Below are 131,471 nucleotides of genomic sequence, written 5' to 3'. Positions count from 1 at the left end.
GAGCGCCCCCACCCCCCCCCACTTTTCTCCACTGAGCCTTTTGTCTGCCAAGTGTAAATTTGACCCATTCCATTCAGGCACCTACCACAAGTGACTCATACTTGGGTGTGGCTTAATTAGCACCAATTGTGGCATTGAGATTAGGGTGTTTAAAAGGCTTCATCAGGGGCCAGAGGGATAGGACAGGGGGGAGGGTGTTTACCTCACCCACCTCGGACAGGGTTCCATCCCTGCATGTGGTCCCCCAGGCATTGCCAGGAGAGGTCCTTTAGTGCAGAGCCAGGAGTAAGCCCTGAGCACCGCTGGGTGTGGCCCAAAAACAACACGAAAGACTCCATCAGGTGACTGAGAGCTAGTCCAGGGGTTACGTCCCTGGTCCTGGATGCAGCCTGTCCCAGGTCCAAGTGGGGCCTCGCACGTAGACCCTGGACCCCATTCCTCCCACACTCCACACCTCACGCCCTCCCACCCTGGCCAGGGCTGATCCCTAGTGCCCCTGGGTGTGGCCACAAACCCACAAAATAGCGCAGGAAACGAAATTGTAACTCCAGAGGGAGCTTAGTAAGTGCTGGTGGGGTCTCAGGCCCCTGGCTCTTTGGCAACAATGTACAAACACTGAATCATTAGCGCCCTCACCTGAAACATTGTCTTATGTGTTAATTATATGGCAATTTAAAAATAAGTATAGGGCCGGGACAGAGCCCTAGCTGAGTCCTGAGGCCCTGTCCCATATCCCAGACAGCATAGGATCCCCCCATTTCCCAGAAAATCTACCCCTGCGAAAAAATAAATAAAACTGCACACTGGGCGGCCAGGGAGCAGCTAGCCAGTGTGTGTGTGTGTGTGTGTGTGTGTGTGTGTGTGTGTTGGGGGGGGTTCACCCACGTTGCGCCTCCGCCCTGCAGGTCTTTGTGGACACAGTGGGCCCCCCCGAGCCGTACGAGAAAAAACTGAAGCAGCGCTTCCCGGGTATTGAAGTGACAGTGAAGGCCAAGGCCGATGCCCTGTACCCTGTCGTCAGTGCTGCCAGCATCTGTGCCAAGGTGGGCCCGGCAGCTGCACCCTGCCTAGCTCCCCAGCTCCCTGGCGGCCTGGCGGCCTGGGAGGGGGGGTGGCGTGAGGTGCCAGCGCCCACCGGCTCTGCCCGCAGGTGGCCCGCGACCAGGCTGTGAAGAGTTGGAGGTTTGTGGAGGAGCTTGAGGAGTTGGATACCGAGTACGGCTCAGGCTACCCCAATGGTGAGCAGACAGACCTGGCTCGCCCCGCCACCCTGTGTCCCCCTCCCCCCCCAGTGGGCGCAGCGCTGCAGTCCCCGGCAGCAGCCAGTGTGGGCAGAGCTGAATTCCAGCTGGGGAGCTCGCCCCCTCCTCATTCCTCTGAAACCCTGCAGAGGGAGCAGGACTCACCATGGGTGTCGGTTTCTGGGGACCAGCCGGCTGCGACCTGGCTCCGACCTGGTAGTGCTGCACTGTTGAGGCCCAGTGCAGGGGGCATGCAGTGTTGGGGTGCGTGCTCTGGTCCCTGAGCCGTCCCTCACCTCCCTGGGCATTTCTCAAGGCGGTACACAATGCTGGGTGTGTCCTTTTGACATATCCCACTTGCCTGACATGGGGGAAATCAGCCCTGTGGCCATCAGCACACATGAGCAGCGGTAGAAATTCAGTTTTGAGGGAGGAGAGGTAACACGGAGTGCTGGAGCATGGACTCTGCCACCTAGGAGCCCCAGGTCTCACCCCCAGCATGACTGAGTGTGGCTCCAGAATGTTAAAAAGTAATATTAAAAGGGCTGGAGATATAGTACAACAGGTAGGGCTGTTGCTGACCCGGGTTCGATACCAGCATCCCGTATCGTCCTCCAGCACTGCCAGGTGTGATCCCTGAGCACAGAGTCAGGAGTAACCCATGAATGTTGCCAGGAATGGTCCCAAATCCCTCCACCCAAAGGAAAAAGGAAAAGAAATTAGGAAAAACCCCTGTGGCCAAATCTTTTTATAGGATGCTGCATCTGTTCCCCTGGGCACCGCCAGGGGTCACTCTTGAGCCCAGAGCCAGGCAATAGCCCCTGAGCACTGCGGGGTGTGGCTCTTAAACACAGACACTCCGCAATAAGAAAAGGAAGCGGGGAACCTCTAGGCTTTCCGAGACCATGGGATGCCTCGAAGTTGGGGGCTTGGGGCGTCCAGGGTCAGCGAGTCCTGATTGCTTGCTAGAGGCTGAATCATCATAATGGTAATCTAAGGACCAGCCCTTCGCCCCAACTCCTGGCTACGCGTTTTGGGGTGTGTGTGGCAGAGACAGGGCGTCAGCCCGGAAAGCGTGAGTGGGAAGGAAGGGCTGGTATCCGGCTCATATCCTGACACTACATCTGGAACGTAGGCAAAGCAGGGCGGGACACCGAGCATGTGCCGAGACAGAGCCCTGGGAGAGCGCTGAGCCCGGGGGCGTGGCCTGGATGCAGGGGGTGGAGCTTAACTTTCAAGGTGGGGCCTGAGAGCCTCACCTCTGTGGCCCGCCCCCTTGCACCCCTGCACGCCTTCTGCAGACCCTAAGACCAAAGCCTGGTTGCGGAAGCACGTGGAACCCGTGTTCGGCTTCCCCCAGTTTGTCCGCTTCAGCTGGAGCACGGCCCAGAGCCTCCTGGAGAAGGAAGCGGAAGGTGTTCTATGGTAGGTGTTGGGGGAAGAGGGGGCGCCGGGGAAGGCCAGCCACTCCCCTGACCTCCCCCACACCCCACAGGGAGGATTCCCCCACAGAGGAGCAGGAGGGTCTGGCCAGGATCTCGTCCTACTTCGGTGCCAGCTCCCGTGCGGCCCCCCGCCCCCCTCACCGCTTCTTCCGGGAGCGAGGCCTGGAGCCGGCCGTCACGCTCTAGGGCCCACCTGCGTCCACCGATCCCCATGTGTGATTAAAGTGTTGAAGGAAAATGCAGCTTTGGCTGAGGTGGGTGTAGTTGGACCATGCCCAGCGGTGCTGGGTGCCACCAAAAAGACACCTGTGTCCCCTGAGCATCATAGTGGCCCCTGAAAGCAATTTGGACTGGAGAGGGGCTTCAGGGCATAAGATGTCTTGCAGGTGGTCATGCGGCTAGTCCAGTTGGATCCCCAGCGCTGCCACCAGTCACTCCTGCATACAGAGCCAGGAAAAACGTTCAGCACTTCTGGAATGTTCCAGTCATTCTTGGGGCCGGAGAGATAGTTTAGCAAGTGGGGCACTTGCCTTGCACAAAGCTGACCTGGGTTTGATCCCCGGCACCCCATAGATTACCACGAGGACCGCCAGGAGTAACCCCTGAGCATCACCTGGTGTCACCCCAGAACAAAAACAATCATTCTTCTGAGGACAATCCTAAGGATTCCCTCCAAATTCCTCTCAGTTGTCCTTAGCTCACCCCGTCCCAGAGGGCCTCACTGTGTCCTGGGCCCCGCAGGCTTGCCCTCCTGTCCTGTGTGCAGATCCAGGCCAAGAACTCTGCCTGGTACACCCCGTGGGAAACCACTGGGCCCTCACCCCGTAGCATCAGGTTCAAGTGCTGCCTCCTGGTGCTCAAGGTCGACTGTGATTCCTGTCTCATGGAGCCTGTCCAGCAAGAAATGTCCTCCTGGGCCCACCATGCCTCCTCCCTGCTTCTCTTCCTTGCTGCCCATAACACTGCGGTGCTGATGGCCAGGGCCCCACATGTGCATTTATCTATTTGCTGAGTTTTAGGCTTTTTTTCTCTCCCTTTCTCGCTGCAATGAGTCACAGCAGTGACATGACTGGCTTGTTTGCACACTTGTTGACATGTGAGGTGTTGGATCAGCTCAAACATTTGTGCCTGCTTGGTACTGATGGAGGTGCCAGGGGTCAGACTTAGGGCCTCATGCCTGCAAAGGTGGGTACCCTTCCTGGAGGCATCTCCGTGCCCCGGATAATCCATTCACTAAGGACTAATTCCAGGTCCTTGGTGGTGCTAAAGGTTGGTCCTTCCCCAGCTGGAGGTAGGGGGGGACTTTTTTTTTTCTGGTTGCGAGGGTGTGGTCATATCCAGCGATGCTCAGGGGCTACTTGTGGCTCTGCACTCAGGAATTACTCGTGTAGCTGCTCAGGGAACCCCGTGGGGTGCTGTTGCTGTGGAAAGGCTACATGTGGCTTCCGCCCAAGTGTTCCCCATTGTGGCTCTTGGCCAGAGCCAGTGCTAACCATGGAGTGGTTGAATGAAACATCAGGGTGCTTGTCTTGCAGATAGCTGGTGTCTTCAGCAACATGAGCTTCACTGGGGTGGCCTTGGAGGACCCCAATAACTCAGGGCTCCAGCAGTACCACATTGTCACACACTTGCACTGGATCATGCTGGGGTAGCCCATATGCCCTGAGAACAGAAGGGGAGCCTGCGCCCTCTCCCCCACAAAAATAAGAGAAACCAGAACAAGGATCCTTTGAGGGAGACCCTAGCCCTCACTTCTGTCTGCAGTTCCCTGGCCAGAGCCGCTCAGGGGAGCCCAGGGAGCCCCAGGACTGTGACTGCTGATGACCTGATGTGTGGTCTGGCCTGGACACAGGTGGCCATTGACTCCCTTTGTACGTGGAGCCCAAGGGACCTGCTTCAGTGCTCAGGACACTGGAGGTGCGGGGGGATCTGGCCCAGAGAGGCTGAGTCTTCAGTGCCATCTGGGCTAGGATGAGGGAGTGAGGAGGTGGCTCTGGTAACCCACCCGCTCACACCAAGAAGGGGGCGGCACCTGTGCCTGTCCAGAAGCTGCTTGGAAGGCCTGGAGGGTGGCTAGTGGCTCCTCCCTTGGTTGTCCCCCCCCGTCCCCTAGTTCTGACCCCTCCCCACATTGTCCACATGTTGTTGGCAAGGGCGCAAAGAATAGAAGTCAGTCATTTACACGCTAGTATGATTCATTCTCCAACTCTCTTGGTTTTTTGTTTGTATGGGGCCCACACCTGGCTGTGCTCAGGGTTTATTACTGGCTCTGTGCCCAGGGAGCAGTCCTGGTGGGACCATATGGGGTATTGGGTATCAGATGTAGTCATCCCCATGCCGAGTAAGTGGTTTTTTGGCTGGGCTGTCACCCTACTATCACTCGAGCACTGCGTTCTTTTTTTTTGGAGGGGGTGAGTGCCACATCTGGCGGTGCTCAGGGATTACTTCTGGCTCCACACTCAGAAATCGCTCTTGGTGATGCTCAAGGGGATCCTATGGGATGCTGGGGGTAGAACCTGGGTCAGCCACATGCAAGACCAATGCGCTCCCGCGCTGCTACCTCTCCAGCCCCCGCTGGGAGTTATTGGTCATGCTCAGGGGACCACAAGTGATTTGAGGATCAAATCAGCCGGCGGTGCCTTTTCTCCAGCGCCCGGATTGTGAGTGAGATGCAACTTTGTGGCACCGGTCCCCTCCTTGCTTCCCAGCTTCTCATCCTCGGCGCCCCCTAAAGCAGTCACGGCGCGTGCTTTGCAGCTTTATTCAGGGAGGAGACGGGGGAAATAATTGAACAAACCTAAATTCTTTCTTGAGTAGCCAGCCAGGAGAGGGGCGAGCCCCTGGACCGTGGGGTGGGATGTCCGGGCTCGTGGAGCGGACGCCGGGCGCCCCCTAGTGGCCGCTGCCGCTGCCGCTGCCGCTGCCCGCGGGGTCCAAGATCCAGGCTGGAGCGCGGCGGCGGCGGGAGCTCCCGAGGCTGCTTCCCCGCACCTTCAGTTGTCTGTGCCGGGACGACGCCGGACTGGAGAACTTGAGACATCGCTGGGAACCGGGAGGTGCCATCGGAGGGTCGTAACCCAACACCGAGAGGCAAAGGTCGGCCCCGTTAGCGAATTTCTGGGGAAAAGGGGCGGGGTTGTGTTGAAGTGGGAGTAGCCCTGGTGCCCAGAGCGTGGCCGTCGGAAAAGAGGGGTGGCGCGTGGAAATGGGGTCGGGGCCGTAGTGAACGCGAAGACGGGGTACCAGTGTGTGTGTGGGGGGGGGGCAGGAGCATTTTATGTTTTAACAGGGGAGGATTTGGTCCACACTGGCGGCGCTCAGGGATGGCTCCTGGCTAGGATGGAGAAATGCATGGACGGATTCTGCGTGGGTCCAGGAAGGAAGCCCGATTGGGCCGCGTTCAGGGCAACTGCCTCCCTCCCCCCCTGCCCCCCCCCCCCCCGGCGCTGGACTATCTGTCCAGCCCCATTTTATTTTCCAGTCTTTACTTTTTGACATGTTACAATGACAAAACAATGCTGAGTGGGTCCCCCAGGGGTCTTCGGCGAGGAAGGGTGAGTTGACACAGTCCCTTGGGGCGGTTTAAGTTGGGGCTCTTTAGTAGCTCAGGGGCTGAGAGCTGTGACCCTCTCTGGGGTCGGGCTAAGAAGAGGGAAGAGTAGAAGCTGCGGGCCGCAGCCAGAGCGCTGAAAGAGCAAGTCTCACCGCCCACCCGTGCCTCTGTGCCTGGCCCACCTGCCCGGCGGTAGTGCAGCCAAGTGCGCAGAGCCTCCTCTCTAGGACAGGGAGCCACGCGGGGCTGCAGGGGACATCATTCTCACAGGAAGCAAGCCTGAAGGGCGGGGTAAGGAAGAGGAGCAAAAGGTGTTCCAGCCCTCCAGGGCCCGCCTGGTAGTGGCCACGCCCCTGCAAACACCACCCGGAGAGACCCTACCCCAGGGGTGTCTGGCATTTCCCGCCTTCTGATCGCTTGTCAGTGAAGAGACCACGCCCCATAAAAAGACCACATTTCCGTGGGAGCGATAGTACAGCAGGCAGGGCATTTGCCTTACATGCCACCAGCACCTCCATAGGGTCCCCCGAGCGCTCCAGGGTGTGTCCCGCCACCCCCTAAATAAAATCTACACGGGAGGTCAGGAGCCTCTACAGAAGACTTGACACGCCCCCTTACGCAGACAATTAATGGCCACGCCCCCCCTATGCGGATCAATCGGTGACCACGCCCACTCTCGCCAGTTCCGCTCCTCTTACCAGTCCTCGCAATCTGCCGCACACAGAGTCTGCATCTGAGGGACCTCGGTGCCCAAGAGTAGCATGTTGAGGCGACTGCGGTTGGCTAATTGGAGGCGATCCAGGAACTTTTTGCACCTGGACATCCGGAGAGACAGTGGAATGGGACCCTCTGGTCTGGAAGCTCTGGGTCTGGGGAAAGGGATTATTGGAGCAAAGGACTGGAGGGCCGGTCCAGGTTGGGGCAGGGAGTGCTCACCTGGGGCTCGCCGGCTTGCATGGGGGTGGGAGGAGCCCCGTGTCGGGTTCCTGTACCATGCCCACGTCCACTGGGTAACAGGTGAAGGAGACGCCTGTGAGCTGAGGGCTCAGCCGTCCAGGCCGGGGTGAGGGTGGGGGAGAAGACAGGATGTTGGCCTGAGCATGCACCCTAATCACGTTTGTCCTCCCAAAGGTAAACTCTGAAGACACTTGCAAACCAAGTGCAGCTTCCCCTGCTGATAATCGCCACCTTAAGCAGCTTATTTCCCCTGGTCCGCAACTCTGCACATATCTCTCAGAAGCAGGATGTTAGGGATCCCTCTTTGCAGTGCCCCTCCCCCCCGCAGCCCAGCGTACTTAGTGTCCGCCAGGCCAAATGGCTCCCAAGAGGTCAGCTTAGGGTTGGCACCTGGGCCATCTCTCAAGGATCTCTCTGACTCGCTCTTCTACAGTGCCAGCCAACCAGCTCATTCACTTCCACGCCTGCAGCTCCCCGCAGCCCCTCTTAGTTAGAAATTCCTGTACTGGGTGGAGGAGTTTGGCCCCAGCACCAGCTGTGCACCTGTCGTGTTTGGCTGGCTCAGGCCCAGCTTGGCCTCTGGTCCATGGCGTTCCTGGGACTCAGCCGGGAGCGGGTGGCTCAGTGCACGGGCCCCCAGGAGAATCCACAGAGTCAGTCGGAGGGTCCAGATCGGGCACCCAGGTGAGGCGTGGCTGCCGCAGACCATGTTTGCCTGAGACAAGAGTCAGCTGGGGCAAGAGATAGGGCATTGCGGAGGGCGCTGACCTTGCATGCATCCTACGTGGTCCCCTGAGCCCCACCAGGAGCGATCCCTGAGCGCCATTGGGTGTGCTTCCCCCTTAAAAAAATGGCTGGGCAATGGGGTGAGGTTGGACCCCTTGTATGGGAGCTCAGGATCCCCCTGACATGTTCAGTCAGGAGACAGTAACAGACAGGCAGAGATGGGAAGCTGATGGGCAAACAATAGCTAAAAGACTCTTCAAATCCTAGGGGACCCCAAAACCTGCTTCTGACCCCCAGTCACTTCTGCCACAAGCACTCGCTGGGTTTAACGGTGATCCCTTTCCCCACCAGGCCAGACCCGCAGTTCCTCTCTCCCTCCTCGGTCCACCTGGCCCGTGTCCTGGTCACCTTCCCAGACCCAAATCGGCTTAAGGCTGCCAGTCAGGGTGAGCCTCTTGGAACCAATCTTGGTGAACCAGAATAATTCAGGGTCCGTGGTTGGGGTCCCCAAACCCCAAGGTAGGTGAAACTTTGGGGTGAGCCCCCGGAAGTAAGACACTTTCTCCACCATTCCCTCCCCGGCTGGCCTCACCTGTTAGCTGGGCTGGAGTCTCCGGTGCTGTGGATTCCAGCAGGGACAGCCAGAAGCCAGTGACAGCAGAAAGGGGCGTGGCTCGCCGGTGGGGAGGAGTTTGCATCGCCCCGCCTCGTCAGCTGGCCAAAGCCCCGCCCCCAACCTGGAGCTGGTGTGTCTATATTCTTTTGACTGAGTTTTTGCTGGAAATTTTGTAACTTAAGTTTTATATGTGCATGTGTGGTGTGTGTGTGTGTGTGTGTCTGTGTGTGTGTGTGTGTCTGTGTGTGTAGGCAGAGATGAGGGGGTATTTGTATTGCTGTATTGGGTGCGTAGATGTGTGTTTGTTTTGTGAAGGTGTGTTTGTGTCTCTGGATTGTGTGCTTAGAATCTGGGGGCGAATACTCAGTCCTGTGGCACTCACCACGCGTGTGAAACACAAAAAGATAAAAGAATAGGGGCTGGAAGATCAGTAGGCCAATGGGGAGAGTGTTTACCTTGCATGCGGCTGGCCAACACAGACTCCATCCTTGGCAGCCCATAGGGTACCTCGAGCTAATTTCTGAATGCAGAACCAGGAGTAATTCCTGAGCATCGCCCGATGTGATCCACCCCCCCCCCCAAATTTGTGCAGTTGATTAGAGTCAGATAACACATGGTGGGTAGGGGGCTTAAGATCAGGGTGGGTGCCTGTAAAACTACTGTGAATTGTCTATGGGTTGAAGTCGTGCACCAGGAATGTTGGTTGAGGGGTTGCCAGGTATTTGGTGGGTCTGCGTCTCCATCTAAAGCATCTGTGGGTTGTCCCTTTGCAACTTTGGTGGATGTGTGCCCCTCACAAGCATTCTTTCAGATTATTCATTCAATAAAGAAATATTTATTATGTATCTGCTGTGTGCTAGGATCCAGGCATGAAGGGGATCTGAAGATATCAACCTTCATCCAAGCTGAAGTTTTAGTAGAGGAGTCTGATGTGAAAAATAGCTCATCAGTGTGCATGTGTGTGTGTGTGTGTGTGTGTGTGTGTGTGTGTGTGTGTCTGTGTCTGTGTCTGTGTCTGTGTCCGTGTGTGTTTTCTGGTGTCGCAGGGAAAATGTACCGATGTTGGATGACAGTTATTTCCTGTGTGTGTGTATCTGAGCTTCCCTTGTGTGGGGGACAGTGTGTGTGTGTGCTTGTGTTTGTGAGGTGTTTGTATTATTTGTGTGTGCATCTACGGAGCATGTGTGTATCTGTGTATGCATGGTAAGTATGTTTGCGGTATAAACTTACATGTACATGTCTCTGTGTTCTGAGTTAGTGTTTGCAGAGAACCATGTGTGCTGAGTGCATATTTGCAAATGTTTACTTGTGTGTGTGTGTGCCTGCTGAGTATTTGCACGTGTGCATATCTCTGCATGGCAGAATGTGTTTATGATGTGTGTGACGCCTGCCTTGGAGAACCTGCACCCCAATGTGGTTGGTGCTGAGGTCAGGTGTTATAGAAAGGTCTGCCATGCTGGGAGTTGAACCCAGCGCCTTGCACAGCCGAAGCGTGTGCTCCACCCTGAAGCCACAGCCCTGCTCTTGTAAATGTGCTCTTGTGATTCTTGGCCACGTGTACAAATTTCCCCCACCCCCTTCTCGGGCTAATGAAAGGTTTGAATTCGTTTCTCTCACTGCTGTATCCCCAGATCCCAAAATAATGCTTTAGGCAAGCAGGTCCTCCATAGGTGTGAGGAGTGAGTCAGGAGTCAGGAACGGGCACCCATGGGTGTCTGGGGCTTCAGCCACCAAGATCTCTCGGTCCTATTTCCTCCAGCCCACTTTGGGCTCTCCCAGGGTGCTCGCGGTTCAGAACTGAGCAGCTTCTGGCCTCTGCCTCTCTCCACGCCCCCCAGTGCTGCACCCCGCCCCAGGCTCCCCAACGCTCTCCTCTTTCAGCACCGCGGACAGGGACGCGCTGTCAGCACCACGGACAGCTGATGGCGTGGAGGCCGGCGAGGAAGCGCGGAACCTGGGTTTGGGAAGAAGGCCTAGGAGCCGACTGAGGGACTTGGCGACACAAACAAGCTGACAGTAGGAGGGGGCGGGGGGAATCGAGAACTCGGGCAAAGGAGGAGGCGAGGGTCCCAGGAGACACAAGGACCTGTCCTCGCTGTAGCCGCCGATGGCCAGCAGGGGTCGCACCTCCCCACTGACCCTGATCTTCACAGCCTTGGGACCAGGGTGCGGGGAGAGCTCCGTCACGGCCAACCCCAAGCCTGGAGTCCTAGTGGGGAGATTCCCAACGCTTTCTGCTCCTGCTCTGGGAAGCTTGGATGGTGTGGCCTCAGCTTACAGGAACACTGCGGACTGGGATGAGGGTAAAGATGTTTTCCGCTGTTCCCCTCCCCACTAGAACTGGCTAATCGCTCCTATAAATACAAGCCCAGCCTAAGCTGGCACCTTAATTCCAAAGCTAAAGGAAAGGGTCTCTGGGGCGCTGTAGGGGTCCCCGAAGATGTTTAGCTTGGGGGTCTACGCCTGCAAATGTCTCCTAAGGGGACGTCACTCCGCAGAGCAAGGTGTCCCCAGGGCAGATGTCGCTGCCAGGCTGTGTGTCCTCCTGGGTGGTTCCTCCCCCAGGTTATGACTTTTTTAGGGAAGACCACTTTTAACCTACCTCACCGGACTCACTCCCCAAATTGTGGCTGTTGGAAATGGGTCCCCCAGAGTGGGGGTCGCTGCAGAGGGAAAAATCTCTGTGAGGACGCATTTCTTGTGGTTGGGAGGGGGGCGTTTCTTGAGTTGGGGGGGCCTGCCCCTGAGCCCTCTGATGTCTCCTAAGTGGGGGCGTCTCTGGGCAGCTTGGCTCCTCCAGGCCCCCGCTGGCCCCTCACCCCAGCGCGGGCGGCCTTGGCCGTGGCCGGGCTCGGGCGCCCAGACGCTGTGACGGCGCCAGGCCCGCCCCGCTTCGCTCCGCCCCCGCCAGCCCCCACCCCCCCCAGCCGCCGCCGCCACCGCCGCCGCGGTGCCCGCGGCTTCTCCCTCCCTGCACCCTCTCTGCACCCTCCCTGCACCCTCCCGCCGCCTCCCTCCTCCCTCCCCCGGGCCGGAGCCGCGGCGGCCGCCGCCGCCATGGACGATTCGGGCCTGATCCGCCGCCGGAGGCTGCAGGTACGCGGTGGCGCCGGGGAAAGGGGGTCGGCACCCCCGGGGCGGGGCCCTGCAGGGGGCGGGAGAACTTGCGCCAGGGCGGGCCCGGGCGCCCCCTCCGGTGGCCGCGGGACGCTCCCCGCGGGAAGCGCGGTGGCCGAGCGTCCGCCCCACGCCGGGGACCCCGCCCCTCCGGCGCCGCCCGGGGGATCCGGGCAGCTGGTGGAGGGGGCGCGGACTGGCGCTCCCGCTCGAGGGCAGCCGGAGGGGCGCCCGGCTCCCCCGAGGGGTGGGGGCAGGGGCCCCTAAGTCATCGCCCTGGCGCCCCGCCAGCCCGGGGGTGCTGGAGGGGGGCGCGCGGAGCAAAGTTATTGCCCCCAGGGCTCGCGCCCCTCGGGGCCACGCCGCGGCAGCTGTAAACATGTTTGCGCGGCAGCCTCGCCAACGCCAGTAGCCCCCGATTGAAGCTCAGAAACACTGCCCCCCAATGACCTCTAGTGTCTGCCGGCCACCAGGACATTCCCTACTGCCCTCATTGGACGGGCACCCGGACCGCCGGCTCACACTTCACCCCACCCGCTTCCACTACTACCGTCCCTCCCTGCTCACTCTCAAGTCCAGCCCAGCGTGGAGGCTGGTCCTCGGGCCGCGCAGGCGCGCAGACACTGTGGGTCCATTGCCCGGAGTGGGATACTGAGGTTGGCAGTGGAGGGTCCGGAAGACCAGGACAAAGGCAGGCACGCAGGTACCCCACTCTGAGGCAGATATGGAGTCTCTGCCTGGCTTCAAGGGATTAAAATGGGAGTCTGGTGTTACCCCCATCAGAGACCCAGTGGGAAGATGGATTAAAGTTTCACCCCAAGGCCAGCCTGGGGTTGGGTTTGACCAAAGCTCCTTGCAGCCATGCTCCTTCCCCCACGAGGTAATCCTGAGTTTCCAGAAAGCCTAGTGAAATCAGAATCAGGTTCTACCACACTGGCAACGGGGGCGAACCACGAACCCTCCCCCCATTTGTGAATTCCTGTACCCCACCCTCCTTGAGACTGGAGACTGGAGGGAACAGAAACAATGGGGGCAGGGGGCAGGAAGGTCTTCCCAGCATCTCCGCGACGCTTGGGAGTCTGGTCGGGGCTCGGTAACCCCTTTCCTTGCATCCAGAGCCTCCATGGCCTCATCTCGGTGCTTTGACCGCTTTGGGTCCTTCTCAGGTCCCCTGCGGATCCCAGGTCCGCCTTAAGCGATTTGGTTCCGAGGAAAAGGGAGGGAGCTGCGGCAGAGCCAGAGCCAATGCCGAAACAGCCAGACTCCGGCCGCACCGTCGGTTCCCCCGCAGCAGAGCGGAAGGGGGCGTGGTCTGCATGTGATGTGTCCCCGCCTTCTCGGACGGCGCCGGTTCCCATTGGCTCAGAGCCACGCGGGACCTGCGATCTTGGGTGCAAGACCCCGCCCCCAGCCCGGGAATCCTCTCACTAGCCCTGCCATCCTTCGGAGGCGGCCTGGAGGCGGCCTGGATTCGGTCTGTCGCTCTGGAGGGCGGCGACTGTCCTCCCAGGAATCCTTCCCCGACCCTTTCCTTGATGGATCAATTTAACCATTTCGCTGCCTGGTGACACTCTCGCACAGCGGCGCCACCCTTGAGACTGTCTAGCAGCTGCAGTGCGCCTGCCCGCAGGGCGTGGGGTGTGTGTGTGTGTGTGTGTGTGTGTGTGTGTCTTTTGAGATCATCTATTTGGGCCGTTTTTTGGGTTCAGATGCCTTGTCTGAAGCGCTGTCCCTGAGTCCCAGGGAGAAGCAGAGTTCACTGGGTACAAAGACTTTGCCACTGGGGCTGACTGGCAGCGTGGTGTCCTCTACAGTGACGTGAGGATACGAATCCGCTTTCACCACAGTTTGCCCCATTTGCTCTAGAATTGTTCAGGATCATTAGTGAATGTGATGAGGTTCTGTCCTTCTCTAAGTGGTGCTTCAAAGACCTTAGGGGCTCACTCTCCTTATCTCACCCAACCCCCGACCTGTGTCAGTAGTGCCTTACCCTGTGGCAGGAAAGTCCAGATCTTACTTTAGCTTGAGCCATTGGGGTCACTGGCCCAAGCAGTGGCACACGACAAGCTGACTGTGCAGAGCAGGCAAAGCCTGGTCTGGATCTTCCATCACCCCAGATCAGAGGGAAGGTTACTACTTGCTGAGCTTGAAACTGTGCCCTTTGACCCCAACCTTGCTTCCCTTCTGAGTGTGGGAGTGGGATGCCCCCTTGTTCCTGAGAGTCCCCCCACCTGACATGCATGAGCACTGACTATATGCTAGGCACCAGGGTTTGAGGCCAAATACCTGGATCGTCTCTCAGGATGCTCTGGGAGGGAGGATTCTGGAAGGTCATTGCCCAAGGTCATCAGAAGCCAGAGATTTGAACGCTGGGCTTCCTGCTGTCAGACAACATGGGAAGACACTAGGCCATTTCCGCATCCCGCTGGCCAGTCTTTAGGTCAGCCAATGAACCCAGGTGAATGGCAGAGGGATCCTACTCCCTGGCTTTCCTGGGAAAAGAACCCCTAAGGGTTTTGTGGATTCTATGCTTTTTATGGGTCCTATTTTATGGTTCTATGACAAGCAGGATAAGACCTTCTGAGTGGGCTTATACAATTAACACTTCAATGGGTGGCATTTTTGAGAAAGACCAGCTGACCACCACATGACTTGCCTTTCTGATTTCTGCTTTGAACCACCTGAACTATGCTCACCTCAATTCAGTGGGTTTGTCTGGGAGTAGGGGAGAGCCTTTAGGATCTGGAGGAGGCATTCATTCATCCTTTCAAGCCAAACTCATCCCAGCGCCCAGGTCTTTGCAGTTTGGCGTCAGTGTTTGTGTGTTGGCCTCGCTTGTGGACTCAGGTCTCAGCACCCTGCTTAAAAGTGCCCTCCCACCTGGCCGTCCTGTTCCCTCCTCACCATTTAGTCCCATCTCATCCTCTTGTGTAATTTTATCCATCACGTGTTACTGTGTAAACCGATTGTGCACGAGTCCAGAGCCATAGTAGAGCGGGGAGGGCCCTAGCCTTGCATGAGACCAAGCCAGGTTCGATCCCCAGCATCCCAGGAGTGATCCCTGAGCATGGAGTCGGGAGTAAGCACTGAGTACAGTCACCCCAAAACACAGCCAGCAAATGCTTCCACTCCCTGCTACAAGACACTAGGCTGTCCTCTGCCTCTCCTCTAAATGCTGGTATCCAGAGAGCAGAAATTTTTATTTCATTAAGTGCATGTCCACGGTACCTAACCCAGGTACTTGGCAAACAGCAGGTGCTCAGAGCACTTTTCTGAATAAGAGGTTCTTGGCTCCTTGGCACAGGCGTGCGCATGCTGGACACTCGGGACTCCTGCGTGGGAGTCCAGCACCCACAGGACACCCTGTGCTGGTGGGGTGGGTGACCGGCATGGTATCCTCGGCCCCCGCACTCGCCTCAGGGAGCCCAACTCTCAGGGCCTGGCCGCGGGGAGCAGCTGATGAGGGCTCTGGCTCCCTCCTCTTCTACACGTTGAGAGGATTGTTTATGGAGGTCGCTTGGTGCAGGCTGACCTCTACTCTTTCATGCCTCTGTCTTACAGAAGGATTTGCCCCTGCCCCGGAAAAGCAGCAGGTGAGCCTTGGGGAGCGAGGCGCAGAGTAACCACCCCTTCCCCGGCCGGGGTGGGGGCGCCTGGCGCGCGCGGGTGCAGCAGCGCCCCCTCCCGGCGGGCGGCGGCCGCAGCGCCCTCCCCTCCCCCGCCCCCTGCCCGCTGCGGCTCGAGCCTCCGCCCCGCGCGCTCGTCTCCGCGCCGCCGCCGCCGCTGCTGCACCTGCCACCATGTCGCCGCCGCCGGGTCATGTCTGACTCTCTCTGGACTGCGCTTTCTAATTTCTCGATGCCCTCCTTCCCTGGCGGCAGTATGTTCCGCCGCACCAAGAGGTAGAACCCCTTACCCACCCCCCATCCCTCTGCTCCGGCGCTCCCTGCTCCAAGCCGCCCCTCCGGCCGCTGCCGCAGGGCGGGGCCGGGGATGCTGCATCCCGTCCAGAGGCGCCAGAGGTGCCCCCGTGCTGCCCCTTCCTGCCAGGGATGGGGCTAAGTGGGGGGCAATGTGGGCCAGGTCTGGGGGGGAACTGCACGCCGGGAAGGACCACCGCGGGGCAGGGGGAAGGCTATGCCGGGTGGGAGGGGGGGGCGGTGTCTTTGTCTGCTGCCTGTGGGCTCTGGTCGTCCAGTGGGGGGAGGGAAAGAAAGGGAGGTTGGGGGCTTGGCACCCTCAGAACAATAGCCGCAGCCTGCTCCCCCCCATGCCGCGTGCACCTGACCACGCTAACACATTGTCACTTCGGCGGTGTGTCTGTGTCTGTGTGTGTCTGTGTCTGTGTGTGTATGATCAAGGGGGGGACTTGGAAGCAGGGATCCTAGGGTTTTGGGGGGCTTTTGTCATTGCACCAGCTCCCCCCACCCCCCACCAAGGACAGAGGCTCATATGGAAAATACTGCCACACAGCGCCACACAGGACATGATGTCACACACATACCAGCCCTAATGGCCCAGATACAACGGCTGGCACTACCCGTGCCCAGCTACATGGGTGCCACAGAGCAGAGGCACGGTGGTGACACAGGGCACCTGCAGAGTGACAGACACACAAACCCGCAGAGCCATGTATCATACACATGCCAACATGCACTGACACAGACACACATGAGTGGCCGGAATAAACCTGCAACCAACAACATCACCACACATGGGTGGGATCACCTTCTTAGGTCACAGGGTGCCACACGGAGGCTAGATAAAGACACAGGATCTTTTTTTTTGGGCGGGGGAGAGTTGAGGGCCACACCCTGCAGTTCTCAGGGCTTACTCCTGGCTCTACACTCAGGAATTAGTCCTGGCGGTGTTCAGGGGACAATATAAGATTCCAGGGACTGAACCCAGATTGGGTACATGCAAGGCAAATGTCCTCCCTGCTGCACTGTTGCTCTCACACAATCTTGCAGTGATGGAGGGACACACCACATCACATGTTATGATATGCAGCAGGCATGCACAGACATACCCCACGTCACAGGGTGTTAAACAGCATATGGTGGCTGCCACACATGGACACACACACTGCATGTGACACAGACATAGGGACAGAAGCTCACCCGACTCCAAATGCTGCTGCAGACCCACACACAGCATCGTGGGAGCCCTGCCTCACACATATGCTTTGGCACCCTGCAGCATGTCTCATCACTGACAAGTGATGTGGACAGTTAGACACATACAGCTGTGGACTGCATCACACAGATCAAACAGGCGAGCCTCATGCTGTGATGCGCGGGGTGCTGGACTCACACCTGTAAATGTCCCTCATAGGCACAAAGGCACAGACACCTCCAGCAGTGACAGTCCCCCGCTGATCATGGTCAGATCACGCAGGGTCCCCATGGAGCATTCTGTGCATGTGTCACTGGAAAATCCCCTCTCAGAAACGGCCTTGCTGAGGACTCCATTGCCTCCTCTTTCCGGCAGCCCTCCTGGGGGCACCTCCAAGGATACGAATGGGAGATAGGTCGGGATCTGAGAAGCGGGGGCAGCTAGTCAGTCTCACAAGCTCCCTGGGTGGCTGTCTGGCCCGGCCCCCTTGCCTGCCTTTCCCACAGCTGCCGTACCAGTAACCGGAAGAGCCTCATTCTGACCAGCACTTCGCCCACGCTGCCACGACCCCATTCTCCACTACCAGGCCACCTGGGTGAGGATGATGAACAACGGGAGGAGGCGGGGCCACAGTGGGGGCGGGGCATACACTGGGCAGAGCTGTGTCCGATTGGACAGAGGGCGGGGCCGTCTGTAAGGGGGCGGAGTTAACCTGCGGAGGGCTGGGCATTGATAGGTGGAGGCCTGGACCAGGCCAGATGGAAAGGGGGCGGAGCGGAAAGGAGGAGGGGCGGGGCTATCCCGAATGATGGGGGCAGTAGCCCAGTGGGGCGGTGCCAGCTCGAATAGGCCACATGCTTGGAGATCAGATGGCCTCCCACTCCAGACCTAAAGATCCCCTTTTTCTGCCACAGGTAGCAGTCCCCTGGACAGCCCCCGAAACTTCTCTCCAAACACCCCCGCCCACTTCTCGTTTGCTTCCTCCCGAAGGTGAGTCCGGCTCCCCAGGGCCCCAGAACCCTAGCCGGACCTTCCCCACCCACCGTCTGGGTCTCCATCTGTTCCCTTTCTAATTGCACCCGAGGCCTACGCAGGGAGTAGGGCAGAGCCCCAAGGTCCCAACGGGGACCAGCAGCCTTGCCGTAGGGGCGGGGCCTGTGGGAGGGCAGGACCAACCCCCGGGCAGCGCAAACGCGCCTGCGCGCTGGGCGCTGGTCTTAGTCTCCAGAGCCTCGTGCTCCAGGCCAGGCGTTTCCATAGCAACAGGACAGGGGGGCGCAGAGATGAGGTGCGCACGCGCAGGCAGCTCATTTGCCCACCGAGGGACTCTTGGTCCCTGATGTGGTGGGAGGAGGGATCTCAGGGCCCCAAAGGAAGAATCTCAGGTTTCCCAGCTGGGGTCTCTTTGGGTTTCTGGAGTTTCTCTCAATGTCTGTTCCCGGATCGTTGATGAAAACGGTTTGGAGAAAACTTCTAGGTGCCGTTTAGGTGTTTGGGGGACATCAGAGAATGCACCTGGTTGCAGAGCCTGATGAAACCCCAGGGGTTCTTTTTGGAGGCTGGTTCTTTTGGTACGGGGGTTAGGGGAGAGGATCCCTCAGTTTTGAAATTAAGCTGCTGGCATCAGGGAGCCGAGTGGTCTGCCTGGTGGGCCATATGTGGAGGGTGTGCCTAGGTTGGATGGGGCCTGCCTGTTGGGGGGATCCAGGGAGGGAGGTCTGTGTTTGTCTTCAGGGCATGCCTCCGTGTGCGTGAATGTGTGTGTACATGCATGCATGTGTGCATGTGCGTGTGTGTGCATCTCCTAAGGTAGCAGGTGTGTACAGATGAGTGAGCAAATGGTGTGGGAGAGTGAATGAGTGTGTTAGCGCATATCAGCCTTTTGGAAGTGTCTGTGCAAAGGTGGAAATGTGTGTGTGTGTGTGTGTGTGTGTGTGAGAGAGAGAGAGACAGAGACAGAGACAGAGAGAGAGAGCGAGTCAACCTTTGCTGAGGAGGTTTTTCCTCTGAGAGCTTTAGTGCTTTGTTCTTTGGTATCTGGGGCTTCTCCCCACTCTGTGCTCAGGGGACCACACAGCACTGGGGACCAAGCCCACACACTCCAGACCTTTCACCATCTCCCCAACCCCCAGATCTTATGAATGGCAGGTAGGGGTTGCCTTTTGGGGTTCCACCAAAATGTCTTTCATGGTCTAAGGGGCATTGCTGACCCTCCAGGCCCACTCCAAGGATGACAGCAGACTCCTCATGGGAGGGGCCTCCCAGTCTCTGGTTCTCCAGAAGTTTCTATCTGCCTTATTCTGAGGCTTCTGGGAATCTCTGAGCATAGACCTATCCTAACCCCACCCCATCCCCACCTGCAAGGCCAGGAGCTCTTCCCAGCGCCCAACAGGTGGGGGCATGGTGTGGGAGTCTGCTGGCCTCTGACCACATTTGACTCCTGGGGCTGGGTTCCAGGGCGGATGGACGCCGCTGGTCGCTGGCTTCACTGCCTTCCTCCGGCTATGGCACCAACACGCCCAGCTCCACGGTCTCGGTGAGTGTGACTGGTGGGGGCCCCCCTCCCCAACACATGCTTGTGTGCACCAACAGATGTCCCATGGGCCCCACTCGCCAATGGTGACTCCTTATAGTTCACTGATTTGGGGTGGGGTCGTACCTGGCCATGCTCATGGTTTGATTCCTGGGCACAGAGTTGCCCTGAACAACACCGGGTGTCCCCACTAAAGAAAGAAACAGTAGGGGATGGAGTGATAGCACAGGGGGTAGGGCATTTGCCTTGCACGCAGCCAACCCGGGTTCGATTCCCAACATCCCATATGGTCCCCCAAGCACTGCCTGGAGTAGTTCCTGAGTGCATGAGTCAGAAGTAATCCCTGTGCATCGCCAGGTGTGACTCAAAAAGCAAAAAAAATTTAAAAAAATAAAAGAAATAAAAGAAAGAAAGAAACGGTAGTTCAATAATGGTTGCTCAGAGGGGTCTTGAGGAGCAGGGTCCTAAACAACAAAGAAGTGCACCCAGAGGAGTGATCTAGAGGGAGTGTGCTGAGCCGAGAACAGACTGTGCAAAGGCCCTGAGGCACAGACAGGCCTGGATTATTCCATGCCTTCCAAGAGCCTGTTTCAGGGAGGGGGAGAAGGTAAGGAGGCGAAGAGCCCGGATTCTCATAACCCCTGTGGGCTGCAGGGAGACAGTCCACCACTAACCCAGGTGGGGGCTCCCTCTGGCACCTCCGAGATTGTCCAAGCTTTGCCAACACCCCTGGGGCCCGTCCCTCTGTGTCCTGTCCCTCTGTTGGGGGCCTCGGATCACCTGTCCTGTGAGTCACCAGTCCCGGGGGCCCTGACATCGGCTGTGCGGCTCTCCCCTCCGCCCCGCAGTCCTCCTGCTCGTCCCAAGAGCGCCTGCACCAGCTGCCCTACCAGCCCACTGTGGACGAGCTGCACTTCCTCTCCAAGCATTTCGGCAGCACCGAGAGCATCACGGACGAGGATGGGGGCCGCCGCTCCCCGGCCGTGCGGCCGCGCTCCCGGAGTCTCAGGTGGGCGGCGCGTCCTGCCCAGACGTTGGTCCCTCGCGGGTCCACCGAGCAGGGCCGGCGCAGTAACTGAGACTGCCGGGCTTGCTGTCCCCGCAGCCCCGGGCGTTCACCCTCCTCCTACGACAACGAGATCGTGATGATGAACCACGTGTACAAGGAGCGGTTCCCCAAGGTGAGGGGGGGAGCACAACGGTGGGTGTCCGGAGCCCCCCTCTCCCTCGCTCCGACCGCCCTTCCCCACCCGCTCCGGACCCGGGGCTCGCCTGAGCGCCGCGCGCCCCCTGGCGGTCCCCGCGCACAGCGCAGCCCAGAGCAGCGGCCGACCCTCGCCTTGGTGGTCTCCGCTCCGCAGGCCACCGCGCAGATGGAGGAGAAACTACGTGACTTCGCCCGAGCCTATGAGCCGGACAGCGTGCTGCCGCTGGCCGACGGCGTGCTCAGCTTCATCCACCACCAGATCATCGAGCTGGCTCGCGACTGCCTCGCCAAGTCCCGCGACGGTCTCATCACCACCGTCTACTTCTACGAGCTGCAGGAGAACCTGGAAAAGCTGCTGCAGGATGTGGGTGGCGCAGGGCCCCCTCTCAGCCTCCGCACCCCCGAATCCGCACATGCATGGAGGGAGGGGAGGACGGACACAGGCGTGGTGCTCGCTGGGCCTCCGGAACACGGCCTTACCCCAGCCCTGAGGGTTTCTCTCGGCTGCCACCTTGGGGGAGTGTCACCTTCTAGTGGACTCTCCCAGTCCATCAGGGCTATTCCGGCGCCTTGAGGGGCTGTGATGGGTTGGGCAGAGGCCAGGCGCGTATGACCCCCTCCTACATCCCCCCCATTGTCCCAACCTTAGGCCTATGAACGCTCGGAGAGCCTGGAGGTGGCCTTTGTCACTCAGCTGGTCAAGAAGCTGCTGATCATTATCTCGAGGCCAGCACGGCTGCTGGAGTGCCTGGTGAGGGGGCCGGACGCGGGAGCAGGGCGCAGGGGGTCCCTGGGAGCGCCCCTGAGCCTGGCCATGTGCCGCCTCAGGAATTCAACCCCGAGGAGTTTTACCACCTGCTGGAAGCCGCTGAGGGCCATGCCAAGGAAGGCCACCTGGTGAAGACGGACATTCCCCGCTACATCATCCGCCAGCTGGGCCTTACCCGGGACCCCTTCCCAGGTGCCAGCTAGAAGGGCTACTTTGGGGGTCTGGGTGGGGCAATGCCAGAAACCCAGTCACTCATTCTTGCCCCTTCCTAGATGTGACGCATCTGGAGGAGCAGGACAGCGGTGGCTCCAACACGCCTGAACAGGATGACCTGTCGGAGGTAAGCCAGGTAGCCTTCCTGGAGAGAGCCACACTCCTGCCCTCCGGTCCAGGGATCAGGTGGTTGCCACCCCTGCTTCAGTTTCCCCACCTGTAAAATGGGCTCTTCATAGTCCTTCCCCTAGCTGCCTTGTTCTTTATGTGGTCAAACCGACATAAACTTTAAATGTGGAGCCAGAGAAATAGGACATTGGGAAAGGCCCCCGCTTTGCATACGACCCACTCCAGTTCAATCCCCGGAACCGTATAGGATCTTTAAGCCTGTCAGGAGTGATCCCTGAGCACAGAGCCTGGAGTAAGTTCTGAGCACCACCAGGTATGGCTCCAAATCAGAGAACAACTACCCCCCAAACAGCCACATAAAAGAAGCCATTTGACTATTTAAAATAAACCCTTTGGACAGCGGGGAGGGTGCTTGCTTGCATGCAGCAGACCTGGGTTCCATTCCTGACATCCCATATGACCCTCCATGCATACCAGAAGTAATTCCTGAGTGCAGAGCCAGGAGTCACCCCTGAACATTGCCAGGTATGGCCCCAAAGCATACACAAACACAAACAAACAAAAAAGTATTAAAGCCTTTGGTGGCTGGAGAGACAGTACAGCAGCAGCATGCTTGCCTGCATAAGACCAACCTGGCACCCCCTAGGGTCCCTCAAGCCCTTCCAAAAGTGATCCCTGAGTGCAGAGCCGAGAGTAAGGCCTGAGCACTGCTGGGTGTGACCCCAAAATCAAAAATAAGTAAGTTAACTTAAAAATAGAATGGTCCTCTGGGGGCTGGAGAAAGTGCTCATGGGCTTTGCACACAGGAGGCTCGGGGTCACCCCAATACCATATGGAGCAACCCCTGAGCAATACTGAATGTGGTCACAAAACCAAACCATCACCACCAACAAAAGAACAATTTCCAAAAGAAAAAAGGCAGCCTGGGGCTGGAGCGATAGCACAGCGGGTAGAGCCAACCCGGGTTCGATTCCCAGCATCCCACGTGGTGCCCCGAGTACCGCCAGGAGTAATTAATTCCTGAGTGCAAAGCCAGGAGTACCCTGTGCATCGCCAGGTGTGACCCCAAAAAGCAAAAAAGCAGAAAAACCAAGAACAGGAAAGAAATGGCAGGGTAGGGGTCAGTATATGGCCTGTCCCTGGTCAGCTCCTCCTTGCACCCTCTCATCTGCCAATGAGTCAGAGCTGGACCATTCACACAAAGGGCCTTTCTCAGGGCTGGGAAGGAGGCTGATTGCTCTGAGCAAGGTTGGCATGGGGACTCCTGATCCCATCCCTGGTACCCCATGCCTGAGGTCCCCTGAGCAACACAAGGAGTGACCCCACACTGCTGGGGGGTCATCTCCCACATGGCCTTTGAGGATCTGGCATATTCTTTTTGTTAGAGGGGATCCTCCCCATCAGTGCTCAGCCTACCTGGAGATGCTGGGGGTCCACGCGGTGTGGGGGATCGAACTCTGGACCTCCAAATGCAAAGCATGTGTCCGACCCCCTGAACCTCCCTTTGGTGTCCCAGGAAAAACTGCCTCATCCCTCACCGCGTCTGGGTGCTCCCTCCTTGCTGTTTCCTTTATTCATTGGTGGCTCTGACAGTCGATCCCCGCTCTGGGCCGGGGTGGTCTGAGGGCTGATGGGAACGTTTGTGTCCCTGCATCGCTGAGAATGACAGTGTCTCCCAGGAGGAGAATTGCTGGGTCCCACGATCATGATCGCTGGGACCCGGATGGAGGAAAGCACGGCCGAGTGGGTGGAGCGGCTGTGTGTGTTCACAGCTGACAGAAGCAGCCGCTTGCGCCCCCGCCACCCTCGGGCTGGCAGCTGTCTCCCAGAGCCGCCTGCCTCTGCGGGCACCCCGTGTTTCCTCGCCGCCACGGAGTGTTTAAAATATTTGGAAGTGAAACGGAGCAAGCCCCAGAGGGTGCCTCCCAGTCCTGTGGGGAGCTGCCTGCGGGAACTTCCTGTGTTCTGGCACGAGGGGGCAACCAACTGGTCTGAGCAGGGACAGACACCCAGATCAGAGGGTATCTCCCCACCAGACATTCCTGATCCCCCTCACTCGTCTGCTCCCCAAGGCATTAGATTTTGAAGCCTTTGTTTCCAGTTGTCACCACACACACACAGTGATGGTGGTAGTATGGTGGGAGGTGCCTGCAGGCAGCTGGTCCAAGTTCAGTTCCTGGCATTGCATGGTGCCCTGGGCTCTGCTAAGAGACCCCTGAGTACAGAGCCATTAGTAAGCCCTTTCCACCACCACCTCCACCCAGAAAAAGCCTGTCCCTATACCCTGCATCAGGCTTAACTCCTTGGGTAGGGATGAAATGGCATCAAAGATCTAAAACTGGGGTGGTGGAGGAGAGATTATAGCAAGTAGGGTGATCACCTTGCACATGGTTTTGATTTCCTGCATCCTATATTGTTCCCCAAACACCAACAAGAGTAATTCCTAAGTGTAGAGCAAGGAGTAACCCCTGAGCATCACTGGTTGTATCCCCGCCCCCCCCCCCCCACACACACACATAATCTAAAACTAACAATTGTGAGGCTGGAGAAATAGTGCTTGTCACACACAGGCTGACCTGAGTTCGATGCCCAGAATCTCCTGTGGTTCCCAGAGCACTATCAGGAGTGATCTCTGAGCACAGAGTCAGGAATCATGCTGAGCACTGCCATGCAGTGTCAGGGGAATGGAACTAGGGTCAACTGTGGACAAGGGAAGTGCCTTCCCCAAATGTCTCTCAGGCCCATCCTCTGTTAGCGTCACACTCAAGGACTTGGTCATTTGACAGCAGATCCGGTTGTGGGTTCAAGTCCTGAATTTTCCTCTCAGGGCCTCAGTTTCCCTGTCTGGTAGCAGAATGAACTGAGCTGCTGCTAACGGGAGTGGGGATCTCCCCTAACCCCGTGTCCCCCTTCACCCCTCCCCAGGGCCACAGCACCACCCGCAAGGCAAAAAAGCCCCCAGGAGAGACCGACTTTGACACAATCAAGCTCATCAGCAATGGCGCCTACGGGTGAGCCACCCCGGGCTCTGGCGGGGGAGGGCAGCAGGGGCCGGATGTCTCGGAGGTGACAGCCAGCCCTTGCTCCCTGTCCCCGCAGTGCCGTCTACCTGGTGCGCCACCGCGACACGCGGCAGCGCTTCGCCATGAAGAAGATCAACAAGCAGAACCTGATTCTGCGGAACCAGATCCAGCAGGCGTTCGTGGAGCGCGACATCCTCACCTTCGCCGAGAACCCCTTCGTGGTCAGCATGTTCTGCTCCTTCGAGACGCGCCGCCACCTCTGCATGGTCATGGAGTATGTGGAAGGTGCGTTTGTGCACAGGAGATGGCCGAGCCCCACTCACTGGATTGGTGCCCCCATATTTTCTGGACATCTGGTGTTTATCCACAGGGGTGCAGAGGGGCTAACCTCCCATTCCATCTGCAGACTTAGATCCAGCAATAGATTCTTTTTTTTTTTCTTTTTGGGCCACACCCAGCGATGCTCAGGGGTTACTCCTGGCTCATGCACTCAAAAATTACTCCTGGTGGTGCTCGGGGGACAATATGGGATGCTGGAAATCGAACCTGGGTTGGCCATGTGCAAGGCAAACGCCCTACCTGCTGTGCTATCACTCTAGCCCCATCATTTTTTTAAATTTTATCCAGTGTAGATCGCAGCACCCAATTATCCATCACTTCATCCACCCATTACCATCTACTTATCTGCTCATCCCCTCTCGGAGAGCCCGACAAGCTACCGAGAGTATTCGATATGCCAGACACAGTAACAACAAAGTCTCCAATGGAGACGTTACTGGGCCCGCTCGAGCAAATCGATGATCAACGGGAGGGCCTTTACCTTATCTGCTCATACTCCTATTTGTCAATCCATCTGCTTTTACATCCATCCCCATTGGGCGCCATGCAGGAGGGATCCCTGCGCACAGAGCCAGGAGAAAGCCCTGAGCAGGGCTTGGTGTGGCCCCCAAACAAAGTTACACTGGGTGCAGTGTAACTTGAGAGTCTTTCATGTAAGTGGCCTGGGGCCTCCTTCATGTGGGTCTGTCCTGTGGCCTGCAGGGGGAGACTGTGCCACACTGCTAAAGAACATCGGGGCACTTCCCGTGGAGATGGCGCGCCTGTACTTTGCCGAGACAGTGCTGGCACTCGAGTACCTGCACAACTACGGAATCGTGCACCGGGACCTCAAGCCTGACAAGTGAGCCCCAGCCTTCTCACCACCCCCCAGTGCTGTGGGAAGTAGTCCCGGCTCTGAAATGCTGTCCCGTTCCCCACCCCCCGCACAGCCTCCTCATCACCTCCATGGGCCACGTCAAACTCACCGACTTTGGGCTCTCCAAGATGGGACTGATGAGTCTCACTGCCAACCTGTATGAGGGCCACATAGAGAAGGATGCTCGGGAGTTCCTGGACAAACAGGTATGTGATTCGGACCGGGGTCACCACGGGTGGCAAGACCCCGCATGACTGCAGGGTCTCGGACCTAAGTTGGGGGGATTGCGCAGCTCTGCCTCGAAACCTGCCTCCTGTGGCCTGGGTGCACGGGCTGACGGCCTGCCCCCAGGTATGCGGGACCCCTGAGTACATCGCGCCCGAGGTCATCCTGCGCCAAGGTTACGGCAAGCCGGTGGACTGGTGGGCGATGGGCATCATTCTCTACGAGTTCCTGGTGGGCTGCGTGCCCTTCTTCGGAGACACGCCCGAGGAGCTCTTTGGACAGGTTATCAGTGGTGCGTGCCACCAGGGCGGGCAGGTGGGGAGGCCAGGATGCATGCGGGCTCAGGGCCCTGGGGTCCTCCAAAGCGCCCCCAGCCCCACCTTTCTCTGCAGATGACATCCTGTGGCCCGAGGGGGATGAGGCCCTGCCCACGGACGCCCAGCTTCTGATTTCCAGCCTTCTGCAGACCAACCCGTTGGTCCGGCTTGGAGCAGGTAAGCGGCGGGTAGGCGAGATCGGCAGTGCAGAGAAAGTGAGGGGTGGGGTCTGAGGATAGGGAGCCAGATCCCAGTGTAACGAAGCTCAGGAAGCAGACATGCGATCACGTGATTCCTCTCTATACACACGCACACACACACACACACACACACACCCGCTCCCCAGGTGGTGCCTTCGAGGTCAAACAGCACAGTTTCTTCCGAGACCTGGACTGGACTGGGCTGCTGAGGCAGAAGGCGGAATTCATCCCGCACCTGGAGTCGGAGGATGACACCAGCTACTTTGACAGTGAGCCTGCAGCAGAGGCGGGGCCTGAGAGAAAGAGGGATGGTGCGGGTCCCTGGGCTGGGACCTGATTGGGTGAGAGAAGCTACAAGGGCAGAGCCAGAGGGTGGGATGGTGCGTAGTGGGCGTGGTCTGCTTGGGGTGGGGGTTGAATGAGAAATCTGAGAAAGGAAGACTGGCGCCGCTTGGTACCTAGAAGTTTAGGGTGGCCTGCAAAGAAAGTTCCACATTTGCATCTGGGTTTGCAGTGATGCTCAGTGCTACAGGGAAGGGCATGGGCTGGCCAGAGGCTGAGTCAGCTACGGGATGATGCGTTAGCTGGTAGAGCCCAGGAGCTGTGTGTGCAGCATGCCGCCGACTCCAACACCCCGGTGCTCCTCCGCAGCCCGCTCGGACAGGTATCACCACGTGAACTCCTACGACGAGGACGACACCACGGAGGAGGAGCCCGTGGAGATTCGCCAGTTCTCATCCTGCTCCCCACGCTTCAGCAAGGTGGGCCAGGGCAGGGACTGGAGCCTTTAGGCGGATGGGGGGCTAGATCCATGGGGGTTGGGACGGGTGGGATCCATCTAGGGGCCAGGTGAGGTGGAGTGGGATAGACCCGGAGCGGGACCAGACCAAGGGAAGGGGCGGGGCCAAGAAGTGCATGGTCAGAGGGGCGGGGCTAGGCCGGCTGGTCCTGGTTGAAGGTGGTTGCGGCTGGAAGTGGCCTGGAGTGAGGCCCGTGGCTCAAGCTGCAGTGAGTGGACCCCGGACCAGAGTTCTCACTCTGAGGAAGTGGAGGTCTGGGAGAGATGGGGCTGGGCGAGGCAGTCGCATGGGGTCGGAACAACCTAAAATGAGCCTGGATCTGGCAGGACCCTGGGCTGAGATGGACAGCCCACTGTGCTGTTTGGCTGAGCAGGACCACCCCAGGGCCAGCATCAGTGTGACCTCGCGAGCGGCAGGAACGGGCTGAATCCATTCTTGAGGGCCTGTGACTAGAAATGGGCGGGACTTCAGTCCGGGGTGGGGCCTGAGCTGAGAGCGGTGGGGAGCTGGGCAGCCTTGGCGGTTTGGAGCGGGGTGTCCTCAGGTCCAGCAACTGGAAAGCCGACTGCAAAGGCTGAAGGCAGGCCGGGAGGAACAACCTCAGAGTCCACTGCAACCCACTCTGCTGGACAGGTCTATAGCAGCATGGAGCAGCTGTCGCAGCACGAGCCCAAGACCCCCGTGACAAGCGCCGGCAAACGGGAGCCGGGCGCCAAGGGCCCAGAGGACAAGGTGGCCGGCAAGCGGGAGGGCCTGGGCGGCCTGACCCTACGCGAAAAGACCTGGAGAGGGGGCTCCCCTGAGATGTGAGCAAGCGCCTGGCTTTGTGTGGGGGCGGGGCCCTAAGGGGCGTGTCTGCTCTGACCACACCCCCTCTGCGCAGCAAGCGCTTCTCAGCATCGGAAGCCAGCTTCTTGGAGGGGGAGGCCAGTCCCCCGCTGGGAGCGCGCCGCAGGTTCTCGGCGCTGCTGGAGCCCAGCCGCTTCAGCGCCCCCCAAGAGGATGAGGATGAGGTCCGGCTGCGCAGGCCTCCCCGGCCGAGTTCCGATCCCCCAGGCTCACTGGATGCGCGGGTGTCCAAAGAGGCCGCTCAAGGGGATGGCACCCCCAGCGCCGGGGACCCGGAGGCCAGTGAGTGCCCCCCTCCTGCCGCCTTCCCCGACTCCCCAGTGACCAAATACCAAGCATTCAGGGAACTTGATGCCTCTTATTGCAAGATCTCACCCACACTTCACACTCCAACCTGAGGTTGTCAGCGGTGCTAGGAGCACCCTGTATTCTGGGCCACACACGTTACCTACCCCACGGAACTCACAATCCAGCGAGGGAGCAAAGAGGGGTGCGCACGCCAGGCATGCAGGTAGTGCGCCCCCTCCACTAACCCCTGATCCCCATTGCTCTGTTGTAGCTGACCGCCCCGGCGATCTCGGCCCCGCCTCGAAGGATGCAGACCCATCGGTCCCCAGAGCCACCAATGACTTGGTTCTGCGTCGGGCGCGGCACCAGCAGCTGTCGGGGGACCCCGCGGGAGAAAAACGACCCTCTCGGACCGGGGGCAAAGTCATCAAGTCAGCCTCGGCCACAGCTCTGTCTGTCATGATTCCTGCAGGTGATCCCAGGCCAGCCCGGGAGGGACGGGAGGTTTCCACCAGGACAGGCCAATGAAGACAGGTCAATGTCCCTGTTAGCACAGTGATTGGCGCTAGGACGGACCAATGAGAGTCCGGAAATCTCTGGGGTGGGCGGAGCACGCCGACACCTGCCGGCAGCACTGAGTCTGCATACCCAGACCACGATTCTTTGCAGTGGATCCACATGGAAGCTCACCCCTGGCCAGTCCCATGTCCCCTCGATCCCTCTCCTCGAATCCATCCTCCCGGGACTCTTCACCCAGCCGGGACTACTCGCCAGCCGTCAGCGGGCTCCGCTCCCCCATCACCATTCAACGCTCGGGCAAGAAGTACGGCTTTACCCTGCGCGCCATCCGCGTCTACATGGGTGACTCCGATGTCTACAGCGTCCACCATATTGTCTGGGTGAGCCCTCCAGGATGGGGTCCATGTCCCAGGATGGAGGGGTGGGGGTGGGATAGAGAGCCCTTGTTCTCTCAGAATTTGGGCCTTAGTTTGTGAAGTAGAACGTGACTATTTCATAAGGCTTAAGAATTCCCTGCGCCTGGCGCATATGCTTAGGAAATTCCTTGTCACCGGTAAATTCCTTGTTACCGATCTTTGAATACTGCACCTGTGGGATGCCCCCCGTCCACAGCACGTGGAAGAGGGGGGTCCCGCCCAGGAGGCCGGACTCTGTGCCGGAGACCTGATCACCCACGTGAACGGGGAGCCTGTGCACGGCATGGTGCACCCTGAGGTGGTGGAGCTGATCCTTAAGGTGAGTTGTTTAGAGCAACAGGGGAGGGGGGGAGGGACAGGAGAGTAGAAGCTCCTTACCCCCAGTTCTTCCCACAGAGTGGCAACAAGGTAGCAGTGACCACAACGCCCTTCGAAAACACTTCCATCCGCATCGGGCCTGCGCGGCGTAGCAGCTACAAAGCCAAAATGGCTCGGAGGAATAAGCGGCCTTCAGCTAAAGAGGGCCAGGAGAGGTGGGCGGGGCTGTCCAGCGGGCGTCCGGGAACCTCTCCAGTTCTTTCCGCGGTGGGAGGACCTTAGGGGAGGGTCCCAGATGAGGACCGAAGCCAGGGAATGCAGAGGAAGGTGCCTGGAGATGCGGCATGGTGGAAAAATCTGATGCCTAGCATGCGTAAGACTGGGCTCAGTCACCAGCCTGGGAAAAACAGGTGTGGGGGGAGGTGGGAGTTTCGGCTTCCTTGGGAGAAATTGTGGTGCCTTGGGCAGCTGGGCAAGATCCCCAGATATGAACTAGAGAGGGCACTGCTTAGGGGATGGGTCTGCCTGGTCAGGTGTATTTGGACACTTGGAAGAACTAGAAGAGTTGACTCTCTGGAATGCGCGTGCTCTGGACCCATTAAAATAATTCTATAATTACAGAAAGAGCAAGAAAAAGGGTGAGGTCAGGCGCCTTTTAAATAAAAATCAAGGGGTTCGGCCTAGCATGAAATGAATGAGGGGTTGAAAGATAGTATAGTGGGTAGAGCATTTGCCTTGCATGCAGCTGACCCGAGTTCAATTCCTGACATCTCATAGGTCCGCCGAGCAGCGCCAGGAGTAATTCCTGAGTGCAGAGGCAGGAACAACCCCTGAGCATCACGGGGTGTGGTCTCAAAACAAATAAACAAAGAAAATGAGTGAGAGGTTGAAATAAGGGAAATCAACCGAGAGGGCAATTTTCTTTCCTGCCTACTTGGATTTAATAAGAGAGGGCGGGGCTATAAAGATGGGCGGAGCCAGAAAGTGGGTTCCATTTGGTAAACTCTGGTGGCGACTGGGAGTGGCCAGATGAATGCAATAGGAGGAGCCTGTGACGTTCTTGCTATCTTGATAGGTGGATTGCAGCTGGAGGGGGCGGGGCCGGGGAGGGCCTGCAGCTGGTGGTGCCGCCCCAAGTGGGTGGAACCAAGAGTCGCCGGGTCTGGATCCCAGGGATGTCTCCCTCTCTCCGTGTTACTTAGCAAGAAGCGCAGCTCCCTCTTCCGGAAGATCACCAAGCAGTCGAACCTGCTGCACACTAGTCGCTCGCTGTCATCGCTGAACCGGTCGCTGTCGTCCAGCGACAGCCTTCCAGGCTCGCCCACGCATGGGCTGCCTGCGCGCTCACCCACGCACAGCTACCGCTCCACGCCCGACTCGGCCTACCTGGGTGAGTAGCTCTGCGCCAGCCAGGTGGGGGGACCCGGGCCGTGGGGTGGGCGGGGGCTCTCCGGGCACCGCAGCGTCCCTCGTCCGCAGGCGCCTCGTCCCAGAGCAGCTCTCCGGCCTCCAGCACGCCCAACTCGCCCGCGTCGTCCGCCTCACACCACATCCGGCCCAGCACACTGCACGGCCTGTCGCCCAAGCTGCACCGCCAGTACCGCTCGGCGCGCTGCAAGTCGGCGGGCAACATCCCGCTGTCGCCACTGGCCCACACGCCGTCGCCCACGCAGGCCTCGCCGCCGCCCCTGCCCGGCCACACGGTGGGCAGCTCGCACACGACGCAGAGCTTCCCCGCCAAGCTGCATTCGTCCCCGCCCGTGGTGCGCCCGCGCCCCAAGAGCGCCGAGCCGCCGCGCTCCCCGCTGCTCAAGCGCGTGCAGTCGGCGGAGAAGCTGGGCGCCTCGCTGGGAGCCGACAAGAAGGGCGCGCTGCGCAAGCACAGCCTGGAGGTGGGCCACCCCGACTTCCGAAAGGACTTCCACGGCGAGCTGGCCCTGCATAGCCTGGCGGAGTCGGACGGCGAGACGCCCCCCATCGAAGGGCCTGGCGCCTCTCGCCAGGTGGCTGTCCGCCGCCTGGGCCGCCAGGAGTCGCCCCTGAGCCTGGGCACGGACCCGCTGCTGCCCGATGGCGCCCCCAGGCCGCCCTTGTCCTGCAAGGAGAAGGAGTCTCCCGGGGGCGTGGAGGCCTGCACCCCGCCCCGCGCCACCACTCTGGGGGGCCGGACCCTGGATCGGGACCCCAGCTGCACGCGGCATCAGAGCGTGCAGACGGAGGAAGGGCCGGGAGGCCTGAGCAGGGCCGTGGCCAAGGCGGCGCTGAGCCCGGTGCAGGAGCATGAAACGGGTCGGCGCAGCAGCTCTGGCGAGGCGGCTCCACCCTCGGTGCCCATCGTGGTGGAACCAGTGAAGCCGGGGCCCAAGGCTAAGGCCCCTCAGCCCCCCGGTGCAGACTCCAAGGGGGCCCAGGAATTTGCTGCCCAGCCGTGCCCTGCACCAGAGGTCACGCGGGGCCACGAGCGCTGGGTGCTGGAGGTGGTGGAGGAGCGGACGACGCTGAGCGGGCCTCGCTCCAAGCCTGCCTCCCCCAAACTCTCCCCAGACCCCCAGGCTCCATCCATAAATCCCACCAAGAATATGCCCAGTGGAGGCGGCTCACAAGCCCCACCGGCTTCCCTCCCGGTCCAGGCCAGCAAGCCTGAAGCAGGCTTGACCTCTCGCTGTCCTGCTGAAACCGTGCACACAGCAGTAGGGTTCCCTAAAAAAGGGGTGCCCTGCCCCACACCCCCAGGCCCCTAGCCCCGAGGGCCCTATGTTGTACAGCCTCTGTATACATATGTACACATATAAATAAAGTGTCACTGTGCTCCGTGAGCTTCCCTGGGGCTCCCCTTCTCCCCCCACCTTGCCAGGCCGGCCTTCTCACACACTGCGGCATGTAAGGGCCAGTCCTGGTCACTCCAGGGCCAGACTCTTCCCTCTGTACTGCCTTTGGCTCTCACTGCCAGACCGGGGATCGCCAATTCCCTCTTCTGGAGGATCATGGCCCCACACCCACCCTTTCCTGCTACTGCCTGGGTGGGGCTTTGCTCCAGTCCTGTCCCTTCTCTTTGTGCCCACTGTTGCCCCTGGGCTTCCTTGGGAACTAGAGTGCAGTTCAGAGCCCCAGTGCCCATCCCAGCAAAGGTGAATGGTCGCATCTTCAACACTCTCTTTTTTCCCCGGGAATCCGAGGCAGGCGCGCGGCTTCCCATTTCCCAGGTGGATACACTGAGCCCCCTTCAGGTGCTCAGAGCTCACTCTTTAGTTTCTCTGCGAGGTCTTCTGGAGAGACAGTCTCGTGTGGGCAGGGTTGGTACCCGGTCACCAGAGACTTGAAGGCATTCCAGAGATTCTGCATCTGAGCGCACAGTGCACCCCCACTTCGGAAGTACCCCCTGTAGTTCTGATTCAGGTCAGTCACACAGGTCAGAGGCGACACACCACTTGGAGTGGTCTTTGGGGGAGCTGTAGGTTGGGACATGCGGAAATCTGATCTGGGTGACATTGTACACATGATATTGCTGGAGCAGTTAGAAGGTATGACCTTCCAGCACCAGAATTGCACTCAGGTTGCTGCTGAGAGCTTCTGCCAGCCAGCCTGCTTACAGGTCTGCAGAAGGTGGGCACTGGCAGGTCAGCAGCAATCCCTCCCCCAAGGGGACCTGGGCACACAGACACCCCTCCTATACTCATAGCCCCCAACTTTCAAACTCAGGGCTCACCATCTCTGAAATTCGTATACTTGGAGAAACTCCGGAAAGTGGCACATGCCTTGGACGTGACAGTCACACTCCTGTTCCATGGGCACTGGCGCATGTGTTTGCCCAGAATCACATCTGTCAGCTCAGGCAGCTTCTGTGTGTAGTTCTCATTCAACTGACTGTCATACACCAGGGGGTAGGTGTAGTTGAGCTGTTTGCCTGGGGGTTAGGCAGCAGAAAATGAGGACAGTGCCATAGACTGTGGCCCTTGGAAATCGGGGACTTACCAATGTTTTGGAACTTGGCCAGAGGAAAGGACGTGCACAGCAGTGTCTGCCCGTATCAGAGCGCGTTGGAGGGCCAGCGGAATGCATGAGTTTGGGCAGGTGGAGGGAGCCTGGGCACACTGTGAATCATCCAGAAACCTTCAACTCTGTCCAGGAGCACCAGCCCTAAAGCAGAGGCGGGAATCAGGGCCTGCAGTAGGAACCCCTGGGCAAGCAACTGGTTGCAGGGAAGGGCATGAACTCAACAGGAGGAGGCAGGAATCCAGGTCTTGCCTTCCTGGCCACCCGCCCAGGTGAAATTTTAGCAGAGGAAACATTTTTCGTAACAGAGTCTTTCCCAGCGTGTGGTATGGCCTCACCCTTGGTGTGTCCACGAGTCACGGGGCGGGGGGGGCCTCACTGAGCAGAGAGTTTGGGGGCTGGTCATTGTAAAGCAGCAAGGCGAGCTGCAGGGGGTGGTGATGGTGCACAGTTCAGGCTTCCTCCAGCCCACCACCCACTAGAGTGCCCCCACAACAGCAGCCTTGTACCGCATCACCTGTTATTGTGTTCGTAGAGTAGCCTCAGGCTGAGGCCCAGGGCCCCCTGCGAACTGTTGATGGGGCCCATGCCATCCTGCCAGCTGCCTGAGCTGGCATCCAAGTACTTGTACCGAAGACCATCAGGCACCCCAGAACCATCCGTGCAGTCCACAGGTGCACTGGACTCCCCAGGACTGTTACAGTTGGCAGGGAGCATGTAGATGACAAACCTGGAGTTTGAGGAAAGCACAGAGGCACAGAAGGAAAAGGACAGTCTCCATCGGGCTGGCCCGATCCCCGATGCAGATCAGGGTCCCTGCAGGGACCCACAACGGTGTGGCCAGCAGTAGCAGGCTCAGTGCAGCCATGGGATTTGGGAGGGTCCCAGGACTGTGGGGCACAGGTTCAAGAGCTCGCCCAAGCCCCTTCTCCAAAGTCATTCCCTTCCCCATGCCCCCTGAGAGGGAACCCCTATGTGAGAATGTTCCAAGTGTGGAGATCCCAGAGGAGAAGCAGAGCTTTGAGGTAATCAGGGACCCAGGGCGGGGCTTCTTACTGAATGGTCATTCACTGGGCTTGGCTTTGACCATGAACCCTGTTACCAGAGTCTCCAATGAGAGGGATCACTTCCCACCTGCACCGGGCCAATCAAAGATCTGCTCTTTTGGCGCCCCCACCTTTTAATTGGAGTCATTCCAATTCTCTCTCCCACAGAACTGTGCTTTTTCTGGGATATTAAGATCAGATGCAAATTTGGATTTTCCCCTTTTCTGTTTCATTAAACGGCCTGCACATCATTCCTTGGTGGGGCTCACAAGCACCTGATCCTCCACCTGTACCTGGCTCCTGGCAGAATGAGGAGCTTGTTGAGTCTGGCCTAAAGGTCTGAAATTCATGAGTTGAAGCAGGAGACTTGGGACCTTGTACCTTACTGGGGTGAGAAGTGAGGGGTAAAGAGGACGAGGGTGACATGTCTGCAGGGCTGGAGGGGGGTTGTCTTGGAGGTTCAGTTGGTGTGGGTATAAGGGTGTTCCTAATCGCCATAAATTCTTGTCTGCTTTTGGTCACACCTGGGAGTGCACAGGGGTTATTCTTTTTTATTTTTTAATTTTTATTAGTGAGACACCATGAGGTACAATTGTAGACTCTGCACGCAGGAATCTTCATTCCGGACAGGCTCAGGAACCATAGGGGATGCTGGGGATCGAACCTGAGTACCGTGCAAGGCCAGCGCCCTACATGTTGTACTATCTTTCCAGCCCCTGATCCCCATAGATTCCACAGGTACAATTTCCTCTTCTCTTCCAGTCCCCCAAACGCATGAGGTCAGGCCAACACTGAAGCTTTTCTAGGATCAACATTATGAAAACTCAAAGGCATTCAAGGCATGTTTCAGATCTCCGTGGTCACAGAGTGCACCCCTTCCAGGTCCAAGTCTCTGAAGGTGGCACCCACAGGGCAGAGGGCTGGGAAAGGTCCCTGGCTGGGACCCGATTGGCTGCGAGACCAGCAGCTGCAGAGGATTGGCCAGATGAGGGGGCGGGACGCACAGGCGCGTGGTCTTGCTTGGAGCGTGGCTGAGTGAGACTATATAGGCAGGGACGGAGGGATGGGACCTAGAATGCTGAAGACAAGGACCACAAAACAGAGGAAGAGCTTGCCAAGACCCTTCAGTTCCCTCCTGCTCTCTGTGCTTCAATCTGGGTGTTCTGGGGGCAAGTCTGGGAAGGGGCGAGACTAGACTCAGAGGAAAGTTTATGTAAGTGACATGGCTAGCAGAGATAGGGCCCAAGCCTAATAGGGGGCCCTGGGAGATGGGGCAGGCCCAGGGGAGGGTGTGGGGAGCCGGGACAGGGCCAAGCCAGACCGGGTTTGGTTCACCTGGGCAGGGACTGCTGGATGAAGCCACAGAGCCCTGGCCCAGGCTCACTCCCTGGTAGTGGGTGAAAAATAGAGAAGCAAAAGCAGTGCCATGACAGGCTCATAAAGAAGCCAGAAGAAGCTAGGCCTAGGTATGGGGTCCAGAATTCCTGGAGTTGAGCAGTTACCTGGAGTTTAGTTATGATTTCTCCGACTTGAGATAGCCATCATCAGGTCAACTAAGGTTACCAGTCAGATGCAGGTTGGGAAGCTCCACCCCTAGAGCACCTTTGTGTAACTTTTTTTGTTTTTTGGCTTTTTTGGTCACACCCAGACACGCTCAGGGATTACTCCTGGCTCTGCACTCAGAAATGACTCCTGGCTGCGCTCAGGGGACCATATCGGGGATTGTACGAAGGTTGGCTGCATGCAAGGCAAACACCCTCTCTACTGTTATCACGTGGGCCCCAAAAATCCTTATGTAACTCTTTTTTTTTTTTTTCATTTTGGATCACAGCTAGCGATGCTCAGGGGTTACTCCTGAATCAGGAATTACTTCTGGTGGTGCTTGGTGACCATATGTGTTGCCAGGGATTGAACCTCGATCATCTACATGGAAGGCAAATGCCCTACCCGCTGTAACCGTTATGTAACTCCAATATAACCAATCACCTGAGTACAGGTAGTATAAAGCCACTCTGACTGTGGCCAAAAGAGTGATCCATGGAAAGTCCCTGTTATATAATGTTATGGTACAGAAGCCCCTCACTTTTGAGACTTGGGGCCACTTGTCTAGAAGGTTGCTATTGTCAGTGAGCTGGACAAGGGTCCTAGCTCGAGCTAGCCAATAGACCATTTTGACCGTTTTCTAGACCGTTTTCTTATTGCATCTCAACTTGTCTTCATGTGATTCGTCTGGAGAGATCTCGGCCCGGTTTAACGTGGGGGTCTGGAGAGATGATGCATTGGTGCATGGGGTCTGGAACAGCCTCAGGTGGGATATAGGGGGACTCTGGATCAGACTGAAAAGGGAAGTAGGGCGTGGTTAGCACCTGGGGCACTCAGGAGCAGCCGGTAGGTGGGGCCACTGGTGAGGCTGCAGGTCTGACTGTTGAGGAGACCATATAAGGGTGCGGAAGTCCTGGGGATCAGGGTCAGTGTAATGAGGTTTGCTGGGGGAAGCTGATTCCTCAAGGCTGGGACCAGGGGGCAGGACACTCACAGGCGTAGTTCTTCGTGAGCAGTCTTTGCAGTGGGATGCGGACCACTGCCTGCGACGCACACACCAGCCTTCAGTCCAGTGCGTCCTATACTGTGTACATATGCACAATATAAAGTGCTCCCCATGCTCTGGGAGCATCCTGGGCCCCCCATTCTCTCCCCAGCAAGACCAGCCATTTCTGGGGGGACACAACTGTTCTTTTGGGGGGCACACCCCAAGATGCTCAGGGATTACTCCTGTCTCTGCACTGAAGAATTTCTTCAGGCCATGCTCATAGGCCATGTTCAGGGGACCATATACTATGCTGGGAATCAAACCAGGGTCAGCTATATCAAGGCAAATGCCCTTCCCACTGTACTATTGCTCCAGCCCCCCATTTCTATTCAAAGCCCTGCACCCCTCAGACAGAGGGTCAACAATGCCATCTTCCAAATCCTTTTATTGTCTAGCAATCACAGGCCGCTATCCTTCTCCCCCCTCCTTTTATTTTATTTTAATATTTTATTATTTTTTTTTCTTTTTGGGTCACACTGGGCGATGCACAGGGCTTACTCCTGGCTCTACACTCAGGAGTTACTCCTGGAGGTGCTCAGGGGACCATATGGGATGCTGGGAATCAAACCCGGGTCGGCCGCATGCAAGGCAAACACCCTACCTGCTGTGCTATTTCTCCAGCCACCCCCCTCCTTTTTAAAAAAAAAAAATCCTGATAATGTTTTACTTTCTTTGGTTTTGGTTTTGGGGCAGTGCTCAAGGTCATTCCTGTTACTCCTGGCTCTGCTCTCAGGAATTACTCCTGTCAGTGCTCAGGGAATTATATGGGATGCCGAGTATTGAACCGGGGTGGACCGAGTGTCAGATTGGCACCCTACCCACTACACTATCTCTCCAGCGACACCCTGCTTCCCATTTCATAGATAAGCAGACTGAGTCACAGCTGGTGTGGAGATGCAGCCCTCAGGTAGAAGGCCAGTTGCCCCGACAGGGCTCCCAGGCCTTCACCAGCGGCTGCAAGGCATTCCAGAGTGCAGACTGCTAGGCACACAGGATGCCCCCACCCCGGTGCTATTCCCCGAGGTTCCAATTCATGTTGCCGACACAGGCCCAGGTCCACTTGGAGTGGTCGTCCATGGCACTGAAGCTGGGCCTGGCAGGGCCAGGGAAGGTGGCTTGGGTCCTGATTGGGTGAGAGAAGCTATAGGGGTGGAGCCAGAGGGCGGGACAGTGCGTAGTGGACATTGTCTGCTTGGGGTGGGGGTTGAATGAGAAATCCGAGAAAGGAAGGCTGGAGGCCATGGGACCTAGAGAATGAGGGTGTCCTGGAAAGAAAGTTTCAGAGTTGCATCTGGACTTGCAGTGATGCTAAGCCCTACAAGGACAGGATATTGGTCTGGTGAGAGGCTGAGTCAGCTACTGGACGCATTAGCTGGGAGAGCCCAGGAGCTGCAGCTGGCTCCGACAGGTATCACCACATAAATTCCTACCACGAGGACAACACCACAGAGGAGGAGCCCATGGAGATTCGCCAGTTCTCCTCCTGCTCCCCATGCTTCAGCAAGGTGGGCCGGGGCAGGGGTTGGAGCATGTAGATGGAGAGGGGCTAGATCCATGGGAGTGGGGTGCCGGTAGGATAGAACCAGTGGTGGGGTGAGGTGAGCTGGGATAGACCTTGGCGGGACTAGACAAGCGGATGGGGCGGGGCCAAGTAGGGCGTGGTCAGAGGGGCGGGGCTAGGCGAGCTGGTCCTGGTTAAAGGTAGTTACCCTACAGTGAGGCTCATGGGTCAAGCTAGTGAGCGGAACCCGGGCCCGAGTTCTCACTCTGAGGAAGTGGGGGTCTGGGAGAGATGGGGCTGGGCGAGGCGGTCGCATGGGGGTCTCGGAACAGCCTAAGATGAGCCTGGATCTGACGGGGGAAGGCACAGGACCTCTGACTGAGTTGGGCAGCCCGCTGTGCTGGTTGGCTGAGCAGGACCAACCAGTGCCAGCATCAGTGTGACCCAGCGGGCGGGAAAGGGCCAGAACCCATTCTTTAGGGCCTTTGGCTAGAAATGGGGGGGACTTCAGTCCTGGATGGGGCCTGAGCTGAGAGCAATGGGGTGCAGCGCAGCCTGGCAGCCTTGGGGGTCTGGAGTGGGGTGTCCTCAGTTCCAGCAGCTGGAAAGTCCATTGCAAAGGCTGAAGTCGGGACGGTGGGAACAACCTCAGAGTCCAACGCGACTCACTCTACCTGACAGGTCTATAGCAGCATGGAGCAGCTATCACAGCACAATCCCCCCTGAGGAGCGCCGAGGCCGGTAATTGGGAGCCGGGCGCCAAGGGCCCAGAGGACAAGGTGGCCGGCAAGCGGGAGGGCCTGGACGGCCTGACCCTGCGCAAGAAGGCCTGGAGAGGGGACTCCCCGGAGATGTGAGCAAGCACCGAGCTTGTGTGCTTGCTCTAAGGGGCGTGTCTGCTCTGATCACACCTCCTCTGCGCAGCAAGGACTTTGGCATTGGAACTCAGCTTCCTGGAGGGGGAGGCCAGTGCCCCGCTTGGTAAGTGCCACAGTTTCTGGGTGTTGCTGGAGCCCAGCCACTTCAGCGCCGCCCCCCCAGAGGACGAGGATGTGGCCCGGCTGCGCAGGCCTCCCCGGCTCAGCTCCCATCCCCCAGCTGACTGGATACGCGGGTGTCCAAAGAGGCTGCTCAAGGGGTTGGCGCCCCTCGCCAGTTGGCTGTTCAGCACCTGAGCCGCCAGGAGTCGCTCCTGAGCCTGGGCACGGACCCGCTGCTGCCCGACGGGCGCCCCAGGCCGCCCTTGTCCTGAAAGGAGGAGTCTCCGTGGGCGGGGAGGCCTGCACCCCGCTCCGTGCCACCACCCTGGGGGGCCGGACCCTGGATCGGGACCCCAGCTGCACGCGTGCAGACGGAGGAAGGGCCGGGAGGCCCGAGAGCCGTGGCCAAGGCGGCGCTGAGCCCTGTGCAGGAGCATGAGACGGGTGGGCGCAGCAGCTCTGGCGAGGCGGCTCCAACCTCGGTGCCCATCGTGGTGGAACCAGCGAAGCCGGGGCCCAAGGCTAAGGCCCCTCAGCCCCCCCGGTGCAGACTCCAAGGGGGTCCAGGAATTCGCTGCCCAGCCTGCCCTGCACCAGAGGTCATGCGGGGCCACGAGCGCTGGGTGCTGGAGGTGGTGGAGGAGCGGACGACGCTGAGCGGGCCTCGCTCCAAACCTGCCTCCCCCAAACTCTCCCCGGACCCCCAGGCTCCATCCATAAATCCCACCAAGAATACACCTAGTGGAGGCTGCTCAGAAGCCCATCTGCTTTCCTCCCTGTCCAGGCCAGCAAGCCTGAAGCAGGCTTGATTTCTAGGTGTCCTGCTGAAACCCTGCATATAGCAACAGGGCTACCTAAAAAGGGGTGCCTGCCCCACACCCCCAGACCCCTAGCCCCGAGGGCCCTATGTTGTACAGCCTCTGTATACATATGTACACATATAAATAAAGTGTCACTGTGCTCCGTGAGCTTCCCTGGGGCTCCCCTTCTCCCCCCACCTTGCCAGGCCGGCCTTCTCACACACTGCGGTGTGTAAGGGCCAGTCCTGGTCACTCCAGGGCCAGACTCTTCCCTCTGTACTGCCTTTGGCTCTCACTGCCAGACCGGGGATCGCCAATTCCCTCTTTTGGAGGATCATGGCCCCACACCCACCCTTTGGTGCTCCTGCCTGGGCAGGCCTTCACTCCAGTCCTGGTCTCTTCTCTCTGTGGCCGCTTAAAGATAAGTGACCCCTGGGCTTCCTTGGGAACTAGAGTGCAGTTCAGAGCCCCAGTGCCCACCCGCGCAAAGGGAGAAGAGTTGCATCTTCTACATTCTCTTTATTTTCCAGGAATCTGCAGCAGGTGCCCGGCTTTCTGTTTCCCGGGCGGGTACCCTGAGCTGCTACAGGCATTCAGACCTCACTGTTCAGATTCTTCACGACGCTGGAGACACTGTCTTGTGTGGGCAGGGTAGGTAGTCGTTCACCAGAGACTTGAAGGCATTCCAGACACTGGGAATCTGAGTGCACAGTGCACCCCCACTTCGGAGGTACCCCCCGTAGTTTCGATTCAGGTCAGCCACGCAGGTCCAGGGCTTGTCAGAGGCGACGCACCACTTGGAGTGGTCTTTGGTGGATCTGTAAGTTGGTCCACCAGGAAAGCTGATCTGGGTGACATCAAGCACATGGTACAGGCCAGAGCAGTCGGAGGGCATGACCCGCCGGCGCCAGAACTGCACCTGCAACTCGCTTTTGAAAGTTGCTGCCAGCCACCCTGAATACAGATCTGCAGAGGAAGAAAGACGGGCACACGTAGGTCAGGAGCATCCCCCCATGGGGACCTAGGCACACAGACACCCCTCCTATACTCATAGTCCCTACCCCTCAAACTCTGGGCTCACCAGTTCCCAACTTTGTATTCTGGGCGAAACTCCAGAAGGTGGCGCCTGCCCTGGATGTGAGGGTCACACTCTTGTTCCACGGGGCCCGGAGCACATATTTGCCCCGAATCACATCCGCCAGCTCAGGCAGCAGCTGTCCAAAGTTCCCCGCCAACTGACTGTCGTACACCAGGGGGTAGGTGTAGTTGAGCTGTTTGCCTGAGGGTTAGGCAGCAGAAAATGAGGGCAGCGTCATAGGCTGTGGCCCTTGGACATCGGTGACTCATGAGGCCCCTGTCGGCACTCACCAATGTTTCGAAACTGCGCCAGAGGAAAGGATACGCAGAGCAGCGTCTGCCCGTTCTTCTCTGCGTTTTTGGGCCAGTGGTACGCATGAGTTTTGGAAGGTGGAGGGAACCTGGGCACACTGTGAGTCAGCCAGAAACCCCCATCTTGGTCCAGGAGCACCAGCCCTAAAGCAGAGGCAGGGATCAGGACTTGTAGCAGCAACCCATGGGCAGGCAGCTGGTGGCAGGGAAGGGCATGAACTCAACAGGAGGAGGCAGGAATCCAGGTCTCGCCTCCCTGTCCGCCCACCCAGGTGAAAAGTTAGCAGAGGAGGGCTGGAGAGATAGCACAGCGGGTAGGACGTTTGCCTTGCACGCGGACGACCCGGGTTCGATTCCCAGCATCCCATATGGTCCCCTGAGCACCGCCAGGAGTAACTCCTGAATGCAGAGCCAGGAGTAACCCCTGTGCACCGCCAGGTGTGACCCAAAAAGAAAAAAAAAGTTAGCAGAGGAAACATTTTTTGGAAACAGAGTCTTTTCCAACGTGTGCTATAGCCTTACCCTTGGTATGTCCATGAGTCACAGTGGAGGCAACTCTGACCTTGGTGGTTGGGGGCTGGTCATTGTAGAGCAGGAAGGCGAGCTGCAGGGGGGGATGGCGGTGCACATTGAAGCTTTCTCCAGCCCACCACCCACCACAGCGCCCCCACAACAGCAACCCTGTACCGTGTCACCTGGCTGGTAGAGCGTCCGTAGAGTGGACTCAGGGTGAGGCCCAAGGCCCCCTGCTGGCTGCTGATGGGGCCCACACCATCCTGCCAGCTGCCTGAGCTGGCATCCAAGTACTTGTACTGAAGACCATCGGGCACCGTAGAATCACTTGTGCAGTTCACAGGTGCACTGGGCTCTCCAGGGCTGTTCTTACAATTGACAGGGAGCTTGTAGACAACAAACCTGGAATTTGGGGAAAGCACAGAGGAACAGAAAGGGAAGGAGTTGCCCTTTCTGGAAAGTTTCCCATTTCTTTTGGATTTTTTTTTTTTGCTTTGAAATTAAGAGGTTTTTGTTAGTTTGATTAAATTAATTAAAAAAAATAAATACAGGGGCTGGAGCGATAGCACAGAGGGTAGGGTGTTTGCCTTGCAAGCAGTCAACCCAGGTTCGATTGTCAGCATCCCATATGGTTGTCCTGAGCACAACCAGGAGTAATTCCCTAGGGCAGAGCCAGGAGTAACCACTGTGCTCGACAGAAGGGACCCAAAAAGAAAAAAAAAAGTAAATACAGAAACAAATTTTTTAACCTTAAACATAATGGTATGGATATTTGGCGTTTTTGTCTGACTAATTACCCTTATCAACCTTTTTTTTTTGCCTTTTGAGTCACACCCAGCGATGCTCAGGTGTTACTCCTGGCTCTGCATTCAGGACTTACTCCTGGCAGTGCTTGGGGGACCATAGGGGATGCTGGGGATCGAACCCAGGTTGGCTACATGCAAGGCAAACCATTGTACTATTGCTTGGGCCCTCCCTTAACAACTTTTAAGTGTTTTTTTTAATTGACTCCCCGTGAGATATAGTCACAAAGCTTTCATGTTTGATTTTCAGTCATACAATGACCAAACACCCATCCCTGCACCAATGAGTGCCCATTCTCTACCACCAATGCCCCCAATATACCCCCCGTTTCCAACCTTCCCACTGTCTCCATGGCAGACAGTTTCTCCCATACTCTCTCTCTCTACTTTTGGGCATATGGTTTAGTTTCTCATTTCTTTCGCCCAGGAACGCAGTGGTGTCCATCCTGAGCATGACAAGCACCAATGTACTCACCAGTCCACTGACTGGCCTGAGTCCCCAATGCAAGTCAGGGTCTCTGCAGGGACCCACAGCAGTGAGGCCAGCAGTAGAAGGTTCAGTGCAGCCATGGGACTCGGCAGTGTCCCAGGACTGTGGGATCCAGGTTCACGAGCTCGCCCAAGCCCCTTCTCCAAAGTCATTCCCTTCCCCATGCACCCTGAGTGGGGACCTGATGTGAGGATGTTCAGAGTGTGGAGATTCCAGAGGAGAAGCAGAGCTTTGAAGTAAATCAGGGACCCAGGGCGGGGCTTCCTACTGAATGGTCATTCACCGGGCTTGGCTTTGATCACAAACCCACCCAACCAGAGTCTCCAGAGACAGGGATCACCTCTCACTTGCTCTGGTCCAATCGAAGACCACCTCTTTCGAAATTTCCAATTTTTAATTTCAGTCATTCCAATTCTTTCTTTCCCAGAACTGTGCATTTTCCGTGATTTTGAGGTCAGATACAAATTTGGGTTTTCTCCTTTTCTGTTTCATCCAACAGCCTACAGTTCATTTCATGTGGCCTATACTCTTGTTGATGCTCGCAAGCACCTGATCCTCCCCATGTTCATTCTGCACATCTTTCTGGCTACCCTTGTATCTTTGGCTCCTGACAGGTTGAGGGGCTGTGAGTCAGGCCTAATGGTCTGAAATCCATGAGTCGAAGCAGGAGACCTGGGACCTTGTACCTGACTGGGATGAGAAGTGAGGGGTGAAGAGGACGAGGGTGCCATGTCTGCAGGGCTGGAGGGGGGTTGTCTCAGATGTTCATATGATGAGAGTATAAGGGTGTTCCTAATCCCCATATATTCTTGTCTCATTTTGGCCACACCCGGCAGTGCTCAGGGGTTATTCTTGACTCTGCATGCAGGAATTACCCCGGACAGGCTCGAGAACCGTAGGGCATGCTGGGGATCGAACCCGGGCTGGTACCATGCAAGGCAAGCCCCTACCTATTGTACTATTTTTCCAGCCCCTGATCCCCAATGTCCTCCCGTTGTTCAACGATTTGCTCGAGCGGGCCCAGTAACGTCTCCATTGCGAGACTTCTTCTTACTGTGCTGGAGCGATAGCACAACGGTAGGGCGTTTGCCTTGTGCACAGGCAGCCTAGCCGAGCCACGTTCGATTCCTCCGTCTCTCTTGGAGAGCCTGGCAAGCTACCGAGACTATTCAATATGCCAAACACAGTAACAAGAAGTCTCACAATGGAGATATTACTGGGCCCACTCGAGTAAATCGATGAACAACGGGAGGACAGTGTTTGTTTCTTTGGGTTTTTTTTGATCCCCATAGATTCTGCAGGTACAATTTCTTCTCCTCTTCCAGCCTCCCAAACACACAAAGTCAGGACAACGGCTGAAGATTTTCTAGGAGCAACATTATGACAGAACTCAAAGGCATTCAAGGCAGGTCACAGAGTGCGCCCCTTCCACTCCGCAAGGTCTCCGGGGAAAGGTCCCTGGCCTGGACCCGATTGGCTGCGAGACCAGCAAGATGCAGAGGATTGGCCAGGTGAGGGAGCGGGATGCACAGGCGCGTGTTCTAACTCGGGGTGTGGCTAAGTTAGACTATATAGGCAGGCACGGAGGCATGGGACCTAGAACGCTGAAGACAAGGACCGCTAAAGAGAGGAAGGGCTTTCAGTTGGATGCCAAGACCCTTCAGTTCCCTCCTGCTCTCTGTGCTTCAATCTGGGTGTTCTGGGGCCAAGTCTGGGAAGGGGCGAGATTAGACTCAGGAAAGTTTATGTAAGGGACATGGCTAGCAGAGATAGGGCCCAAGCTAATGGGGGGCCCTGGGAGATGGAGCAGGCCCAGGGGAGGGCGTGGGGAGCCGGGACAGGGCCAAGCCAGACCGGGTTTGGTTCACCTGGGCAGGGACTGCTGGATGAAGCCACAGAGCCCTGGCCCAGGCTCACCCCCTGGCAGTGGGTGAAAAAAAGAGAAGCAAAAGCAGCGCCATGACAGGCTCATAAAGAAGCCAGAAGAAGCTAGGCCTAGGTTTCGGGTCCAGAATTCCTGGAGTTGAGCAGTTACCTGGAATTTAGTTATGGTTTCTCCGACTTGAGATAGCCATCATCAGGTCAACTAAGGTTACCAGTCAGACGCAGGTTGGGAAGCTCCACCCCTAGAGCACCTTTGTGTAACTTTTTTGTTTTTTGGCTTTTTTGGTCACACCTGGACACGCTCGGGGATTACTCTGGGCTCTGCACTCAGAAATGACTCCTGGTTGTGCTCAGGGGAACATATCGGGGATTGTACACAGGTTGGCTGCATGCAAGGCAAACACTCTCTCTACTGTGCTATCACGTGGGCCCCAAAAACCCTTACGTAACTCCTATTTTTTTCATTTTGGATCACAGCTAGCAATGCTCAGGGGTTACTCCTGAATCTGGTGGTGCTTGGGGACCATATGGGATGCCAGGGTTGTCTGCATGGAAGGCAAATGCCCTACCCACTGTAACCCTTATTTAACTCCAATCTAACCAATCAGCTGAGTACAAGCAGTGCAAAGCCGCTCTAACTGTGGCCAAAATTGTGATCCGTGGAAAGTCCCTGTTATATAATGTTATGGTATAGAAGCCCCTCACTTTTGAGACTTGGGGCCACTCATCTAGAAGGTTGCCACTGTGTCGGTGAGCTGGACGAGGGTCCTAGCTCGAGCTAGCCAATACAGACCCTTTTCTTATTGCATCGCAAACATGTGATTCCTCTGGAGAGATCTCGGCCCGGTTTAACATGGGGGTCTGAAGAGATGATGAATTGGTGCATGGGGTCTGGAACAGCCTCAGGTGGGCTACAGGGGAACTCTGATGGAATTGGAAAGGGGAGGCGTGGCCTGGTCAGCATCTGAGGACTCAGGAGCAGCTGGTAGGTGGGGTGCTGCTGAGGCTGCAGGTCTGACTGTTGAGGAGACCATATGAAGGTGCGGGCGTCCTGGGATTCAGGGTCAGTATACAGGGTGGGGTCAGGGGAGCGGAGTCCTCAAGGCTGGGACCAGCGGCAGGGCACTCTCAGGGGTAAGTCTAGGTGAGCAGTCTTGGCAGTGGGATCTAGACCCCTGCCTGCGACACACACGTTAGACTTCAGCCCAGTACATCCTGTGCTGTGTACTTATGCACAATATAAAGTGCTCCCCATGCTCTGGGAGCATCATGGGGCTCCCCATTCTCTCCCCAGCAAGACCAGCCACCCTGGGTGGGGGACGCAGTTGTTCTTTTGGTGGGCATACTCTGCTATGCTCAGAGGTTACTCCTGGCTCTGCACTGAGGAATTTCTTCTGGACATGCTCATAGGCCATGCTCAGGGGACCATATGGGATGCTGGGAATCAAACCAGGGTCAGCCATATACAAGGCAAATGCCCTTCCCACTGCATTTTTGCTCCAGCCCCCTATTTCTGTTCTGAAGCCCCGCACCCACAGAGAGAGGATCAACAGCGGCATCTTCCAAATCCTTTTGTTGTCTAACAATCAGAGGGAGCTACTCTGCTCCCCTCTCCTTTTTATTTTTTTAAAGGAATGCTGATAATTTTGTTTTCTTCAGTTTTGGTTTTGGGGCCTCACCCAGCGGTGCTCAAGGCTTACTCTTGTTACTCCTGGCTCTGCTCTCAGGAATCACTCCTGTCAGTGCTCAGGAAATTATATGGGATGCCGAGTATTGAACCGGGGTGGAACGAGTGTCAGGTTGGCACCCTATCCACTACACTATCTCGCCAGCGACACCCTGCTTCCCATTTCATAGATAAGCAGACTGAATCACAGCTGGTGTGGAGGTGGAGCCCTCAGGTAGAAGGCCAGTTGCCCTGACAGGGCTCCCAGGACTTCAACAGCTGCGGGAAGGCATTTCAGAACGCGGGCAGCTGGGCACACAGGCTGCCCCCACCCCGGTGCTCTTCCCTGAGATTCTGATTCATGGAGCCCACACAGGCCCAGGGTCCTTTGGGGGCCACGCACAGCTTGGAGTGATCTTCTGTGGCACTGATGCTGGGCCTGGCTGGACCAGGGAAGGAGGTCTGGGTCCTGATTGGGTGAGAGAAGCTATAGGGGCGGAGCCAGAGGGTGGGATGGTGCTTAGTGGGCGTGGTCTGCTTGGGGTTAGGGTTGACAGAGAAATCAGAGAAAGAAACGCTGGTGCCCTGTGGGACCTAGAAATTGAGGGTGTCCTGGAAAGAAAGTTCCAGAGTTTCATCTGAAATTGCAACGATGCTAAAACCCTACGCGGCAGGGACTTGGGCTGACCAGAGGCTGAGTCGGCTATCGGATGCGTTAGCTGGGAGAGCCAGGAGCTGTGTGTGCACATGCAGCCAGCTCCTTCGATCCGGTGATCCTCCACAGCCCGCTCGGACAGGTATCACCACGTGAACTCCTACGACGAGGTTGACACCACGGAGGAGGAGCCCGTGGAGATTCACAAGTTCTCCTCCTGCTCCCCACGCTTCGGCAAGGTGGGCCAGGGGCTGGAGCGTCTATACGGGTGGGGAGCTAGATCCATGGGGGTTGTGGGCCGATGCGATAGATCCAAGGGCTGGGTGAGGTGGGGTGCGAGAGACCCAGGGCGGGACCAGACCAATGGAAGGGGCGGGGCCAAGAAGGGCGTGGTCACAGGGGGCGGGGCTAGGCGGGCTGTTCCTGGTTGAAGGTGGTTGTGGCTGGAAGTGGCCTGGAGTGAGGCCCGTGACTCAAGCTGCAGTGAGCGGACCCCGGACCCGAGTTCTCACTCTTAGGAAGTGGGAGTCTGGGAGAGATGTGGCAGTGCGAGGCGGTCGCATGGAGGTCTCAGAACAGCCAAAGATGAGTCTGGATCTAGCGGGGGAGGTTTCAGGACCCGTGAATGAGATGGGCAGCCCGCTCTGCTGTTTGGCTGAGCAGGACCAACCGAGGGCCAGCTACAGTGTGACCTAGCAAGCGGCGGGAATGGGCCTGAACCCATTCATGAGGGCCTGAGCTGAGAGCGGTGGGGAGCTGGGCAGCCTTGGCGGTTTGGAGTGGGGTGTCTTCAGGCCCAGCAGCTGGAAAGCCGATTGCAAAGGCTGAAGGCGGGATGGGGGGGAACAACTTCATAGTCCACCGTGACCCACTGTAACGGACAGGTGTATAGCAGCATGGAGCAGCTTTCGCAGCACAAGCCCAAGACCCTTGAGACGAGCGCCCGGGCGGGCAAGTGGGAGCCAGGCGATAAGGGCCCAGAGGACCAGAGGACAAGGTAGCAGCAAGCGGGAGGGCCTGGGCGGCCTGACCCTGCATGGGGAGACCTGGACAGGGGGCTCCCCTGAGGTGTGAGCAAGCACTGGGCTTTGATGGGGGCGGGACTCTAAGGGGGGTGTCTGCTCTAACCACACCTGCTCTGCAGAGCAAGCACTTCTGGGCTGCAGAAGCCAGCTTCCAGGAGGGGGAGGCTAGTCCTATGCTGGGCAAGCTGGAGCCCAGCCGCTTCAGCGCCCACCCCCTACCCCGAGAGGACAAGGATGAGGTCCGGCTGCACAGGCCCTCCCATCCCCCAGGCTCACTGCATATGCCCGTGTCCAAAGAGGCCGCTCAAGGGGATTGCAACACTAGCGCCAGGGACCCTGAGGCCAGCGAGTGGCCCCCTCCTGTCTCCTACCCCAACTTCCAAGGGGCCAAATACCAAGCATTCAGGGAACCTGATGCCTTTTACTGCAAGATCTTACCCACACTTCTCACTCCAACCTAGGGTTGTCAGCAGTGCTAGAAACACCCTGTCGTCGTCCCCGTCGCACCACATCCGGCCCAGCACGTTGCATGGCCTGTCGCTAAGCAGCTGCAGCGCGAGTACCGCTTGGCTGGCCCACATGCAGTCGCCCACGCAAGGCCTAGCCGCTGCCCCTGCCAGGCCACACGGTGGGCAGCTCGCACACGACGCAGAGCTTCCCTGCCAAGCTGCATTCGTCTCTGCCTGTGGTGCGCCCGTGCCCCAAGAGTACCAAGCAGCCGCGCTCACCCCTGACTGTCCATCCAGCGGCAGAGCTGGCTAAAAAAGGGGTGCCCTGCCCCACACCCACAGGCTAGCCCGGAGGTTCCCTATGTTGTACAGACCTTGTTACATATATACACATATAAATAAAGCGTCACTGTGCTCCATGACTTCCCTGGGGCTCCCCTTCTCCCCACCTTGCCAGGAAGGCCTTTTCACACACTGCGCCTGGAAGGGCCAATCCTGGTAACTCCAGGGCCAGACTCTTCCCTCTGCACTGCCTTTGAGTCTCACTGCCAGAGCAGGGATCACCAACTCCCTCTTCTTGGAGGATCATAGCCCCACACCCACCCTTTGGTGCTCCTGCCTGGGCAGTACTTCACCCCACTCCTAGTCCCTTCTCTTTGCACCTACTTTGGGCTCACCTACAGATAAGTGGTCCATGGGCTTCCTTAGGAACTAGAGTGCAGTTCAGAGCCCAGTGCCCACCCCAGCAAAGGGTGAATGGTTGCATCTTCTACATTCTCTTTATTCCCCAGGAGTCTGAGGCAGGCCCCCAAGTTTCCCATTTCCCAGGTGTGTATACTGAGAGCTCAGAGCTCACTGTTCATATTCTCCACGAGGTCTGGAGAGACGGTCTCCTGTGGGCAGGGTTGGTACCTGGCCACCAGAGACTTGAAGGCATTCCAGAGATTGGGCATCTGAGCGCACAGTGCACCCCCACTTCGGAGGTACCCCCCGTAGTTTCGATTCAGATCAGACACACAGGTCCAGGGCTTGTCAGAGGCGACGCACCACTTGGAGTGGTCTTTGGTGGAGTTGTAGGTTGGTCCACCAGGAAAGCTGATCTGGGTGACATCAAACACATGGTACAGGCCGGAGCAGTTGGAGGGCATGACCCGCCGGCGCCAGAACTGTACCTGCAGGTCACTGCTGAGAGTTGCTGCCAGCCACCCTGCGTACAGTTCTGCAGAGAAAGGAAGGCGGGCACAAGCAAGTCAGCAGCACCTGCCCACCCCAAGGAGGACCTGGGGACAAAGACACCCGTCCTATACTCATAGTCCCTATCCCTCAATCTCGGGGCTCACCATCTTCGAACTTTGTATACTTGGTGAAACTCCAGAAGGTGGCGCCAGCCCTGGATGTGAGGGTCACACTCCTGTTCCATGGGGGCTGGTACACGTGTTGGCCCCGAATCACATCCGCCAGCTCAGGCAGCTGCTGTCCAATGTTCCCCTCCAACTGACTGTCGTACACCAGGGGGTAGGTGTAGTTGAGCTGTTTGCCTGAGGGTTAGGCAGCAGAAAATGAGGACAGCGTCATAGACTGTGGCATTGGGGACTTACGAGGCCCCTGAAGGCACTCACCAATTTTTCGGAACTGCGCCAGAGGAAAGGATACGCACAACAGCGTCTGCCCATATGTGAGCGCATTGGAGGGCCAGCGGTACTCATGAGTTTGGGAAGGTGGAGGGAACCTGGGCACACTGTGAACCATCCAGAAACCCCCATCTTGGTCCAGGAGCACCAGCCCTAAAGCAGAGGCAGGGATCAGGACTTGTAGCAGCAACCCATGGGCAGGCAGCTGGTGGCAGGAAAGGGCATGAACTCAACAGGAGGAGGCTGGAATCCAGGTCTCGGTTCCCTGCCCACCCGCCCAGGTGAAAAGTTAGCAGAGGAAACATTTTTTGGAAACAGAGTCTTTCCCAGCGCGTGGTATGGCCTGACCCTTGGCGTGTCCATGAGTCACAGTGGGGGCCTCACTGAGCAGGGTGGTTGGGGGCTGGTCATTGTAGAGCAGGAAGGCGAGCTGCAGGGGGGGATGGCAGTGCACATTGAAGCTTTCTCCAGCCAACCACCCACGACAGCGGCCTCACAACAGCCGCCCTGTACCGTGTCACCTGGCTGGTATAGTCTCCGTAGAGTGGACTCAGGGTGAGGCCCAGGGCCCCCTGCTGGCTGCTGATGGGGCCCACACCATCCTGCCAGCTGCCTGAGTTGGCATCCAAGTACTTGTACTGAAGACCATCAGGCACTTCAGAACCATCCGTGCAGTCCTCAGGTGCACTGGGCTCTCCAGGGCTGTTCTTACACTTGGCAGGGAGCTTGTAGATGACAAACCTGGAGTTTGGGGAAAGCACAGAGGCATAGCAAAGAGAGCAGTTGTCTTTTCTGGGAAATTTCCCATTTCTTTTGCCCAGCAAGGCAGCAGTGTCCATCCTGAGCGTGACAACACCAATGTACTCACCAGTCCACTGGCTGGCCCGAGTCCCCGATGCAGGTCAGGGTCCCTGCAGGGACACACAGCAGCAGCACGGCCAGAAGCAGCAGGCTTAGTGCAACCAAGGGGCTGGGGAGGGTCCCAGGACCGTGGGACCCAGGTTCACGAGCTTGCCTAGGCCACTTCCCCAAAGTCATTCTCTTCCCCATGCTCCCTGAGTAGGAACCCCGATGTGAGGATGTTCAGAGTGTGGAGACTCCAGAGGTGAAGCAGAGCTCTGAAATAAATTGGGGGCCCTGCCCATGCCCTCGGGTTGGCTTTGACCATGACCAGAATCTCCAGTGACAGGAATTACCTCCCACTTGCTCTGGGCCAATCAAAGATCAGCTCTTTTGGAGCTCCCACATTTTAATTGGAGTCATTCCAATTTTTGTTTCCCAGAACTGTGCTTTATTCAGGATTTTGAGGTCAGGTGCAAATTTGGGTTTTGCCCTTTTCTGTTTCATCAAACAGACTGCAGTTCATTTCATGTGACCTTTACTCTTGTTGGGGCTCGCAAGCACCTGATCCTCCCCCTGTTTATTCTGCACATCTTTTTGGCTGCCTTTGTATCTTTGGCTCCTGGCAGGATGAGAGGTTGTGAGTCTGGCCTAAAGGTCTGAAATCCATGGGTCGAAGACCAGACTTGGGATCTTGTACCTGATTGGGATGAGAAGTGAGGGGTGAAGGGGACGAAGGTGACATGTCTGCTGGGCTGGAGGCAGGTTGTCTCGGATGTTCATATGATGAGAATATAAGGGTGTTCTTAATCCCCATATATTCTTGTCTCGTTTTTGCCATACCTGGCAGTGCTCAGGGGTTATTCTTGACTCTGCACTCAGGAATCACTCGGACAGGCTTGAGAACCGTAGGGGATGCTGGGAATCAAACCCGGGCTGGTACCGTGCAAGGCAAGCACCCTAACTATTGTTCTATTTTTTCGGCCCCTGATCCCCATAGATTCTGCAGGTACAATTTCTTCTCCTCTTCCAGCCTCCCAAACACACAAAGTCAGGACAACGGCTGAAGATTTTCTAGGAGCAACATTATGACAGAACTCAAAGGCATTCAAGGCAGGTCACAGAGTGCGCCCCTTCCACTCCGCAAGGTCTCCGGGGAAAGGTCCCTGGCCTGGACCCGATTGGCTGCGAGACCAGCAAGATGCAGAGGATTGGCCAGGTGAGGGAGCGGGATGCACAGGCGCGTGTTCTAACTCGGGGTGTGGCTAAGTTAGACTATATAGGCAGGCACGGAGGCATGGGACCTAGAACGCTGAAGACAAGGACCGCTAAACAGAGGAAGGGCTTTCAGTTGGATGCCAAGACCCTTCAGTTCCCTCCTGCTCTCTCTGCTTCAATCTGGGTGTTCTGGGGGCAAGTCTGGGAAGGGGCGAGATTAGACTCAGAGAAAAGTTTATGTAAGTGACATGGCTAGCAGAGCCTAATGGGGGGCCCTGGGAGATGGAGCAGGCCCAGGGGAGGGCGTGGGGAGCCGGGACAGGGCCAAGCCAGACCGAGTTTGGTTCACCTGGGCGGGGACTGCTGGATGAAGCCACAGAGCCCTGGCCCAGGCTCACCCCCTGGCAGTGGGTGAAAAAAAGAGAAGCAAAAGCAGCGCCATGACAGGCTCATAAAGAAGCCAGAAGAAGCTAGGCCTAGGTTTCGGGTCCAGAATTCCTGGAGTTGAGCAGTTACCTGGAATTTAGTTATGATTTCTCCGACTTGAGATAGCCATCATCAGGTCAACTAAGGTTACCAGTCAGACGCAGGTTGGGAAGCTCCACCCCTAGAGCACCTTTGTGTAACTTTTTTGTTTTTTGGCTTTTTTGGTCACACCCGGACACGCTTGGGGATTACTCTGGGCTCTGCACTCAGAAATGACTCCTGGTTGTGCTCAGGGGAACATATCGGGGATTGTACACAGGTTGGCTGCATGCAAGGCAAACACTCTCTCTACTGTGCTATCACGTGGGCCCCAAAAACCCTTACGTAACTCCTATTTTTTTCATTTTGGATCACAGCTAGCGATGCTCAGGGGTTACTCCTGAATCTGGTGGTGCTTGGGGACCATATGGGATGCCAGGGTTGTCTGCATGGAAGGCAAATGCCCTACCCACTGTAACCCTTATTTAACTCCAATCTAACCAATCAGCTGAGTACAAGCAGTGCAAAGCCGCTCTGACTGTGGCCAAAAGGGTGATCCGTGGAAAGTCCCTGTTATATAATGTTATGGTATAGAAGCCCCTCACTTTGGAGACTTGGGGCCACTCATCTAGAAGGTTGCCACTGTGTCGGTGAGCTGGACGAGGGTCCTAGTTCGAGCTAGCCAATACAGACCCTTTACTTATTGCATCGCAACCTGTCTTCATGTGATTCCTCTGGAGAGATCTCGGCCCGGTTTAACATGGGGGTCTGAAGAGATGATGAATTGGTGCATGGGATCTGGAACAGCCTCAGGTGGGCTACAGGGGAACTCTGATGGAATTGGAAAGGGGAGGCGTGACCTGGTCAGCATCTGAGGACTCAGGAGCAGCTGGTAGGTGGGGTGCTGCTGAGGCTGCAGGTCTGACTGTTGAGGAGACCATATGAAGGTGCGGGCGTCCTGGGATTCAGGGTCAGTATACAGGGTGGGGTCGGGGGAGCGGAGTCCTCAAGGCTGGGACCAGCGGCAGGGCACTCTCAGGGGTAAGTCTAGGTGAGCAGTCCTGGCAGTGGGATCTAGACCCCTGCCTGCGACACACACGTTAGACTTCAGCCCAGTACATCCTGTGCTGTGTACTTATGCACAATATAAAGTGCTCCCCATGCTCTGGGAGCATCATGGGGCTCCCCATTCTCTCCCCAGCAAGACCAGCCACCCTGGGTGGGGGACGCAGTTGTTCTTTTGGTGGGCATACTCTGCTATGCTCAGGGGTTACTCCTGGCTCTGCACTGAGGAATTTCTTCTGGACATGCTCATAGGCCATGCTCAGGGGACCATATGGGATGCTGGGAATCAAACCAGGGTCAGCCATATACAAGGCAAATGCCCTTCCCACTGCATTGTTGCTCCAGCCCCCTATTTCTGTTCTGAAGCCCCGCACCCACAGAGAGAGGATCAACAGCGGCATCTTCCAAATCCTTTTCTTGTCTAACAATCAGAGGGAGCTACCCTGCTCCTCTCTCCTTTTTATTTTTTTAAAGGAATGCTGATAGTTTTGTTTTCTTCAGTTTTGGTTTGGGGCCTCACCCAGCGGTGCTCAAGGCTTACTCTTGTTACTCCTGGCTCTGCTCTCAGGAATCACTCCTGTCAGTGCTCAGGAAATTATATGGGATGCCGAGTATTGAACCGGGTTGGAACGAGTGTCAGGTTGGCACCCTATCCACTACACTATCTGTCCAGCGACACCCTGCTTCCCATTTCATAGATAAGCAGACTGAATCACAGCTGGTGTGGAGGTGCAGCCCTCAGGTAGAAGGCCAGTTGCCCTGACAGGGCTCCCAGGACTTCAACAGCTGCGGGAAGGCATTTCAGAACGCAGGCAGCTGGGCACACAGGCTGCCCCCACCCCGGTGCTCTTCCCTGAGATTCTGATTCATGGCGCCCACACAGGCCCAGGGTCCTTTGGGGGCCACGCACAGCTTGGAGTGATCTTCTGTGGCACTGATGCTGGGCCTGGCGGGACCAGGGAAGGAGATCTGGGTCCTGATTGGTGAGAGAAGCTACAGAGGCGGAGCCAGAGGGTGGGATGGTGCTTAGTGGGCGTGGTCTGATTGGGGTTAGGGTTGACAGAGAAATCAGAGAAAGGAACGCTGGTGCCCTGTGGGACCTAGAAATTGAGGGTGTCCTGGAAAGAAAGTTCCAGAGTTGCATCTGAAATTGCAACGATGCTAAAACCCTACGCGGCAGGGACTTGGGCTGACCAGAGGCTGAGTCGGCTATCGGACGCGTTAGCTGGGAGAGCCAGGAGCTGTGTGTGCACATGCAGCCAGCTCCTTCGGCCCGGTGATCCTCTGCAGCCCGCTCGGATAGGTATCACCACGTGAACTCCTACGACGAGGACGACACCACGGAGGAGGAGCCCGTGGAGATTCGCCAGTTCTCCTCCTGCTCCCCACGCTTCGGCAAGGTGGGCCAGGGGCAGGGGCTGGAGCGTCTATACGGGTGGGGAGCTAGATCCATGGGGGTTGGGGGCCGATGGGATAGATCCAAGGGCTGGGTGAGGTGGGGTGCGAGAGACCCAGGGCTGGACCAGACCAAGGGAAGGGGCGGGGCCAAGAAGGGCGACGTCAGAGGGGCGGGGCTAGGCGGGCTGTTCCTGGTTGAATGTGGTTGTGGCTGGAAGTGGCCTGGAGTGAGGCCCGTGGCTCAAGCTGCAGTGAGCGGACCCCGGACCCGAGTTCTCACTCTTAGGAAGTGGGAGTCTGGGAGAGATGTGGCAGTGCGAGGCGGTCGCATGGAGGTCTCAGAACAGCCAAAGATGAGTCTGGATCTAGCGGGGGAGGTTTCAGGACCCGTGAATGAGATGGGCAGCCCGCTCTGCTGTTTGGCTGAGCAGGACCAACCGAGGGCCAGCTACAGTGTGACCTAGCAAGCGGCGGGAATGGGCCTGAACCCATTCATGAGGGCCTGAGCTGAGAGCGGTGGGGAGCTGGGCAGCCTTGGCGGTTTGGAGTGGGGTGTCTTCAGGCCCAGCAGCTGGAAAGCCGATTGCAAAGGCTGAAGGCGGGATGGGGGGGAACAACTTCATAGTCCACCGTGACCCACTGTAACGGACAGGTGTATAGCAGCATGGAGCAGCTTTCGCAGCACAAGCCCAAGACCCTTGAGACGAGCGCCGGGGCGGGCAAGTGGGAGCCAGGCGATAAGGGCCCAGAGGACCAGAGGACAAGGTAGCGGCAAGCGGGAGGGCCAGGGCGGCCTGACCCTGCATGGGGAGACCTGGACAGGGGGCTCCCCTGAGGTGTGAGCAAGCACTGGGCTTTGATGGCGGCGGTACTCTAAGGGGGGTGTCTGCTCTAACCACACTCGCTCTGCAGAGCAAGCACTTCTGGGCTGCAGAAGCCAGCTTCCAGGAGGGGGAGGCTAGTCCTATGCTGGGCAAGCTGGAGCCCAGCCGCTTCAGCGCCCACCCTCTACCCCGAGAGGACAAGGATGAGGTCCGGCTGCACAGGCCCTCCCATCCCCCAGGCTCACTGCATATGCCCGTGTCCAAAGAGGCCGCTCAAGGGGATTGCAACACTAGCCAGGGACCCCGAGGCCAGCGAGTGGCCCCCTCCTGTCTCCTACCCCGACTTCCAAGTGGCCAAATACCAAGCATTCAGGGAACCTGATGTCTTTTACTGCAAGATCTTACCCACACTTCTCACTCCAACCTAGGGTTGTCAGCGGCGCTAGAAACACCCTGTCGTCGTCCCCTTCGCACCACATCCGGCCCAGCACGCTGCATGGCCTGTCGCCAAGCTGCAGCGCGAGTACCGCTGGGCTGGCAACACCTGCTGTCGCCGCTGGCCCACACGGGGTCGCCCTGCCAGGCCACACGGTGGGCAGCTCACACGCGCCGCAGAGCTTCCCTGCCAAGCTGCATTCGTCTCCGCCTATGGTGCGCCCGTGCCCCAAGAGTACCAAGCAGCCGCGCTCACCCCTGACTGTCCATCCAGCGGCAGAGCTGGCTAAAAAAGGGGTGCCCTGCCCCACACCCACAGGTTAGCCTGGAGGTTCCCTATGTTGTACAGACCTTGTTACATATATACACATATAAATAAAGCGTCACTGTGCTCCATGACTTCCCTGGGGCTCCCCTTCTCCCCACCTTGCCAGGAAGGCCTTTTCACACACTGCGCCTGGAAGGGCCAATCCTGGTAACTCCAGGGCCAGACTCTTCCTTCTGTACTGCCTTTGAGTCTCACTGCCAGAGCAGGGATCACCAACTCCCTCTTCTTGGAGGATCATAGCCCCACACCCATCCTTTGGTGCTCCTGCCTGGGCAGTACTTCACCCCAGTCCTAGCCCCTTCTCCTTGCACCCACTTTGGGGCTCACCTACAGATAAGTGGTCCATGGGCTTCCTTAGGAACTAGAGTGCAGTTCAGAGCCCAGTGCCCACCCCAGCAAAGGGTGAATGGTTGCATCTTCTACATTCTCTTTATTCCCCAGGAGTCTGAGGCAGGCCCCCAAGTTTCCCATTTCCCAGGTGTGTATACTGAGAGCTCAGAGCTCACTGTTCATATTCTCCACGAGGTCTGGAGAGACGGTCTCCTGTGGGCAGGGTTGGTACCTGGCCACCAGAGACTTGAAGGCATTCCAGAGATTGGGCATCTGAGCGCACAGTGCACCCCCACTTCGGAGGTACCCCCCGTAGTTTCGATTCAGATCAGACACACAGGTCCAGGGCTTGTCAGAGGCGACGCACCACTTGGAGTGGTCTTTGGTGGAGTTGTAGGTTGGTCCACCAGGAAAGCTGATCTGGGTGACATCAAACACATGGTACAGGCCGGAGCAGTTGGAGGGCATGACCCGCCGGCGCCAGAACTGTACCTGCAGGTCACTGCTGAGAGTTGCTGCCAGCCACCCTGCGTACAGTTCTGCAGAGAAAGGAAGGCGGGCACAAGCAAGTCAGCAGCACCTGCCCACCCCAAGGAGGACCTGGGGACAAAGACACCCGTCCTATACTCATAGTCCCTATCCCTCAATCTCGGGGCTCACCATCTTCGAACTTTGTATACTTGGTGAAACTCCAGAAGGTGGCGCCAGCCCTGGATGTGAGGGTCACACTCCTGTTCCATGGGGGCTGGTACACGTGTTGGCCCCGAATCACATCCGCCAGCTCAGGCAGCTGCTGTCCAATGTTCCCCTCCAACTGACTGTCGTACACCAGGGGGTAGGTGTAGTTGAGCTGTTTGCCTGAGGGTTAGGCAGCAGAAAATGAGGACAGCGTCATAGACTGTGGCATTGGGGACTTACGAGGCCCCTGTTGGCACTCACCAATTTTTCGGAACTGCGCCAGAGGAAAGGATACGCACAACAGCGTCTGCCCATATGTGAGCGCATTGGAGGGCCAGCGGTACTCATGAGTTTGGGAAGGTGGAGGGAACCTGGGCACACTGTGAACCATCCAGAAACCCCCATCTTGGTCCAGGAGCACCAGGCCTAAAGCAGAGGCAGGGATCAGGACTTGTAGCAGCAACCCATGGGCAGGCAGCTGGTGGCAGGGAAGGGCATGAACTCAACAGGAGGAGGCAGGAATCCAGGTCTCGGCTCCCTGCCCACCCGCCCAGGTGAAAAGTTAGCAGAGGAAACATTTTTTGGAAACAGAGTCTTTCCCAGCGCGTGGTATGGCCTGACCCTTGGCGTGTCCATGAGTCACAGTGGGGGCCTCACTGAGCAGGGTGGTTGGGGGCTGGTCATTGTAGAGCAGGAAGGCGAGCTGCAGGGGGGAATGGCGGTGCACATTGATGCTTTCTCCAGCCCACCACCCACCACAGCGCCCCCACAACAGCCGCCCTGTACCGTGTCACCTGGCTGGTATAGTCTCCATAGAGTGGACTCAGGGTGAGGCCCAGGGCCCCCTGCTGGCTGCTGATGGGGCCCACACCATCCTGCCAGCTGCCTGAGTTGGCATCCAAGTACTTGTACTGAAGACCATCAGGCACTTCAGAACCATCCGTGCAGTCCTCAGGTGCACTGGGCTCTCCAGGGCTGTTCTTACACTTGGCAGGGAGCTTGTAGATGACAAACCTGGAGTTTGGGGAAAGCACAGAGGCATAGCAAAGAGAGCAGTTGTCTTTTCTGGGAAATTTCCCATTTCTTTTGCCCAGCAAGGCAGCAGTGTCCATCCTGAGCGTGACAACACCAATGTACTCACCAGTCCACTGGCTGGCCCGAGTCCCCGATGCAGGTCAGGGTCCCTGCAGGGACACACAGCAGCAGCACGGCCAGAAGCAGCAGGCTTAGTGCAACCAAGAAGCTGGGGAGGGTCCCAGGACCATGGGACCCAGGTTCACGAGCTTGCCTAGGCCACTTCCCCAAAGTCATTCTCTTCCCCATGCTCCCTGAGTAGGAACCCCGATGTGAGGATGTTCAGAGTGTGGAGACTCCAGAGGTGAAGCAGAGCTCTGAAATAAATTGGGGACCCTGCCCATGACCTTGGGTTGGCTTTGACCATGACCAGAATCTCCAGTGACAGGAATTACCTCCCACTTGCTCTGGGCCAATCAAAGATCAGCTCTTTTGGAGTTCCCACATTTTAATTGGAGTCATTCCAATTTTTGTTTCCCAGAACTGTGCTTTATTCAGGATTTTGAGGTCAGGTGCAAATTTGGGTTTTGCCCTTTTCTGTTTCATCAAACAGACTGCAGTTCATTTCATGTGACCTTTACTCTTGTTGGGGCTCGCAAGCACCTGATCCTCCCCCTGTTTATTCTGCACATCTTTTTGGCTGCCTTTGTATCTTTGGCTCCTGGCAGGATGAGAGGTTGTGAGTCTGGCCTAAAGGTCTGAAATCCATGGGTCGAGGACCAGACTTGGGATCTTGTACCTGATTGGGATGAGAAGTGAGGGGCGAAGAGGACGTGGGTGACATGTCTGCTGGGCTGAAGGGGGGTTGTCTCGGATGTTCATATGATGAGAATATAAGGGTGTTCTTAATCCCCATATATTCTTGTCTCGTTTTTGCCATACCTGGCAGTGCTCAGGGGTTATTCTTGACTCTGCACTCAGGAATCACTCGGACAGGCTTGAGAACCGTAGGGGATGCTGGGAATCAAACCCGGGCTGGTACCGTGCAAGGCAAGCACCCTACCTATTGTACTATTTTTTCGGCCCCTGATCCCCATAGATTCTGCAGGTACAATTTCTTCTCCTCTTCCAGCCTCCCAAACACACAAAGTCAGGACAACGGCTGAAGATTTTCTAGGAGCAACATTATGACAGAACTCAAAGGCATTCAAGGCAGGTCACAGAGTGCGCCCCTTCCACTCCGCAGGGTCTCCGGGGAAAGGTCCCTGGCCTGGACCCGATTGGCTGCGAGACCAGCAAGATGCAGAGGATTGGCCAGGTGAGGGAGCGGGATGCACAGGCGCGTGTTCTAACTCGGGGTGTGGCTAAGTTAGACTATATAGGCAGGCACGGAGGCATGGGACCTAGAACGCTGAAGACAAGGACCGCTAAAGAGAGGAAGGGCTTTCAGTTGGATGCCAAGACCCTTCAGTTCCCTCCTGCTCTCTGTGCTTCAATCTGGGTGTTCTGGGGCCAAGTCTGGGAAGGGGCGAGATTAGACTCAGGAAAGTTTATGTAAGGGACATGGCTAGCAGAGATAGGGCCCAAGCTAATGGGGGGCCCTGGGAGATGGAGCAGGCCCAGGGGAGGGCGTGGGGAGCCGGGACAGGGCCAAGCCAGACCGGGTTTGGTTCACCTGGGCAGGGACTGCTGGATGAAGCCACAGAGCCCTGGCCCAGGCTCACCCCCTGGCAGTGGGTGAAAAAAAGAGAAGCAAAAGCAGCGCCATGACAGGCTCATAAAGAAGCCAGAAGAAGCTAGGCCTAGGTTTCGGGTCCAGAATTCCTGGAGTTGAGCAGTTACCTGGAATTTAGTTATGGTTTCTCCGACTTGAGATAGCCATCATCAGGTCAACTAAGGTTACCAGTCAGACGCAGGTTGGGAAGCTCCACCCCTAGAGCACCTTTGTGTAACTTTTTTGTTTTTTGGCTTTTTTGGTCACACCTGGACACGCTCGGGGATTACTCTGGGCTCTGCACTCAGAAATGACTCCTGGTTGTGCTCAGGGGAACATATCGGGGATTGTACACAGGTTGGCTGCATGCAAGGCAAACACTCTCTCTACTGTGCTATCACGTGGGCCCCAAAAACCCTTACGTAACTCCTATTTTTTTCATTTTGGATCACAGCTAGCAATGCTCAGGGGTTACTCCTGAATCTGGTGGTGCTTGGGGACCATATGGGATGCCAGGGTTGTCTGCATGGAAGGCAAATGCCCTACCCACTGTAACCCTTATTTAACTCCAATCTAACCAATCAGCTGAGTACAAGCAGTGCAAAGCCGCTCTGACTGTGGCCAAAATTGTGATCCGTGGAAAGTCCCTGTTATATAATGTTATGGTATAGAAGCCCCTCACTTTTGAGACTTGGGGCCACTCATCTAGAAGGTTGCCACTGTGTCGGTGAGCTGGACGAGGGTCCTAGCTCGAGCTAGCCAATACAGACCCTTTTCTTATTGCATCGCAAACATGTGATTCCTCTGGAGAGATCTCGGCCCGGTTTAACATGGGGGTCTGAAGAGATGATGAATTGGTGCATGGGGTCTGGAACAGCCTCAGGTGGGCTACAGGGGAACTCTGATGGAATTGGAAAGGGGAGGCGTGGCCTGGTCAGCATCTGAGGACTCAGGAGCAGCTGGTAGGTGGGGTGCTGCTGAGGCTGCAGGTCTGACTGTTGAGGAGACCATATGAAGGTGCGGGCGTCCTGGGATTCAGGGTCAGTATACAGGGTGGGGTCAGGGGAGCGGAGTCCTCAAGGCTGGGACCAGCGGCAGGGCACTCTCAGGGGTAAGTCTAGGTGAGCAGTCTTGGCAGTGGGATCTAGACCCCTGCCTGCGACACACACGTTAGACTTCAGCCCAGTACATCCTGTGCTGTGTACTTATGCACAATATAAAGTGCTCCCCATGCTCTGGGAGCATCATGGGGCTCCCCATTCTCTCCCCAGCAAGACCCCCACCCTGGGTGGGGGACGCAGTTGTTCTTTTGGTGGGCATACTCTGCTATGCTCAGAGGTTACTCCTGGCTCTGCACGGAGGAATTTCTTCTGGACATGCTCATAGGCCATGCTCAGGGGACCATATGGGATGCTGGGAATCATACCAGGGTCAGCCATATACAAGGCAAATGCCCTTCCCACTGCATTGTTGCTCCAGCCCCCTATTTCTGTTCTGAAGCCCCGCACCCACAGAGAGAGGATCAACAGCGGCATCTTCCAAATCCTTTTCTTGTCTAACAATCAGAGGGAGCTACCCTGCTCCTCTCTCCTTTTTATTTTTTTAAAGGAATGCTGATAGTTTTGTTTTCTTCAGTTTTGGTTTTGGGGCCTCACCCAGCGGTGCTCAAGGCTTACTCTTGTTACTCCTGGCTCTGCTCTCAGGAATCACTCCTGTCAGTGCTCAGGAAATTATATGGGTTGCCGAGTATTGAACCGGGGTGGAACGAGTGTCAGGTTGGCACCCTATCCACTACACTATCTGTCCAGCGACACCCTGCTTCCCATTTCATAGATAAGCAGACTGAATCACAGCTGGTGTGGAGGTGCAGCCCTCAGGTAGAAGGCCAGTTGCCCTGACAGGGCTCCCAGGACTTCAACAGCTGCGGGAAGGCATTTCAGAACGCGGGCAGCTGGGCACACAGGCTGCCCCCACCCCGGTGCTCTTCCCTGAGATTCTGATTCATGGTTCCCACACAGGCCCAGGGTCCTTTGGGGGCCACGCACAGCTTGGAGTGATCTTCTGTGGCACTGATGCTGGGCCTGGCTGGACCAGGGAAGGAGGTCTGGGTCCTGATTGGGTGAGAGAAGCTATAGGGGCGGAGCCAGAGGGTGGGATGGTGCTTAGTGGGCGTGGTCTGCTTGGGGTTAGGGTTGACAGAGAAATCAGAGAAAGAAACGCTGGTGCCCTGTGGGACCTAGAAATTGAGGGTGTCCTGGAAAGAAAGTTCCAGAGTTTCATCTGAAATTGCAACGATGCTAAAACCCTACGCGGCAGGGACTTGGGCTGACCAGAGGCTGAGTCGGCTATCGGATGCGTTAGCTGGGAGAGCCAGGAGCTGTGTGTGCACATGCAGCCAGCTCCTTCGGCCCGGTGATCCTCTGCAGCCCGCTCGGATAGGTATCACCACGTGAACTCCTACTACAAGGAAGACACCACAGAGGAGGAGCCCGTGGAGATTCGCCAGTTCTCCTCCTGCTCCCAACGCTTCAGCAAGGTGGGCCAGGGGCAGGGGCTGGAGCGTCTATACGGGTGGGGAGCTAGATCCATGGGGGTTGGGGGCCAATGGGATAGATCCAAGGGCTGGGTGAGGTGGGGTGCGAGAGACCCAGGGCGGGACCAGACCAAGGGAAGGGGCGGGGCCAAGAAGGGCGTGGTCACAGGGGGCGGGGCTAGGCGGGCTGTTCCTGGTTGAAGGTGGTTGCTGCTGGAAGTGGCCTGGAGTGAGGCCCGTGGCTCAAGCTGCAGTGAGCGGACCCCGGACCCGAGTTCTCACTCTTAGGAAGTGGGAGTCTGGGAGAGATGTGGCAGTGCGAGACGGTCGCATGGAGTTCTCAGAACAGCCAAAGACGAGTCTGGATCTAGCGGGGGAGGTTTCAGGACACGGGAATGAGATGGGCAGCCCGCTCTGCTGTGTGGCTGAGAAGGACCAACCGAGGGCCAGCCTCAGTGTGACCTAGCAAGCGGCAGGAATGGGCCTGGACCCATTCATGAGGGCCTGAGCTGAGATCGGTGGGGAGCTGGGCAGCCTTGGCGGTTTGGAGTGGAGTGTCCTCTGGTCCAGCAGCTGGAAAGCCGATTGCAAAGGTTGAAGGCGGGATGGGGGAGGGGGGAAACTTCAGAGTCCACCGTGACCCACTCTAACGGACATATATAGCAGCATGGAGCAGCTGTCACAGCACGAGTCCAAGACCCTTGAGACAAGCGCCGGGGCGGGAAAGTGGGAGCCAGGCGACAAGGGCCCAGAGGACAAGGTGGCGGCACGCGGGAGGGCCTGGGTGGCCTGACCCTGCATGGGGAGACCTGGAGATGGGGCTCACCTGAGGTGTGGGCAAGCACAGGGCTTTGTGTGGGGGCGGGGCCCTAAGGGGCGTGTCTGCTCTGACCACACCCGCTCTACACAGCATGCACTTCTGGGCTGCAGAAGCCAGCTTTCTGGAGGGGGAGGCTTGTCCTCCACTGGGTGCGCGACTGTTTCTGGGTGCTGCTGGAGCCCAGCCGCTTCAGCGTCCCCCCACCACCACCACCACCAGAGGACGAGGATGAGGTCCGGCTGCACAGGCCTCCCAGGCCCAGCTCCCATCGCTCCCATCCCCCAGGCTCACTGCATATGCCCGTGTCCAAAGAGGCCGCTCAAGGGGATTGCAACACTAGCGCCAGGGACCCCGAGGCCAGCGAGTGGCCCCCTCCTGTCTCCTACCCCGACTTCCAAGTGGCCAAATACCAAGCATTCAGGGAACCTGATGCCTTTTACTGCAAGATCTTACCCACACTTCTCACTCCAACCTAGGGTTGTCAGCGGCGCTAGAAACACCCTGTCGTCCGTCCCTGTCGCACCACATCCGGCCCAGCACGCTGCATGGCCTGTCGCCAAGCAGCTGCAGCGGGAGTACCGCTTGGCTGGCCCACACGCGGTCGCCCACGCAAGGCCTAGCCGCCGCCCCTGCCAGGCCACACGGTGGGCAGCTCGCACACGACGCAGAGCTTCCCTGCCAAGCTGCATTCGTCTCCTCCTGTCGTGCGCCCGTGCCCCAAGAGTACCAAGCAGCCACGCTCACCCCTGACTGTCCATCCAGCGGCAGAGCTGGCTAAAAAAGGGGTGCCCTGCCCCACACCCACAGGCTAGCCCGGAGGTTCCCTATGTTGTACAGACCTTGTTACATATATACACATATAAATAAAGCGTCACTGTGCTCCATGACTTCCCTGGGGCTCCCCTTCTCCCCACCTTGCCAGGAAGGCCTTTTCACACACTGCGCCTGGAAGGGCCAATCTTGGTAACTCCAGGGCCAGACTCATCCCTCTGCACTGCCTTTGAGACTCACTGCCAGAGCAGGGATCACCAACTCCCTCTTCTTGGAGGATCATAGCCCCACACCCACCCTTTGGTGCTCCTGCCTGGGCAGTACTTCACCCCAGTCCTAGCCCCTTCTCTTTGCACCCACTTTGGGGCTCACCTACAGATAAGTGGTCCATGGGCTTCCTTAGGAACTAGAGTGCAGTTCAGAGCCCCAGTGCCCACCCCAGCAAAGGGTGAATGGTTGCATCTTCTACATTCTCTTTATTCCCCAGGAGTCTGAGGCAGGCCCCCAAGTTTCCCATTTCCCAGGTGTGTATACTGAGAGCTCAGAGCTCACTGTTCATATTCTCCACGAGGTCTGGAGAGACGGTCTCCTGTGGGCAGGGTTGGTACCTGGCCACCAGAGACTTGAAGGCATTCCAGAGATTGGGCATCTGAGCGCACAGTGCACCCCCACTTCGGAGGTACCCCCCGTAGTTTCGATTCAGATCAGACACGCAGGTCCAGGGCTTGTCAGAGGCGACGCACCACTTGGAGTGGTCTTTGGTGGAGTTGTAGGTTGGTCCACCAGGAAAGCTGATCTGGGTGACATCAAACACATGGTACAGGCCGGAGCAGTTGGAGGGCATGACCCGCCGGCGCCAGAACTGTACCTGCAGGTCACTGCTGAGAGTTGCTGCCAGCCACCCTGCGTACAGTTCTGCAGAGAAAGGAAGGCGGGCACAAGCAAGTCAGCAGCACCTCCCCACCCCAAGCAGGACCTGGAGACAAAGACACCCGTCCTATACTCATAGTCCCTATCCCTCAATCTCGGGGCTCACCATCTTCGAACTTTGTATACTTGGTGAAACTCCAGAAGGTGGCACCGGCCCTGGATGTGAGGGTCGCACTCCTGTTCCACGGGGGCTGGAGCACGTGTTGGCCCTGAATCACATCCGCCAGCTCAGGCAGCAGCTGTCCAAAGTTCCCCTCCAACTGACTGTCGTACACCAGGGGGGTAGGTGTAGTTGAGCTGTTTGCCTGATGGTTAGGCAGCAGAAAATGAGGACAGTGTCATAGGCTGTGGCCCTTGGACATCGGGGACTTACGAGGCCCCTGTCGGCACTCACCAATTTTTCAGAACTGCGCCAGAGGAAAGGACACGCACAGCAGCGTCTGCCCATATGGGAGCGCATTGGAGGGCCAGCGGTACTCATGAGTTTGGGAAGGTGGAGGGAACTTGGGCACTCTGTGAGTCAGCCAGAAACCCCCATCTTGGTCCAGGAGCACCAGCCCTAAAGCAGAGGCAGGGATCAGGACTTGTAGCAGCAACCCATGGGCAGGCATCTGGTGGCAGGGAAGGGCATGAACTCAACAGGAGGAGGCAGGAATCCAGGTCTCAGCTCCCTGCCCACCCGCCCAGGTGAAAGTTTTGCAGAGGAAACATTTTTTGTAACAATCTTTCCCAGCATGTGGTATGACCTCACCCTTGGCATGTCCATGAGTCACAGTGGGGGCCTCACTGAGCAGGGTGGTTGGGGGCTGGTCATTGTAGAGCAGGAAGTTGAGCTGCAGGGGGGGATGGCGGTGCACATTGAAGCTTTCTCCAGCCCACCACCCACCACAGCGCCCCCACAACAGCAGCCCTGTACCGTGTCACCTGGCTGGTATAGTCTCCATAGAGTGGACTCAGGGTGAGGCCCAGGGCCCCCTGCTGGCTGCTGATGGGGCCCACACCATCCTGCCAGCTGCCTGAGTTGGCATCCAAGTACTTGTACTGAAGACCATCAGGCACTTCAGAACCATCCGTGCAGCCCTCAGGTGCACTGGGCTCTCCAGGGCTGTTCTTACACTTGGCAGGGAGCTTGTAGATGACAAACCTGGAGTTTGGGGAAAGCACAGAGGCATAGCAAAGAGAGCAGTTGTCTTTTCTGGGAAATTTCCCATTTCTTTTGCCCAGCAAGGCAGCAGTGTCCATCCTGAGCGTGACAACACCAATGTACTCACCAGTCCACTGGCTGGCCCGAATCCCCGATGCAGGTCAGGGTCCCTGCAGGGACACACAGCAGCAGCACGGCCAGAAGCAGCAGGCTTAGTGCAACCAAGGGGCTGGGGAGGGTCCCAGGACCGTGGGACCCAGGTTCACGAGCTTGCCTAGGCCACTTCCCCAAAGTCATTCTCTTCCCCATGCTCCCTGAGTAGGAACCCCGATGTGAGGATGTTCAGAGTGTGGAGACTCCAGAGGTGAAGCAGAGCTCTGAAGTAAATTGGGGGCCCTGCCCATGCCCTCGGGTTGGCTTTGACCATGACCAGAATCTCCAGTGACAGGAATTACCTCCCACTTGCTCTGGGCCAATCAAAGATCAGCTCTTTTGGAGCTCCCACATTTTAATTGGAGTCATTCCAACTTTCTCTTTCCCAGAACTGTGCTTCTTCCAGGATTTTGAGGTCAGATGCAAATTTGGTTTTTTTCCTTTTGTTTCATCAAACAGACTGCAGTTCATTTCATGTGACCTTTACTCTTGTTGGGGCTAGCAAGCACCTGATCCTCCCCCTGTTTATTCTGCACATCTTTCTGGCTGCCTTTGTGTTTTTTTTTTTTTTTTTTTTGCTTTTTGGGTCACACCCGGCGATGCACAGGGGTTATTCTTGGCTCATGCACTCAGGAATTACTCCTGGCGGTGCTCGGGGGACCATATGGGATGCTGGGAATCGAACTCGGGTCGAAAGCATGCAAAGCAAACACCCTACCCGGTGTGCTATCACTCCAGCCCCTCTGGCTGCCTTTGTATCTTTGGCTCCTGGCAGAATGAGGGGTTGTGAATCTGGCCTAAAGTTCTGAAATCCATGGGTCGAAGACGAGACTTTGGATCTTGTACCTGATTGGGATGAGAAGTGAGGAGTGAAGAGGATGAGGGTGACATGTCTGCAGGGCTGGAGGGGGGTTGTCTCGGATGTTCATATGATGAGAGCGATAGCACAGCGGTAGGGCATTTGCCTTACAAGCGGCCAACATGGCCGACCAGAGTTTGATTCCTCTGCCCCTCTCCAAGAGCCCGGCAAGCTACCGAGAGTACCTGCCCACACTGGCAGAGCCTGGCAAGCTCCCCGAGACGTATTTCAATATGCCAAACACAGTAACAACAAGTCTCATGATGGAGACGTTACTGGGCCCGCTTGAGCAAATCGATGAACAACGGGAGGACTTTATTTTAATTATTATTATTATTATTATTATAAGGGTGTTCCTAATCCCCATATATTCTTGTCTCGTTTTGGCCACACCTGGCAGTGCTCAGGGGTTATTCTTGACTCTGCACGCAGGAATCACTCCGGACGGGCGCGGGAACCATAGGAGATGCTGAGAATCGAACCCGGTCTGGTACCGTGCAAGGCCAGCGCCCTATCTGTTGTGTTGTCGTTCCAGCCCCGATCCCCATAGATTCTGCAGGTACAATTTCTTCTCTTCCAGTCCCCCAAACGCAGAAGTTCAGGGCAACGCTGAAGCTTTTCTAGGAGCAACATTATGACAGAACCCAAAGGCATTCGTGGCAGATTGCAGATTCTGGTGGGTCGCGGATTGCGCCCCTCCCAAGTCGGGGTCTCAGAAGATGCCGCCCACAGGGCAGAGGACTGGGAAAGGTCCCTGGCTGGGACCCGATTGGCTGTGAGACCAGCAGCTGCAGAGGATTGGCCAGATGAGGGGGCGGGACGCACGGGCCCGTGGTTTGTTTGGGGCGTGGCTGAGTGAGACTATATGGGCAGGCACGTAGGGGTGGGACCTAGAACGCTGAAGACAAGGACCAGCAAACGGACGAGGAGCTTGCCAAGACCCTTCAGTTCCCTCCTGCTCTGTGCTTCAATCAAAGTGTTCTGTGGCAAGTCTGGGAGGGGGTGAGATTAAACTCAGAGGAAGGTTTATGCAAGGGGCGGGGCTAGCAGAGAAGAGGGCCCAAGCCCAGGGGCGGGGCCCTGGGAGACGAGGCGGGGCCGGGGGAGGGTGTGGGGAGACGGGGCGGGGCCAGGTCGGCCTGGGTTTGGTTCACCTGGGCAGGCACTGCTGGATGAATCCGCAGAGCCGTACTCCAGGGCTCACTCCCGAGCAGTGGGTGAGAAATGGACAAGCAAAGGCAGCGCCATGACAGGCTCATAAAGAAGCCGGAAGAAGGTAGAACTAGGTTTCGGTTGCCGAATCCCAGGAGTTGAGCAGTTACCTGGAATCTAGTCATGAGTTCCCCTGAAGTGAATTAGCCCTGGTAAGGTAAGGGTTACCAATCAGATGCAGGTAGGGAAGCCCCCTCTCCCCCAGAGAACCCTTATGTAACTCTTACAGAATCTTAGCTCTAACAGAACTCCAACTTATAACCAATCAGCTAAGTACCAGTAGTGGAAAGCCCCTCAGACTGTGGCCAAAAGGGCTGTCCGAAGAAAGTCCCTGTTACATAATGTTATGGTATAAAAGCCGCTCACTTTTTTTTAAATATATATATTATTTTTAATAGTGGGACATCATGAGGTACAGTTGCAGACTTACACATTTTTGTGCTTGGGTTCCAATTATACAATGATCAAAATACCCATCCCTCCACCAGTGCCCATCTCCCACCACCACGGATCCCAGTATCCCTCCCACCCCCCTTCCCCCCCATCCACCCCTGCCTCTGTGGCAGGGCATTCCCTTTTCTTCTCTCTCTCTTATTGAGTGTTGTGGTTTGCAAAAGAGGCAATGGGTGACAATCATGTTTGGTCTATAGTCTACTTTCAAGCCGCTCACTTTTGAGACTTGGGACCGCTCGTTCCGAGAAGGCTGCCCCTGTGTTGGTGAGGAGGTTGAGGGCCCTAGCTCGAGCTAGCCAATACAGACCCTTTGCTTATTGCATCGCGACTTGTCTTCGTGTGATTCCTCTGGGGAGACCCGGCCCGGTTTAACATGGGGGTCTGGAGAGATGACGAGCTGGTGCATGGGGTCTGGGACAGCCTCAGGTGGGATATAGGGGGACGCTGGATCAGATTGGAAAGGGGAGCAGGGCATGTTCAGCACCCGGGGCACACAGGAGCAGACGGTAGGTGGGGCGCTGGTGAGGCTGCAGGTCAGACTGTGAGGCCATATGAGGAGTGCGAGCATCCTGGGGGTCAGGGTCAGTGTAATGGGGTGGGGTAAGGTGGGGGGAGCTGATTCCTCAACTCTGGGACCAGTGGACAGGATGCTCACAGGGGTAGGTCTGGGTGCGCACTCTTGGCAGCGGGCTCACTACCCCTTTCGCAACGCACATACCAACTTTTAAACCAGTGCGTCCTGTGCTCTGTACATATGCACAACATAAAGCACTCCCCATGCCCTGGGAGCATCCTGGGGCTCCCCATTCCCTCCCCAGCAAGAACAGCCATCTCTGCGTGGGATGCAGTTATTCTTCGGGGGGCACACCGCACGAGGTTCAGGGGTACTCCTGGCTCTACACTGAGAAATTTCTTCTGGCCATGCTCAGGGGACCATAAGGGATGCTGGGAATCAAACCAGGGTCAGCCATATACTTACGTTGCTCCGGCCCCCCATTTCTGTTCTGAAGCCCTGCACCCCCCAAACAGAGGGTCAACAGCACCATCTTCCAAATCCTTTTATTTTTCTAGTAATCAGAGGTAGCTAGTCTGCTCCCTCTCCATTTTTTTTTTTTAATGATAATGTTTTGTTTTCTTTGGTTTTGGTTTGGGGGCCTCACCCGGCAGAGCTCAAAACTTACTCCTGTTACTCCTGGCTCTGCTCTCAGGAATTACTCCAGTCAGTGCTCAGGAAATTATATGGGACGCCAGTTATCAATCCCGGGTGGACTGAGTGCAAGATACACACCCTATCCACTACACTATCTCTTCAGCACCACCCTGCTGCCCATTTCACAGATGAGCAGACTGAGTCACAGTTGGTGCTGCCCACAGGTGAGAAGGCCAACCACCCTGACAGGGCTCCCAGGTCTTCACCAGCGGCTGGAAGGCCTTCCAGAGAGCGGGCAGCTGGGCACACAGGATGCCCCCACCCCGGTGCTCTTCCCCAAGGTTCCGATTCATGTCGCCCACACAGGCCCAGGGTCCTTTGGGGGCCACACACCACTTGGAGTGGTCCTCTGTGGCACTGAAGCTGGGCCCGGCGGGGCCAGGGAAGGCGGTCTGGGTCACATCCAGCACATGGTAGGCCCCAGAGCAGTTGGAGGGCAGTATGCCATGGGAATTGGGCCAGAATTGCACCTGCAGGTCGCTGCCCAGGGCTTCTGCCAGCCAGCCAGAGTACAGGTCTGCAGAGAAAGGAAGGAGGGCACAGGCAGGTCAGGGGCCCCACCAGGGCTTCCCTAGGCTACGTCCCCTCTTTCAGTTCAGAGCCCCCAGTTTCAGTTCTTGGTCACCTGGGGCAGCTACAGATTATATAGATTTGGGGGGGGATTGGGGACCTCCCAAGCGGTGGTCTGGGTGCTACACCCTGCAATTCAATGCCTGGGTCCAAGGACAAGGTGTGCCTGACCCCTGCCATGACGGAGATGACCCAGACCATCCTGGGATGCTTGGGGCCCCAGTCATGCCTTATGGAGGTGGGTCAACCCCACGTCAGAGGCATGCTCTGTTCTGGTCCCCGGATTCTGAGGATTAACAGCCTGACTAAACAATAGGGTGGGTGTAGGGGGGATAGGCAACCCCCAGAGGTGCTACAGGGAGACCACACAGTGCCGGCGTCAGACCCTGGTTCAGGCCGGAGATTCAGCGCAGGACTTGCAGGACTTGAGGAGTCCAACTCACATGCAGCCCATTGGGGTGGTTCCATCCCTTGTGCTGCATCTGGTTGTCTGAGCACCTCCGGGAGTATACCCAAAGCACCAAGCAGGGAGTAAGCCCTGAGCCAAGCCCAAACAAAAGCCAAAAGTCACATCCATGCGAGCTCTCCCTCACGCAACACAGGAACATTGCCTCTGGAATCATTTCCCCAGGTCCCACCTTGTTAGGTTTGTTTTGGGGCCACACCTGGTGATGTTCAGGGCTTACTCCTAACTCTGCATTCAGGGGTCACTCCTGGCAGTGCTTGGAGGACGGTAGGGATGCCGGAGATTGAACCCGGTGGGCTGCATGCTGGCAGGGATCCACCGCAGCATACTATCGCTCTGGCCCTTTATCTTCCCTTCTTAAAAAAATAGATAGAAGTGGGGGCTGGAGAGATAGCACAGCGGGTAGGGCGTTTGCCTTGCACGCGGCCGACCCGGTTTCGATTTCCAGCATCCCATATGGTTCCCTGAGCACCGCCAGGAGTAACTCCTGAGTGCAGAGCCAGGAGTAACCCCTGTGCATCGCCAGGTGTGACCCAAAAAACAAACAAAAAAAATTAAAAAATAAATAGGAGCTATATTCAGTGGTGTTTGTCACTCCTGGAGAAACTTAGCCCAGCGGTGCTCAGACCAGGGCTACATCCAACGGCTCCACGTGGTGTTCGAGGACACGGCTTAGAAGTGGAGCATTTGCCCTGCTTCTGTGGAGCCCTGGATTCAATGCTGGGCACCACAAAATAAAGGGCGAAGACACAGGAGAGTTCTCTGGTCCCTCACAATGACCCTTTAAAGCAAATGTCAGGGTGCCAGGGCGTTAGTACAGCAGGTGAAGCACTTGCCTTGCATGAGTCTAACCTGGGTTTAATCCCTGGCACCATATATGGTCCCCTGAGCCTGCCAAGAGTGATCCCTGAACACAGAGCCAGGAGTAAACCTTGGAAACCATCCATCGTCACCAAAAAGCCAAGGAAAGCAAGCAAGCAAGCAAGCACGCAAATTAGTTAGCTGTTATGGGGAGTGGGGGTAGGAAAGGAAGTGGAGCAGGTAAGGTATTACCTAAGCTGGCCGGGGTTCAAACCCTGGCACATACCAGGAGTGATCTCCGAGCATAGAGCCAGAAATAAACCCTGAGCACTGCTGGGTGAGGCCCAAAGGACAACACAAAACAATATGCAGATACCAATCTCCCCATTTTTCAGATGGGGAAATTCAGGTTCCAGTTAAATTACATATCAGAGGCCAGAGGAAACGCTCAATTGGCTGAGCTCACGCTTGGCAAGCAGGAAGGCTGAGTTCAGTCACTGCACTGCACGGTCCCAAAGCCACTGGGAGCAGGCCCTGAGCACACCCTCAGGGGTGACCAGGTATGACCCAAAATATGGAAGGGAAAAAGAAAACACAGGGGCCAGAGCGATAGCACAGCAGGGAGGGCATTTGCCTTGTATGTGACCGATCCGGGTTCAGTGCCCACCATCCTATAGGGTTCCCCGAGCACCGCCAGGAATAATCCCTGAGTGCAGAGCCAGGAGTAACACCTGAGCATCAGGTGTGACCCAAAAAGCCAAAACCAAGCAAACAAAGAAACAAAAAACCCACCTCCTCCAAGCAGAAACTTTGCACCCAGGCCGACTCTACTCCCTGGGGAGGACCCATGTCCCTCACCTGCCTCAGAGAGGGGCACATGGACACCCCATTACAGAGCCTAAAGCCCTCAAACCCAGGGCTCACCATCTCCAAACTTTCCAAACTTGGCAAAACTCTGGAAGGTGGCCCCAGCCTGGGACGTGAGTGTCACAGTGCTGTTCCAGGGCCCCTGGCGAACATGGTGGCCCTTTATCACCTCTACCAGGTCCGGGAATTTCTCAGCGAAGGGTCCTTCCAGCTGCTTGTCATACACCAGGGGGTAAGTGTAGGTCAGCTGTCTGCCTGGAGCCAGAGGGCAGGAGAAGATGAGGAAGGGGCCCTGGGTTCCACTTACAGGCTTGGAAATGGGCCTCCCCACCGCCTGCCTGTCCACACTCACCAATCGCCACAAACTGGCCCAGGGGAAAAGACACGCAGAGTAGCATCTGCCCGTAGGTTCGGGCGTTGGGGGGCCAGTGGTAGGCGCCAGAGGAGGCAGGCGGAGGAAATCGCGGCACGCTGTGTATCAGCCACAAGCCCCCTTGTTGATCCAGGAGTACCACCCCTGGGTCAGAGACAGTGATGAGGCCACTGCAGAGGCCTCCAGCAGGCGCATGTCCCCCTGGGCAGGGGAGCAGGTGTGGGACATGCCACGCTCTATCCACACCTCCATTCCCCAGGCAGCAGGAAAGAGCATTAACATGAGGCAGAGGGCTGGGGTTCGCCATACCCCCACCCCACACAGATACTGTTGGGAAATGCTCAGGCCCACCACACATCCCAACCTGCCCCAGTATTTGTTCAGGGGCCACACCCAGTGGCATGCAGGGCTAGTTCCTGAATTTGTGCTCAGGGATCACTCCTGTCAGGACTCAGAGGACCAGATGGGATGCTGAGGCAGAACCCAGGTCTCTATGCAAGACCAGCGCCCTACTCGCTGTACTCTCTCTCCAGCCCTGCCCAGTTATGACTGAGTTTTGGGGCCACATCTGGCTCTGCACAGAGGTTATTTGTGGCTCTGCTCAGAAATTATTCCTGGTGGTGCTCGGGGGAACCTATGGGCTGCCGGGGATCAAAATCTGGTTGGCGTGTGCAAGGCAAACGCCCTCCCCGCTGTGCTATCCCTCTGGCCCACGCCCAGGTATTATTAACTGAGAAACGCTTAGACACCCAAAGTCTCACCCTTCGTGTGCCCCCGGCTGGAAACGGCCTCATCCGCTGTGGAATTAGGAGGTTGGTCATTGTAGAGCAAGAAGGCGAGCTGGAGCGGGAGATGGAGCTGCACTGTTAAGGTTTTCCTCCAAATCCAGCCCCTCTCCTGGCCCCCACATGTCAGCCCCGCGCTCTATCACCTGGCTGGCGTTGTTCCGGTACAGCGGCAGTAGAGTGCGACCCACCGCGCCCTGCGAGCTGCTGATGGAGTCCACGCCCTCCTGCCAGCCCCCGGAACTGGCGTCCAAGTACTTGTACCGCAGACCCGTCTGCCCGGCCGCCCCGGGCCCGCTGTGGGCCGGAAGCTTGTAAACAACGAACCTGCAGTTTGGGGAACGCACAGAGGAGGAAGAAGGCAGGAGGAGGAAGAAAAGTTAGCCAAGGCTTCACCCAGGAGCGCAGCGGTCTCCGGTCCAACCCGGGGCATGATCAGCACCGACGCACTCACCAGTCCACTGGCCCGCCAGAGTCCCCGATGCAAGTCAGGGTCCCTGCAGGGACCCACAGCAGCGCGGCCAGCAGCAGCGGGCTCAAGGCGGCCATGGAGCTGACGAGGGTCGAGGGACCAGTATCCGGGCCGCAGGGCGCTGGGTCACGAGCTGGGGCAGGTCCGGCCCCCAGAGACTTCCACTTCCCCAAACCGGTCGGGGAACCAGTGCGTAGACATCTTTGAGTGCGGAGACTCCGCCCGCTCAGCGAGACGCAGAGATTGAAAAGGCGGCAGCGGCCCGCCGGGGGCGGGGCTTCGCGCCACGCGTCCACGCCCACCCGGACCGCTAGCTAGGCCCCGCCCTCTAGCTCGGCTCCAGTGTCGCCCCCAGTGGTCAGGTGACCTCAGGCCCGACTCCGACTCCCCTCTGGACCAATCACAGCTCTCCCCTCTCCCCTCGCCCCGCTTCCGCCTCCCCAAGTGGCTCTAATTGCAAGGCCGACTTCCGCCGCACCCCGAGTCTCCCCAGGTTTGGTGATCAGACACGAATTTGGATATTCTTTTTGGTCACACCTGGCGATGCTTAGGGGTTACTCCTGGCTCTGCACTCAGGAATTACCCCTGGCGGTGCTCGGGAGACCATAATGGATGTTGGGAATCGAACCCGGTTTGGCCGCATGCAAGGCAAACGCCCTACCCGCTGTGCTATCACTCCAGCCCCTGAATATTCTTTTTTCTGTTTCACAGTCTTAAGTCTAATACTTGTTACTTTTTCTCTGTCTCTCGTTTTGTTTGGGGGCCACCCCGGCAGTACTGAGCGACTATCTCGGGATGCGCTGGGGAATCATAGGGTGCTGCATACAAGGGGTTAACCCTGTACTGTCTCCAACTGACCTGGACTCTCAGGAGGCGCTTGCATCTGACAGCCCCCTTTTTCTGGAGGGTCTTTAACTCTGCTTGTCTTTTTTGGGTACCCTTTGAACAAAGCAAGGGGTCTCTTTCACTACTGGTGTATCGGAAGTGCTCTGGGGCTGGCCTGAGGGTATGAAATGCAGTGACCAGTGCCCGTGAATGTCCCTGGAATTCAAGCCTGTACCCTGATGGGCTGAGGGGTGGGAGGAGGGTGACACGCCTGCAGTGCAAGAGGCACATGATCCCCATAAGTATCTCTGAGGAGGCTCTCAGCCTCCTCCCCTCTTTCAGATCCCAAAACCCACAAAATCAGGCCAACACTGAAGCTTTATCTGGCAGAGACATTTTGACAGGGCCAAAGCTATTCACAGCAGACTATAGACCCCTGCAGGTCATGGAGTGTGCCCCCACCCCTCAGACCAGGGTCTCTGGGAAGCCTCAGCCCACAGCCCTGCCCCCTTTCAAGCCCACTGTGAGTTGGGTCATCCCAGGTGAGTCTATCCAGAGTGAGTTTCCCCCTGAATCCGAGGTCGGTAACACATTGTCACTGTGACCATTGGGTGTCTTTCTCTGGTTCTTGTTTCTGGAGACGAGGGAGCTTCTCTCACAGGCTCCCCTGACTCTGAGCCTGTCCTTGGGCCTTCAGTGGCTTTGTAGGACTGGGCTAGGGTCCTCCAGAGAGGAAACCCCAATGAGGTCTTGTTCCATCCCTGTCCATGGAAGGTCCAAGTGGCAGGACGGGAGCTCAGAGGTGGCGCTTCATGTGCAAAGCCAGGTGATCGGAGCGTGAGAAGGCCCTCGGGCAGAGCCTGCAGCGGAAGGGACGCTGTCCTGTGTGCTTCCGGTAATGGCGGGTTAGCTCATCTGAGCGGGCAAACTTCCAGCCACATCCATCCCACGTGCAGGCATAGGGCTTCTCCCCTGGAGGGCAATGAGGAAAGTAAGCACCATCGTCTGTCCAATACCACCCCATACCGGGGCCTCCCACCCCTGGGGCTGCTGAACTCATGTGCTCAGCCTTAGCCAAAGTCAAGATGAAGCAAATTGACCCTTAAGATTCCAAGTGGACTCTTCTTCAGCACGAAGCTCCCCCTGCGCCCCCAGAGACTTAGCCTTCTTCTCTGCCTGCACCCTGGCATCTTGCCCACGCCCATTTTCCTTTCCTAAGTCCAAGACCCTACCTTTGCCACACCTTCTGTTCCCTCATACTCTTCCCTGCATCCCAAATCCATCCCATCTTTTCGTTTGGTGCCGGCCCTCTTTTCCAGCTTACAAGGGACCCTCTAGCTGCTGCCCAGCTCTGCCCCTGATCTGGGACCTCCACTTGATACTCCAGGCTTTGGCACTTTTGCCAACCTGGTCTTTCCCACCTGTGCCTTGGGATGCTACGTGTGTGTGAGAATGATACAGCACAGAGTCTCAAATATAGTAGGCAAGAAAAACTTAACTGTGCTACACCCCAGCACCCGTTCTCTGGGTGTATCTCCAAATATAGACCTCATTTCTCCTCCTTTTCCTCTTTGTCCCACCTTGTTTTTGACTTGGGATCCAGCTTTTCTTTCTTCCTTTCTTTTTTTCTTTTTTGCTTTTTGGGTCACACCCAGAGATGCTCAGGGGTTACTCCTGGCTCTGCACTCAGGAATTACTCCTGACGGTGCACGGGGGTTCCCTATGGGATGCCGGGGATCAAATCTAGGTTGGCCGCGTGCAAGGCAAACACCCTACCCGCTGTACTATCGCTCCAGCCCCTATCCAGCTTTTCTTATGACTGATCACCACCCTTTCTTTCCCAGTTTCTTCATTCATGTACAGGTCTCTGACAAGAACCTAGCTACATCCCCTACAGTTTGTATGCCCCTTGGCAAATGCAGCCGTGGCTGCAGCCCCTGAGTCCCCAAACTCTGCTTGCTCCATAATAGCACATCCCTGGCATACCAAGCTAGTCCCTACCCGCACTTGGTGCGGGGCTCTTCTCTCTACGTTTAGGTACCAGACTTTTTGCTCCTCAGCCTGTTCCCATCAGTCTTCTGCTACAGCACCCCTGCCAGTCCTCAGTGTCTACTTGCCTCCCGAACCCGCATTGTGCGGCGGATGCTTTGACCTTACTCCTGAGACGCCTTTACCCAGTGCCCAGAGTCCCATGCCTCAGACCAAAACCTTCTTCCGTTAGCCAATAAACTACAGGCCCCGCCCCCAATCGCATGGTCCCGCCCCGTGCGCGGACCCGCCCTGGTGTAGCCAGTCCGCTGCCCCGTTTCCCCTCTGGCCCCGCCCCTTTCCCCGCCCCGGCCCCGCCTTCTCACCCGTGTGCGTGCGCAGATGCGCCTTCAGGTGCGAGCTCTTGGTGTAGCTCTTGTCGCAGCCCGGGTGCGTGCACGCGTGCGCCGCCTGCTTCCTGCGCGGGCACGAGCTCCGGCTGCGCTTGGAGGTTGCGGTCTCCCCGGTTCCTCCAGACTCTCCTGTGTTCCACGCGAGTCCTACACTCGCTGAGCCGGACCCCAGACGGCTTAGGAAGGAGGGGTTCGCGACGGGTCCTGACGCGGGAGCCCGGAGCCCGCGGAAGAACTGGAAGTGCCCTTGGTACTGCGGCGCCGAGTACAGCGCAGGGTACCCGGACAGCAGCCCGTAGGGGGCGCCCGGTGCTGTGGGCACAGAAAGGCCGGTCCGCGGGAAGTAGCTGCTCGGGGTGGCCGCCCCCGGACTCGGGTACAGCGGATGCAAAGGCAGCGCCTTTGGCTCGGGGGCCGGGACCAGGGCTGGACCCACGAAGGCATCAGGGACTGGGGCTCGGGGCGCCGCGCGCGCCCAGCTTGGATGCTCTTCGGGACCCAAGAACCCAGACACCAGCCCCTGGCTGCCCGCATAGGCTCCGATAGTCTCAGGGGGCGGCGGGAATTGAGCCCCCGGACCTTCAGCGGGTGCCCGAGAGCAGGCCTGGGCTGCGCCTCCCGGCTCTGGGCACTGGAAGTTGGTGAGGAGAAGGTCTAGGTCCCAGGCGCTGACCGTGTCTCTCGCATCCTCTTGTTCCTTCGAGGGTACATCCTCCGACTCCTGTTTCACGTGGAGGGGCGGTTCCGGCGGGCCAGGCCCCAGGTCCTGTCCCTCCTCTGAGCGCCACCACTGCGGGGAGGGAGCCAGGACAGCAGCGTGAGGCTTCCAATGACCAGGGACACAGGAGGCCAGGTAGCCCCCAATGGAGCAAGGCGCCAGGCTCCCAGGCATGGGGTCCTGTGCTGGCCTGTCTCGCAGTGGGGGCCCCTCCCGCCCCCCCAGCTCCTAGCTCCGAGCCTCTCTGGCTGGCTGGAGGGAGGAGATAAGCTCACAGTATCTGGAACCGCACGCAGGCCTGGGGGAAGGGGTGCCAGGGATGGAATGGCGGGGGCGGGGGAACATAGCCCTGCCTCGGTTTACCCATTGAATTTCCCTCTCCTTCACTGAACCCCATTAAGAGACTTCCAAGATTAATCCCCAGATGTCCCCTAAACATATTCATCATTCCTCTGTATTTGGGGTCTACTCCACACTCCGCTCCCCGTCTCAAGCTCCTGAGACACAAAACCCCCCTCTGTGACCACATTCGGATCCCTGGCCTGGATGGGGATCCTTGGAAAGTTGCGCATGAACCCCTGGTTCCGTGACCGCAGCCAGGGACCCCAGCCCCCCTGAGCCCACCTTGAGGAAGTCATCCTGTGAATCCAGGAAGGGACCCAGGGTGGTCAGCGTGCTGAAGGACGGCAAGGCTGTGTCCGCCGTGGCCATGCCGCAGCCCACCGCCACCTCAGGCCTCCTCTCCCTTGGCCGCCTTGTGGGTTCTGAGGCGCCTATGGCCCCTCGGAGCCTCCGCGCCGCCTTCAGCTGATTGGCTGCAGCCCCTGATAAGGGCAGGCAAGGAGGGGATCGCTGTTTCTGGGGGACAGAGCTCACCTCGACCTGTGTGGTGAGCCTCCAGACACAGCCAGTGCCCAAGCCACATGAGATGTCAGCAGTTGGGCGTTCAGAGGTTGGGGGTGTTAAATATTGGGGTTCCAGGAGGTGTATGAAATGAGACCCAGGATGTTCAGAGGAGGAGTCACTGGGTGGGTCCTGCCCCCCACAAACGCCTCCAAGAAGGGGGACAGGCATGATGGGATTTCTGGGAAGGGACTTTAAGCCCCACCCGACTGGGACCACGCAGCCCCCCTCCTGAGCCCCATACACAGGGGCCACTGTGCTGATGGCGGGACTTGGCATGAACCGTCTGCCAAGCTGAGGATTATCAGCCGCCGCAGATGCTTCGGAGTGCTATCAGGAGGGCGCCCGCCTGTCAGCCCAGGCTCCAAGTCTCATGGCCATGAGCGCTTGGTCTGCACCCTCACTTCATGCTTCCTGACTTTGAAGCAACCCAGGATGGGGGCCCAGAGCAGCCTCTAACTCTGAAGCCCCTGGCAGCTGGTGGTGTTTCAGCTGTGGCATGTGGAGAGATGCCCCTCCTGTGTGGGGAAACTCGAGAGTCAGGACCGGAAGTGGCTGACCTGCTGGACAGATGCCCCAGTCTCCGCAATCGACAGGGCCCAGCAGCTGCTAAATTTTGTCTTTTGGGGGCAATCTAGACCATGCACAGGCATGCCATCAACAAATACACACACACACGTCACACCTGGTGATGCTCAGGGGTTACTCTTGGCTGTACACTGCGAAATTACTCCTGGCATGCTCAGGGATGCTGGAGATTGAACCAGGTCAGCTGTGTGCAAGGCAAGTGCCTTACCTGCTATACTATTGCTCCAGCCCCATTTTTCTTATTATCTGGTATGGGGGACCATACCCAGCCGTGATCAGGGCTTACTCCTGAGTTTGTGCTCAAGGATCACTCCTGGAGGTGCCCAAGGGACCATATGTAGTGTCATGAATTGAACCCAGGTCAGTCATGTGCAAGGCAAGCTCTTTATCTGCTGCAGTATCTCTCTGGCCCTTTCTGACCTCCGAGGGGGAGGAACATGAGCCTCTGTACTAGGTACCTCTGCTGGTGGCCTGGGAGCCCAGTGGGCAGCGTGGACACACAACACGGGCGTATGTTCAGAGTCACACACACACTCTGCATTGGCAAAGTGGCGCCAATTTCTGCTCCCTTTATCAGGCAGAACGGGGAGCTCTGCGCAGATAATTGTTCTCTGTCTCCTAGACCATGCACAGACACGCAATCGACAAACACCAAAGTACAGCTATCCATGGTGCCGGTACCTACTGTCCCCCACAATGCCTGCAGTAAGAGATTTCCAGGGCCAGAGGGGCTGGAGTGATAGTACAGCAGGTAGGGAATTTGCCCCACATATAACAGTCCTGGGTTTGATCCCCGGCACCCCAGAGGGTCCCCTGAGCCAGCCAGGAGTGATCCCTGCAAAGCCAAGACAAACCCCTGGGTGTGGCCCCAAACAAAACAAAACAAAAAATAATTCCAGAGTCAGAGACAGAGTACAGTGGTAAAGTACTTGTCTGTTCACAAGCACCACTTATGGTCCCCTGAGCCCCACCAGGTGGTCCCAAACCAGAAAGAATATAGAAATTCGTATAAATTCATGCATACACAGGTGGTAAGCCCACTCCACACGGCACATTCTCACACAGGGGACGACAAACACACTTTAGCTACAATTATGCAAACACTTGGGATTCCTGGATATGTCTGCACAAAAGTGGAGGTTGTACGGTCACCCAAGCTCCCAGAATATGAACAGGCTATGAAACACACAATCATGCACAAAAACGCAGTGACACAACGCCACATACAATCACAGGCAACATTGTGTAAAGTTTACAACCATACAGGTCCCGCCTCCCGTCACTGACACACATTTGTGTATCTGTGTGTGTGTGTGGTGGAAGGGTCACACCCAGCCGTGTGCAGAGCTCCTTGGCACTTAGAGGACCGTATGTTGCTGGTACTTGAACCCAGGGCCCCTCACATGCATGGCCAGTGCTCCAACGCTGCACCGCACCCGTAGCACACATCATTAGGGATGTGGAGAAGGAGGCCACACCAGGTGGAGTTTAGAGGCTTTCAGGCCCATACCCAGTGGTGACTGGGGGCCAAGCAGTGCCAGAGATCCAAGTCAGGATTTGGCTCATGTGTCCTTTTGCTAGGGACAAACCCCTGGTCCTCACCTTCTTTAGTAACACTATTGCATTGCCAATCCTCAGCAGCAGGGGGCGCACCTGGTCAAAATCAGACAACTACTAGACGCTGAACTGAGTCACAACCTCCAGCGTAGACCCACACATTATTGGAGTGAGTGGGCTGTAAATGCATCACACAAAAAGACCAAAAAAAATTATCGTGTACTATCAGGTGGGAGGAGGAATAGTCTTTTTTTTAGTCACAGCCAGTAATGATACTTAGGGCTTACTCCTGGCTCTGCACTCAGGAATTACTCCTGGCAGTCCTTGGTGACCCTTTGGGATGCCAGGGAGGGAACCCGGGTCTGTCACATGCCAGGCAAATTCCTTCCCTGCTCCAGCCCTAAAGTATTTTTAAAAATCAGTTTAAAAGCTGAAGAGAAGGGGGTATAGTGCCTCCAGCAGGTCAATCTGTACCTGTGAGGCGAGTGCATCAACAGCCTGATGGTGCCTTCAGACTTCCAGATACCCCAGTATTGCTGCTGTGCCTTTGGCCAGACCCCAAAAACTTGGGGCAAAGTTTGCCAAGAAAGTAAACTGCCAAAAGTTAGGTATGTGGGAGACACACCCACAAACCACCTCCGGCTCAGCTATATAATTGGAGGCATGGCCTCTCTGGTTCTTGATCAAAATGCTTAATGGCTATGATCCCAGAGACTCAGAAACAAATCTCGAAAGCCAATGGCTTTTGGCAGAAATGTGTCCGGTCCCTGCAGTAGGTTACCGGCACTGGGCCACCCCAGGTGGGATAGGTTTCGTGCCTTAGCCTGTTCCCCCTGGCGGCCTGATGGCCATCATCCTCTAGAGGCCACTGGACAGTCAGGTTTGGGCCCTCAGTGATGAGATACGCGGAGCCTCACGGGATGGGGGTGGAGCTGGTCCTTTCCTCCCCACCCCAATGAAACCCCAAGTCGCTGCCCATGAATGGCCTCTCTGGCTCCTGATCAAGCTGCTTAATGGCCATGATCCCAGAGACTCAGAGACAAATCTCGGAACCCAGCAACTTTTGGCAGAAATACATCTGGACTGCGCAGTAGGTTACTGTCGCTGGGCCACCCGGGGTGGGGGGTGGAAAGGTACTGTTCCTCCACCTGCTCCCCCTTGGCGGCTCGGTGGCCACCATCTTCCAGAGGCCATTGGACAGTCAGGTTTGGGCCCACAGTGACAAGGCACGTGGGGCATCATGGGATGGGGGTGGAGCCGGCCCTTTCCTCCTCCTCCAACAAGACCCCCAAGTCACCACCCACGAATGGCCTCACTGACTCCTGATCAAGCTGCTTAATGGCCATGATCCCAGAGATTCAGGAACAAATCTTAGAACCCAGCAGATTTTGGCAAGAAATCCCCCCAGATTTAATTGTTAAAATTTTGGAATTTCAAAATCACGCAGCCACTACTACAGCCGTGCAACATCATATGTTATTCATAACCAGCAATAGAAAAAAAATTGTCTATTATTGCCTTTTCGGCAGATCTGAGTGTTGGGGTAAAATCCCAAATCAATAATGGTGGGTCTCGTGTCAAAATATTGAAAGTAATCAAAGTAGAGAGAGAGTAATGTGGAAATCATCTGCCCCACAGATAGGGGGAGGGTTTGGGATGGGGGTATACTGGGGGGTTTTTGGTGGTGGAGAATGGGCACTGGTGAAGGTACGGGTGTTTCATTGTATGACTGAGACTTAAACCCGAAAGCTTTGTAACTGCTCTTACAGTGATTCAATGAATAAAAGTATAAAAAATGGAAAAAATGTTATCCTAAAAAAATAATAAAAAATAAAAGTTGAAGAGATAAGACAAGGTTTAAGATGTCTGACTTGCATGCAGCTGGACTAGGTTCCATCTTTGACTACGTGGGCTATTCCAAGAATATAGTGGGGCCTCGGGGCAGTAGTGGCCCCCAAACCCAAAATTACCTCTGTGAGCATAACTACTACTCCCTCAGGTCTCGTTTTTTCCTCATTGGGGGGGAGGGGGAGAGAGAGAGAGAGAGAAATAAGTACATACACATACAGACATATATCCAGTCCTATTAAGAAACCAGAGAACAGCCACACACCTAGAAGAAACCCATAAAAACAGAGCCACACACACAGAAATACAGTCATACCATCACACACAATACCATCACACAAGCTTAGAACAGGAACAAGGGGTTGGAGAGATAGCACAGCGGGTAGGGAGTTTGCCTCGCATGCGGCTGACCTGGGTTCAATTCCCAGCATTCCATATGGTCCTTTGAGCACCGCCAGGAGTAACTCCTGAGTGCAGAGCCAGGAGTTTGCATTGAGTAACCCCTGTGCATTGCCAGGTGTGACTCAAAAAGAAAAAAAAAAAAAGTTCTTATGAACACGAACAAGTACGGGCATAACCCGTACACATCCTCTGTATGCAGGTAACCTGTGGGTGATGCAGAGAATTAGAGCAGGTGAGGCCCCACGGCCTCCTTGCGCCTCCTGGGACAAGTTGGAGCACAATCTGTGTTGGGATCGCCCACCAGTGTCAGACTCTCTCCTCTTCGTCCCCCCTGCACACACACACCGAATCCGATTAGAAGAGGCGCAGAAGTCTCAAGAGTTCTCGTGCCTCAGTTGCCTTATTTAACTCCGCAAACACGCCCCCTGCAACTGACCAACCAAGAGCAGACCGAGCGGGCTCCCCAGACCAATCAGAGCGGCAATACGGCTAACCAATCGAGTTGCCGCGCTCTCCTTCCGCCCCCTCCGAATTCCAGGACTTAAAGGGGCCAACCTGACTTTGCCCGAAGGGTACCTGCTGACGCGGGCAACGGTGACACGTCCCTTTTAAAAGGCAGAGCCGTGAGGAAGCCCCGTGCTGGGACAAGCCAATGAGAAGCCTCACTGATCCTCCGCCCCGCCCACCCCCGCCTGAGGTCAAAATCCCGAGAGTGTTGCTCCGTGGCCAGCGAGGCGCACCCGTGGTAAGAACTGGTAAGGACTGACCAGGGGCCGGGGCTACGGGTGGCGGCCGCTCGAGCCTCACGCCCTGCTCCTCCAGGTTGGCTGCTCCACTCGCCCGCCCGCTGCCCACATGGCCCTGAGAAGCGTCTCTGCGCGGCTGCTGAGCCGCGGCCCCCGCCTGCGCGGCCTGCGTGCGTGGGGCTCGGCGGCGGCCCAGACCGGTCAGTTGCGAGCCCAGGACGGGGAGGGGCGTGAGCAAGGGACTTGGGGCTCGGCCGGCTTCCCGGGGTGACTTTCTCGCGCTGTGTTTGCAGAGAAGAGTGGGAAGACACAGAGCCGGGCGGCCAAGGGTAAGGATCCCTTTGTCGTGCCCGGGCGTCTGCAGCCCTTGTCCAGCGGTCTGTGCCCCCAACCCTAGCGAAAGGCCGCTCAGAGGGTTCCTTTTGCAGTGCACATCCGCTAGGGGCGAGCTGAGGGTCGGGCTTCAAGTTCTGGGGTTCTAGTCACCCTCGTTCCCCCAGCCTCTCGGCCCGAGTTTGACTGGAGAGACCCGCTGCAGCTGGAGGAGCAGCTGACAGCAGATGAGATCCTCATCAGGGACACCTTCCGCACCTACTGCCAGGAGCGCCTCATGCCCCGCATTCTGCTGGCCAACCGCAATGAAGGTGCGCGGTGCCCTCCAATCCGACCCTCCCAGCTGCCCCTCAGGTCCTGGCACAGGGTCCTGATGGGACTGCCACAGGCTCAGAATGCCAGCTTCTTTCTGTCCCTCTGCAGTGTTTCATCGCGAGATCATCTCGGAGATGGGGGAGCTTGGCGTGCTGGGCCCCACCATCAAAGGTAGGGGCCTGTTTCTCTCCGCTGGGCCACTCGTCCTCCTGCTCCTTAGAGTGAGCTGCTGGTCTCTTCCTCCTGCGCCCGTGCAGAAAACCTCCAACTCAGACTAGTATGGCACCTCCCACCCCTATTGAATCTGTCACTTGGGCCTCAGGAGTCATGGGTCTCAACTTGGGACCCCATTGTGGTCCTCCCCTCCTCCTGCTAGGGTATGGCTGCGCCGGGGTCTCATCTGTGGCCTATGGGCTCCTGGCCCGGGAGCTGGAGCGAGTGGATAGCGGCTATAGGTCAGCAATGAGTGTTCAGTCATCCCTGGTCATGCATCCCATCTACGCCTACGGCAGCGAGGAACAGCGGAAGAAGTACCTGCCCCGGCTGGGTGAGTAGCCGTCCCGGCAGCCTGGTGGAAGGAAGCCGGTCCAGATGGGCCAGGCCTGGGAGTGGCTGTCCCCTAGCCTGCCTCTGCCCCTGCTTCAGGGCTAAGACCAGTGCTGCCTGGACTAGATCCTGGGCTTCCCCATATCTGGCCCTGACTGGCCCCTTTTAGGCCTCTCTCCTCACCTCCCTCCCTCTCCTGATTGGCTTTCCCGAAACCCTGACCTGCGTCCTGAGTCCGGGCCCAAAGTTGAAAGTCTTCACTTTGCGGACAGGGTCCACGAGCCTGTGTGAACAGGCCCGCTGACCTTTCCACCTCATCACTGGCCACTGTCTGCTTGGTTGTTTTTGTTTTTCTTGGCTGCACTCAGTGGTGCTCAGGGCTTACTCCTGTCTCTGTGCTCAGTGATCACTCCTGGCAGGGGCCCCTATGAGGTGCTGGAGATTGAACCCGAGTTGGCCATGTGCGAGTCAAGTACCCTCCCTGCTGTACTGCCGATCCAGCCCCACTGGCCCCTTGCTAGTTTCTCCCAGCCAGCCTCAGCAGCTCAGAACCCTCTAATGCAGCACAGGGCCTTCGCACAGCCTGTTCTTCTGCTGGCCTGCTCTTCCCCACACCTCCTGCTTAACTCCCCACTGCCCTTCAGTATAGCTGTCTCCTCTGGATTCCTGGGGCCCCCAACTCCTTTCTGGGGAGTGGTGCAGCCTGGGTCTGGCTTAGTGGACAGGTCGCGTTTTCAGTGCAGGGGTGAATGGGGACAGCTATCTGGTGACTGTCTTGTGCCTGCAGCCAAGGGGGAGCTCCTGGGCTGCTTCGGGCTCACTGAGCCCAACCATGGGAGCGACCCAGGCAGCATGGAGACCCGAGCCAAGCACAACCCCTCCAGCAAGACCTACACCCTCAATGGGGCCAAGACCTGGTGAGCAGTGGGGCCCGAGCTCGAGGGGGCAACTGGTGGGGGTGCAGGGAACCTGACCCCTCACCATCACCTCACCCCCAGGATCACCAACTCGCCTGTGGCTGATCTGTTCGTTGTGTGGGCTCGGTGTGAGGACAGCTGCATTCGGGGTTTCCTGCTGGAGAGGGGGATGCGGGGCCTTTCAGCCCCCAAGATCGAGGGCAAGTTCTCCCTGCGGGCCTCGGCTACTGGCATGATTGTCATGGACGGGGTGGAGGTGCCCGAAGAGAATGTGCTCCCCAACGCCTCGGGTCTGGGGGTGAGCAGGGTCTACCTGGGGAGCTGGTGTTGGGGCCCAGGCTGGCGTGGTGGTGTGGGGTGCAGCCACCCACTGTCCGTTAACACACTGCGTGTCCAGAGCTGTGTCAGTGGCAGAGGGTCATCCTGTTAAGACTCCAGCAGTGACCCCTAGGGGCTAGCACAACTTGGTCCTCTAGGCTCGTGTCCAGGGTCAGCGGCCAGCGTGCAGGTTGAAGCGGGCAGGCCCGGGCTGTCTGGGACAGGCTTCCTTCTGAGCTGGTTCTCCCCAGCCCTCGCAGCACCTCCTGACTGGGGCTGAAGCCCCCCCATCTCCCCTCCAGGGTCCCTTTGGCTGCCTGAACAATGCACGGTATGGCATCTCCTGGGGCGCCCTCGGAGCTGCCGAGTTCTGCTTGCACACGGCCCGGCAGTACACCCTGGACAGGTGTGTGGGGACAGAGTGGGGCTTGGGCTCCATCTCACTCCAACGGTGACACTCCTGTTTCCACCCTTCGGACTGGAGTCTCTCACTCTGACATGTCCCGGAGGTGTCCTTCTCCATGGGAGGCCCCTGGTGGGGTTCTGGCCGCCCCTACCCCTTCGGTTGACTCTGCCCTCCCCTCCCAGGATCCAGTTTGGCGTCCCACTGGCCCGGAACCAGCTGATTCAGAAGAAGCTGGCTGACATGCTCACCGAGATCACGCTGGGCCTTCACGCCTGCCTGCAGCTTGGCCGCCTAAAGGATCAGGACAAGTAGGGGGTGGCGAGGAGGGGGGCCCTGGGGGATGCTCGGTGTCTGCACAGGGGCCCAGAGTGGGGTCCTCTCATGGTAACCCCCGCCTGTCCCGCTGCAGGGCCACCCCTGAGATGGTCTCCATGCTGAAAAGGAATAACTGCGGGAAGGCGCTGGACATAGCCCGCCAGGCCCGCGACATGCTGGGGGGCAATGGCATCTCGGACGAGTACCACGTGATCCGCCACGCCATGAACCTGGAGGCAGTGAACACCTATGAAGGTGGGCTCACGTGGTGGGGGAGGGGCAGAGGGACGGTGTCCCTGCAGCTGTGCCTTCTGTGGGGGACCTGAGGCTTCCAGAGGTTCTTCACAGGGTGAGGAGGGGGTCAGAGCTGTGCTTTAGGCCATAAATAGAAAATTTGAGCCCTATAAAAGGGATGTGGCTCTATAGGAGAGAAGGCCCCCAGTTGACCCCCCACTCTCCTCGCCTCCCGCGCCCTAATATCATAAGGAAGGGCCCCCCGCTTCTTCGGGAAGGAAGCACGGCCGGGCCTGAAAATCAAACCATTTAATCAGTTTTGTGGTGGGGGGCGGGAAGGTTTGACTTTGCCAAGGTTGGGGAGCACCAAAGCTTGAGCTCCAGGCCGGGGGTCTGGTCAGGATCCCGATAGCACACTCCGCAGTGCTCTGTGCACCCCAGCGCAGCCGCTCACTGAAGGCCCCGTCAGTAGGTCCCGTCTTTGTGGGTTTGCTCGTGTTCCAGAGCAACCTGGGGGAGGGAGACAGGAAAGGACAACGTGAAGCACGCCACTCATCCCTGCTTGTCCCACAGGGACACACGACATCCACGCTCTGATCCTCGGAAGGGCCATCACCGGGATCCAGGCGTTCACGGCTGGCAAATGAGTGTGGCCACCACCCAGAGCCCTAGCCCGGGAGCCCCAGCCTCTGCGCCCTGGCTGGGAGGTGTGGGAGAAGCACTGGAGAACGAGTCCAGCTTCCCCCTTTGAAGGCTCCCGAAAGCACTGGTGCTCTGACAGAAAAGGGGCGTCCTTCTCTGGGATCAGGAGAGGCAAGGAGCGAGCCTTCTGAGACCCCATGCTATGGGCAGTCCTGCCATGGGTGCGTACCTCAGGCCAGACGGTGGAGGAAATAATAAAGTCAGCGTCTGACCTCGACCCGGAGGTGGGCCACATTTACTCAACTGTCCAGGAACCTGTGGGTACTGCTATGGTCAAGGGGGCCCAGGGGACTGGTCCTTTCTTGGGCTTCTCTGGCAAATACCACAGGTCACAGTGGGGGTGGCAGGCACCCTGGGGTGTGGTGTGGGTCAGCACTGCTGCTAATGTCCTGGTTTCTTCCTTTTGTTTGCTCTTGGGTCACACCTGGCAGTGCTCAGAGCTTACTCCTGGTTCTGTGCTCAGGGACCCCTCTGGATGGGGCTTGGGGGACCATATGGGCTGCTGGGTGTTGAACCTAGATTGGCAGTGTGCAAGGCCAGCGCCCTGCCTGCTTTATGTAACTCTGGGCCCCCTCCTGATTCCCGGTGTAAGTGTCAGCCTGACCAGGATGCCCCATCCCCTGCACAGCTGTCATACCTCAGGCTGGACACACAGGTCTTTGTACACATTCTCCATGGTGTGGCACACTTGTTTGAGCTCCATTTCCAAATTGCTGATCTTTGCCATTTTCTGCGTGAACTCTTGGAGTTTCTCCTGAATGATCTTGTTGTGGTGATTATAAACCTGGTACAGTTTCTCCTCTAGCTTCTCGGTCATTTCTGAAATCTTTTAAAGAATAAGGCATTTCCTTGGAGAATCAAGCAGGAGGCATTACCAGGCAACTGCTCCAAGGTGACAGCTTAGATTTCTGTATTTACTTCATAAAAATGGTAGCACGGTCCCTGAAGAGCATGGTCCTCCCATTGTTCATCGATTTGCTCGAGCGGGCCCAGTGATAGCACAGTAGTAGGGCGTTTGCCTTACAAGCGGTCAACATGGCCAACCCGAGTTTGATTCCTCCGCCCCTCTCAGAGAGCCTGGCAAGCTAACAAGAGGATCTCGCCCGCACGGCAGAGCCTGGCAAGCTACCCGTGACGTATTTCGATATGCCAAACACAGTAACAACAAGTCTCATGATGGAAACGTTACTGGGCCCGCTTGAGCATAAAAATGGTAAAGGGAAGAAAACTCCTAGTGATTGGGGCTAAAATTGCCTGTGTTGATTTTTTGTTTAATTCTTTTTGTTTGGGGGAGGGTCACACCCAGCGATGCTCAGGGGTTACTCCTGGCTTTGCACTCAGGAATTACTCCTGGAGGTGCTCAGGGGACCATATGGGATGCTGGGAATCGAACCTGGGTCAGCCGTGTGGAAGGCAAACGCCCTACTCGCTGTGCTATCACTCCAACCCCCATTTTTTTATGGATTGGATTTTTTTTTTTTTTTTTGCTTTTTCCGTCACACCCAGTGATGCTCAGGAATTACTCCTGGTGGTGCTTGTGGACCCCTATGGGATGCGGGGGATCCAACTTAGGTTGGCTGCAAGGCAAACACCCACCCTGCTGTCCTATTGCTCTGACCCCCATGTGTTAAATTTAAACAGCCAGTTCCAGGGGACAGGGAGATGGCTCAAAGGGCCAAACCACATGCTTTGTATGTGCAAGCTCTTAAGTTCAATCCCCATCACCAGGGGGATTCTGGAAGAGGGATATTCCTCTTTCCAGGAATAAAACAAGTTCCAAAATGGTATGAATTGAACCTTAGCTTTCCCATCTGTAGAATGGGTCTAAGTTCTTTGTCAGGTTGCCCCAAGAGTGAAGTTAGATACTAGATGCTGGCTGCCTACAAACCCTCCCCCTTTTTTTTTCCTATTTTGTTTTTTGAGTCATACCTGATGATGCACAGGGATTGCTCCTGGCTCATGCACTCAGGAATTACTCCTGGCAGTGCTCAGGGGACCATATGGGATGCTGGGAATCGAACCCAGGTCAGCTGCGTGCAAGGCAAATGCCCTCCCCACTGTGCTATCGCTCTAGCCCCAAACCCTCCCCTTTGACCTCTGACCTAAGCACCCCTTCCCCACACCACTGGGCTTCTCACTGTGTGTATGGGGCAGGGGCGGGGGCGTCACCTTGGTCTTGAGGTTATCCCTGAAGTTGCTCATGAGGCTGTGATCCTTCTGTCTGCTCTCGTTGATGTTTTCGATCAGATCCTGGGCCCTCTTCCTCAGGCTTTCGATGCTTGAGTCCAGAGAGGAAAAGTAGGGCCCCAGCTTCCCTTCCAGCACGATCAGCTGGCGGCCAGCACTGGAGGTGGCCATAGCAGGGCTGGGAAGTGGACTTCTGGAAGCACAGGAGACCCATCAGCACTGGCCGCTCCACAGGCCCTGTTCCATCCACAGCCACTCTTGAGCGGGAGCACCGGAGCTGTGGGTTGCGGCGGGGTGAGGGGCGATGCTGGGTTGTTCACCCACACACTCAGCCTGAGCAGCAGGGCCGGCGCTGCCAGGTTACACCAGAAAACCTGCCCCAGGTTGCAGGGTGAGATCTGCCTGCCTAATGCCTGCCAGTTATTGCCATACCAACTGAGCACCAATCGTGCTCCAGAGAGACACTTGCTTAGAAGAGCTTCCTGTCTCCAACATGCTGCCACCCCCCAGTCCCCAGAGGCTAGTGGGCCTGCCAAGGGTGGAGGCATCCAAAAAACATGATTTGGAGAGATGTTAGCACCTGCTGCTGCTGCTCACTGCTACCCACCAGACCTGGCATCAAGCTCTATGCCCATCACCAGAGAAGCGGCAAGGGGATGTGATAGCAGGAGGCCCTGTGACGCCCTGTGGATCCCCAGCATAGTTCAAGGGGGCCCCAGGTGACAAGCCTATGTATAGGGAGCACAGTGCTGAGGGGAGCCAGGTGGGAAGAGACCTGCTCAGAAAAAGATAGCAAAGCACTGTGGACTAGATCCATAACAATCCCGCTTGGCTCGACAGAGCACCACATGTGGCCACTGTGGACAGCACGGCAATCTTGGGGGAAGAAGTCCTTTTCCTCATCTGCGAACACTGAAGAAACTCAACAAAGGAGCCCGAGAGAGCACAGCGGGTGGGGCACATGCCTTGAAAGTCACTCACCTGGGTTTAATCCCTGAGCACAGAGCCAAGAGTAAGTCCTGAGCACCACCAGGTGTGGCCCAAAAACCAGAACAAGAAACTGCCTTGCATGCAGCCAACTTGTTTGATCTCTAACGCCACAAATGGTACACTGAACACTGCCAAGAGTAACCCCTGAGCACCACTGGGAGGTGGCCTAATCCCCTGCCCCCCAAAGAGTAAAACCATGCTTTACATGTTGGGAAACCAGAGTTTGATCCCCAACACCACAGTCCTGAGCAGTGCTGGAAGCGATCCCTGAGTCCTGAGCCAGGAGTAGCCTGAGTTGCACCAAAGTCCAAGGTAAGCTTCCTTTCATCCTCCGCCTCTGCGTGAACCACTCTGGAAGCACAGGCCATCTATCAGCTCTGTGTCAGGTGCCATGTTTGTGACTGGAGTTGGGCTGCTTGTCATCTTTACCTCCTGGCTGAGGGGCCTGAGGTGGTGTGGGCCCCACTTTCTCAGGGTCAGTGGCCAGAGTGTGCCAGAGTGGGGATGGCAGCCAACAGGCCTGACTCCCAGCCTGGGTCCTGCTTCCCCTGTGACCTGGGGTTTCCTTGCTGTCCTGAGGTCTTTCCAGCTCTAAATTACAAGATTTTAAGTCTGCAGAGAGGTTCCTGAAGGCCTTGGGTGACACACAACCATGAAGCCAGGAGTGAACCACAAGCCGAGAAAAACACATCTTGAGTTGTCAACACTTTCTCTGCACAATTATTTTTCTAAACTTTCCCCATCTGAGCCTTTTTTTCTGGCTCAAGAGCCACCCAGTAAGACGCAAGGAAAGCTGGAGACTTTGCCAGCCGCTAGGTCTTGTCCAAGTTCTCCAGCACAGCACCGAGGGCCTACACCTGTGCCCTTGAATCTACTTTCTGTCCTCCATTACCAGCGACGGGGAACCTTCCCCCCCACACCCATCTTCCATGAATGAAATGACTTTTCCTGTGCAGATTTCACAGAGGTGACCCTCAGAGCTTCTGCCCCTCATGACTAGGGTATGCTGCCAGTTCACATGTGACCACACTAGCAGGGGGCAGGCACTGTCCCGGAGCTGGAACTGGGTAGGACCTTCCCAGCTCACAAGCCTGCTTTGAGGTTGCCTTGTGGCCCCCAGAGTGCCAGGCTCACTCAGCAGGTGCTTCCTTCTGTGTAACTGCTCCCATCCTGCTTGAATTGCTGATGGCTCTGTCAGTTCTGTCATAGGCCCCGGGAATGAGCTGGAATGGTCTTTGTAGCAGCTATGCAAATGGTGAAAAATCACTTGAATTCGGCACATTCATATTTCGTCCTGGGACAAAGGCCTGCCTCAGATGTCTGCCGAGAGCGTCCTGCTTTTTCCAACCTCTCCTTGGGGGATGTCGTCCTTTCCATTTCATTTTTCTTAATACTCAGCAGCTGCATATTAATCAGCATGCTAATGAATCACAAGCTTCCCTGGGCCTGCATTCACCAATTAACTTTAATAAACAAAATGCACGGTGTCCTCTCCACTGGCTTTCCCGTTCCCTGGCCCGCTTCTGCTGCTGGAGCCTGGCTGGAGGCCAGGGGATGGAAGCAGGCCTGGTGCCGCGGGAGGTCGGGGTGCGGGGCTGTGAGCACGCCGCAGCGCTCATCCATTATGGTCTGTCATTCTAAGAAGTCCCCGATTCGGCAGCGGCAGCGAGCATTAGGACAGGGCTCCTGAGTGGGCCCAGGCTGGCAGGGGGCCCGGGCACGGGGAAGGAAATGGGTCTGAGTAGAGAGACCATCTGTTCACTCCAGGTAAAGTTGGGATTGGCAGGTGTGTGAGCCAGAAATGCCCGCTGCTGGGGCCTCCCTCCGTGGCCTCTAACAGACAGACAAGTAAACAATCCGCTAGCCACTTAACGACCACTGCAGGCGGTGGTCCCGGGAGGGGAGGCAAGCTAATCAAACATTCAAGGAGGAACACAACACACTCACTGGCACTGGGGTAAAAACGCTGTTTCACTGAAGTACAGACCGTGGGGGGTGGTTTGAATTGAGGCTGCGCTTCTTCCTGAAATGGGCTTGCATCTGAACCCTGCCATAGAGTGTTGGCTGCTCCATTTATTAACTGGCCTGTGCACTGGGTTTAATCCACCTGATCTTCAACCCAAGGCTCTTGTGAAGCTCCTTGAAGTCTCAATGGCTTGCAACTGGCTGTGTCTCCTGGCTACCCAGCAAGATGGGCAGCAACCTGCTCTTCGCAGGAAGCCGCCATCAGATATGCGCCATCGGTCATTTCCTCTGTGGTCTCTGATGGAATGCATGCACCTGGACACCATGCCCTCTGGGCCCGGCTTCCTGTCCAGGTTGGCTCTATGTCTAAAGTTTGGTCCATCTTCCAAGCCTGGGCTGGTCTCAAAATTGCTTCAAGGTGACCTCCCAGCTGACAGCAAAAGTGACGTCCACAAGCTACTCCAGCCCCTTTGCCCACCCTGAGTTCTGAATCATCAAGTGCTAGCAGGGGCTGGGGAGACAGCTAAAAGGGCACTGGAGCATGTCCCCAGCCTTCTCAAACAACAAGGGCAGAAAGGAACTGCTGTCAGGGAGCAACCCTAGTAAAACCTAGCAGAACCTCTTACTAGCAGAACAGAGGTGTGCTAGTAAGAGGTTGGCACCTGGCTTTCATGTGGGAACAGAGCCTTCATATATAACATGTGCCAACACCCATGGTGCACACATTCCCGCTGAAGTCCACTGAACGCCAGCAACATGTTCCCAATGGCTGAGGAGAGTTCACTAGAGCGGCTCTAGTGCTGTATGAGGTACCCTCCGCTCACCCTCAGCATCACGCCTCAATCAGTCACACACCACCCCCAGATGCCACAGCTCTGACAGATGTCACCACCTGCTTTCCATGCGTCCCTCCTCATCTCCACAATGCCTTTTGGGGTAGGTCATATCAACCATTCCACCATATCCAAGAGAAAGCATCTAGGGGCCAGAAAGATAATAGTAGCGGGTAGGGTGTTTGCCTTGGGTGTGACCAAAATGGGTTAGACGTTCAGTACCTGAACAGTGCCGGAAGTGATTCTTGAGCACAGATCCAGGAATAACTCCTGAGCATCGCTGAGAATGGGCTCCAGACAAACAACTAAGAGGACGAATCTAGCATGCAGCCACACCAAGACCTGTACTCAGAAAGCCTCACAGGATTCCACTTTGAGGAAAGAAAACATTCGGTGGAAACCTGATGGATAGTGACCTAAGGGTGGATACATAGGAGGTGGATGCTGCAGAATCTAAAATGTGACTCTGACATGCGTCTCAACCTGGACGAACCCGGAGGACAGGACAATCAGTGATGGGAGTCACACAACTGTATGATACTATCTGTGACAGACCCTGCTGTGGCCACCAAAAGGCAGAGCTGTGGCCCTAAGTGATGATACAGCAATCAGGGCACTTGCCTTGCATGCAGCTGACCTAGGTTCAATCCCCAGAACCTCATATGGGTCCCCCAAACCCACCCCTGAGCACCATTGGGTGTGGTTCAAAAACAAAAAAGAAAAGATCCTCATTGAGGTGCTGCAATCCTGCTTCCACACCTGGCCTGGGCAATCCATTCTCCACATGGCTGAATATGGAGGTCTAGGCATGTCGCCCCTAACCTCTCTCTAGGAAGTCTCAGAGATCATGATGTCACTGCTCCCACCAGAGGTTATCAGCTGCGTCACCTCTGCCCCCCCACCCCCCGACCAGGCAACATCAGAAAACATGATGAACATTTGTTCTGAGTTCTCTTCAACCATTCGCCTTTCCTATGGTGGTCCTCTTACCTATTTGAGGATGATCATGATCTCTATCTTTGTTGGGGGTAGGGTGGCCACCCATGGAAGCCATACCCTGGCTCCTCCCTTCTGCCCTTATCTTTGGTTGCTGTTTCTCTGCTGGGAGCTTTCTAAGCTGTCACAGTTCACCTCAACTCCTCCAGACAGCCTTTCCTCATCCTCCCATTGAAACAGGCCTCTCTACCCTCTCTACCTGCTGCCCCATCCCTGGCCTCAACCCCTCCTGATATCTTCTTATGCCTGAGCTCAGTCTAGAGGACTCTAGGTGGAGAGCCAGCCATAGAAAAGGGGGGGCCAGGGGCTGGAGCGATAGCACAGCGGGTAGGGCGTTTGCCTTGCACGCGGCCGACCTGGGTTCGATTCCCAGTATCCCATATGGTCCCCTGAGCACTGCCAGGAGTAACTCCTGAGTGCAGAGCCAGGAGTAACCCCTGTGCATCGCCAGGTGTGACCCAAAAAGCAAAAAAAAAAAAAAAGAAAAGGGGGGGCCAACAGATGCACCTGGAAACGGAGCCTTGAGGAAGACTTCATGGGAAGAGTGGGTTCCAGGGATCTGGGGGGGGATTTGATCTGAGCCCTCCCCCCTCAGGTTGGGGGTGGCGTCCTCACCGAGTGGGAACCCGAACTGTTTCCTCTTCATGGCTCTCATCTTCAGGTGACAGGTCCCGGCTCTCGGCCCCGAGAAGGGGCTCCAGGTCCCCGCCGAGTACAAGAGGCCCGTCCACCTGCGGGCACAGCCAACGCTGGCCATGGGGTCTTGGCAGGGCAGGACCCCCCACCCCCAGGAATGAGGCCCGGGGGGTGGCAGGACTGGGAGGGGAGGGAGATTGGGCGGGGTGAGGGTGAGGGTGCCCCCAGTGCCTGGAGCGCCGGACGGAGGCGGGGAGGCCTGCAGAGGGGCACCGGGGGGCCCTGGGCTCCGAACGGGTGTCGGCGGCTCGAGGCCTTCAAGAAAGGAGAAGAGACGGGGGGGGAAAAAGAAAAGACACGGCGCGCGCCGGCGTGTGAGCCTCGCTGGGGCCGGCGCCGCGCACGCCCCGTGCGGGCCGGGCCACCCCGGGCTTCACCGGCGAGTCCGGCCCGTCAGTCAGTCAGAGGCCGTCGCTGACATCGGGGCCCCTGACGGGCTGGGATCTGCCCGAGGCGGTGGATGTTCCCCACCGAGCCCCCTCGCCGTCCCCGACCCACTTCTCCTCCCGCCAACCACCCTTTCCACCGCCGCGACGACCACTCGCGCGAAGACCGCCCGCGCCGCCGCCTACTCCCTGTCGCTCCATCGGCTCCTTTCCCGCCTTCGCCGAGGCACCCTCTGCGCATGCCCGGCCCCGCCCCTCCAATAGCCCCGCCCCCACCCCAGCATGTGATGCTGCGCACGTGCCCCACTTGGGAACTGCCTAGTGTCTCAAGCTGCCGGTGCTGCGAGACCCTGAGGCCGTTTTAAGCGGCCGTTAGGCAGGGCCCTCGTGCTACTGCGCCTGCGCTGCACCTGGGTGAGCGTGGTGGGGGCGGGGACATCGGAGTTCATGTGCGAGGAGACCCCTGCACCCTGGCTTCTGGGTGGGCAGGGAAGAGCTCTTAGAATCTGCTGCTCCTTTTTGCTGGTCGAACCTGGTGGTGCTGGGAGCCATGCACAGCTGGATGCTAGGATAGCCAGTGCAGGAGGCCAGGGTCCATCCTTTGAGCCACCCTGGGGGCCACAGCCTACTGGCTGTTTGGGGGTGTGACCCCATGTTTGAGGGGCCCTAAGGTGCCAGGGATTTTAACTGGGTGGGTGGGATGCAAGGTTGTCACCCTTGAACTCTCTCTGGACCCATCTTCCCAATCTTAATTTTTACTCAGAACCCAGCGGCTCTTCAGGGGGGACCCCCTCCTGTGCGAGCGCACTCCACAGTCCACAGTCCAGCCCTTTGGGCTTTTTTTTTCCTCTTTTTGGGTCACACCCAGTGTTGCACAGGGGTTACTCCTGGGTCATGCACTCAGGATTACCCCTGGTGATGTTTGAGGGACCATATGGGATGCTGGGAATCGAACCTGGGTCGGCAGTGTGCAAGGCAAACACCCTACCTGCTGTGCTATCGCTCCATTCCCTGGGCCTTTTCTTTTTGGGTCACATGCATTGAGGCTTAGGGGTCACTCCTGGGATCTGATGTAATGGTGAGGATTGAACCCGGGTTGGCTGAGTGCAAGGCAGACGCCCTCCCTGCTGTCCTATAGCTTTTTTTTTTCTTTTTTGGGTCAGACCCGGCGATGCTTAGGGGTTACTCCTGGCTTTGCACTCAGGAATCCCTCCTGGCAGTGCTCGGGGGACCATATGGGATGCTGGGAATCGAACCCGGGTTGGCCGCGTGCAAGGCAAATGCCCTACCTGCTGTGCTATTGCTCCAGCCCTGTATAGTTTGTTTTTTTAAAAGGAGCCAGTATGCCACCCTGGGAGGGGAAGGGTGTCTGTCCCTCCACCTGTTCCCCCTTGCGGTGGCAGCATGGTGGCCATCATCTTTTAGAGCCTAATGAACAGGCAGGTATGAGACTGCATTGACGAGGCACATGGGGCCTTGTGGGAAGGGGGGTGGAATCAGCCCTGCTCCTCGCTATGACAATGCTCTGGTTTGCCACCCTCAAATGCCTCCCTGGCTTCTGGGCGACCATGATCCCAGCAGCACACAAACCAATCTCGGAACCCAGGGGCTTTTACCAGTAATCCCTCTAGATTTATTACTAAAATATCAGAAATACAAATTCGCGTGGCCGCTATTGTGGCCACACGACATCATCTGCTCTTAATTATCAGCAATAGAAAACAAATTATCTAATGATGTCTTTTTGGCAGGTCTGAGTGTTGGGGAAAATTCCAAATAATAATGTTGGGTCTTTTGTCATAATATTGAATGTGATCTACGTAGAGAGAGTAAAGTGAAAATCTGGCACACAGGTGGGGGTGGGTGGGAGGGGGGTATACCGGGGTTCTTGGCGGTGGAAAATGTGCACTGGTGAAGGGATGGGTGTTTGATCATTGTATGACCGAGACTTGAACTGAAAGGCTTTGTGACTGTTCTCACAGTGATTCAATAAATACAAAAATAAAATAAAAAGTAAAAAGGAGCCTGACAGGACAGCTTTGGTGGATGGAGGCTACACTGAGGAAGTAACCCAGAGCCACCAGCATGCTGGGCAGGAATAATCCACCAGAGCTTCCGTTGTTCATTCAATCCTCATCTGCTGTGCCCCAAGAAATGTTTCAGGTCAAACCTCTGCATGGGCTGTTACCCGCCTGTCACGGCTGAGACAGTTTATGCATTCATCACTGAATCGCTAGTCCAGTCCTTCTGCAGTTGGCCTCACCTATCCTCAGTAGTAAGGGTAGTAGGGGATTGCAAATATAATCCCACAACAGCAAAAAGAAAGGAGGGGGAGGGCACCCGAACCCATGTGCTGCTTGCCCCATGTGGCCAAGCACCTGTCGCCTGCATCTCCCCCCCCCTTTTTTCTTTTGCTTTTTGGGTCACACCCGGCAATGCACAGGGGTTACTCCTGGCTCTGTGCTCAGGAATCACCCCTGGCGGTGCTCAGGGGACCATATGGGATGCTGGGAATCGAACCCAGGTTGGCCGCGTGCAAGACAAACGCCCTACCCGCTGTGCTATTGCTCCAGCCCCTGCATCTCCCCACTTGAGATGTGTACTTTCATGCTTTTCCTGTCTAATGCTGGGGTGTGTGTAGGGGCTCTCGCCACCCTCAGAGAAACTCATGTTCTCTCCTGAGCACGATACTCTCCATTCTGTCCGACTTTGTCTTCCTCCTTCCCTTCAAACCCTCCAAATAAAATATCTTACTTAAAAAAAAAAAGAGGGGGCACATAGGAAAAGAGGAAATGGTTAGCTCCTGCCCCCCCAATCCATCCTGGCATTCTGGCCCAGTGCTGAGCCAGATGCAGGCTTGGTGATCCCCGTTCTTTCAGGCACATCACCAGGAGTGCCCTGTCAGCAAAATACTGGGCTGGAGAGTTCAACAGGTAAGGTGCTTGCCTTGTACTCAGCCAACCCAGGTTCGACAGCGGCATCCTATATGGTCCCCTGAGCACTGCCAGGAGTGATTCTTGAGTACCACAGTGTGACCCCCCATACAAAAACCAACACTTTAGGGCCAGCATAACACAGCAGGTAGGGTGCTTGCCTTGCATGCAGCTGATCCGGTTCGACTCCCCAGCCCTCCATATGTTCCCCCCTTTCGGGAGTAACCCCTGGGCACAGAGCCTTGAGAATTTCCAGGTGTGAACCTCCCAAAACAACAGTACTTTTCTAACTTATGGTAGAAACTGGTAAGTGCACAAACCACTCAGAGGCAGCCATTTCCGGAGCAGATTTATGACATGAAAACACACACAAAATAAAGCACATCTCCTTATTAACATCACATATGTCAGAGGTAAACGATTTGATTCTGGGGGATGATCAACACCAAACCCGTTGGGGTGGGGCACCCCAGTGGGGCTTCTATTGTCAGAGGACCTAGGGCCAGCCCACAGGGTTTCTAAATCCAGAGGACAGGAGATCTAGCTGGGGAAAGACCCAGAGTTCATGCTCCATCTGCTGGGGCTGGGGGGGTTCCACCCACATGTGCCTTTGGGGTTTTTATGCCATCCGTCCCCCTTCCTGGAGCATCTCCCTGGTGTGTCTGCACGTGCCTCCCCCGCTCACAGCACCTGCGCACTTACTGCTGGAGTCTCTCCTGGGGCCACCAAAGGAACTCAGGGGGATGGGTGTCCGTGGCCGCATGGCTGGGTATTGGGGAGGGGCTGTCCCCACTGAGACATAGCAGGATGTTTCTGGAGCAGCTTCGGAAGTGGTGGGGGGTGGAGGGGGCTCAAGATTCACAGGGCCGGTGGTGAACCCATTTGGCCCTGTTTTCCAAACTCACAGCCAGGAAAGGGGTCCGGCACAGTGGTCCCTGCGGTGCCTGGGGCTGCTCTGGGGTGCAGGTGGATGATGAGGGAGATGGAGAGATCTCTGTGCCTTCTGTACCCCAATGCTGCCCCCCGAACACTGCTGTCAGGATCAGCCCCAGGCAAGTGCTTTCAACCAAAACGAAAAATTTGGGGGGTGGGCAGGCGGGGGCTTTGAGAAGTCACTTCTGAACCCGCCCCATGGCCCCCTCCCATGGGGGAGACACCTGGCCACAGTAGGGAGCTGACTGTCCCAGGAGGCCCAGGCTCCAGTTCCCTGAGGTACCCCTTGCCCTCCAGGTTTGCCCCCATCTTCACCCCCAAGAAAAGGCACCAGATGAGGGGCAGCAGCCCCCGGACCCGCCCCCAGAGGTGGACACAGGACAGCTGCCCCCTGAATGGGAGCGAAGGAGCCAGGGATGGCCTCACGGAGGCCTCAGATACCAGGGGTGCCGGGTAGGGACATCGGGGGCAGGCTGCAGGACTGGGGGGGCGGGGTCAGGCAGCTGCCTGTGTGGGTGGGGGTGCAGGCGTGTCCAGGCGGCACAGGGGACTGTCATACACCATCTGCAGGTTCACCTTGTGGCCCACCAGCTCCCGGATGTTGTTGATGCCGTACTTGATCATGGTGGGGCTGCAAGCAGGACCACACGCGTTCCCATCAGAGTCCGTGGTGCCAGCCTCGGCCCCCCACCCTGCAGGGCCTGCACTGTCTTGTCCCCTCCTCCCCGCCTCTAGAGGCCCTTACCAAGGTGCCCAGGCCCCCAGGCTCCTGCACCCCCACTGCTGAGAAGCCCACAGGACCTCGACAGGCTTAACTGTATTGTTCTTTTTTGGGGTCATACCTGGCAGTGCTCAGGGGACCCTATACGGCGCTGGGGATTGAACCCAGGTTGGCTGCGTGCCAGGCAAATGCCCTCCCTGCTGTACAATGGCCCCGGCTCCTACACCGAGTTCTCCAATGGTTTGGGGCCACCCCAGGCGATGCTGAGGGGCTGTTCCTGGCAGGTATTGGAGATCAAACCGGGCACAGCCCTTTGCAGGGCAGGTGACCTATCCCTCTTCCATCCCTGGCTGCATTTCTTTCTTTTTGGGGTGCCACACCCAGCGGTGCTCAGGGCTGACTCCTGGCTCTGTCCTCAAGGATCCCTCCTGGCGGGTTGGGGGGATCCTAAGGGATGCCAGGGATCAGCCCTGGGCTAGACGTGAGCCAGGTCAGCATCCTACATGCTGGATTTACGTCTTGATCTGGCAAATGGGGTCCCCACAGGTCCCTGGGGTCCATCACTCACCGCTCCAGCGAGAGGCCCCAGGCAATTACGGACACATTCTCAGGGAGTCCCATGGGCAGCAGCATCTCAGGGCGAAAGAGCCCCGAGTTACCGACCTCCACCCACTTCTTCAGACCTGAGGTGGGGGGGGCAGGGAGACAGGGCCGCTGGGGTGAGGAGTCCCTGGGCTGTGGGTGCCCCCTTCCCTGGCCCCGGGAACACCTGCTCTGACCTTGGTGGTAGCTGAACACCTCCATGCTGGGCTCCGTGTAGGGGTTATAGGCGGGCTTGAAGCGCAGCTGCGTGATTCCTGGGCGGAGGGGAAGGAGGAGGAAGAGGTGAGGCAGTGGCGTGAACCCCGGCCCCAGCCCCTGGCGGCGGCACCCCCAGCCCCGGCTCACCAAGCTTGGTGAAGAACTCATGCAGGACACCCATGAGGTGGCCCAGGGTGAGGCCGTAGTCGGCCACGACGCCCTCGATCTGGTGGAACTCGGCCAGGTGCGTGGAGTCCAGGGTCTCGTTGCGGAACACGCGATCGATGGAGAAGTACTTGACGGGTGTGAAGGGTTTCTGAGGGTGCGGGGAGGAGGGCGCTAGTCAGTGGGGGGTGAAAGCCACCCCCCGGCCCCAGCACCCCCCAGCCCCCGGCCACGTACCTTCTGTGCCAGGCGGTAGAGGGCGCGTGCGCTGGCTGAGGTGGTGTGTGTACGCAGCAGGTTCTTGCGGGCCTCCTCCACCTTCCAGGGGTACTTGTACCTAGGAGACAGAGTGTACTGAGCGCCTATGCCCCAGCGCCCCGCGCCCCACTCCCCCGGCCTGCCACGCTTACCCCTGGGAGCCGTAGCCCCCCTGCGAGTGCGTGCGCCGGACCCGGTTGACATAGTCCATAGGCAGCTGCGGGGCCTCCGCCGGGTCTGTGGGTCACAGCAGCCTGGCTGACCCTGCTCGTCCAGCCCACACCCTGCCACGGGCACCTGCTCTGCTGAATGGCTGCTACCCAACACCAGCCTTTCACCCAGGGCCACTGCAGGTGCCACAGCCTCAAAGCAAGGTGGTGGGGATAAGGCTGAGCGGATACACAGGCCTTGCACGCGATGCCGTGGGTGCAACCCTAAAAGGGTGTTCCTGAGGGGTCCCCAAGCATCCCAGCATCCTTGAGCTGAAGCACCTCGAGGCCCACAGCTGAACTGAGCACTGTGGGAAGTGCCCTGACCCTCTTCAATACTGGGCTGACTGTACCCCATCACCCCCTGGGTAAGGGGGTGAGGGGTGCTTTCTTGAGTGAGCACCAGGCCCACAACTGCTCTAGGGGCCAAGGGGTGAAGAAGTGATGGGGCGCCCCCTGCAGAGTCAGCACTCTAGGACCGGGCAGGCCTCTGAGGATCTGCAGGAAGGGCTGGAGGGGGGTGGGGCCCCCACCTTGCAGGAAGAAGGTGTCGTGTTGGTCCCGTGCCGGGTGCTGTTGTGGCTGGAATAGCGCGTCAAAGTTCCAGAAGGAGCTTTCGATGAAGTTGTCAGTGGGCATCTCAGAGAACCTGGGGGACACAGGCTTGACGGCCCCATCCCACGCCTGTGACTGCCCTGCACCGCGCTTACCCGCTGCAGATCCCACGCTCACCCCATCTCCAGGAAGATCTGGCGGAACTGTGTGCGGACCTTCAGCAGCGGGTGCAGGTGGCCGCTGTCGGGGAGCACTCCCCGGGCCGCGAAGTTGTAGGGCTTGAAGGGTCGGTCCCGCCAGGAGCCGCTGGGGGTTGGGAGGCAGGGTCAGGGCCCAGCAGGCAGCCCAGACCCCCCCACATCCCCGGCCTGTGCTGGCTCCAGCCCTGGGGGCACCCCCACCTACCTGGAGATCATCTCTGGGCTCAGCTCTGCATCCTGCTTGGAGACGCTGGTGCTGAAGGCGCTGCCCTTGCTCACCCAGTAGGTCTTCAGGGTCCTGGGGCCAGAGTGGGGCCTTAGTGTGGTCACTGACCCTGCGCAGATCCTGCTGCCGCCATGCCTCTCTGGTGACACGGTCACCTGTGTCCCTGCTCCTTACCCTTCCTGAGAACCTCCGCATGACTATTCAGGGACCCAGAACAGAGGGTGGCTGCCAGGGGCCACTGATCAGACGTTTATTCGGGGATTTGTTTACTTTTGGGGCGGTGCTCAGGGATCACTCCTAGCAAGTTCGGGAGACCCTATGGGGTGTGCCAGGAATCAAACCCGGGTCACCCGTGAGCAAATTAAGGATCCTAGGGCTGGAGCAATAGTACAACTGGTAGAGCATTTGCCTTGCACACAGCTGACCCGGGTTCAATCCCCAGCATCCCATATGGTCCCCCAAGCATTCCCAGGAGTAATTCCTGAGTGCAGAGCCAGGAGTAACCCCTGTGCATCGCTGGGTGTGACCCAAAAAGCAAAAGGGCCCTACCCACTGCTTTAACGTTCCAGCCCCTGAAGGGTTATTCTGGATAGCTGTTGGGCCACACCCAGCAGTGCTCAGCGCTGACCCCTGGCGGTGCTAAGGGGACCCTTCTGCATGTGGTGCTGGGGACTGAACCCCAGTCGGCGGCCGCATGCAAGGCCAGAGACTTCCCACTGTCCTCTCTCCAGCGGACCACAAGAAGACCTCTATCAGGGCCGTGGAGCAGAGGCGCGGGAGCCCCAGGGGCCCAGGTGTCCCGGGCACGGCCACTCACGCTTCTGTCAGCAGCTTCCTCTTCCTCAGCTCGCTCCGCTCCTTCTCATTCAGCTTCTCGGCCTGCCCGCTGCGCACCAGCTGGAGCCGCCTCTGAACCTCATCATCCACACTGTCCGCCTGCCACGCCGCGATGAAGGGGGTGACACCAGGGCCACCCTACACCCCAGCCTCCCTGCCCACCCGCCCACCGGAGGCTGGGGCTCACCACGCGGAACACCCGGGGCCCGTCCGCTGCGCTCTTGTCCACGCGGATCCACTTATTGGACATGGCCTTGCTGAAGCCCACCTTGCCGCTGGGCAGTTGCTGGGGGAGCAAAGCTGTCGTGAGAGGGTGCGCCGGGGCTGCCCTCCCCCCTCTGCGCCCCAGCCCCTACCATCAGCTCGCTCTGTGCCAGGCCCCCCGGGGGGACGCTGCGGAACACACGGGCCTCATGGCTGCCCTCCCGGGCGATCTCTTCGCCCTCGGCTGTGAGCTCCCAGCGCTTGGTAGAACGAAGCTCGGCCTCGATGACCTGCAAGAAAACGGGGGGAGGGGAGGCAGGGGTGAGGACTGGGATCAGAGCTGATAGCCCTCTCCGGGACTGCAGTCTGGGGCCCAGGGCTGGAGACGGCTCTGAGGGCTGGAAATAAAGCAAGACTACAGCACTGGATAAATTTTTATTTCTGAGCCACACCCAGCGGTGTTCTGGGCTGACTCCTGGCTCTGCATGCAGAAATCACTCCTGGGGGGCTAGGGTGATAGCACAGAAGGGAGGGTATTTGCCTTGCACATGGCCGGCCTGGTTCAATTCCCAGCATCCCATATGGTCCCCCTGAGCACTGCCAGGAGTAATTCCCGAGTGCAAAGCCAGGAGTAACCCTTGTGTATCGTCGGTGTGAGCCAAAAAGCAAAACAAAACAAAACAAACAAACCAAACAACTCCTGAGGGTGCTCGGGGGGACCACATGGGGCGGTGGGAATCGCACCCAGGTCGGCCACACTACTAGCTGTGCTCTCTCTCTGGCTCTACAGGATGAATACTTCGGGTGGCTTATGAACGTGTGAAAGATCTCCGTCTTCCTTTCCATCTTGCTTTCATTACCCATCATTTCACTTTTGTTTCGATTCTCCGGGTAGCCTATTACAGTGCTCGGGTCTGCATCCCCACCCGCCCCCAGAGTAACCAGCACCCCTCCACTGTTCCTGGGTCCCTTCTCCTGCCCCCCCTTCCCCGCCCTGCAATTTTTTCTTTTCCCCACCCTGCAATTTAGTATCCTTCGTTCTGTGGTTGTTTTGAGGGTTTGTTTTCCCAGGGCCCTGCCAGTTCCCTCATTGCTCTTTTTGTATTCCACAGGAGCAATTTCCTTCTGTGCCTGCTCATGTATCTTTCACATTACCCCCTCGAGCAGATTTTCCACTAGGAATTGCCCACCCTTTCTAGCAACTCCCGCCAAAGCGGCGAAAAGGAGTGCAGCACTTAGAAGCAGAGCCAGCTGGGGTGAGAAAGGCCAAGGCTGGCATGGAGGCCAGAGTGACAGTCCAGGAGGGGGAGGGCATTTGCCCACCAGGTTCAATCCCTGGCACCCCGTATGGTCACCCGAGCACTGCCAGGAGTTAATTCCTCAGTACAGTAACTCCTGAGCATCGGCCAGTGTGGCCCCCCCAAAACAAAAAATGATCAGCATGCGGCCCAAGCCATGAGTTTCGAGAAATTCAAAAGCCCAGAGAAGTCCAGTGAGTTCTGGGGGGAGCAGGAGAACCCCTCAGAACCCTGTCCCGAGTCTCTGTGTCACCTTCCTTGCATGAGTGAGATCAGGAGGGAGAGAGAGGACAGGAGTTCTGGCACATGCTTTGCATGTGGCCGCCTGTGAGATCCTGCCACTGGATATGATCCTATGGTCAGTCCCTGTTCCTGCCACCGCCAAGCATTTCGGGAGAGATCCCTGAACACTAAGCCAGCTGTCAGCCCTGAGCACCTCTAGGTGTGACCTCCCCCAAACGGCCCCCCCAATTAAAAAAAAGTGAACAAAAGCCACACCCACTGGGCTTCCGTCGAGCTCCTGGTGTTTTAGTGTTTTATTCCATTTCCTGAGCCTCTCCAGTCCTTCCCCAAGGTGAGATGCGCCTGCACCCCAAAGCTCTCTCCGCACCCAACCCCGCCCCCTCGGGGCAGAGACTGGCCGCGCGCTCACCAGTTCCTCTCCGTCCCTGCAGGTGCGCCGTCATCTCTGGGTGTCTGGGCTGCCCCCCGCCCCGGGCTTACTGGAGAATCTCCCCGGATCCCCCTCCGCGCGCGCAGCCGTAGGCCCTCGGCCCTGTAGCCGCCTCCCCGCCGGCTGCCCCTGCCTCGATAGACGTTTCACGCGCTAAGAACGTCGTGTCCGCTGGCCCTCGCTCGCGGCGGCTTCCCCGCCGGTGCAGACCGGCCTGGACACCTGCAATCACCGCGGACGACACCCGCGGGGGCTTAGGCTTGGGCCTGGAGGTGGGGGAAATGGCCAGAGAGAAAGGAGGCGTCACGCGCCGGACTCACCTCGCCCAGGGCCTGCAGGCTCTTCACAGCGCCCACCACGGCCTGGTGCTCCACGCCCAGATCAGCCGCCAGCTCCGCGCTGTCCAGCCCGCCATCCGCCGCCTCCAGCCGCCGCAGCAGCACTTCGGAAAGCGGACCGTCCGCCATGGCTGCTTCCAGCGCGTTCAGTGTGTGGCGGAAAAGCCGGCGCGCACCGGAATCGGAAGTGACGTAGAGCGCCTCCACCTTGAGTGTGGCGCGAGTTGTGAAGCAAGGAGCAGTCGTCGTCATCTTGAGTGTGGCGATTTTTGGCGAAGGGCGGGGGACACTCTGTATTCGCCCGGGTCCTACACAGCTAGTGGTGTGCAGCCGGTAAGAGAGGTCAAATATCCTCGAGGAGAGATTGACAGCTTGATAAACAATTATTTGGTTTGTGAGTCACACCCAGTGATGCTTGGGAGACTATGCCGGCTGGATTGAACGACTGTTACTCTTGCTGGACTTCAGGGACCGTACTGGGATTTGTACCCTGGCCTCCTGCATGCAAATCACTCAGTAAGTTTATTGAGCTCTCCCCAGCCCCTGAGATCAAGTTTTAAGGCACTTAAAAAGTTCGGGCGGACCACACTAATGGGATACTTGGACACACTGTTGGGAGGCCAGCCCCAAAGTCTCGTCGTCAGTGACCGGCATATAAACGGAGAAGCCTCTGCACAGCTTTGCATCTCATCGGCCCCACCCACCTGCACTGGCCATGTGACACAGGCTGTCCCGGGTCCTCTCAGCCGACCCAGAATTCTCTCTTGCTCCCGCTAGAGGGCAGCGCGCTCTTGACTCCAAGACAAACACTCCACTGATTTCATCTCGCATATTTTCAAAGGCAGGCTGGGATAGGCCCCTCACTCCTAGGTGAAAAAATTGCTGGTATTTGCTTTCAAGTAACTGTACTCTGTGTCCAGCCCTGGCCTATGTGCTTCAGATCCATTGTTTCATTTCCCTTCCCCGCCAAAAAAACTTATGTAGATAGAACCCCCATTTCACAGTCATGAAAGCAGAGCTCCAAGGGTGATATGTCTTCTTTTTTTCCTTTTTTTTTTTTTTGCTTGTTTTTGAACCATAGCCGGTGTACTGCTCAGAGCTGTCTCCTGGCTCAATGTTCACGGGTCACTTCTGGTGGTGCTTGGGGGAATCATACATGGTGCTGGAGGATTCAAACTGGGATTGGCCACGAGCACCGCCAGAGTCCACCCTATACTGTCTTCCTGGCTCTAAGGGTGATGGTGTCTTGCTCCCAAGTATACAGAGATCAGGGAGAGATGGGCTCAGAAACTAGAAACGTTCCAAATCCCAACCTCCTAGCCTGGTGCTCTGAGGTGGAAGTGGGCAGTAATGCAGGATCAGAACATCCTTGCACAAACCGAGCTATGCACTGTTGACCACACACTCTTGTGGCACTGGGAGTCCCAGACAGCAGCGCCTGGGGAAATCGCAGGCACACGTGGGCAACACTGGGATCAAACTCGTGGCCTCAAGCATGTTGGCCTCTGAACCACTTCCAGGCCCTGCATATGTTACCAGAAAACTGTCACAAATTTATTTACTCGTTTTTGAGCCACACCCAGTGGTGTTCAGGGCTGACTCCAGGCTTTGTGTTCAGGGATCACTCTTGGCAGGGCTCAGGGAACCACATGGGATGTTGGGTAGGAACCAGGGTTCGCTGCTTGTCAGGTAAGTGCCCTCCCCGCTGTGTTCTCTCTCCAGTTCCCTTCTTTGATTTTTGCTTTTGGCGGCATCTGCGGTGCTCAGGAACTGCTCCTAGCTCCAGTTTGGAAAGTTGGTCAGTAGACGATGAGGGAGCACATGGGACTAGGGATCAAACCCAAGCCCTACGTCCAAAGTAAGCATTCCAGTTCAATTCCCATTGTCACTCAACCAAATGGCTTCAACTTTCTGTGCCTCCCTATCCCTTCCTGGATGGACCCACAGGTGCCTCAGTTCTAATTTGGTCTGTGGGGGAGGCAGGCCTGGCAGTGCTCAGGAAACCATGTGGTACTGAAGACTGAACCAGGGACTCCCCCATGCAGAAACCTGCACCCTGTCTCTTTAGCCACTTCCCTGACCCAGGAGCCCCATTGAACCCCCACAAGAGTCAAGTCTGGGGAATGGGATTTCTAATATTCCCCAATCCTGACCGTTCAGCACCATCCCTCAGGGCGCATCCTTCTAAATTTCTTCTTCCAGGTCAGAGAAGTAGGACAGGGGGACGGTGCTTCCCTTTCATGTGGCCAACACTGGTTTGATCGCCAGTGCCACATGGTCCCCTGATGTTGGCCAGGATTAGCCCTAAACACCACTGTGCATAGCTGAATTCCTCCTCCCAAACACACACACACACACACACACACACACACACTTCTTGGTTTCAAAGTTCTCTCTTATGGTTAGGGGACACAGGACGGGGTAGTGTCCAAGTCAGGCAGGACACAGTCAACAGGACACAGTCAACCCTATGTTTCTGTGACACGTGGTGACCCCGCACAGGGGTCAAACACAGGGATCATCCACAGTTATGGCTCAGATGTTTTTGTGGGGCTTTTTTTTGGAGGAGGATTGGGGCCACTGGGCTTACTCCTACTCTCTGTTCAGGAGCCCACTCCTGGTGGGCTCCTAGTGCACTTAGGGGACTCTATGTGGGATCCACCCCGGATTGGCTGCTGTGCTAGGCCAGCACCTCCCCCCCCACTATTCCTCCAGCCTCATGCTTCGCCCCCTCTCATCCTCTGGGGGTCAGCAGGCTTCATGCCAGTGAATACTGCATTGGGGTGTGTGTGGGGGGGGCAACAGAAGTTTATCCTTGCCTTTGCCAGGTCCTCAGCACTATTGGCAACCCCCTCGTCAGCTTTTCTATCCCAGTTCCCCATGTCCCTTCTTCCTCACTCTGCTCCCACATTCCCCAGTGAGGGGCCTGTGTGCTCAGCTTGAAAAAAAAACAAAAACCAAAACTCACAACCTGCCTCTTCGTCCTCTTTTTTGCATCCCAGGCATTAGGTAGCCGGGAAAGTGGGTGTCCATCATATACCTCTGGGGCCAGAAGCCTCTAGACTCCTAGTCCTCTCTCTCTGCTTTGGATATCTTCTGAGTCATCTGCCTCTTCTCCCCCGCCCCCATCCCCAACGGAATCCTGTTGCCCCCTAGGCAACCCCCCTGGTCTTTAGCCGTTTAATTGCAAAAGCCAGGTTGTGTGTGGGTGACCACAAAGCAGCAACCCTGATCATTTAAGGTGTACCGGAGTCGGAGTCGAGGCTGCAGCTCGGTCATCAACTTGATATATCTGCCACTCGCAACCCCGGTCACACCTTCTGGGCTTCCTGCCCTATGAGCTCTGGCAGCATTTTGTACAGGCAAACGCTACTTGGGGGCGCTCTTCAAGGCCTCTCAGCAGCCCCAGCGACTTCAGAGAAGCTGAAACTAGCCCCGAGATACACAGCAATTTGGCACACCACCGGGGCCGCAGGAGAGGGAAAAGGAGGTTGGGGTACGGGGTAAAGCGAAGCCCCGCAGTTTCTTCCCCCCCACCCCCGCCCCCCGCCATCCCCACAGTCATGCTTCGCCCCGTCTCATCCCCGAGGGAGCTGGCTATGCAGGCAGTGACAGCGCCCGTGCGCGTCAGGGTGGGGATTCCCGAAACGCAGTGTAGCCAGTGGCCGGGGAAGACCGGCCGATCGCCCCCCACAGAGGGGCTGGGAAGGGAAGGCGGGGGCAGGGGCCGGGGCCGGGCGGTTCCGGCGCAGTGACACCGGCGCTCGCGCGGGTTCTTTAAACGCCCAGTTCCCGAGCGACACGCACCGGAGAGGGCGGGCCGAGGCTGAGGTCTGGTCACATGATCCGGGCTGAGGGGCTCGCGGGCCCCCACCCCGCCGGTAGGCGTCCCCCACAACGCGTGGTCGACCCTCATTGGCCGGTGAAGCGACCAATAGAAATCGGCCATCTGGGAACCCAGCGTTCCGAGGCACATCTCAACATGCTGAGCCGGCCGCAGCCCAATGAGAAGGAAGACTCGTGGAAACTGACCAATGAAAGAGCCCCGAGGGCGGGGCTAGCGATCCGACCAAGTTGGTGTGAGAGGCGGTTGGCTATAAGAGGGCGCGGCCGCCGGCAGCGTCTGTCCCTACTGCAGAGCCGCTGCCCGTGGAGCGAGTTAAAGGGTCCGCGCGCCGCCGCCCCCTCGGCCCGCCATGCTGCTACCCGTGTCACTTGTGCTCGGCCTCCTCGGCCTGGCTGTGGCCGAGCCAGTCGTTTACTTCAAAGAGCAGTTTTTGGACGGAGGTAACGCCTGGTCCCGTCTCGAGACCGCCCCAACGACGCGGTCGGCACCCCCCCCCCCCAAGCCGGATCTGCGTTGTCGCGTCTAATTACTGCTCCGAGGGCCAGTGAGGTGGCCCCCGGGGACGGGACCCGCTGGCGGGGGGCGCCCTGGGGAGCGTGTAGGGCGCAGCGGCCTCCCGCGGTGGGAGTTGGGGTCCACCCAGGGTCTTTTCTGTCACCCAAGTGTCAAACTAGAGAAGTGGACCTGGAGGGGACTGACTTCCCAGACCCCGGCAGTTGGTGGCTCTCGGCAGATGCTTGGGGGCAGGGGACTGGGGTGATTGGTGTGAGGGGACGGACCGACCCTACCAAACTGACTTACCTGCTCTGAACCCTCTAGATGGCTGGACCAACCGCTGGGTGGAATCCAAACACAAGTCGGACTATGGCAAATTTGCTCTCAGTTCCGGCAAGTTCTACGGCGACCAGGAGAAAGATAAAGGTGAGATCTTGGGACGCGACGGGGGGGGGGGGGGTGGGGTGGGGGTGTGGGGGTGTCGTCTCAGCTCCAGGAGGACTTCCTGGAGGAAGCCTCCCCTCGCTGTCCGCGGCGGACGGAAGGAGCGGCGGCATCGCTCGTGGATGGAAACCGAGCTGTGACCTCGCCGCCTCCCATCCTCCTCCCAGGACTGCAGACGAGCCAGGACGCCCGCTTCTACGCCCTGTCTGCCCGCTTTGACTCCTTCAGCAACAAGGGCAAGACCCTGGTGATCCAGTTCACTGTGAAGCACGAGCAGAACATCGACTGTGGGGGCGGCTACGTGAAGCTGTTTCCGCAGGACGTGAACCAGAAGGACATGCACGGAGACTCCGAGTACAACATCATGTTTGGTGAGGGGCCCCAGGGGTTCTGCCCACCCTAGAGGGGCACGCCGAGGGGGTCCCTTTAGCAAATCGTCTTAAGGGCGGTTTTCAGACTCATCCTGGGGACCGGGGACGCGGAAAGATAGGGCAGGCTTCTTAGGCGCTTAGCTTGCTTGGAGCAAACCTAGGTTTGGTCCCTGGTGCTGCATAGGAGACCCCCCCAAGTCAGGAGTAACCCCTGAGCACTATTGTGCGGTCCCCTGGGCCACCCCCCAAAAACACCCATGTCTGTTAAATGCTTGGAAAGATCAGTTGGAGCAATTTCTCATTTTGTAGCCCAGAGCGTGGGAAAGTGCAGGATGCCATGCGGGGGGAGGGTCGAGGGTCAGAGGTCAGCCTCAGGCTTCACCCTTTCCCACCTTCCCAGCCCTCTGAGTCTCTCCTGGGAACCTTGATAGACATGGGTGCCGCCTAAGAACCTGGACTTCCTAGAGGGAAGAGGGAAGAGGGGTGGGGTTGCGGGTGTCCTCTCTGACCGGATCCCCGCCCAGGTCCCGACATCTGTGGCCCCGGCACCAAGAAGGTGCATGTCATCTTCAACTATAAGGGCAAGAACGTGATGATCAACAAGGACATCCGCTGCAAGGTGGGAGCCCGCACGGAGCCCCGCCCCTGCGGGCCCCAGGGGCGTGGCCGAGGGAGGGGCGTGGTCGCGGAGGGGCGTGGCCGCTCACCTGCCCTGTTGGGCGCCCACTGCAGGATGATGAGTTCACTCACCTGTACACGCTGATCGTGCGGCCTGATAACACCTACGAGGTGAAGATCGACAACAACCGCGTGGAGTCGGGCTCCCTGGAGGACGATTGGGATTTCCTCCCCCCCAAGAAGATCAAGGACCCCGATGCTGCCAAGCCTGAGGACTGGGACGAACGCGCCAAGATCGACGATCCTACGGACTCCAAGCCGGAGGTGGGTGTGAGGACCCGGCCGCCTCTGTCACCCCGGTGTGCCTGGCACCCAAGCTGACCATCTTGCCCCCCACCTCCCATTCCTGCTCAGGACTGGGACAAGCCCGAGCACATCCCTGACCCGGACGCCAAAAAGCCAGAGGACTGGGACGAAGAGATGGATGGCGAGTGGGAGCCACCAGTGATCCAGAACCCCGAGTACAAGGTGAGCTGGGGGTCCTCGGCTGGCCCGGCTGTGCAACTGTGTGGCAACCACCTCCCTCAATGTCTGTTCATGACCTGTTGTCCCCCAGGGCGAGTGGAAGCCCCGCCAGATCGACAATCCGGATTATAAGGGCGTTTGGATCCACCCAGAGATCGACAACCCCGAGTATGCTCCGGACAGCAACATCTATGCCTTCGACAGCTTTGGGGTGCTGGGTCTGGACCTCTGGCAGGTGAGAGTCATGGGGCAGGGGAGGGGGGACTTGGGACACCTCAGGCTTTGGGTCCCCAGGCACATCACATGTGACTTAGAAGTGGGACTTTTCCAAACCTGACCTGCGCTGGGCATGGGGACCGTCCCCATGGACATTCTGTCTCCGTCCCATTCACCCCCCCCCCCCCCAGTGTCCAGTGGCAGTCCCAGCTCATGGAATGCCCCTGGTAGAGAGCGTTGGGTGACCCAAGGGAGAAGTTTATCCAGGGACTGGACTGTTTGTGATTTGCCTTCAGTACCCGGAGCCAGGAGAATGTGGGAGCAGGGTTTGTCCCTCTCGACAGAGAAACTGAGGCCTGGTGAAGCCCTGCAGGTCACACAGGCAGGATCCAGCAGGGGCTGCTGTGCTAGGTGCCCTCTGTGGCAGGCCACCCGTCATGCCCTGGGCTGGGACCGAGGCAGGGGGCTCCTGCCACTCACACCGCTCCACTCACTGTACCTCCCACCCTCCCAGGTCAAGTCTGGCACCATCTTCGACAACTTCCTCATCACCAACGATGAGCAGTATGCCACTGATTTTGGGGCTGACACGTGGGGTGCCACGAAGGTGAGGCCGGATCACCAGCGGGGCTTGGGGCGGCGGGGCAGGGCTGAGGGAGTGGGGCCTGAGGTCTGTGGGGTTTCTCATGTCCACAGGAAGCCGAAAAGCAAATGAAGGAAAAACAGGATGAGGAGCAGAGGCTGAAGGAGGAGGAGGAGGACAAGAAGCGGGAGGCGGAAGAGGCAGAGAAGGATGATGACGATGACAAGGATGACGATGATGATGATGACAAGGAGGAGGAAGAGGAGGAGGAGGAAGACGCCGCCGGCCAGGCCAAGGACGAGCTGTAGGGGCCACACTGCTGCCTCCAAGGCTGGACTAAGGCCTGAGCACTCCGCCGTGAGCAAACAGCGCCGAATAATGTCTCTATGAGACTGGAGAACTTTCATTTATTTCCAGGCGGGTTCTGATTTGGGGTGGATTTTGGTTTAACGCATCCCCCCTTCCTGTCCCCTTTTTTTTTATCTTTTTTTTTTTTTTTTTTTACTGGTGTTTTGTCTTGACCCTGTTCAGGCTGTCACCTCTGACCCACCACTTTCTTGAGTGACATCTCCGGGTTTTTTTGTTCTCCCAGATCTTTCACTCCCTTTCAGCCTTGGGGGCGCAGAGGGTATGGAGAAGCCCCAGGGCCAATTCTGGATTTCAGCAGAGGGCAGGAAAAGAGGGTGGTATTCCCAGCGTGCCTCCCCCAGCACTGAGAAGAATAATGGGGTTCCTAGGGCCCAAGCTCTGATCTTCCCACTTCCCCCTCCCTTTGACCCCCAACCCCAGGACTGGGCTACTTCTGGGTGGGGCAGGTGGGTTCCAACTTGGCTCACACTGAGAATGTAAGAACTACAAACAAAATTTCTATTAAATTAAGTTTTGTGTCTTCTTCCTGTGTCTCCATGCAGGGGAGAATGGGCCTCAGGGAAGCAAAGATGGCTTGCGGTGGGGGATGGGGGGGTGGAGGTAGAAGGCGAAGGTTCTTGAGTAGTTCACCAACTGCACCCTATTCCACAATCCCAAAAGTGGGAGAAGAGGCAGATGTTGATAATACCAGAATTGCAAATAAACACAGATCCAGGGGCTGGAGCAATAGCACAGCGGGTAGGGCGCTTCTCTTGCACGCGGCCAACCCGGGTTTGATTCCCAGCATTCTATATGGTCACCTGAGCACCGCCAGGGCTAATTCCTGAGCACAGAGCCAGGAGTATCCCCTGTGCATTGCTGGGCGTGACCCAAAAAGCAAAAGCAAAAAAAAAAAGATCCAGAAGTTAGTATGGGGAGGTCCACGGTGGAACCACTCAGTTTGGGCCCCAGCAGCTTCCCAGCCACCCCCTAGCACCACCAGAAGTGGTTCTGAGCACTAAGTGAGTATTAGCATAGCTAGGTGTGGCCCAACATGCAAAAAAGAAAGACAATGGCCCTTAGGTTGTCTGCATTTTGAAGCGGACATCTTGGCTGAGGAAGGTAAGATCTCCAACTGCGTTTGGGTGGGGGCCAAGGGAGCTTCCTGGAGGCTCAAGGGATACACTTAGGAAGTGGCAGGACCTAGCTAGCTTAGGCATCTGTGAGGGCTTGGTGAGTGCTTCAGTGGGCCGTGGGAAAGAGCAGGTTTGCAGAGATGATGGTTGGGATGGGGGAGAGGGGGGTTGCTGGCCTCTAGTGACAAAAGTGCGGTGTCTCCTTAATCTACGTTACCTGCTCCATCTTTGGAGAACCAATGCTAAGAATGGCTTGTTCTTTCCTGGGGCCTCCAAGCTTCTACCTCTGTTCTCCAGAGCACAGTGGGGGAAAGTGAAGCAGAGAATTTACTTTCAGCAGGTCCTGAAAGGTCACATCTTTGGTGGGGGGGAGGGTGGTAACGAGCCCCAAAGAGGAAACATTCTTTCCAGAATTTAGTTTTCCCCCACCTGGAATGAAAAAATGAGGCCACAAGATGGCCCCCTTGTACTTAGGAATTTCTATGAATTGTGGGTGACCTTTCATGACCCCAGTCTGAGGTCAACCCATTTGGGAAGAGCAGCTGGATCAAAATGAACTCATTTGTTGGGTTCCAAAGCAAAAGCAACCTCAGACCTCATTCGGAATATGCAAAGAATGAGAATAAAGGTTGAATATTTACTAATTCGGTGTGTGTGGATGGGTTTGGAGTACCGCTGGTAGTGGCTTCCAGTGGTGCTGCAGGGTACTGGCACATGGGGTGCCCGGTATAAAACCTGGCCTCCTGCATGCAAATCCGACACCCCTGAGTCCCGAGCGCTTTCCTACTCCATGAACAGATTTCATGAAATAAATGGTACATCCCAAGAAACATGATTTTTTCTTTTTTACCTTTTTGGGTCACACCCAGCGATGCTCAGGGATCACTTCTGGCCTCTTGGCGGTGCTCGGGGACTCTATGGGATGCCAGAGATCGGCCTAGTACAAGGCAAACACCCTCCCCACTGTCCCATCGCTCCAGCCCCCAGGAACAATTTTCAATGTCACAACAAAGAAACCAAAGTCAGGGAATGAATGTAGCCCCAGCAGAGCCAATGACAGGGAGGGGGCCACATGACGTCACCGCTAACGAGCATGGCATCACTCCAGGCTCCACATGACGGGCGTGACTGGCGTGCGCACTGGCCTAGCCGCCTGCAAGGCTCCGGCGGTGAGGCGGCGAGTCTGCGCATGCCCGGCTCAGATCGCGCGGGGCGCGCGCGCAGGTCACGTGGCCGGACGGTCGGCGCGCGCACCACCTGCCCCGGAAGCGGTCGGCGCGCGCGGCGCGGCTAGGCGCTAAGATGGCGGCGGCGTGAGTTGCATGTTGTGTGAGGATCCCGGGGCCGCCGCTAGCTCGGGCCCCGCCATGGCCGTCACCATCACGCTCAAAACGCTGCAGCAGCAGACCTTCAAGATCCGCATGGAGCTTGACGAGACGGTGCGAGGCGGGCCGGAGTCCGGGGGCGGGAGCGACGGGTGCTGGGGGCGGGGTGGGGGCGGGGGGCCGGGATCCCGACGCCGGGCGGGGCGGGCGGAACCGCCGGGGCCCTGCCCAGAGCCCGCCCACCCGCCCGATCCTCCGCCGCCCTCCCGGGGGTCGCGGGCTGCAGACCCCGGACGCCCGTGCCGCGGCTCCGGAGCGGCTCTCGGGGCCAGGCCCCACCCCCGGGGAGCCCGCCAGGTCCCGGCTCCGATGTCAGCGCCCTCGCGGGGCGCGGAGCCGCACGCAGGCTCGGATTCCCGACCGGGCCGCGCACTCTGGCGCCGGGACTCCGACTTCCCCGGGACTCGGGTGACGGGACCTGATCGCTAGGGCCCGGGAGGTGCGCCAGCCACGACGAGAAGGAGCAGAGCCCGGCCCGGGTGTCGGCGGGACGGGCACGTTTGGCGGGGCTCGGGCGTAGCAGCGTGGCCCTCTCCGCCTGCAAAACCGTCTCTGGAGTCGGGCCGTGTGGCTGGCCCCGCTCCTCCCCAGTTTACAGACCTGGAACGGGGTGGGGGGACCTCGGTTCTTGTCTCTTCACTGCCCATAGCGGCAGAGCCAGGGTTCGCTTTGCGTTCTGCTTGTTGTGGGGGCCCCAGGTTCAAAGTGACGCTGCCTTGTGGCTGGAAGGAGAACGGAGCCCCACCCCTCCGCAAACTCGCAGTGGCTTAAGACAAGACCCCCTGGATGGGATCATTTTTTCTTTGCTGCGCCATTCCACGAGAAAGGACGGCATTGAAGTCCACCCTGGGGGGTTAAGACAATTTTTAAAAGGCCTTGAGTTTTTCTGACCCGCACTGCTGTTTGACAGATTGACGTGGGGGGGGGGGGGGTCGGGGAGGGGCGGGGTGTTGTAGTTTCTTAATCACTTTGTGTGCCGTCTCACCCCATACAAAATGAGGCTCCTGGCTGGCTCTTCTGGCATCAGGTGCAAGGCGCGACAGTCACTAGCGCGCTGTTAACGGTGCGTTCGCTGAAAAGCATACGATCCTTCTCATTTTTGCCGCTGAAAGTCTCAGGCGCCACCTTCTGGGTACCAAGGGGGATGCTTCCTACCAGCCAAGGGCAGCAGGGAGTGAGGGGGACAGTCCTGTGTCATCTGTGTTTTTCATAATTTGCATCAGTAGGAAAAGTGTTTTTGTCGTCTTCTCTTCCCCGCATACTCGGGGACCTGAGGTTTGCTCCTGGATGGGCCTCATGAAAAGTGTCAGATCTCTGGCAGGGGGCCAGAGAGACTTGCTTTCACCACAGCGAGCCTGCTGGATGCAGTCTTGGGCCCTCACCGGGCCGTGGCCTGACCAGACCCGTGCTCACCTTCCAGGTGAAGGTGCTGAAGGAGAAGATAGAAGCTGAGAAGGGACGCGATGCCTTCCCCGTGGCTGGCCAGAAGCTCATCTATGCCGGCAAGATCCTGAGCGACGACGTGCCCATTCGGGACTACCGCATCGATGAGAAGAACTTCGTGGTTGTCATGGTGACCAAGGTGGGCCGGCAGGCCAGGGCTCTGGGGCGCAGAGCCTGGGTGCCCCAGAGAGATTAGCCAGGAGCAGGGTGGGGCCGAGCTGGGTCCGGATGTGGGGGCCAGATACGGGGCACTGATGGTGTCCGCTCCTTACTTCTGGGTGTCCCAGGCCAAAACGAGCCCCAGCACGTCCGTCCCCACGGAGACCTCCCCGACCGCTGCCCCCGAGTCCTCTGCTGCCTTCCCTCTGGCCCCTGCCCCCGGCATGTCTCAGCCCCCACCGGCCACCAGGGAGGACCAGAGCCCTTCGGAGGAGTCAGTCCCTGCCACGTCTCCGGAGTCCATGTCGGGGTAAGTGGGGAGCCTTGGCCCAGGGCGGGCAGGCCACCAGGAGTTGGGTTCGATTTCTCTCTCTCGAATTTGCAGCTCTGTTCCCTCTTCAGGTGGTAGCGGGCGAGAGGAAGATGCGGCATCCACGCTAGGTGGGTGGGTGGCACCCAGGGCGGGGAGCGGGGACGGGGATGCTACAGTGCTCCCTGCTGACCCGGCCCACCCTTGGCAGTGACAGGCTCGGAGTATGAGACGATGCTGGCGGAGATCATGTCAATGGGCTATGAGCGGGAGCGCGTGGTGGCCGCCCTCAGGGCCAGCTACAACAACCCGCACCGGGCCGTGGAGTACCTGCTCACGGTGAGGCCTGCGCGCCGCCATCGGGGGGTGGGGGCGCACGCTCTTAACTAACGGGGACGCCCCACAGGGAATCCCTGGGAGTCCCGAGCCAGAAGCCGGATCTGTCCAGGAGAGCCAGGTGTCGGAGCCGCCGGCCACCGAAGCCGGTGAGGGCCCAGGACAGCGCCCCCCCCCCCCCATCCCATCTACTCCCAGGGCCCCCATCCACGCTGCCTGACCGCCTCCCCCCCATCTTCCCGCCAGCAGGAGAGAATCCCCTGGAGTTCCTGCGGGATCAGCCCCAGTTCCAGAACATGCGGCAGGTCATCCAACAGAGCCCAGCACTGCTGCCTGCCCTGCTCCAGCAGCTGGGCCAGGAGAACCCACAGCTCCTGCAGGTGGGCACCTCCTGTTGGTGTGGGCGGTGACTGCTGACATGGGGCAGGCCGGGGCAGTTGAGCAAATATCCAGTGGCTCTGGGTCCACAGTGCATAGGTTCCAGCCTGTCCTCAGGCCCCGGGCCACAGGGCAGTGGGGGACAGGGCATGACAGGGCACACGCTTAAGGACTGGTCTGTGCTCCTGCCCGCCGCCTGCAGGAGATGCCCGGCTGGGGCCTCTGCACCCATGCTCTGTGCTCCCCACCCACCTGCATGGGAGGCCCTCGGCTCCCCAGCTGCATCCCCAGCACCCAGAGGATCTGCTGGTTTCCAGTTGGGGGGGGGGCAGTATTGGGACTGCACTCAGTAGTAGTCAGATATTCTTGGCAGTGCGTGGAGGGATCCTGTGGCTGCCAGGGTTGGACCAGGGTCATCTGTGTGCAAAGCAAGTGCTCGACCCCCATTGGCGGTCTCGGGTCCATAGTGTGTGCTTGGAAGGGTGATGGGGGGACCCTGGTTGGTTGTCTGAGCACCGGGGAGACGGCAGGCCTGGCCCGTCAGACCTTGCAGCTCCAGTGCCCGTGTCTGGGGCACGCCAAGTCCCCACTGCCAGGACTTTGCTCTTGCCCAGAGGAATCTGTGCCCATCAGGGCCATGCGGTTGCTTGTGCCCATGTGTGTCAGGGCAGCATGGGTGCCTGGGTCCAGGAAGGAAAGTGTGTGAGTGCATATGTGTCCAGGAAGGAAAGTGCACATGTGTGTGTCCAGGAAGCAAAGCATGCATGCGTGTGTCAAGCATGAGGGCAGTGCAGGTGTGTGCCTCTTCCCCCCAGAAGAGACCCTGGGCCTTACCCTGCTGCCAGTCCGGGGAAATCCTCCAGGAATGGGGGCAGCCAGGGCCGGGGTCAGCGCCCCCTCTCCTCCTGCTCCCTCAGCAAATCAGCCGGCACCAGGAACAGTTCATCCAGATGCTGAATGAACCCCCGGGGGAGCTGGCCGACCTCTCAGATGTGGAGGGCGAGGGGGGCGCCATTGGCGAGGAGGCCCCGCAGATGAACTACATCCAGGTGACACCACAGGAGAAGGAGGCCATAGAGAGGGTAAGGGGGGGCCGGCTATAGAGAGGGTAAGGGGGGCCAGGCTAGGGGTGCGGGGGCCTGCCTTCACCGGCCTGTCTCCACAGCTGAAGGCCCTGGGCTTCCCCGAGAGCTTGGTCATCCAGGCCTACTTTGCCTGTGAGAAGAACGAGAACTTGGCTGCCAACTTCCTCCTGAGTCAGAACTTTGATGACGAGTGATGGCTGGGGGATGGGCCCGCCTGCCCAGCCCCCGCCCCACAAAGTTTTATAAAAGAAAAGTATATATATACATATATACAAACACACACACACGTTTATTTAAGAAGTGGGGAAAAAAACTTAAAAGCCTGAACTAAGAGAAAAAAAAAATCCTCACCCCAACTTCCCACCCCTAAAAGTGGCCCCTGTTCCCGTCTGGCCTGAAAAGACCCGGCCAGACATCTGCCCCATCCTCCGAGGAGCTGGCAGCTCTGGAGGCGACAGATGGGCCCCTTTGGCCTCTGTCCCAGCTCCCCACAGCCAGATGGAGAGGCGGCTGCGCGTTCCCCTCCCCCCAGGCCCCAGCCTCCGTCTGAGCGCCCCAAATTCTTCCATCTAGGGTGAGCAGGCAGAGGCCCAGGCCCCTTCCCCAGCCTGGCCTTGGCCCCCAGCCCACATCCCTTTGCTAGGAAGGGGAAGTGGGTAACATCGAGCCCCCAGAGGCTGACACACCCTTTCGCCAGCAGAGACCTGCCTCTGAGGAAGGTTTGGAAATGAATAAAGTTTTAAAAGCCAGCCTGTGTGTGCCAGTCTGGGGCGGGGGCCTCCCCACCCCCAGCCTGTCCATGCTCCACCATCACCGCAGTGGGTTAGCGAGCTGCATCCCCCTGGTAATTGACTAATTACTGGAGATTAATGTTGGTAAACAGAGCCACCTTCTCCTCTACCATCTGTGCCTTCATTAGTTCCCCATCGCACCCCCCCCCCCAGAGCCCCAGTCGAGAGGGGGAGAGAGAAGGGTGGGGCACAGGCTCAGTGGACAGGTTTTATTGGGCGGGAGGGACAGGTCAGGAGCTGGAGGTCCCGGAGGCTGCTGGCTCAGAGGCAGTGCCCATGCCCAGCGCGGCCATCCTCGCCTCTTTCTTCTGCCTTTGTTTCTCCTCCTTGAGGCGCTTGCGCTGTTCCTTCTCCATGTCCTGCAGCAGCTCCTGGAAGCGGGTGCTGCGGGGGTCTACATGGTAGCCCAGGCGCTCCTGGGCCTCTGCCTGCAGCCGCACCCTCCGCTCCTTGTCGGCCTCTGCCTTCTCCCTGCGCTCCTGCTGCTGCCGCCGCCAGTTCTCAATCATTTGTGGCATCTTGGCCATGCGCTCGGCGATGAGCGCCTCCCTGGAGGGCAGAGGGCGGTCAGTGGTACACGGGACTACATCCCAAACCCAGACCACCCCCCAACTCCTCCGTGGAGATGGAAGAATAGGGGGAAATGGGTCAGGAAGAGGCTTTGGCACAGGGAGAGAAGGCAGGAGACACTGTCTTTGACCTTGACCTTGAGCTATGCAGTCACCCTGGTGCCAGCCCTCCCCGAGTTGCCCTATTCGCACACACGTGCTGGCCAGACCTTGTCCTTGAATTTTCAGGTTTTGTGGATGCCAATCACCGCCCCATTTTTTTGGGGGGGGGAGCTTTTGGGGTCACACCTGGCAGTGCACAGGGGTTACTCCTGGCTCTGCACTCAGGAATTACCCCTGGTGGTGCTCAGGGGACCATATGGGATGCTGGGAATCGAACCTGGGTTGGCCATGTGCAAGGCAAATGCCCTACCCTCCGTGCTATTGCTCCAGCCCCTCACCGCCCCATTTTAAGGACCGGAAAAGTGCAAAGATCCAAGCCCTGAGGAATCTCTGGGCCACCTGCTTCACCCTCCACTCTCACAAGTCCCATGCTCTTCAGGTTCATTACCTCATCTCTAAAGGCGCTTAAGAGGGCTGGAGCGATAGCACAAGCGGTAGGGCGTTCGCCTTACAAGCGGCCAACATGGCCGACCCGAGTTCGATTCCTCCGCCCCTCTCAGAGAGCCCGGCAAGCTACCGAGAGTATTCGATATGCCAGACACAGTAACAACAAAGTCTCCAATGGAGACGTTACTGGGCCCGCTCGAGCAAATCGACGATCAATGGGAGGGTCTTTACCTTTTACCTTTAAGAGGGCAGTGTGAAGCTTTCTGGAGCACACTTGGCCTGCTCCCTCAATCTGTCTGCTTGGCTGTTGTCACCCCCAAGAACCACCCAAGTGCCCAGACCTGGCCTCTCACTGCCCTGGAGTTGGGTGCCGCCCATCTCACCGCCTTCAAATCTCAGTCCCGCCCGTCTCACCTGTCTACCCGCAAAGATCTGCCCTGCGGTGCGCTGCCCATTCGATTCAGGTGTCCGCTTTCTCATGCAGCCCTTGGGCCCGAGGCGTCCCAAACCCAAGCATCCTTGGAGCGTGTCCTTCAACGAACATTCCTTCCGACTGGATTTTTCTCACTACCCCACAAGAGCTATCAGCAACCCCGAGAAGCCCTCAGCCCTTGGGGCACAGGCTGGTGCAGAGCAGGGACTCAGTAAAAACTTGCTCCAGGAACTGTCACTCAGCAAGCTCGGCGGCGCCGGGAGCGCACACCCAGGGAGCGCCCACAACGGCACGGACGCACGCACGCACCTGGCCTGACGCTTCCGCTCTTCCTCCAGCCGCTGGACTCGCAGCGAGTCCTGCATGGCCGCCAGGCTTGGGTACCATTCGCGCTCCTCCGCCTCCAGCTCGCTCAGCTGCGCGGGCGCCGGCCACAGCGAGCCGGGATCCACCCCGGAGGCGGCGCCGTGGCGCGCGAACTGCTTGGCGGCATAGCGGGGCCCCAGCTGCCATTGCGGAGTCAGCGGGTCGTCTGGGTCCGGCCACCACGGTCTTGATGAGCGACGCGGGGGCGGCGGTGCCCGGTAGCCACGGGAGCCCGAGCCCAGGGTCGCCGCCAGCCCGAGCAAGCGACGCGCCTGCCCCGTGGGCGCCGCCATCTTGGCCGCGAGGGGTCCTCGCGGAGCGGCTGGGCTGGCCACGGCGCTGCCTGCATGCAAGGCCCCAGGGGCGGGGCGAAAGGCGTCAGTACTTCTGCGGGAAAGGGACGCGATCGTGTATTATAATACACATCATCGTTAATATAATGAGTTTTTTGTCTTCGCAAGTATTGCTGAAATAGGATTTTACACGCTTAAAATGGGCCGGTGCGATAGTACAGCTGGGAGGGCATTTGCCTCACTCGCGGGCGACCCTGATTCAATCACCGTCCCCTGAGCACGGCCAGGACTATTTCTTAAATATTGCCAGCTGTGACCCAAAATCAAACCAAAACAAAGACATTGAGGGTAGGAGAAAGAGTATAGGGTTTAAAGCGCTTGCCAACTCTGTTCCATCCCAGCCGCGGCATGGGGTTACTCCCAGCCCCCACCCTGCCTCCCTGTCCCAGAACCTACAGGTGTGACCCTTGAGTTCTTCTGGGTGTGACCCAGAAATGCACAGAGCCCCACCTGCTGTACTATCTCTCTGGCCCTATCTACATACTCTTTTATTTATTTTTTATTTTTTGCTTTTTGGGTCACACACCTGGGGATGCACAGGGGTTACTCCTGGCTCTGCACTCAGGAGTTACTCCTGGCGGTGCTCAGGGGACCATATGAGATGCTGGGAATCGAACCCGGGTCTGCCGCGTGCAAGGCAAACGCCTTACCCACTGTGCTATCTGTCCAGCCTCTCTTTTATGTTCTTAAGTATTAAAAATCTGTTTAAAGGGGATGGAGCAATAGCACAGAGGGTAGGGCGTTTGCCTTGCATGCGGCCTACCTAGGTTCGATTCCCAGCATCCCATATGGTCGCATGAGCACTGCCAGGGGTAATTCCTGAGTGCAGAGCCAGGAGTAACCCCCGTGCATCGCCAGGTGTGACCCAAAAAGCAAAAAAAAAAAAAAATCTGTTTAGAGGCCAGAGAGTACAGCGGTCTGGGTGCTTGCTTGCCTTGCATGCTGCCGATCCAGCTTCAATTTTTGGCAACCCATAGGATACCCTGAACACCACCGAGAGTGATCCCTGAGCATCACGAGCTGTAGCAAAAAAAAAAAAAAAAAAACAAGCTTGTTGGGTATCGCACTCTTCATTTTGGTGCTCGCACCCACTCTAGTTGAGGTTCTCCATGCTCTCTGGGTGTGCTGCTTGCGAGTCAATTTTGGAGTTGCAGAGCCGGGCCACACACTGCTATCTGCTGTTCACACACACCTGTGTGGCTGCAGCCAGAAACTGCTTGCTGATGGCATTTGGCTCATGTGGGATCCCCAGGGATTTCAATTCATGACCAGATGTTTGCAAGGAAGGTGTCAGCGTGTCTCCGCCCCCTGCACAATACTCCTCCAGACTCACAATTTCTCAGCTTGAATGTGAAGCTTCTTGGAAAAGGAAGATCCTGGTGCTCTTTTCAACCTGCAGAGTCAAGTGAACTGTAAATGCAAATACAAATAATCTCTAAGGTACATTCCCATCTTCCTCTTCTCCACAAAGGTCAGCATAGAAGAGACACACTGTTGGCAAGGTTTGTTAGCCTGATCTTTCCTGATGAAACATAAGGAGCTCCAGAGCCTTGCTCAGCTCAGCCCTGCTCTGGAATTATGCCTGGGGATGAGGCTGGTGTGGCTGGAGGCAGAGTCCTGGGAGGTTCCAAGCAGAGGCCAGCGCGAACTCCAAACTCCGCCCCCCTCTCGTTCCCACGCCCCTCCCCGCTCGCTCGCGTCCTCTGGACGCTCAAAGGGGAAATGGCTCAAGGGGTTCAATGGGAATAGAGGCAGGTTGGGGGGGCCCATAGCTGTCCAGGGGGAGGTATTGAGGGTGGTTTGAGAGATTGGAGGAGAGAAAAACGTGGGACGGAGGGCAGGATGCTTCAAAGTTTGGGGTTTTCAGCACCGAGCAGGTCAGATCTGTCGGCTGTTAGGTGGGTTTGGGGGGCGGAAGGGTCGAGTGGGGCACGGTCGGGAACACAGCTGTGGCGGCGTGGATGGCTGGGTGCATTCCTTGCAGTTCCATGCCCCGACCTGGAACTCTGGGAGGCAGGTGTGCGGGGCGCTGTCACCGCGCAGTCCCGAGATCCGTCGCCAGGGGGCGCGCGCTCCCCCACGCTCACAGCCTGGTTGCGGCCAACCGGGCGCGGGAAGGGGCCGCCTCGCCGTTTCTCACGGTGCAGGGCAGCGGCTTGACCTCACCTAGGTGTGAGATGGGAGCCCGCAGAGGTGGCAGAGCCCGCCCGGCCCCCCCAGGAGATGCCGGACACTCTGGGCCTGGGACGCGGCGCCCCCAGCCCCTCTCAGGCGGTTCCCACTTGCCTCCCATGGGCCCCCTCCGGTCTCTGCGGCACATGTGACCTCCTCCAGGAAGCCCTCCCTGGCCACCCTGAGGACTGCCGTCCGGACGGACTCCTTGAAGGAACCCACACGTGAATGTCTTCTAAATATTCCAGACGCTGACATCACCTTGTGTGCTTTTTGTCTTTCCTTTTGGCGCTACGGTGTAAAAATCTAGGGCAGAAGGCCAGCTTTCTGTCCTGTCTCCACAATTGTTCCCACAGCCCATTCATCCCAACTGGCTGCAGCGCTGCTGCTGAGTAGCCTCTGGTATCAGTCCGGGGCAGGGCAGCTGAAGGCACAGCAGGAAGCTGCAAACCTGGGAACCAACTAACAAGTGTCTGGCTGCTGGAGTCTATTTTTTTTTTTTTTTTTGGCTTTTTGGGTCACACCAGGTGATGCTCAGGGCTGACTCCTGGTTCTGCACTCAGGAATCACTCCTGGTGGTGCTCGGGGGACCCATATGGGATGCTGGGAATTGAACCTGGGTTGGCCACATGCAAGACAAACACCCTACCCGCTGTGCTATCGCCCCAGCCCCATGCAGAGTCTACTTTTGCACATGGGATGAACCTCCGCGACTCACATAGCCCCTAAGGAAGCTCCTTGGGTCCCCGCTCTAGAAACTGCTGATCATATTAGACCCACACCCAGGCCCCACCCCCCTCTGGCTGGGAGAGGGGTGAGAGCCTACTTAGGTGTTTGCTCTCTCCTGTGGGGGGTCCAGGGGTCTCTCCTGGGCGGCCAGGGAGGAAGATACAGAAGGGGGAGCCCTTAAAATAAGCCTGAGTGAAGGCCTCGATTCCACCCCCGACAGCAGGGTTGCTATCCAGGACCCTGTGCTAATCCCAGCTGACAGAAAGACAAACGGACAGATGCTTCTCAGCCGGCTGGCCCCTCTCCTGCGACTGCTCAGTGTTATCTGGCTGCCCCCCGGCCTGGGGAGACCTGGACCCTGGGGTCCCCCAGCCCCGCCTGGGGCAGCCGTCAATCAGACCTCCCAGCCCCAGGGAGCACCCTGGGCTGAGCACAGCTGGGAGGTGTTCCTGGCCTTGCAGCAGGGGCCCAGCCCCATGCCTCTACCTCTGAGCCCGCGGGAGGTGCTCCGGGAGCACTGCCGAGCCGTCCCTTTCACGCAGGTGAGGCTGGGTAGCAGGGAGGAGAGGGCGGGGTGCCCATGGACCTGGCTGCCCCCAATTTCTTGGCTAAATGTCTCTAATTCTCTTTCTGCTTCCTTCCCAGACCCCCCACCCCCTCTCCAGGCATCACAGAAAACACTTAGCGAAGAAAGAACATCATAAAAAACAAACAAAGCCAAAAACCAAACTCAGGCTTCACTCACACCACGCAGGCACCTGCTAGGGCCTCTGAGGGTCTCTCCAACCTTTTTTTTTTCTTTTCCTTTATTTGTTGTTTGTTTGTTTTTGCTTCGGAGCCACACCTGGTGATGCTCAGGGCCTGCTCCTGACTCTGTGCTCAGTATTCACGCCTGGTGAGCTCCCCCAGTATATATCTGGTATACCGGGGATCAAACCTGGGCCAGCCACATGCAAGGCAAGTGCCCCCACCCTGTACTCTCACCCCAGCCCCTTCCTTCCTTCTTCTGTGGGAGGCCACACTGGTGACGCTCAGGGGTTATTCCCGGCTCTGTACCCAGGAATTACTCCTGGTGATGCAGGCCCAAACCCTGGTTGGCAGCACGCAAAGCAAGTGCCCTCCCCACTGAACTATCGCTCCAGACCCCTCTTTTCTCTTTTGCTCGAGCGGGCCCAGTAACGTCTCCATTGGAGACTTTGTTGTTACTGTGTCTGGCATATCGAATACGTCACAGGGAGCTTGCCAGGCTCTGCCGTGCGGGCGAGATACTCTCGGTAGCTTGCAGGGCTCTCCGAGAGGGGCGGAGGAATCGAACTCAAGTCGGCCATGTTGGCTGCATGCAAGGCAAACGCCCTACCGCTGTGCTATCACTCCAGCTTTTCTCTTTATTTATTTTTATTTATTTAATTTTTTGCTTTTTGGGTCACACCCGGTGATGCTCAGGGGTAAGTACTCCTGGTTCTGCACTCAGGATTTACTCCTGGTGGTGCTCAGGGGACCATATGGGATGCTGGGAATCGAGCCCAGGTTGGCTGCATGCAAGGCAAACGCCCTACCTGCTGTGCTATCACTCCAGCCCCCCTCTTTTCTCTTTTTAAAAGAATTTTTTTAGAATTATTACTGTGTTTGGGGACACACCCGGTTGTGCTCAGCCCTTACTCCTGATTCTGTGCTCAGAGATCACTGCCGGCAGGCCTGTGTGTGGGAGGGGTGACACACACGACCATATGGGGCGCTGGGGATCAAACCCCGATGGGGAACATGCAAGGCACGGGTATTTAACTCTTGCGAGCTCTCCTTTAATTCCTTCTCCAAATACTGTCTTGGGCTAAGGGCTTTTTGTCAAAGGTCCCCGCCCCCCCATCGCCCCCACTCTCTTTGGGGGAGCCGGACAGCCCCATATCCATCCTGGGTGGCCTAGTCCTACCTGAGATTTTCAGGAGGTGGGGGGGTTCCGAGCACAGCATCCTCCCCGCCCCCGCGAGCCGGGTGAACCGGCCGTGCGTCCCGCCGCCAGCAGAGGGCAGACTTGGGGTTCGACTGGGCCCCGTGCGAGTACCGCCCCGGGGTCAACCGATCCCGCCGCCCCTGACGCCCGGTGTTCCCGTGTGCCCCCAGGTGCTGTCCCGGCCCGGCTGCGCGCCCGTCCGCGTCCGCAACCGTCTCTGCTTCGGCCGCTGCGCGTCGCTCTACGTGCCCGGCCCGGGCCCCGCGCCCCGCGCGCTCTGCAGCCGCTGCCGCCCCGCGCGCCAACGCCGCGCCCCGCTCGTGCTGCGCTGCGGGACGGGCTCCCCGGGCTCCCGCCGGCGAGTGAAAACGCACGTCGTGCTGGTGCAGGGGTGTCGCTGCGCCCCCAGCGCCTGAGCCGAGACGAGACACGCCCCGTGCACGCCCCGAAGCCGGAAACTCTCCCCGCCCGTGCCCCCGCCCGCACTGCCGCGCCAGTGGCGCGCCCCGTCCCCGGGGGGCCGTGGTTGGGGGGCCCCGACTCAGAGGATCCCCCGCCCAGGGTGCCCTCCTGGCCCGGCGCTCAGCATTGGACGGCGCATGACTCGCCTTGTAAGGGGGAGGAGTGGGTCACCCCATTTACAGAGGGGGAAACTGAGGTTCGAAAAAGCGGAGTCAAGGGCTCCCGTCTCTGGAGGAGGAAAGGGCAGAGGTGCGTAGGTGTGCCGGAACCTGAGAGATCAGTCTCCACCTTCTACCACCAGCTCAACCCCGTTTTTAGAGAGTCAAAGATTTCCTTGCCCCAGACTTGGAGACGTGGGGTAACTCTGATCCAGAGACCCCGAGAAACAGACGGGGGGCACAGAAGCTCCCTCAATTGGGCAGACGCAGGGCAGCTCCGACCCAGGGGCCCCAAGGACCCAGCCAGGGAGGCCAGATGAGCCCAAATGGGGGACACATGGCAAGCCCACCCCAGGGGCCCTGAGGAACACCCCAGGGACCTGTACCCCCCACCCCGCACTCTGCGTGAAGCATAAAGCTTGACCTGGCTCAGCCCCGCGTGCTCCGTGTTCTGCGCCAGAGGGTGGGGTGGGCGGCGGGGCGACTCCTGGCCAGGCCCAGGGTGCAGTGGGGAGCGCGGCCTGGCTGGGCGGCTGGAACCGGGGCAGTAGCAGATGGGCCTGTCTGGCAGTGAACCGCGGCCATGTGGTGCTGTTGGCCGCCTCCAGTTGCCCCCCGGAGCGCGGTGGGGGGGTGCTGGCCGGCTGTGGGGGGCCCTCAGCCCTCTTCCTGCCACAGGAAGGAGGCCCCAGGTGAGGGGCGCTGGAAGGGATGGAGGAAACAGATGGGCCCGCAGGGGGCGTGGGAGACCATGACCTCTGACCCCAGAGGCTTGCCGGAGGGATGGGAACAGAAGGGGCGGGGGTCGCCAGGGGCGCGGGGTGCGGGCCCCTCCCCCTCACTCCAGGGTCGGTGCCAAACCCCAGGCTGCGTCCGAGTGGGCATTGCGG

At 57.7% G+C, this 131,471-nt stretch overlaps 14 protein-coding genes and 3 pseudogenes across 20 annotated transcripts in view; 6 read left to right on the top strand and 11 right to left on the bottom strand.

Annotated features, from left to right (window-relative positions):
• Positions 1-4,284, top strand: part of RNASEH2A (ribonuclease H2 subunit A) — a 7,611-nt gene extending 3,327 nt beyond the window's left edge. The window contains exons 5-8 of one of the 2 annotated variants that reach the window (XM_056119846.1): positions 906-1,043; positions 1,151-1,238; positions 2,543-2,666; positions 4,222-4,284. In XM_056119846.1, coding sequence (XP_055975821.1) covers positions 906-1,043; positions 1,151-1,238; positions 2,543-2,666; position 4,222 — 351 coding nt within the window. In that variant the 3' untranslated portion in view covers positions 4,223-4,284. Of the gene's footprint in view, positions 1-905; positions 1,044-1,150; positions 1,239-2,542; positions 2,667-2,736; positions 3,066-4,221 lie in introns of those variants that run through there. The other variant, XM_056119844.1, reaches the window with a different exon arrangement.
• Positions 4,285-5,542: 1,258 nt separating this feature from the next.
• RTBDN (retbindin) lies at positions 5,543-11,597 on the bottom strand. Its single transcript, XM_056119694.1, has 6 exons — positions 11,571-11,597; positions 10,554-10,692; positions 7,176-7,245; positions 6,982-7,054; positions 6,360-6,616; positions 5,543-5,870 (listed from the first exon to the last, which is right to left on the bottom strand). The coding sequence occupies exons 1-6, from the start codon at positions 11,595-11,597 to the stop codon at positions 5,579-5,581; spliced, it is 858 nt and encodes a 285-aa protein (XP_055975669.1). The 3' UTR covers positions 5,543-5,578.
• On the top strand, positions 11,548-32,528 carry MAST1 (microtubule associated serine/threonine kinase 1). 2 transcript variants are annotated; one of them, XM_056119843.1, is made up of 27 exons: positions 11,548-11,634; positions 15,217-15,248; positions 17,277-17,365; positions 17,685-17,760; positions 19,228-19,306; positions 20,152-20,312; positions 20,409-20,484; positions 20,665-20,874; positions 21,160-21,261; positions 21,339-21,471; positions 21,552-21,619; positions 24,547-24,632; positions 24,721-24,929; positions 25,686-25,824; positions 25,913-26,045; positions 26,191-26,356; positions 26,457-26,558; positions 26,728-26,850; positions 27,233-27,342; positions 28,015-28,187; positions 28,265-28,512; positions 28,790-28,990; positions 29,188-29,417; positions 29,650-29,772; positions 29,850-29,986; positions 30,974-31,161; positions 31,251-32,528. In XM_056119843.1, the coding sequence occupies exons 1-27, from the start codon at positions 11,596-11,598 to the stop codon at positions 32,510-32,512; spliced, it is 4,695 nt and encodes a 1,564-aa protein (XP_055975818.1). In that variant the 5' UTR covers positions 11,548-11,595; the 3' UTR covers positions 32,513-32,528. The 2 variants fall into 2 exon arrangements, with proteins under 2 accessions (XP_055975818.1, XP_055975817.1); XM_056119842.1 differs by lacking the exons at positions 11,548-11,634; positions 15,217-15,248 and adding an exon at positions 15,386-15,557.
• Positions 32,529-33,002: 474 nt separating this feature from the next.
• On the bottom strand, positions 33,003-34,632 carry LOC130028849 (deoxyribonuclease-2-alpha-like; annotated as a pseudogene).
• A 3,582-nt stretch (positions 34,633-38,214) lies between these two features.
• Positions 38,215-43,956, bottom strand: LOC130028848 (deoxyribonuclease-2-alpha-like; annotated as a pseudogene).
• A 6,359-nt stretch (positions 43,957-50,315) lies between these two features.
• On the bottom strand, positions 50,316-52,318 carry LOC130028721 (deoxyribonuclease-2-alpha-like). Its single transcript, XM_056119552.1, has 6 exons — positions 52,055-52,318; positions 51,708-51,927; positions 51,535-51,616; positions 51,175-51,339; positions 50,896-51,093; positions 50,316-50,774 (listed from the first exon to the last, which is right to left on the bottom strand). The coding sequence occupies exons 1-6, from the start codon at positions 52,234-52,236 to the stop codon at positions 50,401-50,403; spliced, it is 1,221 nt and encodes a 406-aa protein (XP_055975527.1). The 5' UTR covers positions 52,237-52,318; the 3' UTR covers positions 50,316-50,400.
• Positions 52,319-58,169: 5,851 nt separating this feature from the next.
• LOC130028722 (deoxyribonuclease-2-alpha-like) lies at positions 58,170-60,181 on the bottom strand. Its single transcript, XM_056119553.1, has 6 exons — positions 59,909-60,181; positions 59,562-59,781; positions 59,389-59,470; positions 59,029-59,193; positions 58,750-58,947; positions 58,170-58,628 (listed from the first exon to the last, which is right to left on the bottom strand). Exons 1-6 carry the CDS (start codon positions 60,088-60,090, stop codon positions 58,255-58,257), a joined length of 1,221 nt encoding a protein of 406 aa, XP_055975528.1. The 5' UTR covers positions 60,091-60,181; the 3' UTR covers positions 58,170-58,254.
• A 5,894-nt stretch (positions 60,182-66,075) lies between these two features.
• Positions 66,076-68,099, bottom strand: LOC130028757 (deoxyribonuclease-2-alpha-like; annotated as a pseudogene).
• A 3,341-nt stretch (positions 68,100-71,440) lies between these two features.
• LOC130028758 (deoxyribonuclease-2-alpha-like) lies at positions 71,441-76,177 on the bottom strand. Its single transcript, XM_056119593.1, has 6 exons — positions 75,897-76,177; positions 75,589-75,769; positions 75,419-75,497; positions 74,637-74,801; positions 74,342-74,539; positions 71,441-72,097 (listed from the first exon to the last, which is right to left on the bottom strand). The coding sequence occupies exons 1-6, from the start codon at positions 75,989-75,991 to the stop codon at positions 71,703-71,705; spliced, it is 1,113 nt and encodes a 370-aa protein (XP_055975568.1). The 5' UTR covers positions 75,992-76,177; the 3' UTR covers positions 71,441-71,702.
• Positions 76,178-77,333: 1,156 nt separating this feature from the next.
• Positions 77,334-80,571, bottom strand: KLF1 (KLF transcription factor 1). The gene is made up of 3 exons (XM_056119602.1): positions 80,463-80,571; positions 79,094-79,910; positions 77,334-77,711 (listed from the first exon to the last, which is right to left on the bottom strand). Exons 1-3 carry the CDS (start codon positions 80,547-80,549, stop codon positions 77,536-77,538), a joined length of 1,080 nt encoding a protein of 359 aa, XP_055975577.1. The 5' UTR covers positions 80,550-80,571; the 3' UTR covers positions 77,334-77,535.
• A 5,276-nt stretch (positions 80,572-85,847) lies between these two features.
• GCDH (glutaryl-CoA dehydrogenase) lies at positions 85,848-90,772 on the top strand. 3 transcript variants are annotated; one of them, XM_056119372.1, is made up of 12 exons: positions 85,848-85,881; positions 85,959-86,082; positions 86,176-86,211; positions 86,383-86,526; positions 86,639-86,701; positions 86,907-87,077; positions 87,864-87,993; positions 88,075-88,291; positions 88,614-88,717; positions 88,900-89,025; positions 89,127-89,287; positions 89,840-90,772. In XM_056119372.1, exons 2-12 carry the CDS (start codon positions 85,992-85,994, stop codon positions 89,911-89,913), a joined length of 1,317 nt encoding a protein of 438 aa, XP_055975347.1. In that variant the 5' UTR covers positions 85,848-85,881; positions 85,959-85,991; the 3' UTR covers positions 89,914-90,772. The 3 variants fall into 3 exon arrangements, with proteins under 3 accessions (XP_055975347.1, XP_055975348.1, XP_055975349.1); XM_056119373.1 differs by having other exon boundaries at positions 85,873-85,891; XM_056119374.1 differs by lacking the exon at positions 85,848-85,881 and adding an exon at positions 85,897-85,901.
• Positions 90,511-98,470, bottom strand: SYCE2 (synaptonemal complex central element protein 2). Its single transcript, XM_056119693.1, has 4 exons — positions 98,432-98,470; positions 97,555-97,670; positions 92,138-92,348; positions 90,511-90,794 (listed from the first exon to the last, which is right to left on the bottom strand). Exons 1-4 carry the CDS (start codon positions 98,468-98,470, stop codon positions 90,600-90,602), a joined length of 561 nt encoding a protein of 186 aa, XP_055975668.1. The 3' UTR covers positions 90,511-90,599.
• A 2,816-nt stretch (positions 98,471-101,286) lies between these two features.
• On the bottom strand, positions 101,287-108,534 carry FARSA (phenylalanyl-tRNA synthetase subunit alpha). Its single transcript, XM_056119386.1, has 13 exons — positions 108,355-108,534; positions 106,216-106,353; positions 106,047-106,145; positions 105,840-105,958; positions 105,002-105,094; positions 104,774-104,902; positions 104,575-104,690; positions 103,985-104,069; positions 103,812-103,911; positions 103,557-103,725; positions 103,388-103,465; positions 103,177-103,291; positions 101,287-102,518 (listed from the first exon to the last, which is right to left on the bottom strand). Exons 1-13 carry the CDS (start codon positions 108,499-108,501, stop codon positions 102,383-102,385), a joined length of 1,524 nt encoding a protein of 507 aa, XP_055975361.1. The 5' UTR covers positions 108,502-108,534; the 3' UTR covers positions 101,287-102,382.
• Positions 108,535-112,487: 3,953 nt separating this feature from the next.
• CALR (calreticulin) lies at positions 112,488-116,363 on the top strand. Its single transcript, XM_056119346.1, has 9 exons — positions 112,488-112,659; positions 113,039-113,140; positions 113,326-113,529; positions 114,054-114,148; positions 114,262-114,471; positions 114,562-114,675; positions 114,764-114,907; positions 115,403-115,495; positions 115,585-116,363. Exons 1-9 carry the CDS (start codon positions 112,569-112,571, stop codon positions 115,777-115,779), a joined length of 1,248 nt encoding a protein of 415 aa, XP_055975321.1. The 5' UTR covers positions 112,488-112,568; the 3' UTR covers positions 115,780-116,363.
• Positions 116,364-118,203: 1,840 nt separating this feature from the next.
• Positions 118,204-122,800, top strand: RAD23A (RAD23 homolog A, nucleotide excision repair protein). Of its 3 annotated transcripts, none has more exons than XM_056119521.1 (9): positions 118,204-118,394; positions 119,761-119,922; positions 120,071-120,252; positions 120,328-120,383; positions 120,470-120,591; positions 120,659-120,737; positions 120,835-120,968; positions 121,884-122,048; positions 122,132-122,800. In XM_056119521.1, the coding sequence occupies exons 1-9, from the start codon at positions 118,278-118,280 to the stop codon at positions 122,243-122,245; spliced, it is 1,131 nt and encodes a 376-aa protein (XP_055975496.1). In that variant the 5' UTR covers positions 118,204-118,277; the 3' UTR covers positions 122,246-122,800. The 3 variants fall into 3 exon arrangements, with proteins under 3 accessions (XP_055975496.1, XP_055975494.1, XP_055975495.1); XM_056119519.1 differs by having other exon boundaries at positions 118,205-118,394; positions 120,464-120,591; XM_056119520.1 differs by having other exon boundaries at positions 118,206-118,394; positions 120,464-120,591; positions 120,838-120,968.
• A 236-nt stretch (positions 122,801-123,036) lies between these two features.
• GADD45GIP1 (GADD45G interacting protein 1) lies at positions 123,037-125,089 on the bottom strand. Its single transcript, XM_056119522.1, has 2 exons — positions 124,703-125,089; positions 123,037-123,391 (listed from the first exon to the last, which is right to left on the bottom strand). The coding sequence occupies exons 1-2, from the start codon at positions 125,050-125,052 to the stop codon at positions 123,073-123,075; spliced, it is 669 nt and encodes a 222-aa protein (XP_055975497.1). The 5' UTR covers positions 125,053-125,089; the 3' UTR covers positions 123,037-123,072.
• Positions 125,090-128,489: 3,400 nt separating this feature from the next.
• DAND5 (DAN domain BMP antagonist family member 5) lies at positions 128,490-130,410 on the top strand. Its single transcript, XM_056119691.1, has 2 exons — positions 128,490-128,555; positions 130,132-130,410. Exons 1-2 carry the CDS (start codon positions 128,490-128,492, stop codon positions 130,375-130,377), a joined length of 312 nt encoding a protein of 103 aa, XP_055975666.1. The 3' UTR covers positions 130,378-130,410.
• The last annotated feature ends 1,061 nt before the right edge of the window (positions 130,411-131,471 follow it).

This window comes from Sorex fumeus, unplaced genomic scaffold (assembly GCF_029834395.1).
Source record: "Sorex fumeus unplaced genomic scaffold, SorFum_2.1 ptg000041l, whole genome shotgun sequence".
NCBI lineage: Eukaryota > Metazoa > Chordata > Mammalia > Eulipotyphla > Soricidae > Sorex > Sorex fumeus.
This window is presented reverse-complemented; position numbering and strand designations above follow the sequence as displayed.

Bases quoted from the DNA above. Each gene is read 5' to 3' on its own strand.
- CALR (XM_056119346.1), top strand. From the start codon at position 112,569: ATGCTGCTACCCGTGTCACTTGTGCTCGGCCTCCTCGGCCTGGCTGTG. The intron at 113,141-113,325 runs GTGAGATCTTGG...TCCTCCTCCCAG, and splicing joins CGACCAGGAGAAAGATAAAG to GACTGCAGACGAGCCAGGAC. The intron at 113,530-114,053 runs GTGAGGGGCCCC...ATCCCCGCCCAG, and splicing joins CGAGTACAACATCATGTTTG to GTCCCGACATCTGTGGCCCC.
- KLF1 (XM_056119602.1), bottom strand. From the start codon at position 80,549: ATGGCCACGGCGGACACAGCCTTGCCGTCCTTCAGCACGCTGACCACC. The intron at 79,911-80,462 runs GTGGGCTCAGGG...CCCTCCCCGCAG, and splicing joins CACAGGATGACTTCCTCAAG to TGGTGGCGCTCAGAGGAGGG. The intron at 77,712-79,093 runs GTGAGAAGGCGG...ATTGCCCTCCAG, and splicing joins GCATCTGCGCACGCACACGG to GGGAGAAGCCCTATGCCTGC.
- SYCE2 (XM_056119693.1), bottom strand. From the start codon at position 98,470: ATGAACTCCGATGTCCCCGCCCCCACCACGCTCACCCAG. The intron at 97,671-98,431 runs GTGCAGCGCAGG...CTGTGCCCGCAG, and splicing joins CCCCCACCACGCTCACCCAG to GTGGACGGGCCTCTTGTACT. The intron at 92,349-97,554 runs GTGAGGACGCCA...CTGTGCTTCCAG, and splicing joins ACAGTTCGGGTTCCCACTCG to AAGTCCACTTCCCAGCCCTG.
- RTBDN (XM_056119694.1), bottom strand. From the start codon at position 11,597: ATGGCGGCGGCGGCCGCCGCGGCTCCG. The intron at 7,055-7,175 runs GTGAGCACTCCC...CCGGATGTCCAG, and splicing joins TGCAAGCCGGCGAGCCCCAG to GTGCAAAAAGTTCCTGGATC. The intron at 6,617-6,981 runs GTCCCTCAGATG...CCCCTGGGGTAG, and splicing joins TGCTACTCTTGGGCACCGAG to GGTCTCTCCGGGTGGTGTTT.
- GCDH (XM_056119372.1), top strand. From the start codon at position 85,992: ATGGCCCTGAGAAGCGTCTCTGCGCGGCTGCTGAGCCGCGGCCCCCGC. The intron at 86,702-86,906 runs GTAGGGGCCTGT...TCCTCCTGCTAG, and splicing joins GCTGGGCCCCACCATCAAAG to GGTATGGCTGCGCCGGGGTC. The intron at 87,078-87,863 runs GTGAGTAGCCGT...TTGTGCCTGCAG, and splicing joins GAAGTACCTGCCCCGGCTGG to CCAAGGGGGAGCTCCTGGGC.
- GADD45GIP1 (XM_056119522.1), bottom strand. From the start codon at position 125,052: ATGGCGGCGCCCACGGGGCAGGCGCGTCGCTTGCTCGGGCTGGCGGCG. The intron at 123,392-124,702 runs GTGCGTGCGTGC...TCTGCCCTCCAG, and splicing joins GAGCGGAAGCGTCAGGCCAG to GGAGGCGCTCATCGCCGAGC.
- DAND5 (XM_056119691.1), top strand. From the start codon at position 128,490: ATGCCTCTACCTCTGAGCCCGCGGGAGGTGCTCCGGGAGCACTGCCGA. The intron at 128,556-130,131 runs GTGAGGCTGGGT...GTGTGCCCCCAG, and splicing joins GAGCCGTCCCTTTCACGCAG to GTGCTGTCCCGGCCCGGCTG.
- LOC130028758 (XM_056119593.1), bottom strand. From the start codon at position 75,991: ATGGCCGCCTTGAGCCCGCTGCTGCTGGCCGCGCTGCTGTGGGTCCCT. The intron at 75,770-75,896 runs GTGAGTGCGTCG...CCCAAACTGCAG, and splicing joins TCTGGCGGGCCAGTGGACTG to GTTCGTTGTTTACAAGCTTC. The intron at 72,098-74,341 runs GTGAGCCCTGGG...CTTTCTCTGCAG, and splicing joins GTTTGGAAAGTTTGGAGATG to ACCTGTACTCTGGCTGGCTG.
- FARSA (XM_056119386.1), bottom strand. From the start codon at position 108,501: ATGGCGGACGGTCCGCTTTCCGAAGTGCTGCTGCGGCGGCTGGAGGCG. The intron at 104,903-105,001 runs GTAGGTGGGGGT...CCCAACCCCCAG, and splicing joins AGCCCAGAGATGATCTCCAG to CGGCTCCTGGCGGGACCGAC. The intron at 103,292-103,387 runs GTCAGAGCAGGT...CCCCCACCTCAG, and splicing joins GGTGTTCAGCTACCACCAAG to GTCTGAAGAAGTGGGTGGAG.
- LOC130028722 (XM_056119553.1), bottom strand. From the start codon at position 60,090: ATGGGGAAGAGAATGACTTTGGGGAAGTGGCCTAGGCAAGCTCGTGAA. The intron at 59,782-59,908 runs GTGAGTACATTG...CCCAAACTCCAG, and splicing joins TCGGGCCAGCCAGTGGACTG to GTTTGTCATCTACAAGCTCC. The intron at 58,948-59,028 runs GTGAGTGCCAAC...CCTAACCCTCAG, and splicing joins GGCGCAGTTCCGAAAAATTG to GCAAACAGCTCAACTACACC.
- MAST1 (XM_056119842.1), top strand. From the start codon at position 15,475: ATGTCTGACTCTCTCTGGACTGCGCTTTCTAATTTCTCGATGCCCTCC. The intron at 21,620-24,546 runs GTAAGCCAGGTA...ACCCCTCCCCAG, and splicing joins AACAGGATGACCTGTCGGAG to GGCCACAGCACCACCCGCAA. The intron at 26,851-27,232 runs GTGAGCCTGCAG...GCTCCTCCGCAG, and splicing joins TGACACCAGCTACTTTGACA to CCCGCTCGGACAGGTATCAC.
- LOC130028721 (XM_056119552.1), bottom strand. From the start codon at position 52,236: ATGGGGAAGAGAATGACTTTGGGGAAGTGGCCTAGGCAAGCTCGTGAA. The intron at 51,928-52,054 runs GTGAGTACATTG...CCCAAACTCCAG, and splicing joins TCGGGCCAGCCAGTGGACTG to GTTTGTCATCTACAAGCTCC. The intron at 51,340-51,534 runs GTCAGGCCATAC...CCTCTGCTTTAG, and splicing joins GACTCATGGACACGCCAAGG to GGCTGGTGCTCCTGGACCAA.
- RAD23A (XM_056119519.1), top strand. From the start codon at position 118,278: ATGTTGTGTGAGGATCCCGGGGCCGCCGCTAGCTCGGGCCCCGCCATG. The intron at 118,395-119,760 runs GTGCGAGGCGGG...CTCACCTTCCAG, and splicing joins GCATGGAGCTTGACGAGACG to GTGAAGGTGCTGAAGGAGAA. The intron at 120,384-120,463 runs GTGGGTGGGTGG...CACCCTTGGCAG, and splicing joins AGATGCGGCATCCACGCTAG to TGACAGGCTCGGAGTATGAG.